Consider the following 123924-nt stretch of genomic DNA (forward strand, 5'->3'; position numbering starts at 1 on the left):
AGATTATTGTTCATTGTAGTACTAGTTTTTGACTTGGGAATGTAAAAAAAAAAGTCCATTTATATTATAAATATATATTTACTTTTATTAAATTTATTTATAATTTTTATTAAAATTTTAATTTATATATATTTTATTATTTTTATTTTATATTATTGCATTTGATAGATCTAATGTAGCATGATTCTTTAGCACTTTTTTTCTGGTAACTTCCTTCACTTTCCTTTGTTGTTTTTTGGTTGGCTGGGGAAAATCTATCACGTCACTTTAGGAGTTCAATTATTTTCTGGCTGCTTTCCAGGAAAATTTCATGGATTGGCTGCTGTCCTATACGGTTTAGACTCCGCATCAATAGCTAATTAGTAGGACGGTGAGATTAATTAAATTAATTTAAAGATTTCAAAAACCTTTTCTTGTCAGTGGTTGATTTAAATTTGTTCATTTATAATATAATAAAAAATTATAGATTAATTTATCAATTTTATTGTTAAAAAGGATTTTTTTAAAAAAAATTTGGCGGGATTTAGATTTTTTTTAATTTTTAATTTTTTAATATTTGAAATGTTCATGAAAAAATTTAAAATATATTTGCAAAAATTTTACTTCAAAAATTTTTTTATTTTTAATTTTTAAAAATGTTTATGAACATCTTACTCAAAAACGTAAATAAGCCACTGCTAGAGTCGAGAAAAAAAAAGATTCGAAATTATAATTTTTGATGTAGTTCGAATCAAATTTTTTTATATGATTCAGATTAAATCAAATATTAAATATATATATATATTAGATTTAAATTAAAAAGTGAAAAATTAAAAAAAAAATTGAATCAAATTATATATTTTTATTAATTTTTTATTTTTTAAATTTTTATTAAATAAAAATAATTGTTTTATATATAAATTTGTTTAAATATATTAAAAAATATATTAAATTATCATATAAAAATAAAAAAATTATATTTAAAAATTTCATAAAACGAACCAAATCGATAAAATTCAATTTGAATCATATCATATAAAAGCTTGAATCATATTTAAATCGTATTTTAAAAATTTATAATTTTATATATTATCCGAAAAAATTAGACTGAATTCAATCCAATTCGAATCATTATCAACTCTAATTATTGTAATATAGGTTAATTTAATATTATTATTGCAATTAAAAAAAATTTTGATTGGAAAAAGTGAATTTAAAAAGTGTAATGCGAAAAATGCTTAAAATTTTAAAGTATTTGGTAAAAAAATATTATGAGTAATTAAAATATTTAAATATATGTAATAAAGAAATATTAAAAACATAGAAATAATAAAATAATTTTTCCCTCAAAAATTTTTTTTTTCAAAAATATACCTCCTAAAAACTTTTTAATTTGGATGAAAAAGTAAACTTTCAAACTAAACAGGCTGAAACAAATTCAGAAAATTTTAAAAACGACATAATTATATTGTAAGGGAGATTTGGTTGCCACTATATAATTTATTTGTAATAGTCCAATTTCAACCAAATTCCAACTGAAAAGATATTCCAACCACAATGCAAAAGCACGAGATTCTTGAAGATAAAACACAAATATTTTATGCCTTTAGGAATAATTTCAGGTACAATTATGTCAGCTAAAACCACCCGAATCATAGAAATAAACCATTAATTTTTATCAAAATCCGTTAGTTTAAGTGTTAAAAAATTCGATTATTTTTAAATAAAATTTTGATTTTAAATTTTATGAATTAAAAAAATAAATATTAAAAAATTTTGTTTATCTTTGTTTCAATTTCATATTAATCAAAATTCAAATAATTATCAAATATTGGATCTCAAACAAAAAAAAAACTATTAATTTCTGATGAGTTGGTTGAGAGTAGGCCAAAGTTTTGTGGGTCGAAATTAACCAACTACTAAACAATCTTATCGGAAAATTAATAAAATAAACAAAGGTTTAAATCTATAATAAACTAATAAACACGTTAAACAAATAAATTAACATAAAATTAGACTAAAGTCATGTACAACTTTTTTTTTATATGCTTGAAAACGACGTTATTTCAGATTTTGTTTAAATTTAATATTTTATTTGAATAATTTTAAAGGCATATTTTTTTATATCAATTTAATGTACTTGGATTTAATCAACACTTTGGCTTGTTGCTTTAATATTTTTTTTTTAATATTTGAAGCTATTAGATATTGACTCTAAATCATTAAAATTAAAATTTTAATATTTTATTAATAAATCAAATAATTATTAACGTTTCTTTAGTTTCATTTTTTTTTTATTTTTCATTTTTCATTTATGATTTTGCATGGCTTATAAAATTTACAACAGAAAAAGAAAATAAAGTGCCAAAACAATATAAAAAAGATAAAATAATTACTTTTTCTCTAGGAAAATTTTTATTAAAAAATCAGATTTGTTTGGACCTTTATTTATGAAAATTAAAACAAAAAATAACAAGATAAGAAGGGAACAATCTATCTAGCCAAAGAATAAAAAAAAAAAAAAAAAAGGGGAATAATGTAGTATGGTTGCTAGGGGCCAGAGACTCAGAATGTGTTTTTAACCTTAAATATTGATTTTTTAAATATTTTATAATAATATGTTTCCAAAACTTTAAAGGTGTATGAAAAGTATTTTTTTATATTTTAATTTATATATTCAAAAAAAAATAAATTTAAATTTTAAAATTTTTTTACCACTATTTACAAATAATTTAAAAAAAAAAAAATTGACCACAATTGAGTTTGGCTATTCCCTTGCGATTAAAACACTCAAACACTTTTTCATGAAAATAATAATCTAAACATCGATAACTAACTAATATTTGGAAAAAAATTGAACTAGTAAAATTGTTTATATAAAATTAAATCAAGAAATTATAAAATTTTCATATCAATTTTGCACAATTATACCAAACAATTTAATCATAGTAAATTTTAATTTCATTTGGACTACCTTTTATTAATATTTTTTCTATGCTTAAGTTGTTTTTCATTGGGTCCATTTTTGCACCTCTTGCCACATACTTGATCACATGCTTTGATTCATGATATTTGATAGGGCCTTTCCCATTAAAACAATGTGGTTAACATTAAAAGACAAAAACAAAATAAATAAATAAATATAAAAATTATCATATTTATTGAAAGTAAAATTTTTAAATATTACAAGTCAATTAATAAAAAATATTTTTAAGATACAATAAAAATAAAAAATAATTAAAAGAATTTACTATTACTATATAAAAATAAACTCATAAATAAATAGTTTAAATATACAAATTTATTATTATTATTATTTAATTATATTACAAATTGTTAATTGATTATTTAATAATTATAATTTAATTATGATATAATAATTAATTAATTATATGAAATAACTTAAAAAACAAAATAAAAAGAAGCAATTATCTCGGGGTGTGACAAACTTTTTTTTTTTTTTTCCATGTAGACGACAAGCCATTACCTTGTTTCTAACACCTCAATTACTCTTGCACATGCAACCATTTACATACTTAAATAAAATAATATTATTTCCATTATTAATCCAATTAAAATACTAAAAAAACCTTCACCTTATTCAAAATTTGAAATATTAATAAAAAAAAGCTTATATATGAATATTTATAGATAACTTATCCTCTCTGCCTAGGTTGCTAATTAGTTCTTACACATAAGAATTCTTTCAACATTATTTCCTTCTCAAAATAAAAATTTTTTTATATTATTTTCTTTTTGTTTTGTAAAAAAAAAAAAAAGTGGTTTATTTTAAGTCAATACAATATATTTTGATGAAATTTTTAAAATTTATAAACGAAAATTTTAACTATATTTTAAATGCATATTTCAAAATTTAATTTATTAATAAATTAAAAAAAATTATCAATTATTTATTAGAATGTCAATTTTATCTATATCAAATGAAAAATTTTCTCAAAAAATAATAGAGATGGAAATGTGTATAATTTTAAAATTTTTATCAAGTAAGAGATGAGGACGGATGATATATCATAGTTTGGTACTTATATCCATATTTTATATATATATTTAGTAAATAAATATTATTAAATAATATAAATTATTATTTTAAATAAATTAAAATTAATATGTTTCTATTTAAAATATATATTAATAATATTTATAAAAAATTATATAAATATGTAAGATTAAAATTAAAGAAATATATATTTCAATTTTTATTTCTTTTAAATTAAAAATTACAAAAATTATATATATCCATTAAATATCTAAAAAATAAAAATATATTTGAAATACTTATTTGACATAAATATGAAAATATATATGCTGTTCCATATCTTATCTATTTATATCTTCCAACATATATGAGTTAATATTATTTTATAGATATAAATTCCAATACATTTTTTTGCTATTGACATTTGACATCACAACTTAGTACATATTGAACTCATTCCACTCATAAAAAAAATGTAGAATCTAATTCCAAGTTGGTCATTATGGTTTTTGTTTAGAAATTGAAAATTGAAAAACTTGTAATGAATAACTTATTCTCTCTGCCATAATTCCTATTCAGTTCTGGTAAGAATTCTTGAAACCAAATTTGCTTCATCTCTGCCTCAAAAAAGAAAAAAGAAAAAAAAAAAAAACCCATTTCTTTATCCCATCTGTTCCTTTGTTTACCAAAGTACTGCAACTCGATCGAAGCTAGAAGCCAAAGTATGGGTCAGTTTTTTTTAATTCATTGTATGTTTGTGCATGTGTTTGATACATTAGGTGTGTCAGCTTCTGACACACATCTCTCTCTCTCCTTATTTCCTCGTCTTTTCTCTCTCTTCTGTGTTATGTCATTCATGGATTAAACCAGGCAATCTTTTATTCTCATTTTTTTACCCTTTTTCCTGTTTCCTGCAAAATTTCAGCAACCCCTTCTCAAGCTTTGTTTTTTCTCTATCTACTTCCTTAAAAGGTCACCTTTTTTAAAGTATTGCTGGTGGTGGGTTGAGTTGTATTATGTGACTTCAAAACCAATCCAAAGTTTTTCAGATTTTCACTTCTTTTCCATTCCCATTTTGGGTTTTTGTAAAGTAAAATAGTTTGTTAGTTGATATTGGAGAGGGGGGGGGATTCTCTATAAACTGCCAAAGGCCCTTCCATCATTTATTAGTTTGGTCCTTTTCTTATCTGGGTTTGGTGGAATTTTTAGCACATTTTTGCTCCATTATTGTCGTTACTAGTTACTACTAATTATTGAATACATCTCATTTGCTTAAAATTGGTCTATTATTAATGTGTTTTTTTGTTAATAAATCTCTTCTGGGTTGTTGTCTAACCTGATGTTTTCCTTCTCTTTATTTGTTAAACTAATATTAAAGATCCCAAAAAGCTGCAGCAAAGCAACCACACTCATCTGAATCTTATACAATTTATTTCTCTCTTTGAATCTTAAGCCGTTTTATGGTAGCAAAGCATAATCCCCATTCTTCAATCTATATGTGTTGACAAATGTCTTGTCCTTGATTCTTGATTCCTTGTTTCACGTTGGGTTTTTCTCAATCTGGGTATTGACCAAAATTCTTTATTTTTCAGTTTCTTTCATTCAAGGTCTCTGTTATTCTCTCATATAGAATCTTTGAGTTTCTTTGTCTGGGGTTTTTGTTGTAAGAGTAATGCAAATTGGAGGAACCCAAAATGGCAAATCTTGTTCCCGGGGTTCTTTTGAAGCTTTTACAGCATATGAACACAGATGTGAAGGTTGCTGGTGAGCACAGGTCATCTCTATTGCAAGTAGTGAGTATAGTTCCTGCACTAGCAGGAGGTGAGCTATTCCCTAACCAAGGCTTTTACCTTAAGGTTTCAGATTCATCTCATGCTACATATGTATCACTCCCTGATGAACATGATGATTTAATTCTTAGTGATAAGATCCAATTAGGTCAGTTTATTCATGTTGACCGGTTAGAATCTGCTTCACCGGTTCCCATTCTTCATGGGGTTAGGCCGGTCCCTGGGCGACACCCTTGTGTAGGGAGCCCTGAGGACATTGTTGCAACTCATTCTCTTGGATTCCTTAATAATGGTAGTAAAAGTGCCTTGGGTTCAAAACCTGGAGAGAAAGTGAAGTCACCATCAAAAGCAGTGTTAGGTAGTGGTCATAATGGGGAGAAAGACAAATCTGTTGGGAGTAGATCAAATGGTGGTGCAAAGGAGGATCAATTGGATAAGAAAATTGCTTCTTTGACTAGATCAAAGTCTCAGTCGACTAAACCAGCATTGAGTTTGGATATGAAGAAGGAATCTCTGGGGAAATTGAAGGCACTGAATTCGCGGTCAATTCCTTCTTCCCCCACAAGTTGTTACTCATTGCCAACTTCTTTCGAGAAGTTTGCCACTGGGATTAAGCAACAGGCAGAAATAAAAGGGCTGAGGAAGGGAAGTCCCAAGGTGGGATCGGTGGAGAAGGCAAGTTCTTTTCATGGGGTGAGTCCAACTGGGAAAAAAGTACCTGTAATTAAAACTTTGGTTCAAGGGATTGAGCTAGGGGCCAAGGCTTTGAGAAAGAGCTGGGAAGGGAATATGGAAGTGAAGGGTAGGGACCATTCTAAACTTAGGGCTACCAAGCATGATGCCAAGCGAGAATCTCGGAGCACTTCTGTAAGTTTTCTTGTTCTTGATCTGTTACTTCTAACTGAGTAAAACATAAGGAAGTTCAAAATATGAGATAATAGAATCTATTTGGTTCCTTTCTCATACATTGATTTTTACTGTTTATATTTGTTGTTCAATTCGTGGACTGATATTTCTTGAAGAAAATAACTTAAGATGATGCTTGGACTCTAGTTTAAGTTTAGGATAACATGTGTGACATGGGTCTGTTTGTTCTCTTGTTAGTTTTTCCTTTTAATTGGAGTAGATTTTTGAAGTTCTTGATATGTGTTAGACATGGGTATATTTGGAAATTTGAAAAGTTTATGCATCTAAGAATAATTCAAGCTGTTTTTTGGGAATTTGATTGAAAGAGTTCAAGCACTGAATATGACTTCCCCTTCTATATTATCTTTAATGTCAAAATGTTTTAGAATCTTGAAAATACATGTGTATTATTTCTGCATTGTCTCAAAGTCTTGTTTTGTCAAGCTACTTTTTTCTCTTCTTCTTTATAATTGAAATCTGGATGCCATCATGCCAGGCTCCTAGAAAGAGCACATCAAGTGAAAAGTTGCCATCCAAGGAGGAGACCAAGCTCCAGACATCTACCAGGTCATTAAAAGAAGAGAGTAAATCTCAGGTGTCAACTAAGAAAGTCACAGCAAACGGAATGTTGGATGACCAAGAGAAACTGAATAAGCCAAGAACTTATGTTGGGAAGAAATCTGGAGAAGTAACTACTAATGGTGGCCTTGGGAACTTGGTTAAGGTTCCGATAAATAGTAAAAGATTGACAGATGGAAGTGTTTCATGGGGTTCACTCCCCTCTTCTCTTACAAGGCTTGGAAAGGTATGAACATATGACTCTTGGGATGTTGACAACATTCTTAGCTTTTATATGAAAGTCTCTTTTAAGGGTTAGCCTGCTGTTGTAAGAAGGTTGTATTTGCTATTAGCAAATTCCTTTTGAAGAAAATTACCTAGTATAGATTTAATTAAAGCTAACTTATGGTGCAGAAAAGTGTTTGAAATCTCAGTTTTCGATTGTAGCATGCAAAAATATAGTAAATCCAAGAAAACTGAGTCTGATACATTGCATAATTGGCTTGAGCATCAGGGCCATAAAAAATTTCGTTATTTAATCCTTACTTCCTTTTTGTTTTTCTTTCGGTGAACAAGCAAATGGATGGCCTTTGTTATGTGCTTTAAGGTAGTTAGTTTCCTTTCCCCTTTGGCATCATCATTCAGGCGGTTATCTTGAACTGATGTTTTAAAATGATCTTTACATGATAATTTTATTTCTTAGTAGTCTCTAGGCTATGTGGTTGACAATCAACTCTTTGAATGGCTACAACATCCATTAAGTGATGCTTAAGGCTCACAGTTTGTCATTAATAGTTTATTGTGCTTGAATTGACAGTTTAATTCGCATTCTGGCATTATGAAATATATGTCGAATTTATGTTTGTTGTTACAGGAGGTCATGAAACACAGGGATGCAGCACAAACAGCAGCAATAGAAGCTTTACAAGAGGCTGCTGCTTCAGAGAGCTTACTTCGATGTTTAAGGTATGGCTATTTAACGATAAAAAAAAATGTTAGAAAAGAAAATGATATAAATTGCCAGTAAAAGCTACAACTGATTGCTCTTTGCTTTCTTGTATGACATGTTTGGTTTACTATTTTGTCTTGCAGCTTATATTCTGATCTTACTACCTCTGCCAAGGAAGACAACCCTCAACCTGCAGTGGATCGGTTCTTGACCCTCCATGCAAGCTTGAATAATACTCGCATGATTGCAGATTCTTTATCAAAAACTGTTCAAATTGGTTCATCTCCAGAATCTGAAGGGAACCCATCAGAAGAGGCAGTAAAGGTCACATCGGATAGACGGAAATATGCGGTTTCATGGGTGCAAGCTGCATTGGCTACCAATCTATCATCCTTCTCTGTATTTACCAAAGAACATAATTCGATGCTGAGTCATGCTTCAGCTTCTGCACAAAGCCTGAAGACTACCCCTGCCAATCAAAACATATTAATTCTAGAAAATTCTGCTAAGAATGCTTCTGCAAAAGCCCAAGGGAAAACCCGTCCGGTAGTCGGCTCCAAGCTTGTAGCACAGGGTATTCTTCGCAAACCAGGGGATGGTTCAGGCCCTGGTCCAAAAGCACAGGTCCAACCACCACCTGAAATATGGACAAGGGGAAATGGCCTTGACGAGGCTGTTGACTTGGCTGAAATGCTGCGAATGGAATCCCAGGATTGGTTCTTAGGATTTGTGGAGAGATTCTTAGATGCCGATGTGGACACATCTGCTTTATCAGACAATGGTCAAATAGCTGGGATGCTGACACAGCTCAAGAGTGTCAATGACTGGTTAGATGAAATTAGTTCAAACAAAGATGAAGAAGAGATGCCACACGTTTCATCAGAGACAATCGATCGGCTAAGGAAGAAAATATACGAGTATCTTCTTACACATGTTGAATCTGCTGCAGCTGCTCTAGGTGGTGGATCACAGCCATCACCACCCATCCGAGCAGTTGAATCAAAAGCCAAAAAGTGACTCAGGCAAGTCCACATGACTGCAGTGTTGATTCACAGCAGTTAGGCCCCTCATTTATCATTATCATGTATATAAATCCTACATGGGTTTTGAGGTATAGATGCAGTAAATCATATCAAAGAAATGCGTTTGATGCAAAGTGCAGGTGTTTTCTTTTTTTTCTCCTTGGAACAAACAGAAAAAAAGAAAAAAAAGAGATGACTTTGGTATTTGTTGTCTGAAATTACTATACAAATGATAACAGTGTGAAAGAGTTGGGAACCTGAATATGTATCTTTGAAAATTCATTTGAGAATCGGGAAAGTATTCCATAAAACTCAGTTCCCATGGCAGTGAAATACTGGTTTGTCATTTTCAGTTGATGGGCATTGCATTGTAGATGGTATAATTAGATACCATGCACAAGTACATTCTTGCAAGCACTTCCAAGCTCCAACTTTGATTTTTTTTTTTTTTATTATTTCAAGTTAAAAGTTAGAACATTCATAACTTTAAATAGCATACGTACTATAATATGATAAAGAATAATAATAAAGTAATATAATTTAAAATTTTAATAAAAATTATATATAAGTTTAATGAAAACAAAAAAATATTTTTGTGTGTAATGTGTTAACATGAATTCATGATTTACAAATGATTCCAATCTATTAACCCGTATAAAAAATATATGCAACTAAGTCAAATTGTTTATGAATAAGTCGTATGAGTAAATATAAGGAGGTCGATGGATAGGGTATGGAGAAAAAAAAAACATATTATCTTTATTTTTTATTTTGTATTTATTTTTGTATTTATATTAAATAAATATTTTAAATTTATCTTTATTTTTATTTCTATGAGTATTTAATAATATTGATAATTTTTGTATCCGTGACTTTTAAAAATAAAAAATATTTTTTTAATTTTAATTTTAATTTTACACATTTAAATAATTTTTTTATAAATATATTTTTTTAAATACAAATATATTAATTATATTAAATTTAAAATAAAATTTATATTATTAAATAAAATATAATTTCTTAAATATATAAAAATATATTTCCTTGTTATTTATCCCCATTATTTATATCCGATAAATAATTTAAAATTATACTCAATTTTATCTTTAAAATTTAATAATCATTCTCGTCTCTATTACGGAAAAAAATTGAACTCAGTCTAATTTTGATAAGAATGGTATCCTTAATATTTGCGGTTCACTATGGTAATAGAAGGGCTTAAATGACATTACGCATTGTTTATATTTAAAAAATAAAAAAGAAAAAAGAAAAAGGAGTTAGTACCGACGGAAGGGAGACGTTTGAAGTGAGCTTGACTCGGACTCACTGCCTAATTTCTACAATCAGCTTCTTTCTTTGAGATCAAAACTCTGGAAAAAAAAAAAAGAAAAAAAGAAACCCATTTTAATGAGTTAAAATCTTTACAGGAAATGGGAAGGCTCGCCGCCAAACAGTCGCTTCTCCGTTTATTTTTCCTTCTTCTTCACTTTCTCGTCTTCGATTTCGCTTTCTCTGAAATTTTCTTCGAGGAACGTTTCGAAGGTAAGCAAAAAAAAAAAAGTTATAATAACTTTTAATCCTTCATTTTTTTTTTAAATAACAAAAAAGATTGATTGTAACTAAATTAAACAGGTAGATGGTAGTGATAAAAAAAGAAGGTTCTGGAAGTTCTAGTCAAACACGTTGACTCTAATTTTTTTCTGGATTATCAATGAATAAATGCTGTGTTTTTAATTATTTGAATTAATTTATTCGGAGTGAATGTGATTGCATATGGGTGTTAATGTTTTTTATTTTTTTGAGATTTGGAAACAGATGGGTGGAAGGGCCGGTGGGTGTTATCAGATTGGAAAAGGAGTGAGGGAAAAGCCGGCACCTTTAAGTACACTGCTGGCAAGTGGTCCGGTGACCCTGATGATAAAGGTATTCTTTTCTTATCAAGCATTTATTGCATGCATATTTACTAAGATTTTAGAGATTTAAATGCTGGAAAAAAAATGATGGATTAATCATGAAGTCTAATAATTTAAGATGAAATATGCCTTTTTTCGAAGCTTGCATTTGAGATTTTAGTAGATTTTAATGCTGGAAAATAAAACAAAATGATGGATTAATCATGAAGCCTAGTAATTTAAGATGAAATATGCCTTTTTTGAAGCTTGCAATTGCTTCTTTCTAGTGTGTTTTTAGCACATATGTTTCTTTTCGCTATTACAGGATGTTTAAGTAGAGTTTATGGGGTGTTCTACACTTAAAAGTGAACTTGTGAGTTGTAAAACTAAAAGGATTTTAAGTTGGAGTGAATCCCAGAGCCTGATTGTGCTGAAAAAATTTTATAGCTTGATGTTAATTATGTCTTGAATCTCTTATTTCTGCAAATTGTCATGGAAAGTCTTTAACTTCAATGAAATAGGATCTATACTGCACCTTTTTTTATGAAAGCGGTTTGTAGCATTAGTGATAGAACAGTTATTAGTTCCTTTTTTTTTTGTTCCCAGTGACCTATTTGTTGTCTCTAATTTTACTTCTAAACTGTTGGCTGTAATAAAAGATCTTGATCGCTAGGTGAGCAGAAATCATGAATAATAGAAGTTGTGACATTTGTCATCTTGGATGAACTTTCATGATGGTTACATCTGGTTATATAAGTCTATTTTTACGATGTGTGAATTTGCAGCTGCTATGCTTCCCAAATTTTAACACTCAAAGTGGAATGGGTCCGAATTGACTGTGTTCTATCAGACTTTTTTTAATTGTATGGGTTTTCATTAGACAAGCAATTGTCACTTGTTCAGACAGATTTGCGTTTGACTAATAGGACGTAGAATAAGATGTCTAAAAATAGATTGCTAAATGGAACACGGTTAATCTAGAGGAGCTACTGGGCCTATATGAAAATTGGCTGCAGATATCCATCACTATATTGGCTTAAACTTTTGAAGTAAGTTGTCCAGCTAATATGGAAGGCTAAACCAATTAAAGTCTGTGTATATGCAGAAAAGCACTGCTGACTTAGCTATTTTTATTATGCTTGGATGTCTTGCAGGTATTCAGACATATAATGATGCCAAACATTATGCTATCTCTGCTAAGATACCAGAGTTTAGCAACCAGAACAGAACTCTAGTGGTTCAGTATTCTATTAAGTTTGAGCAAGACATTGAATGTGGCGGTGGTTACATTAAGCTTCTCTCTGGTTATGTAAACCAGAAGAAATTTGGTGGCGACACTCCTTACAGGTCTGGCAATTTGTTTAATCATATAAAGTTTTCATGTTTCCAGATCTTAGATAATCAACATGCAAATCCAGACTGAGATGACTGACTGCTCACCTGCAATTTGGTTCTACAAAGTATTTCAAAGATAGGTGGAGGATATAAAGCAACATAGAAGTTCACTTAGTGAGGAGTAATGATATAAACATACCTTATTTTTTATATCAAAGTCATGTGTATTGCCTTTGTCTATATATTTTGGTATCCATATCATTGTGTGGTTTTAGATTGCATCCTTTACCTGTCCTGTTGGAGACATTTGCCTTTGTTTTTGAGATGTTGTTATAGATAGATAATACTGTTAAAGACTTGTTTCATATTACTTTAAACACTAGCTGATTGGCCTTTTGCCATGGTGCAGTTTGATGTTTGGACCAGATATTTGTGGCTCACAGACCAAAAAGCTCCATCTTATACTATCCTATCAGGGACAGAATTATCCTATTAAAAAGGATTTACAATGTGAAACGGACAAGCTAACTCACTTTTACACGTTTATTCTAAGGCCTGATGCCTCTTATAGCGTGCTAGTTGATAATAGAGAGAGAGAATCTGGTAGCATGTATACTGATTGGGATATCCTTCCTCCACCAAAAATCAAGGATCTTAAAGCCAAAAAGGTAGGAACCCAAGTGTCAACATAGGGTATTCTTGGACAGACAGGAAATATGATATCAGATATGATGTATTAACACACTACAAAGAACTTGAAGAAGCATTGATTTTGTACAGTTTACCATCTGGAAAGAATCAGAGTTTCTGTTATTGTTTTTTGAATTTGCTGGCTTTAGTTTAACTACCCTCCGCCCTCACTTTCATTCTCTTTACAGCCTGCAGACTGGGATGATAGAGAATACATTGAAGATCCTAATAATGTCAAACCAGAGGTAGCACATGCTGCTCATCTTTTTAGAATATGATGTCTGAAATGATCATGTGATTTACTATGAACTAAACACTTCTATTATCTGGTTATATGCAGGGATATGATTCTATTCCTGCTGAGATTCCAGATCCAAAGGCAAAAGAGGTTTGTACTCATTATTTAATGTCCAAGGTCTTATTGTCAGATGCCCAAAACAGTTTCAAGACAGGTGTAATTTGGACTCAATACATATTCCTTTCTTTTGTCTAATCATGATGCCTCTGTATTCATCATGTGTTTAGCCTTTCTTTTTCCCCTTGAAGGATGATAATTAAGCTCTAATTATGGTAATTGATGTGCTTTCAATGATAAGAAGGCCCATTCTTTACATGCTTTGACTTTGTTCTTATAGCCTGATGACTGGGACGACGAAGAGGATGGTATTTGGAAGCCACCAAAGATCCCAAATCCTGCATACAAAGGACCGTGGAAGCGTAAGGTGCTTTCAAGCTACTAATATTACATAAAAAGCAAAATCTCTGCTGCTGTTCTAACTTTTGCATCCCTTCTACAGAAAATCAAGAACCCCAACTATAAGGGAAAGTGGAAGACTCCATGGATTGATAACCCAGGTATGTCTTTTCTGCTAGATGTCGGTACTCAGTAGCTTGATGGTAAAATTACACATTTGAAACTAGAGCATGAGCAGGGGACTTTAACTTGTCAGAAATGCTTGAATATGGTCTATAAGTTGTTGCTGAGCCGCAGTCTAAACCACTCTTTGCATATCTAAACATTGACCTGTCAAAGATTGGAAAATAAAATTTTTTACTTTGAATTCTTTTCCAAAGAGAGAGAGGGAGGGAGGTAAAAAATACCTCCAAGTTTCAGTGCAGACATTTCTGATATGCTTTTCATTTGAGTTTTGATGTATTCAATCATTTCTTATCTATGCCTGTCTTCAATCCAATGTGAATGTATACTGTCTAATTTCTGTATTCATTTTTGCTTCCTTTTTCTGTCCTCTAGAGTTTGAAGATGATCCTGACCTTTATGTGTTGAAACCAATAAAATATGTGGGTATTGAAATCTGGCAGGTAAGCATCAAACTTTTCTTCATGTTCTTGTACTGGTTGAAGATTGAACTTCTCTTTTCAGGAACAAAAGAAATAATCCTACTGTTCCAAAACTGACTACTAGCAATATTATTTCTTTTGTCAAAAGAGTTTATTATGTGACATATTAACAAGGTCAATAATATATCCATGGTTACACTTAGACTCAACACATTAACTTCTAGTTTTGAACTAAATAGGATTGATGTGTGGATTGTTTCCCTTGATTCCACCCCATGGATGCTCATTCTCTTTGTAAGATTATCAGACAGCAACTTTGTCCTGGCTTTAATCAGTTTTACTGGCAGATGTTTAGGGCATCGCTTTTCTAGGAGTTTGTTTTAGCTAGTGTTGTCCTGGTATCCGAATGTACCTAAAAAGACAGTGAACCGTTTCTACTACTTTGGCTCGTGTCTTTAATCTAAGTTTGACATCAACTTCCACCATGCTTCTTGGGTAGTTTTACTTAATCAATATTGACAATGCCACATCCCTAAGCTATGCTGTGCACAAGCATACCATTTTAGGCAATATTGTCTCTATTTCTTCTTGATCAGTGTCACTCATACATTTCTACAGATTAATGTTTCTTAGTTAAATTTATGCTGTGCAGCATCATTCTCACTTTTAGTCAACATTCATTTTAATTTTTTACATGTTTGAAACTTGGTACCATAATGCTTAACTAATTGAGGATGTCATGTTATGAATTATTTAGTATTTAATGCATTATGCTAGATAAAACATAAATAGTTCTTTTCAGGGAATGTAATTAAAGAATTTAGCATAAATGAGAAATAATATATTTGCTTGTTTGTTGGAAACCCACGAAGAAGACCTAATTCTCTGACAGTGAATTTGAAGTTAGCTTGACTTTGAAACCTAGTAAACATATCTGTTGGAGGGAAAAACAGATGAACTAATAGCTGATTACATTTATTGGATTTCATATTGCAGGTAAAGGCTGGTTCAGTTTTTGACAACATATTGATTTGTGATGACCCGCAGTATGCAAGACAAGTTGTAGAAGATATTTGGGCAAAGAATAGGGAGGTGAGCTCTTACCTTTCAGGCTTTATGCTTATTGTCAATTGAAGTGTCTATGTAGCTAATTAAGTTGCATGAAAATTTTCAGGCTGAAAAGGAGGCCTTTGAAGAAGCAGAGAAAGAAAGAAGAGCTCGGGAAGAGGAGGTTGTTAGCCTGTGAATTTGATTTCTCTTGGGACTTGAGTCTGGAATTAGCTGTATTCTTTCTGAATATTTGTTGAAGCCTTTGAATGGCTCTTTTTGCAGGAAGCTAAGAGAGCAAGAGAGGAGGGTGAAAAGAGGAAAAGAGAGAGGAACCATCGATATGGAGACAGGAGGCACCAAAGAAGGGTATTTTATTTGTCTTTTTTGTTTTTTTTTCTTTGGGAATTTATTTAATCAACATAAAGCCAATGACCCCATGCATGTTCATTGTTCAAGATGTTTTTGGGAAGTGAGAGAGAGTTTTAATCATAACATAAACCAAGTCTATGGTAATTTTAGTTGCTTCTTACCTGTAGCTGTGGCGTGTGGTGCATATCTTAAGTAGCAAAAAATTTCTTGACAGCTTGTAACTGTTGATGATATTTAATGGGTTCTGATTGAATGTATATATCCCAATAAATTGGAAGAAAACATTTCTAGGCTACTTAGAAAGATAATGGTGACAGATGTAATCATGGGTTAGTTTGAAGATTGAGATTGTCATTGTTGCACCACGTTAGAAAGTGAGTCAAGTACAAAACTGTTGGAATGTGATTTAGATCATTATAATTTAGTGTTTTCAATTTTCCCCTCTTTTCCCGGCTGCATTAAAGTATGAGTTGAAGTTTAATGATTTTTTTTTTCTTTGGCAGCATGATCCCCGCGATTACTTGGATGATTACCATGTAAGTGCATTTATCTTTTTGTTCCCTTTCAATAATTTCCTTTTATGAAATCATTTCCTTTTGGTTGAACTCTGTGGTAAAAGTTGCTATCTAATTCATTCAATGCCAGGAGCAAACCACCATTATGGTGAAGCTCTTGGGGCTTCCCTTCCCCTAGTTTAGATTATAAGAAATATTAAGAGACAATCAACAAATAAAGTTATGGTGAAAGTTGCATTTAAGTCAATAGATTTTTCCTTTTTCTTTGAGCAGTTTCTTAATATTTTCTGTTGTTCAATGTTTTTTCTTGTGCATGAGTTAGCACCAACAAGAATAATTTTGACCCTAACTCTAAAGCATTCTAACCAAACTCCTAACCCAATTCTTCTCTGTTATCCTGCAGGATGAGCTATGAGGTGTCGACTGCTATGTCACGGATCTTCTGATTCATTTCATCGTCGAAAAAGAAAGAAAAAAAGCAAGCTGCCATGAGAGAGGTAGCATTGGTATCTTTGTCTGAAGCATGTCTGTTTCCTATTGTTGTTGTTGTTGTAACATTATTATTGCACTAATATGAATCCCTAATTCTGTGATCCACAAGTATGGATGTTACTTCCACTGTAAGCAAATCTGTCTTCTGCATTTGCATTAATAAACTGACCCTAATTAGTACTTTCATAAATTTCATCCAAATTTAAGTTCACTATTTAGTTTCATTGTTGAAAATTTTAAATTTTAATATTATGTGTTTATTTACTAATTCCTTTGCATTGAAAATAAAATTTCTTTAGAAACTTGAATTAAATATATATATATATATATATATATATAGTATAAAAGAGATCGCAATCTAAAAATAATAAGAAAAGGAGATTATACATGTGAGATTTGATTTTTATTTAGGTAATGAATTTGGGTCTTCTTCCTTCAATTAATAATTCATATATTTATTATCGTTGCTTATATTTGTAAAATCTAACATAATTTGTGAATTTTAAATATGTAAATGATAATAAAAATATGTACTATTAAATTTTCAACAAAATTCGTGATTAATGAACGGTTTTATTTTGATCGAAATCTTTAAATGTGTAACCTTTAAGTCCCTCAAGTTTCATTAAATTGTACATTTTAGTCGTACTTTACTGGCATATAAAAAAGTTTCATTTATTTCAATAAATTTCCTTAACAAAGAATGATAGATCATAGCTTTTATCATTTAAAAAGAAGAGCTTAAATGGAACAATCGAAATTCTCAAGGGTGAATCTAAAAATTTAAGAAAATGCTAGGCACTAAATTTGCATTTTAAATTTTTACTACTAAAAAATATTTTAATAAATAAATAATATTATTGGGAGAAAAAAAAAAGAAAGATGGGGAGACCAGTTCAAAGAGTGGTGGCCGGTGGGTGAAGCTTACAATGTCCCACAAAGGTGACAACGATCATGACACCAACATGGCCCAACCTCACTTCCACGTGTGATTCCACAAGGCCTTTAGCCCCTTTAAACCCTCACGATCGGTAACTTTATCATCACCGCTAAATGGTCAAAATTAAATTGAATTATAAACGCGTTTCGCAGTATTCTATATTCCATCAAAAGTGACAAAGGGGTCAGAAATATTTATTTAATTTTTTTATTCAGCAGAAAAATTTTTCGTCACAAAAAAAGAAAAAAATATAAATTTTCTCTCCATAAAAAAAATTTTATTAAATTTTCCTTTGGCCAAAAAATTTTCTTTATTTCAAAATTAATTTGTCATTTTTTTCTCTGCTCTAAAAAACAAAAAAAAACTTTATTTTGATTTTCTTTTTCACTAAAAAAATCTTTCTCTGACAATTAATTTGCCATTATTTTTTTTTCTCCCCCACATGTACAAAAATATTTTAATTCAATTTCCCTTTTTTTTTTTTTTTTACCTCAAAAGAGAAAGTTTCTTTTCATTTAAAATACAATTAATAAATTTATCATTTTTTTCCCCACACCAACACAAAAAGAAAAACACCCATTATTGAGTGACAGCCCATACACAGTTTCTCTCTCTAAAAAGTGAAACTTTCTCTTAAAGGAGAAAGATATGCAAATGCTGCCTAAGGCTTCATCTGCTATGGCCTCCTTTCCTTCTTCAAGGGTTTGGTTCTTTCTTCTTTTTCATTTCTTTCTTGTATTTTTCACTGTGTTTTTCTTTTCAAGTTTGTTCTTTCTTTTGTTAAATTTGTATTTTCTTTTCTTTTTTGGAAGAAAATGGAAATAGAATGGTAAAGATCTGATTTTTTCTTTTACCCGTTTGAGGAAAATAACAATTCTTGTTGTGGCTAATTGAGGAAATGGATGTTTTTGTTTTGTACTGTTTTCTTTATATAACCTTTACCTCTGGCCTAGAGTTAGTCTAGTTTTTGCTTAATGGGAAGTCTGAGTTTTGGCTTTTGTGATATATAATTTGCTTTATATTCCATTCTTAACTATCTTTTGTTACTTTTGCTTTGATTTTCCAAAATTGAGTCGTATGCTTTTCTATAGTTTTGCCTTAGTAAGAACAATTGGAACTGAGAAAGATAGCAATTTTTTTGTCATCACATGTTGATATGAATCTTGTCTTGTCAATTGCCATGGTCTATGCAAATGAGATGATTTCTCATATAGGATTTGTGGTTGGTTTAAAGAGTTTTCATCTTCTAAATTGCATGATATGAATCATTTCCTACAAGTCATAAAAATAAAGCTTTGGCTTTGATATGAACTTGTGGCTTTCTCTCTATGCATTTCTTTGTATATGTGGATATCTACGATGTGAGTTGTTTCATGCAGAATGTATTCATGAAAAAACGATTGGTGGTTTACAATCTCGATTATGAGTCAAAACCTTTTAACGTGATTTTGTATTATTATTTTCCTTAGAGCTTCTCTAAAATCTGTTGATTCTTATTGCAGGAATTTTTTTCTTGAATCTATGTTGGTTTATGGTATTTAAGTTTGAAAGCCTGCTTTACAATGTTTTAGGTGAGGAGTGGGCTCTGTGTGTGGCCAGACATGAGGCAACTTTGCATAAGAAAGGGTCTTGTGTATGGTTTTATGCGCTTATTGTCAACACCCTTAAAAACCTTGCGCGGAGCAAGTCGGTCTCTTAGGGTTACAGAGTTTTGCAGTGTTTCCAATATGTCTTCCTCTTTACAAATTGAATTGGTGAGCACACCTCTTTCTATCTTTCTTTATTTTGAATATGTGGTTTTCATCACTTCCACTTTTTTTAATTTGCTTCACTGTTTATTGGCCTTCTTTTTTTCAATTCATAGTTTTTGTTTGTTATCATTTTAACCTTGTTGGTGCCATCATGAATTTTGTTCTTATGTTGGATGTTCTGCCATTGTTAATAAGAATAACTTCAAACTTGGCTTTTATGAGTGAAGGTGCTGCTTCACTTTTTTTTTTTGGGAAAGGGGGGTTGTTGAGGATAACAAACTAGAGCTCCTTGAACTATTAGGTTCAGTGGCTTTATCCTCCCTGATTGTTTCAAATAATAAGTAGATATTTGTTTGAATAGAGATGCTAAGATATTTAATCTCACATCAGCTTTCAAATGATTAAAATGATATCAGAGTTCAAATGGTGAAAAGACAATGTGGAAAAAATCAAATTCAATGTATATATTCTCTTATTAATTGTTTTCAAATTGTTAAGACAATTTTAGTTGGAATAGTGAAAAGACAATTTGCAAAAATGAAATTCAAGGCGTTTAATCTCTTATTGACTTATTTTGTCAAGAATTTCATTCAATGACTGATTTTTGTTTAATCAAGCAAGTCTGTTGAAAACTATGAAATTTAAACTTAAAAATTGTTCAAGGATGTTTGCTCAAGTTAAAAGTTTAGGGGTTTAAAGTACATTTGATAATGTTATAAGGATTAATTGTGTATGAATGCAAATTTCTTCTCTTTTGTTTGATATTTGAAGGATAGAAGGAAGCTTTCCAATCTACTTGTATGTAGTGGAACCATCAAACAGAACATTGAAGTTGCACAGTGCAGTTACAAGTCAGTGTGGCAAATGTGGAAGCATCATGCTTTTATCTTCTCCCCTAATTGGTGTCATTGGGTCCTTCCTAAACTAACCTGATACCTTTAACAACTGAGAGATATAATTTCTTAACAGAGCTGCAAGGAATTATAGTTACCTTCTTTGGGGAACTAAGAACCTAAAATGCATTACTCTTAGTTTTGAGCTGAAAGAATGATATTGGATCACATGGTCACTTTCCTAGATTCTACTGTTGGAATAACTTTGTTAAAGCTTATAACTTGAATGTGGAGTTCTTTGATTTGCCATTGTTGAAGGTTATAATAACTAAATTTCATGTAGATTTCCATATATTAGATATGAACCTTTCGCTAACTTTTTTTTTCAGGTACCGTGTCTTAGAGACAATTATGCATATCTTTTACATGATGAGGACACAGGCACAGTTGGGGTTGTTGATCCTTCAGAGGCTGTGCCAGTTATTGATGCTTTGAGTCGGAAAAACCGGAATTTAACTTATATATTGAATACCCACCACCATCATGATCACACTGGTGGGAATGTAGAGTTAAAAGCAAGGTACGGTGCTAAGGTATGAAAATGTCATCTCCTGTAACTTTTCTGTCACCTTTCCTGCTTGTATCAGACAATTAATTTCCTCTCAAATCATTAATTTCATATCTGTAGTCTAATATGGGTCTTTGCATCTTGCCCATAATGATGGGTATTAATTGTACATTGTCCTTATTTGTCCATGTTTGTTAGCTTGCGATGCATGTGGAAGTGGAGTTGTGGAATGCTTGCTCTGCTTTGTCCCTCGTTAAATAAATCTTCTACCAATTTAAGGAATGGATTTTTTTTTTTGCAAATAGTTTTTAGACAATGACATAAATAAGGTTTTTAACTGTTTCTAAAGGCATTTGAATCAAATATTTCTTTTATACAATGACCTATGTAATAGAAATAACACTGATACTTGTTCTTTCTCATGTAGGTTATTGGTTCAGGAATAGACAAGGATAGGATTCCTGGAATTGATATTGTTCTAAATGATGGGGACAAGTGGATGTTTGCAGGTCATGAGGTCCATGTCATCGAAACTCCTGGTCATACCCGAGGTTATATTCATTAGTCAGCTCCATAAAAAATTGTGTGAATTAGATACTTTTTATTATTTCAAAATTCAATGAAAGAATACATGAATGTAGAAAAGTCATGATTGTGGTTCTGCGTTTTTTTTGTTAGGTTGCACCTTCTCATTTCCCTTTCTTTATTATTATTATTATTATTATTAGTAATTTTTCGCATGCAGGTCACATCAGCTTCTATTTTCCGGGTTCTGGAGCAATATTTACCGGAGACACTTTGTTCAGCTTATCATGTGGCAAGCTTTTTGAAGGAAACCCGGAGCAGGTAATTTTGACTTCTAGACTTTATGATATCTTAGTTGACAGTGGACTCCCGAAGAGCAACTATTTCACCTCTTAAATCTAAATAAGAAGCTCAACTAGTTACTCCAATGTTTAAATATCAACAGATGGTAAATAAGTTACTATCTATAGAAAATGAATGCCACTATCAAAGTGCTGCAAATTATTGTTGGGAATAATAGGATATAGAGTTTGAAATTGACTTGAAAGATTTACTAGTGAATAAGTGTTTCACGTTTGGAAGTTAAAATCTAAAAAAAAAATGCCCATCATTTGTTCTCATTAATTTTGCTTTGAATTTCTTAGTCATCATTTTGTGATAAAAATTGAAGTATTAATGGTAGAGTAATTTTTCTGTGAAGTAGTAGTTCAATCATCTCTTTCTGCAGTTTTCCTTATAATTTCCAAAGGAAATGTGGTGCATGGGAATATATTAACCGAAATTATACATGTAGTTCGTTTATTAAAGGTAACTTGGTCTTTGGGGTGGGGGGTCTTCTTTTTAGTAGTTTTTATGTTTGAATGTGTTATCTTTAACTGTACTAACTGTAGGTTTATGACGGGAATATGTCATGATCCTTTATAATCTGGCAATTTTTCGTTTGTTGTTCTTGATACACATCTTAATGACTGAGTTCTATCCGGCAGATGCTTTCTTCCCTTCAGAGGATCATGTCTCTTCCCGATGATACAAATATATATTGTGGTCATGAATATACTTTGGTTAGTCTATTTATCTTTTGGACACCACATAATTTTCCCAGGCTTCGAATTCTGAAAGGCACTAACCATGTATGTACCTATTTTGGCAGAGTAATTCAAAATTTGCATTATCTATAGAACCCAAGAACGAGGCACTCCAAGCTTATTCAGCCCATGTAGCTTACCTTCGCAATAAGGGATTACCTACGGTAATTTCTGGGATTTTCTTTCTTTTTAACTACTTAACTTTTCAGGGGTAACTATGTTGGTGAGTGCTAATTGTGTGTGTTTGTGTGTGTGTGTGTGTTTTTTTTTTTTGACAATTCATCTGGGATTAGATAATGAAATTTGTCAAAAATGAACATTTGTGTGCTGTATATATTTTTTATTCATAATGTGATGGCTTTTGCATTTGCTTTCTATACATTTGCACAGATGTGTTAAGGACTCATTGGCACCCTCCATTTGTGTCACTGCAGTCAACCTGCTCACCTATCCTATTGATAATACTTCTTGAGTCTTATGGTTTTCCTTGTTGTCTTTGATGTGGTACCATCTGTTGGTTCAGCTCTAACCTATTTATATCAGTTGGTTTAGATAGAATCTCCATTTGGTGATCTTGATATGAGCTATTTCCCTACATGATTTGGCTGTGTGCTGTACATCCTTTGTGTTGATTCAACAACGTATGGAATTGCACTTGTCCGTGTCTTGACTCGATCCTTACGCATTGATGTTGCATTTTGAATGTAAATTTTCCATGATAACTTAAGTATAATATGCTGTTTCAGATTCCAACCACATTAAAGATGGAGAAGGCAAGCAATCCATTCCTTCGCACATCTAGCTCAGAAATCAGGCAGGCTTTGGATATTCCAGCCACCGCGACTGAGGCAGAAGCCTTAGGTGTTATCCGGCGAGCAAAGGACAATTTCTAGGATTAGTTATACACGATTCCTGTTTGTGTATAGGTGATGCTAGCCCTTCCATTTGTGAAATAAACACCACAAATGTTTACAAATGTTCATACACTTTTCTGATTTTTCATAATCCTTTTGAAATTAAAATCTCTTAAGCTAATCTTAACATATTATTTGCTTATCGATCATGACAACTTTTGGGGTTTTATTTTGGTAAATACGTGTTAATTTTTCTCAAATTTTATTTTCAGTGAGTCCTGTAAGTGGTTTAGCTTTGCGCAAAAGTTGTAGATATGCATTATATTAGTTATCGTATACTATCATGACATTAGGATGATATTTTGTCAACTCTTTTGTGACACACTGACAAGTTGTTCAAGCCCTCGAGACAGTGAGATTCATCATAAGAAGTGGATTCATTGATTTGGAATCCTGTAAGATAGATGGGTAAACAACCTATTCCAAAGTTTCCTGGAACAATCACTCAGTAGCACGATAACCAACGACCCTCTACAGCTAAGAGAAAGTGAAGTGAGAATTGAAATGATCGTAACAAGTTTGCTAAGAAAAAATTGATATAATCAAAATCCTTTTAAAGAATAAAAGTTTACCATTACAGCATCTTTTATGGCTTGAATAACCATAGGCACCATGAACTCGACCTGCTCGATGGTTTTTACTTGAAAGAGGGCATAATCGTGGTCGTTCCCTCCAATCTCTCCAACCATGAAAAGAGCTGTTTCAAGTCTCTTGAAACAATCTATCAAACACGACAAATATTTGTAGCATAAATGTTAGTTTTATTGTTAGTGAATTAGAATCAAGCAAAAATAAAATCATTTGCAAATATAAACTTTCATGTTCATGTTCAGGACATGTTCCATTGAAATAAACATCCAATCAAGCTGCCTAGTGAGGGAGGTGTTGGTAGCTGGGGCTACAACCTTCTAATCACTGGCTAGAACTTTCACAGGTAAGGCAGTAGAGCTAGCAACCGCAAAACTCACGCCACCACGATCTCCATTCAACGTGTTCGTTCAGTCAATTTGATTAATTTTAAATTAAATTATTTATTTATTTTTTTTTTGTAAATTAAACCAAATTTATGAAATTTAAAAATTAATTTATCAAATTTAATTAGGTCAATTTTGTTAATTTTTTTGGTTAATCAAATAATAAATCAATTTAAATTAAATTATATTTTAAACTTTTAACTTCTCATATTTTAAACAAATTAAATAAAATTATTTAACAAAATATTCAAATATCATGAAATTAAATGATTTATTTCATATATTTTTTATTTTATATTTAGATTATGTTATATTTCAATTAAAATTTTGATTAATTCAATTCGAAAATCAAAATAATCAAAATCTAAAATTCTTCTAAAATAATTTTTGTTAATTGACTGAAATGAATTTAATAATTGACCGATTAATCGAATGATCAATTAATCGAATTAAATCAATTCGATTGATTAATTCAATTAAAATCAAATTATAAACACTCTTATTTAAATAGGCATTGAATAAGGAAACTTCGGCAGACTAAATTTTTAATTAAGTACAATATATATAATTTCAATTCAATTATTAGATAGACAATTAGGAATCTCAATTTAATAAGTTTTTTGGCAAAAGAAAAAGGAAGAAATTAGAAAAACAAAAGCCAATCAATGGTAAATACCAAAGATAATCGATCATTATTAAGCCATTGAAGCATCTCCCGGTTGCATTATTGAAGAACGTTTCACCATAAGGAGGCCTAGCAAAAACAGATGAAGGATTGGAATTAATGGGATAATTTACTTGTCATTATGATAGAATAATTATAAAAGATAATTCTAAATACCAAAAAAATTAGGAGTACCTAATTATAAATAACAAACATTTACGAGTACTAATTCTAATTTACATTTTGGTCCTTTATTACTTTTAAATTATTATTACAAATATATAAAGATCAAAATGGTTTGGCAAACATTATTTAACAAAAGAAGTGAGAATTTAAATCTTAAAATAGAAAATGAATAATAAAAATTAATTGTTAATGGCCATATTCTGTATCAAATTGCTTTGAGGAGAGAGATTTATAAAGAAATTAAGATTGAATCTAATTTATGATTTTGTTTTATTTATTTCATCTAAATTATAAAATAAATTATTAATTGCTAATATTAATAATTTCAATACAAGATATTTATATAAAATTTTTAAATTTATTGTCAATTGCAATGAGAACTGTGGATAGAGATCCATGTAGAAGATTTAATTCTGTCTTCATGTAGTAGTAGTAATACCAAATGCAGAAAAGCTAAAGCATTTCAATCCATATGCTAGTCTTTAACCAAGTTCTTCTACTACCCGTTGGCATTAGGAAAGGGAAAAAAATTAAGAAAATTAAAAATCGATTTGAAATCATAATATTCGATTTGAGTTTTTTTTTATATTTAATTTGAATTAAGTTCAGATATTAATTGTATATATTATATTTGAATCAAATTTTAAATTAAAAATTAAAAAAAATTGAATCAAATCAAATTTATATTTTCATTAATTTTTATATATTTTAAATTTTTATAAAATAAAGTTATTTATTTTATACCTTAATCTATTTAAATGTATTAAAAATTATATTAAAGCAATATATATAAAAAATTTAAAACCGATGAATCGATCCAAACTAAAATGATAAAGTTCAGTTCATATTGAATTATATAAAAATTCGATTTAAATTGAATTTTAAAAATTTATAATTTTATGCGTTATTTATAAAAATTGATCCGAATTTCATTCAAATTGTCACTCCTATTTGACGTACAGAAATGAGAGGATCTGTATATTCTCACAACTAGAGTATTTTTGTTGTAGATTGCTTGGATCTCCCAGGTTTTGTAAATTTGTTGTAGGCTGCTAATCTTCATGAATAATGAGACAGGATCATTTGATATGATCTTAAGCATCTTGTTCCTTCCTTTTTTTTCTTTTGACCCTTGAGCTTTTCACTTTGTGCAATCAATTTCCCATTTTTTATCATGTCCAGGATCGTCCTTTGACTGTAATTTTACATATTGTCATTTGCAAAGATGAATTCTTTGCAATCTTTGCTTAACGAGACTTATTTTCGAAAGATTAGAGTCAAAAAAAGTGTTGTGGGGGAAATTGCAGCTAGACTTGTTGCATTAGGCCAAAATGACTAGAAAATTACTTTAAAACACAACTATATAGAACAATAACATAGCATTACTAGTACAGTAAAAAGACTGGAAAATTAATAGTAGTAGTGCTTTGCAAGACTGCAACCTCCCTATGTGAATCAGCTTTCATGTTGGCTAAAAGTCATACACCTTAAGCTGCTGTGAAAGAAGGAAAATTATTAAATACCCAAATTATAAAATTTACTCTAAAAATGATCTAACTGGAGTTTCAACTGACAATTGCAATTGAGTTCATGCTTTTGGTTTGAGCACGTAAGATTAAGATAACATTATTACCTACTGATTCAATTGCATCTAACCTTGGCCTTTCTTGAAGTGCTCATTCTGGAAGAAGCTTGTTTCTGATAGAAATAAGTTGTGCAGCAACATCACTCATGTTCATTCGCTTGTTTGGCAACTCGTTTGAACAAGTAACTCCAATTTCAAATATTGAATTCAAGCATCGAATGACTCTATTATTGACCGCTTCTTCTCTAATTGCTTCTCCAAGAAGAATGGGATCTGTAATCTGTGCTACTCGTCCTGGCATAGCTTCCTTGACAAAGTTGTGAAGGTTCAAACCCTCTTTATACATATCATCAGTAGGCCTCTTTCCTTTAAACATGTCCAATAGAAGGATTCCATAGCTGTACACATCACCCTGAGTTGAAACCTCACTTCCCAAGCCATATTCTGCATTCATTCATCACAAACAAGTGAAATAATAACATTAAAACAGATCTTACACAAACTTCCCTTCAACCGAGCTCTTCTTATGATGAATTAAATCGAGCAATGTTCATGTAGTTTTGTACTTATTACCTGATGGTGCGTAACCTATAGTTCCTCTTAATCCAAGAGAGCTTGACTAGTTATTTGAGTAATTTTGCATGTCAGCTGATCTAAATTTCGCTAACCCGAAGTCACCAACATGACCAACCATTTCACCATCAAGTAGAACATTGCTTGGTTTGAGGTCACAATGAACAATTGGCGTTTCACAAAGACAATGGAGATACTCTAATGCACAAGAAACATCAACTGCTATGTTCAGTCTTTGGTATAGAGTTAAGTGCTTTTCTGCCATTTGGGTCCCGTGGTTGGACACGGATGGATGCAACCAATTCTCTAAGCTTCCATTAATCATGAATTCATAAATTAGAGCCTTGAAATCATTTCCATGGGAATCAACACTTGAACAGGCAGTAAAAACCTTGACAAGGTTTCGATGTCTGATATTCCTTAAAGCCTCACATTCAGCAATGAAACTCCTAGAAGCTCCTGTACGCGCAAGATTAAACACCTTGATGGCAACATCTATCCCATTATGATTTTCAAGAGCCCCCTTATATACAGAACCAAAGCTACCTTCTCCTTGTTGCGCCTGAAGCAATAATCACAATAATACAGAAGCAATATACAACAATCAATAATCAAATACGCAGGAAAAATAAAGCACACCAAGATTTACGTGGAAAACCCTCCAGTGTAGAGGAAAAAAACCACGGGCCACCAAAAAAATCTTTACTATCAAATAATAGTTATACAAAGTTCTTCTCTAGCTAAAACTAAAGCTAATCAACAACTAAAGAAACAATTGGAGAAATCTCACCAAATAAGTGACTCAACAAATATACCCTGGATTTGTTCTTAGAGAGCTTCAAACTCGATCTTCACCGTTCAGAATGTAGAACTCTGAATCATAAACCTCCTGACAAGGTTCTAACTCAATCGGACCACGGATCGACTTCCGTTCAACCAACTCTCCCTTCTCCTTTTTCTCTCTTTGCTTTTCCTGGCTTTTCTTCTTTCTCTGCTTGGTTTTCGACACACACCTAAAACAACCCCACTTTTTTTTTATTAAGTAGCTAGGGCTCTGTGTAAAATAAAAGATCAAGGCCTATGGCATTTACTTGGTCCAAAACCACTTACATGGGACTGAACCCCATTTTCCTAACAATCTCCCCCTTCAGCCCTATTAGGAGGAGATTCATCACCATAGCAGTTTCATTTGAAACTTACCTTGGCCAGGGAACTCATTCCGGCCAAGTTACTGCAAAGCTTAAGCTTTTTCCTGGAAAGTATCTTAGTCAACATATCTGCTACATTCTTATCAGTATGAACTTTTTTCAATAACATCTGCTGTTCTTCAATCACTGAACGTAACCAATGATATCTAACATCAATGTGCTTTGTTCTAGCATGGTACATGGTATTCTTACTCAAATCTAAAGCACTCTGGCTATCACAAAATATCACATACTCTTTCTGATTCAACCCCAATTTAAGAAGAAAACGTTTCATCCAAAGCATTTCTTTACATGCTTCGGTTGCTGCAATATACTCAGCCTCTGTAGTTGACAAATCAACACACTTCTGTAACTTAGATTGCCAAGATACAGCTCCTCCTGTAAAAGTGAACAAATACCCTGAAGTAGATTTTCTACCATCAAGATCGCCTACCATGTCAGTATCAGTAAACCCTTATAGAACTGGTTGTGAAACTCCATAAGTCAAGCACATTTTTGATGTACCCTTCAAATATCTAAAAATCTATTTCACTACTTTTCAGTGAACCTTCCCTGGATTAGAAAGAAATCTGCTCACTACACCAACTACATGAGCAATGTCAGGCCTTGTACAAACCATAAGATACATTAAAAAACCGACTGCAGAAGAATAAAGAAAACTAGACATAGCTAGTTGCTCTTCCTTAGACACTGGACAAGATTTCTTACTTAGATGAAAATGGTTGACAAGTGAACTGCTAACTAATTTAGCATATTGCATGTTGAATCTACCAAGCACTCGTTCAACATACTTTTCTTGTGACAACCACAGCTTTTCAGCTCTCATATCCCGAATAATATCTATACCAAGAATCTACTTTATTGGACCTAAATCCTTCATATCAAAGGACTTAGATAATTGTTCTTTCAACCCGCAAACCATACTAGCATCTTGTCCTACAATCAATATATCATCAACATATAATAATAGGATAATGAAGTTACCATTAGAAAATTGTTTAACATACACACAAGAATCCGTTGTTGTTCTTTTATAGCTATGACTCACCATAAAAGAATCAAGCTTCTTGTACCACTGTCGCGGAGCTTGTTTCAAGCCGTACAAGCTTTTCTTCAACTTGCAAACTAAGTGCTCTTTTCCTTTCACTTCAAAACCCTCAGGCTGATTCATATAAATGTCTTTTTGCAGATCACCATGCAAAAATGCAGTTTTAACATCAAGTTGCTCAAGTTCAAGATTCAAACTAGCTGCCAATCTAAGTACTACTCGAATAGAACTTATTTTTACAACTGGAGCAAAAATCTCATCAAAATCGATGCCTAATTTCTGAGAAAAACCATTTACTACCAATCGAGCTTTGTACCTCACTAGTTTGTCACCATCTTTTTTCAACTTGAACACCCATTTATTCTTTAATGGCCTCTTTCCGGTTGAAAGTTTAGCAAGATCATAAGTACCATTCTTTCGCAATGATTCCATCTCTTCTTTCATTGCTTTTAATCAGCGCTCTCTATTCGGAGTAGCCTGCACATCTTGAAAGTTTTCTGGCTCCCCTTCACTAGTAACTAAAGTAAAATCTAAACTTGGATACCTGGTAGATGGCCTGCGCTCTCTAGTAGATCTCCTGGGCTGAGACTCTACATCACTTGATGCCGAAGGTAGCTCCCCCTACTCAACACTCTCAGGTAGAGAGTATTGCTCCCCATGCTCAAAACTAATAGCATCTGGCTCATCACCAACTGTAGCTGGCTCATTCATATCCCTAAGTTCTGTTTTTTGTTCATTTTCATCATCTGTGGCTTTTTCCTGTGGAATCCCTATCGGTGTTGAAACATCACACTCAACAGTAACCTGTGTAGTCTTTTCATTTTTCTCAAAGTCTGCTATGATTTTTTTTTCATGAAAGACCACATTCCTGCTTCTGATTGTCTTTCTCTTTACTAGATCTCATACCCTGTAGCCAAATTCCTCATCACTATATCCTACAAACACACACTGTGTAGCTTTACTGTCAAGCTTTGATCTCTGCTCTTTCGGCACATGCATGAATGCTTTACACCCAAAAACTTTCAAGTGAGAGTATGAAGTATCTTTCCCTGTCCACACTCTTTCTGGAATGTCAAAGCCCAAAGGAACTGATGGTGATCTGTTAAGTAAATAACAAGCTGTGTTGATTGCTTCACCCCAGAATGGCTTTGGTAATTTTGTCATCCTCAACATACATCTGACTTTTTTCACAATGGTGCGATTCATTCTTTCAGCTATACCATTATGCTGCGGTGTTCCAGGTTCTGTCCTCTCATGCCTGATCTCATGCTTTGAGTAATACTCTTCAAAGCCTTTAGATGTGTATTCCCCACCATTATCAGTTCGAATACACTTCAAGGGTAACCTTGTCATCCTTTCAACCATGGCATAAAATTTTTGAAAATACTGCAGTACCTGACTTTTGTATTTTAACATATACACCCAAGTCTTACGTGAAGCATCATCAATAAAAGTAACAAAATATCTGCTACCACCTAATGACTCAACCTCAATGGGACCACATACGTTAGAATAAATTAATTCCAATCTATTTTCTTTTCTCTAAGAACTTTTACGAAAAAAAATTCTATGATGCTTACCAAACAAACAATAATCACATGAATCGAGAGACATACCTTTGATCAAAAGAATGAGAGAGTGCCTTGCCAAAATCTGTAACCTTTTTTCACTCATGTGTGTCAGCCTCCTGTGCCACAAGTTTACTGAAGCATCATTTTCAACTGTATTTACGTGGTTACCGTTCAATTGCATCCATGTCTTATACATTGTGCAATATAGTTTTTCCCTTGCAACTACCATAGATCTTTTGAGAAGCTTTCATTGTCCATTCTTTTATCGGCTTTTATATCCCTCCTTATCAAAGATATTAATAGCAAGCAAGTTCATTCTTATATCTAGAATGTGTCTGATATCTCTCAAAGTCAACATGTAGCATGTACTAGTTTGTACAACAATATCACCAATCCCAATAATCTGTGACACACTTTTGTTTCTCATCTTGGTACAACCAAAGTCTCCTACTTTGTAAGTTGTAAACAACTCTCTCTTATACATTGTGCAATATAGTTTTCCCCTTGCAACTACCATAGATCTTTTGAGAAGCTTTCATTGTCCATTCTTTTATCGGCTTTCATATCCCTCCTTATCAAAGACATTAATAACAAGCAAGTTCATTCTTATATCTGGAATGTGTCTGACATCCCTCAAAGTCAACATGTAGCCTGTACTAGTTTGTACAACAATATCACCAATCCCAATAATCTGTGACACACTTTTGTTTCTCATCTTGGTACAACCAAAGTCTCCTACTTTGTAAGTTGTAAACAACTCTCTCTTAGGAACACAATGATATACCATTCATGTGTCAATTATCTACTCAATGCCGGGATCACTAACATGATTACAATCACCATGTGTACAAATCAAAGTAACTGAATCACTATCTGAATTCACTGCTGTAACATTGCTATCATCTGAACTCTTGCCTTTTTCATCTTTTCGCTCTTGCTTCAAGATTTTACAGTTTCGTTTTATATGACCCGTCTTATCACAATGAAAATACTTCACTTTACCTCTAGACTTGGATCTATGTTTAGACTTACCACGGCCTTTTGAGTCCTGACCTTTGTCGATGTTTCTACCCCTGTTCTCTGTGACTAGAGCTTGATTTTCAGGGTCTACATCTTTTTACCTTACTTCTTCATTAAGCATACTATCTTTTACCATCTCCAATGTCACCTTATAATCAGAAGCTGAATTAAGAACAGTCACAACTAGAGTATTCCAGCTGTCTGGCAATGAACCCAAAAGAAATAACGCCTTCATTTCATCATCCATCTTAAGCTCCATAGTAGTCATCCGATTAAATATATCTTAAAAATCACTCAAGTGCTCTGTAACAGATCGTCCATCCCTGTACTGTAAAGTTGTAATCTTTTTAACAAGCATAACTTTATTCATACATGTTTTTCTCTCATACAATGCTGTCAATTTTTCCCAAACAATGTGAACATCTGACTCATGCGTTACATGATGGAACACGCTGATATCAACCCATTTTTTGATTGTAGCCAACGTCTTTCTACCTAGCTTTTTTCAGCTTTCATCTTTCATATCTGCTGGTTTAGCCGAATCACCCGATACTGACTCATACAAATCTTTGCAGTATAGATGATCCTCCATCATAGGCTTTCAAATTGAATAATTCGATGCTGTCAATTTTATCATGAAACCTGTATCACCTTTCATGATCTCAAATAGAATTTACTTCTATCCTAGATTGCTTCTGTATCGATGTCTCAAAATAACCCTCGCTCTGACACCACTTGTTGCGTCTGAAGCAATAATCATAACAATACAAAAGCAATAGACAACAATCAATAATCAAATACGCAGGAAAAATAAAGCACACCAAGATTTACGTGGAAAACCCTCCAGTGTAGAGGGAAAAAATCACGGGCCACCAGAAAAATCTTCACTATCAAATAATAGTTATACAAAGTTCTTATCTAGCTAAAACTAGAGCTAATCAATAACTAGAGAAACAATTGAAGAAATCTCACCAAATAAGTGACTCAACAAATACACCATGGATTTGTTCCTAGAGAGCTTCAAACCCGATCTTCACCGTTCAGAATGTAGAACTCTGAATCATAAACCTCCTGACAGGGTTCTAACTCAATCGGACCATGGATCAAATTCCGTTCAACCAACTCTCCCTTCTCCTTTTTCTCTTTTTGCTTTTCCTGGCTTTTCTTTTTTCTCTGCTTGGTTTTCGACACACACCTAAAACAACTCCACCTCTTTTTTATTAAGTAGCTAGGGCTCTGTGTAAAATAAAAGATCAAGGCTCATGGCCTTTACTTGGTCCAAAATCACTTACATGGGACTGGACCCCATTTTCCTAACACTCCTACCAAATTTGCTGACGATAAACCATCAGTAGCTTTTAGGATGCTTTGATATGTTAAGTTTAAAGGCATGTTTTCAGTATATATTGATGTAGGCTGCTTTCTTTCCTTTCTAGACCAAAAGAGAAAGAGGAATGCTAAAGCTACTCCTAACAGCCCAAAAGAAACAGAAATTGCTAATTTAAGTGAATTGATCGATCTATTCCTAGAGCTTTTCAAGTTACATTCGGGCAAATGGAAATCATTAGTGCCTCCACAAAGCTTATTGTTTCCATCAACGAATGTAGCACTTGCGTTTTTAAAGACACCTTCAATAGGTAACAAGCCTTCAAAATTATTGTGGGAAAGATTCAAATATTGCAGTGACTTAAAACTGGATAAAAATTTTGGAATTTCACCTGAGAAATTGTTGCTTGAAATGTCTAACCTTATAAGAGATCTCAATGAACTCAAAGATGAAGGAAACGACCCTTGGAAGTAATTGCCATCCATGAATGGTTGCTCTAACACCATACAACTACCAAGACTTCCCGGAATCTCACCTGATAACATGTTCTTAGAAATACGCAATACACCAAGATTTTTCAAATTTCCTACTTCAATGGGAAGCACACCAGTCAAATGGTTTGAAGATAAGTCCAATGCAATGGACAAGGATGAGAGACTGGCTACTTGGGGAGGTATGGAACCACTGATGTTGTTATAAGAAAGATCCAATTCCAGCAAATTTTCACACTCACCAAGGCTTGAAGGAATACTGCCTTGAAGATTGTTGTGACTTAAATTTAGGCTAATCAACATTTTTAGATCTCCAAAAGAAGATGGAATACCTTCGGAGAGAGAATTGTTTTGGGCCTTAAATTCCTGTAGCTGTTGAAGCCTCCCAATAACAGAAGGAATGGCACGGGACAATTGATTGTTCCATATAGTAAGCGGCTCCAAGTTGATAAGATTTCCAATAGTGGCTGGAATTGTTCTTGATATTTCATTGACATCGAGATTCAAATGTAAGAGATCAGTCGACAAATTGCCTATGCACTCAGGTGTTGACCCTCCGAAATTGTTTTCATTGATACTCAATCTCCGTAGCATTCTTGCATTAGTCAAAGAGCAGGGAAAGTTCAAGTCATTTGCTCCTCTGCTTCCTAAAAGGTTTCCATCAATGCCAAACCAATGTAGCTTCGTCAGCCTTTCAAAGGAAGGCAATCTCCCGACAACGAGGTTTAGAACAACTTGAAGTTGTATGAGATTTGAGGCATTGGATATTGAAATAGGGAATGGTCCAGTAAGTAGGTTATTGCTAACAAGAAAGTGTTCCAGATACGGCATATTAACGCCTAAGTCCTAAGGAAGAGTACCTTCAAGATAATTATCGCCAATATCAAAAGTTCTGATATTAGACAAATTACAAAAGGAGGAAGGAACAGTACCCGAAAAATTGTTAAGCCCCACAGAAAAAAATGTGAGCCTTTTCAGTTGGCCAAGAGTTTCAGGGATCACTCCAACGAGTTTTTTGAAAGTAGAGAAAGTTTCACCAAAGATGATACGTTCCCTAACAAAGGTGAGATTCTCCCACTTGTTTCCTTTCAGATTTAAAATGGTTAGGTTTGGCAAGCTCTAGAGCTCACTGGGGATTTCACCACCAATTGAGTTTGCGGCTAGATGATATATTCTCAATCTACGTAAACGACCAATTTCTTGAGGAATTTCATGAATGAAACTATTATTTTTAAGGTTTAACACCTTCAGAAAGCTAAAGTTTCCAATAGATGGTGATATGGATCCCGTTAGATGTTGGGATTCCAGGACCAACTGGGTGACTCTCTGACGTCGACTACCGCAACTAACACCATACCACTGGCAGTAGTAGACGGTATTGTTCCACAACCGCAAAATGCCGAGTTGATTGTTGGAGATCTTGGCCTTGAACTCAAGCAAAGCTTGTTGATCCTTCACATTTCCACCACCTTCAGAGGCTGCTAAACCAAGCAACCCAGGACTTTCCAAATTGAAGCATAAGAGGAGAACGACAACATATATTGGAAAAAGTACCGACCAAAACATGATTTTCCAATGCAAGTCTGATGGCGAGACTGGCAACTAAATTTAAGTAATCAGGTTTGTAGGCTTTCAGGATGATAATTTACATGAACAATCCCAGTTAAGATTTTATAATGAAAGGCTGAGGACTTGAGAAAACATTACCAATGGAGGCATTTAGTAAGAGTGACAGCGGTTCGGATGGGCTCACTTTTTTCAAGTAATGCATAATTTATAAATTTTTTAAATTTGATCTAAATTTAAATTTATTTTTTTAATTAATTTAATTTAATTTGAATTTATTTTTTTAAAATCAATCTGATTTAGTATAAAATTCAATTCGACTCAATTTTGAATTAATCAAAATTTAAAATGATTATCAAATATTGAAATATTTCAGAAAAAAATTATATAAAAAATAATTATTTTATTTTATAAAAATTTAAAAATGTATAAAAATTAAATTAAATTTTTTTATTTTTATATTTAAATTTTAAATTTGATTCAAATTTAATATATATTTAATTTTAATTTTAATTCAAATTAATTAAAAAAACTTATTTAAATTAAATTAAATATTATAATTTTGAATTGAATTTTAATTTTTACCCTTAATATTTAATTGACATTGATAAGAAAAAAAAAAACCATGGCCACAAGCTAAAACAGTTGAGAGTAGATGGTTGACAAGTGAAGTGAAGAATGGCCGTGGTGTTGACCCTTCGATGGAAATTTTGTTTGGTATTTCTAGACTTTACTTGAATGGCCGTGGTGTTGCCCCTCCGATGGAAATTTTGTTTGGTATTTGAGTATTTCTAGACGTGACTTAGAATGCGAGGCTGCTGTCGTCAGACTTGAATTCGAGGACATTGGAGATGGCCACGGTGAAGGGTGGGTAACTTAATTCGTTTTCGATGCTCTCGATCCGATTCAATTTTATAAAATTAATTTTTAATTTTAAAAATTAAATTTCAAATCAAATAATGTTAAAGAAATATCGAATTTAAACTTTAAATAAATTCGATTCAATTCGACGTAATATTATATAAAAATAATTTTTAAATTAATTAATTAATTATATATATTTAAATATTTATATCGGATCGGATTCAAATTTAAATATTAAAAAAATAAAAAAATTTAAATCAAATCAAGTTCGAATTTAATAAATATAAAATTAGATCGAATTCGAAACGAAAAAAATACATCCCTACACTCAATTGAAGTTAGAGAAAAGTGTATTTTGGGCCAAATAAGTCATAACCTACTGTTCCTTTTTTTTAACAAGAGATATTTTCAAAATCCGTTTGACTTGCTTTTCTCAAATATTTATGTTGATGTGATGAAGTTAAAATTTTACTTTTGAAATTGTTTCCAATAAAAATACGTATAATCGTATTATATACTATTAAAAGATATGTGATTATTTGATAAAATTTGATAACATGTAATTTTATATAAATAATTTATATTATTAACACGTAAAATTTTTTTTAATTATAATTATTTATCAAATAATAATATTATTTAAATTTTAAAAATATTTAAATTTTAAAAAATTAAACTTATTTAATTTTTTATATTAATAATTTATAATTTTTTTATTTAATCGAGATAAGATTTTTGGGATCATTCTAATAAAAAAATTAAAAATTAATATCGCATTTAAAATTAACCTAAAATTTTCTATGTATAACATGGATACATTCTTCATCTTGGTTCTTGCATTTAAATTATGTAAATATGCCATAAAACAATTTTGAAATTTTTATTTGTTTATTTATTTATTTATTTATTTTATATGCTATGTAAAGTGTAGATATATTTAAATATTATCTTTTTATTTATTATTAAATTTGTAATATAAATTTTTTATATTTTTAATTTTAAATCAATTGATTTTTACATAATAGTCAATAAAAATAAATAGATGAATGAAATATGTATATTGTCGTAATTTTCTCATAAACTGACAAGATCGAAGGCTGACTGACTGCGTGGTACGAAAGAGAAAGAAGAAGTAGAAGAAGAAGAAAGAGGACATTGATCAGGACGAGAAGTTGAAAACGAAGCGTGATAGCAGCCATTTTCCAAGGGATCATCCGAAACGATAACCTCCAAGGAAATTAAAACTTCGACTATGGCAATGGTGGGGGCGTTGGGTAAGCTAAACCCCCAAGATTTTGAAAAATCTCTTTAAAATTCTTATATTTATATATTATATGTATTAAATAAATTTAAATGTTCCTTCAAATTAAAAGATTAAAATATATTTATTTATTTTACTCACCAATTATTATTTATAAATACTTAAAATTAATTAGTTTCTCACAAATATTAAGATACAATTATGTGAATTTTAAAAAAATTAATTTAACTTTTTAAATTTTAACTTACATTTTTCATTAATCAATAAATAAATTTAGATTTTTTTCTTTGATCCACTTATTGATTGTCAATATCAAAAAAGAAATTATTAAAATATTTAGTTCAAATTTAATTATTGAAGATTTTATTTTTTTTAAAAAATGTCACTCACAATTTTAGATATGGTTATTTATTTAATATATTTTACTTTTTTATATTTTTATTTATAAATTGATAAATTTTATGATTTTTTATTAATATATTATTTATATATATGTCTTATGTTAATTAAATAACATAACTCAAATGAAATATTATATATATATATATATATAATATTAGACTTTTAGTTGATTACTTCAAAATTAAATGTGAAGATCCACCGTTGATTATGGTTATGGCTATGGCAATGACTATACGTTGTGCATGAATTATTTATATAGGGAATAGTATTACTATTTCTGATCAAAGAAGGTTTAGGAAAGCAATTAATCCCATCCCGCTTTATATTGGAATTAATGAGATAATTTTATTATTATTATTATTGAATAATTATAAGAGATAATTCTAAATACCAAAAGAATTAGGAGTACTAATTCCAAATAAAAAATAATTAGGAGCCTTAATTCTAATTCACCTTTTTGTGCGTCATATATTTTTAAATTATTACAAAGTATAAAAAGACCAAAATGATTGAAGTAAAGGATTCAAGGTAAATTAGAAATTAAAAAAAAGATCAAAATGATTTTGCAAATATTATTTAACAAATGAAGTGAGAATTTAAATCTTAAAATAGAAAATCAATAATAAAAATTAATTGTTAACGGCCAGATTGTGCATCAAATTGCTTTGAGGAGAGAGATTTATTAAGAAATTAAGATTGAATCTAATTTATGATGTTTTATCTATTTCATCTAAATTATAAAATAAATAATTTCAATTCAAGATATTTATATAAAAAATTTAAATTAATTGTAAATTGCAATGAGGATTGTGGATAAAGATCTATATATGAAACGTAGCTGATTTAATTCACTTCTTACGATACAGCATTTCAATTTATATGCCTAGTATTTAACCAATTGCTTCTGCTTCAGCCACTGCTTGGCTTGGATTCCACCACCTCTCCCTCGTCATCAAACTTTTCCTCCCCCGATTCTTGCTCAACAAACAGATAATTCATATACCCTTTTGAGCTGGAAGCTGGCTCTGATGGACTTCTTTGATATTTTCTTCCAAGCTGTTCATCATCACTTGAACTTTCAGTTTCAACGGGCATCTTTAACTTGCCTTTGGAAGCAGCCTCCTCTCCTTCAGAATCTGAAACAGCTTCCCTCTCACTGCTACTTTCGTCAGAAGATGTGTTGCTTAAAGTGTGGAAAATGGTAACACTTTCTTTCTTTGCCCTTTGGAAAGAATAGCTCCTTGTTCTTCCACCATATAATGGAAGAGATTTTGATTTTGAACCTCCTGCTCTATCCCTACCCAAACTGTAGGTTGTTGACAGCTTTCTCTCAATGCCTTGCCTTTCTCGTACCAATTCACCAAGTTTTTCTGTTGCTTCATTGGCTAATGCTTCCTCTGCATCCTCATGCTCAAGTTCTGTAATTGTCCTATCAAATGCTTTCTTCTTAAGTTGGAGAGATCTCTGAAAGGCCAAAATGTCAAAACATTTGGTGTACATATTATTACCTTTTCGATCTCATTGAGAGTCTTCTTTACATATAACTTACTCGCTTTTCTAGAAAGCGTCCAAGGCCTTGATCTTGAAGCTTCTTTTTCCTCCAAAAGATACAACAGAACCGCATGACTGCAGCTAAAACTACCAAGAGCAGGGACTCGAATAACAGGAAGAGAATTATGGCCCTTCTATTACCTGGAAGTGAAGTGACAATTTGGTCATTCTTCACAATTTAGCTCATTTGATTCTAGAGGTAATTTGAGTTGCAGGTTACCTGTGTAGATACTGACGCGCTTGCATGTTCCTTGGGAGCAGCTAGATGCAAGCTTCAGAGCTGGTGACAGATTAAGAGTCTGTGTCAATCCAGTAACTAAAGAAACTAGAAAACTTGATGAGGTGCTTATAGGAACAATTACCCTCGCTGCGACAAGGTAGCCGGTTGCCAGTGTCTACAAATCAATCACAAAGACCAGCATGTAAGTTTAACGACAACATTGCTTAGTTAAATTTCTAGAGAATTTAAGCCACTCTGTTCATAGGCATGTGTTTATAAAATTAAAGAAGCATTGGTTTCAAACTTCTTTAAAAGAATAAGTGAAATCTATGAGAGCTCTAAACCTTTTCCATACAAGTTGCAGAATAGGATTGGGATATTACAGACGGCTTCATGCCTACATGCTTACATTGTAGATGGCGAAAGAGTTTTGTACAATCAAAGTTTCCTATCTTAAAACACAGTTTTTCTAGAAAGAGCTGAGGTAATGGATTGATCAAATGATTCAAGTCTCCTTATATTGAAATGGACGTTAACGGTGTTCGCATGGCAATATTGATTTTAAATGTCATGGAAGTAGGACAAGCATAAACTGGAAGAAGCAAGTGATATGATAGGTCGAAGAATCTCACTCGAAGCAGTGACAAAAGCAAGAAGCATGCCCTCATCCAGTACAAAGTTCTGCAGATCACTCTTAGACAATGAGGATAAAAACGGGCCTGAAAAAAACAACCATAAAGGGTACTGAACATGCAAGCTGAAACTTGTATATGAGAATGTAAATCAATTATACAATCCAAATAATGATGATTAAAAAAAATGTACATCACCTTGATGGCTTTCAGACCAGTAGATTTTGCCAGTAGCTGGAACCATCAAGGTGAAGACTGAACCTTTTGGTTTCATTGCTGAGACATAAGTGTATTGCTCGTTCACGTGGATAACCTTTCCCTCCATTTCTGTCTGACAAAAATATACTGCATAGCCAGAGCAATCAAGGAAAGGACTAAATTGGATCACAGAATCTAATGCAGATACTTTTGGAAACTTCTTGAGAGTCCCGGTTGGTGAAAATGAGTATAGGAATCCATCCAATGAACCAATTGTCACCCAACCTGTTGTGAAAATTTTGATGTACCGGTGTTGTTTTAGTAGAAAAATAAGAATGAGAAAGTGAAAGACAGTTTTGAAGAAGCGAAATTAGGAGGTAAAGAAGTAAAACTTGACCATAAGAATCAACCAGTGAAGATTCAGCAGTACTTAGCGGCCCGATACTTTTCTGCCAGAGGACATTTCCTGAAGAAACGTCTAGTGCCAGGATAAGAGATTTAACCGGTACAGTAACATATAAGCGGCCATTATTTCCTGGTGTAACAGTGTAAACCTTATCAAATGAACTTAAGTCCTGAATCCATTTAAACTGAGGCCTACGAACTGCCACAGAATAAAGTTCCCCTCCAGTATTTGAGATCTGCATATGCAAAAACATAGAAACATCATCCTAGGAGGCAAGTACAATCTTAAATTAAGAGATGGGAAATTTCTAAAACAGTTGTACTCTTAAAAATGCCTATGCAGTTTACATTAAATTGCATGGTCAAACAAAAAAAAAAAGGCTAAACTACCATTTTAGCAAAGCAATTTCTGAATTTCATTTCCCCTTTCTCTTAGGAATTATATTCAAACTATGAGGTTATTTATGGTAGATTCTTAATGGAGGAATGACAGGTGAGCAGACCTTACATAAACACTAGCCTCACATTGATCAATCACAGGGACTGAAGCAAAATAACAATCTGAAACACCTTTCCTGCAACCTTGCTTGTAGCCATAATGATCTAGCACAGGTCCAGCACTCCAAAGTAGTTGTCCCCGTGTCATATACGCAAACAAACCCCGATTTTTAACATTGATAAACACAGATGACCATAACTTGTTTACAGCAAGCCCAACAATTTCGTCTCCCGGCTGACCAGGTCCAGGATCAAAGAGAACTTGGATCGCAGGTTCTGAAGTTCCAACTTTCATGATATTGATTTGAAGTACCCTGTTTTCTGCAATCAAATATATCTGCCAATATCTTGGTGAAATCAACAATCACTGCATTCAGAAAAAAATATATATCATTTAAAGTAGTAATATCATTGCTGAGTCCTTACCTTTCCTCTGCCACCATGAACTGGGGCTTTAGACATGTTGCATTTCAAACTCAAAGGTAATAACCAAGCAATGGAACCATTACTTTCAAATGCTAATAACATCTTCTCAGAACAAGCATAAATTCTTCCACCATCTCCAATTAAAGGCTTCGAAAGCCTGTTAACACTTCTGAAACTTTCTTGACCTGACTCTCACATTCACCCCCAAAAAATGACAATACCATTAGCTTATCAGCATGGCTACTGGTTAGAGACCAGAAAAGAGAAAAAGGGTATGAAAAAGTTTTGTGAAACAAGTTGTATGCAGAAAAAGAATGAAGGAAACAATGGGAAAGTAAAGAGATAAAGAACCTGAAAACAAGAGTGGATAATGTGGGTAATTCTGGGACCATGAGGACTGAGAAAACACCAAATCAGAAGCCACCATGAAGAGGAAGGAGAGAAGGAAAAGTATTGCAGACATTGGGAGACCTGAGAGGAAATTCAGTAGTTGATTTTTGGCAGAGAGGTTGATGAAGTTGCTGCAATTCACATTGGGATAAAAGAGGAGGGAAAAACAGTTTCTTAACTGCCCTGGAAAATTAATATTATCATAATTAATTAATATCAATTATATGTGAAGATAAAAAAAATCAATTATATGTTTTTATTATTTATCGTAATGAAATTAACAATTGCTCGATATGCTTTTTATTTAAAATTTGTATATATAATATCATCAATTATATAATAATTAAGCATTTTAAATATATTATTTAATTATATAATTATTTTATTTAATTAACTAACATATTTTTTTATTTAAAAAAATATATGTTTTTATGCCACATTTATATATTTTATTTAATAAAAATATTTTCATATCATATCAAATTTTTATCCTTTTTTCCTTAATATCCCCTTTTAATCTCTTTTTTCATGAAATATCTATAAAATAAATATATTGAATATTTGAAATTTTTTTAAAAAAAAAGCCCAAATTCTATGGTGGAAATCAGGTAAATGAGTTCCAAACAAACATCATAAAACGTGTATAAACCCAAAAAACCAATTATCAAAATTAATCATTAAAATTTATTATATATTTATATTATATAATTAATTTTATGATCATTAACGAACATATTTAATGACAAATTCATTAATTATAAAGTATATTTCCAAAAGTATAAGTAACTTATCTATTTCTTAAAATTTTTAAAATTTTATTTTGTGGAATAAGTTCATTTGAATTTTTATAAAAAGATAAAATATTAAAGAAATTCAATGTGTGGTGACAAATTTTTAATTAAAATTTTTATACATTTTAATTTTATCATCTAATAATTTATGAAATTATAAGAAGAATTATATTGTTTTACATTTATTTTTTATTTTTTAATTAGATAATTAGATTCAATAATTTTTATTTGGTTCTTTTATTTACAAATAATGAAAAATGCTCTTTCTAGTATTTATTTTTTCACTTTAAAACTTTTTACTAGATTTATATAGTTGAGTCTCATACTTTTTTAATTAAAAAAATAAATTTATCTAAGTTTTTAACTAATTATTTAGTAACATGTCTTTTTTAACATTAGAATTATAAATTCATCTATATGATTCATAAGATCAAGTTTTAAGTAAAGGTAGTGAAATTTTCTTTTGAATAAATTTTAAAATGCAATTATATTAAAACTTAAGAACATGTTTTTTTTTTTTTATATCTGTGTATTTTTTTATTTATTTATAAGACATAATTTGATTAAAAGTTTTACAAATAATATTTAAATTAGATCTTAATAGAATGAAACTACTTAAATATAACTAAAATAAATTTTAGTTTTAACAATATTTTTATAATTAATTTAAAAGTAATATGATTGTCATGAGTAAATTTTCTTGAACTCAATTGCTCAAAAGTAAATCTCTTAAGAAATATAGATTTTAAAGCAATTATAAATTATAAGAATTCATAATACATTTTATTACTTAGATTAATAATATAACGTGCAAGCGCATGAGATCTTCACTAACATTTTTTAAACTTAATTTTGCATTTATATTTTTTAATATATAATTTGCACTATTTGTAATAGTAACAAAATTTTTTTCTCTCTTTAAATAAATAAAACATATCGTTTATCGAAAAAAATTTTAGATAAAATAAATATGTGATGCAAACAATATTTTTTTAGTATCAAATAACTAAAAGAACAATAAAACTAATATTTATATTCAAATTGTTACGGCAAAAGAAAAAATTTAATCCATCTTTGTTATTGGGATTTTCTTGTTTATATTTAAATTTTAAGTACATTATTAAAAATGAAAAACAAATATGATAATGATGATACAATATAAAACCATATAATTATCAAAATTTTATAAATTTTAATACTATTTAATTATGAAATTAATCGTGCAGAGCATGAATGTAAAAAAAAATCTAGTATTTAGTGAAAATTAAAGTGATGAATAGTAATAATCATTTAGAATTAATTGTTTAAATTGTCTGAGTACATGTTAGAAGACGCTTTTCACAAACTTGAACAACAATTTTTGGAGGTATGTAATTTTTTTTTAATACAAAAAAAGCTATAGCATGAAGATAAGGGAAGATATTATAAGTGTTAGGATTCGAATCTCAAATCTATTAGATGTAGGATTTTAAAAATAATGATATGAACCAATTAAGCCAAGCTTTAGATTCAAATTTTGGTTTTGTATACTTTACTTTGTTTTACTTACAAAATGATATTAGTAGCATAAAGATTAATTGAATCTAGCACTTGAAAGAAATGTGCGTCTCTTACATCATGAAAACAACGGAAGCAGAATAGAGGCTGTGGCATGGACATACCCTGGAGATTGAATAGGAGGGGGATGCACAAGATCAAGTGAGATTCCATGCTAAAGTTTATAGGGAAGATTTTTTTGGGCATTCTCGTTCATCTTTCTTGTTTGGAAAGCCTATGTGATTGCCTTCATCGCAAAAGGAGAATTTCATGTCCAGAAAGCCTATCATGCATATCTGGTTTCAGGAAGCTACCGTTCTCAACCCCAGAAAAGATACACTAGGAACTATGCAGCAGAGATAGCCCCGAGTCACTAGAAAAATAAAATAATTTTAGGCCAGTTTTACAACTCCATGTCCAGTTGATAGATCTTCTACAGATCTGTGTCTCTTGCATCCCTCAAGGAAGCTACGCCATGTAAGGGCATCAGGTGGGAAAGGCATGCTGGCAATAATCTGTTCTGCTTCCTTGAGTTTTCCATGTCTAGCCAGTAAGTCTACCATACAATAATAATGATCCATTTTTGGTTCAAACCCATAGTCAGTTTTAATTCTCCTGAACAATTCCATACCTTCTTTCACTAATCCAGCATGTCTGCAAACAGTTAAGATTGAAATTAAAGTGACCACATCGGGCTTAAATCCTAGAAACTCCATCTCTTGGAACCTATCCAAAGCTTCATGATAATAACCGTTGACTCCAAGGGCAGAAATCAAACATGTCCAGGTGATGAGGTTTCTGTTTGCCATTCCATTGAAGATTTTCACTGAACTTTTTAGGCATCCACATTTTCCATACATGTCTATAAGTACATTGCAAACAAATGTGTCACAGAGACTGAAATCAGTCTTTATGATGAGACCATGAACGGAACTTCCCAAAGCCAGGTTACAAAGTTTACTGCAAACAGTTAAAAGGCTAACAAATGTGTAATTGTCTGGATATATTTGAGTCATTTGCATGTGTCTAAAAAGTTCAAAAACGTCTTTATACTGACCATTACGTGCACAAGCTGCAATCACGATATTCCAAGATACAATGTCAGGTTCTTCAAGAACAGAAAGCAGCTTTATTGTTTCATGGTGCTGGCCTACTCTGTTATAAATTCCTGCAGCAATATTAGAGGGCACTAAGGCGAGTGGTCTTTCAAAATCTGTAACAAAAGCAAGGGCATCAGATAGGAGACCGTTTTTAGCATATGAGGTCATGAGGGAGCTCAATACATATACATTATCTTCGTAGCCCATTTTAATAATCAAACAATGAAGCTGTAGTAGCTCTGTGGCCACTGAAGATTTAAGAAGTGCAGAAAATGTAAACTCATTAGGCCGGTAACCCAGTTGCAGCATATCTACCAGTAAAGAAGCAGAAGTAGAGAATTTACCAGCATAACCCAAAATTAAAGCATTCCAAGAAACTACATTCTTTTCATATATACCATCAAAACATCGGTGGGAGTCTTCCAATTTATCACATTTTGCATAAAAGTCAACTAGTGCACTACCTACAAATACATCAGATTGAAAGCCCTTCTTGATTGTTTTGGCATGAATGTATTCTCCTAAATTTGGGATCTGCAAACTACTACAAGAAGCTAGTATAATAACTAAGGTAGTCTGGTTAGGCATCATTCCATCTTTGGACATTTGGAAGAAGAAATCTAAAGCTTTTAGAGGATTCTCATCCTTTCCCAGTGCACCGATAATCGTATTCCATGACACAATATCAGTAATACGCATAAGCTCAAAGACTTTTTCAGCTGAGCAGATGCTCACACATTTGGCATACATATTAATAAGAGAGTTTGCGACTGGAACTTCATAATCAAAACCACATTTAATCACTAAGCCATGTATCTGTTCTCCAAATTCCAAATCAAGCTCACCTTTCAACCCAGACAAAACACCCACAAATGAACAGTCAGATAAAGATGCCTCCACCCTTAGAAGCTCACGAAATAAAAGCATACTATCTTCGACCAACCCATGATGCGCACACAAAGAAATGATCGAGTTCCATGTTACCAAACTCTTCCTAGACATGTGTTCAAATGCATCAACTGCCTCAGATACGAACCCATACCTTCCATACAGACCTAACAAAGCAGTGCCGACAAAGTGATCTGCATAGAACAACCCATTCTTGACAACCAATGCTTGCAACTGAACCCCACCAGAAAGATCCAACGACTGAGACGACAACAGTCCGGCCAACGCAAAGGGGCTAGGCCAAAACCCAGAACCTCTCATCAAAGAAAACAATTCCAAAGCAGTGCAAAGGTCCCCAGATTTGCTACAGGCAGTGATGATGGAACTAAAAGATACCACGTTTCTACTAGTCATACTGTCAAACACTTTGCGTGCCACTGATAAATGGCCTAGGGATGCATACTGAGAGATGATGTTGTTGTATAAAAAGATGGGTTGGGAGGTGTAAGGGCCAAGGGTGATGGCGATCGCGTGGAGAGGCTTAGTGGTTTTAAGGGAAGGAAATGCAGAGGTAGATTTGAGTAGTTGAAGGAGACGTTGTTGGGGATGTTGATTCATTCATTCAGGCGGGAAACTTGTTCCGAGAATAAATGCAGATGATTTCTACATTAATATAGTATCATAGTTGATTTTGAAATTTTGTTGCATAAATAAAAATCTTACCCGCCTTTCTTGTTTTTGGATTAGTATTTAAATTTAATATTTTTGGCTACCGGTATTTACATATTTATTTGATCGAGTTAGAAGTGAAGAATTTGAAGTAGATAAATTGTTTAGTCCTTTAAGTTAAAGTAAAATGTGTCGTATTTGATAATTTAAGATAGATGATTACAGATCGTGCATTTGAGATGACTCTAACAAATGATTATCAATAAGAGTCAAACCCAAAACCTTTTCTTAAAAAAAAAAAAATTATTGAATCAACCAATTATTAGTATATTTACATATTTATATTACATATTTTGTAAATCGTAAAACAATGGACAGTATTATTCATTTTTATTGGCCTCTTCTACATTTATATTTTCAAGCTTTTTATTTCTTTTGATAAAAAATTGTAGTTGTAAATGATATTAGAAAAATACTTGTGCGTTGCGTGTGGGTTAAAATTTTTCTATTTTTTATTTTCATTCATCAAAATATTTAAATTTTTTTAATTAAAAAATAAATAATAAACGAAGATAATACATAAATATCATCAACAAGTGATTGATTTAATCGGTTAAAATTTATTTTTCTCAACGAAAAAATTTTATATTCGAGTTTTGTCAGTGATCACTTGTTAATGTTATTTTAAATGTACAATCTATAACTATTTATCTTAAGCTGTTAGATACGACATATCTTATCTTGATTTAAAAGATTAAATAATTTATTCACCTTCAAATTTTTTCTAAAAAACAAAAAAAAAAAAGAATACCGTTATTTTTTAGTTTTCCTTCCGTGTGGTTGTTTAAATTAGCCTATAGGTTTGTATTATTTCTTTGATTTTAGCCAAAAAGATGTATAGCTCGTAATTGCATGTGAACATCATCAAACCAAGATCCGAGCATCAACACACAAAGTTAAAAGGTAATTTTGGGTTTAAGGTCGCATGGATACAAAATTTAAAACCAAAGCTCGTAATATATATGCGTGTGTCACGGGTCAAGATTTAAGTTTCGAATCCCGTACGATTCTTGGATCCAAACATTCACCTTTCTGATATTTCAGATCAATTTTTCTGCCATAATTTATACCTTTGTAAGTTATTATCTGCTTTGACCTTTCTATTATGTTCGATGTAGGATTCAGAACTCTTCTTTAGGTCTGTGACATTCTCCCCCACTCAATCTCGTGACGAGCACGGGTCAAGATTTAAGTTTCGAACCCTGTACGATTCCTGGATCCGGACATTCACCTTTTTGATGTTTCAGATCAGTCTTCCTGCCATGGTTCATACCTTTGTGAGGTATTATCTGCTTTGACCTTCCTATTATGTTGGATGTAGGATTCAGAACTCTTCCTTAGGTCTGTGACATTCTCCCCCACTCAATCTCGTGACGTTCTCGTCACGGAGGCTGGTTACCTACCTCCCTCAAGGTGCTTGACGTGGATCGAATGATTTAGGGCTGGCTCTAATACCACTTATCATGAGATTTAAGCTCCGCGTAAGGCTGGTTACCCACCTCCTTCGAAGTGCTCAACGTGGATCGAATGATTTAAGGCTGACTCTGATATCACTTATCACGAGATTTAAGCTTCGCGTACGGCTCCAGGACCCGGGCATTCATCCTTTCGACATTTCAGATCAGCTTTCTTGCCACGGTTCACATCCTTGTGAGGTATTGTGTGCTTTGGTCCCCCTAACCTCACGGTTTTGTCTTACAAAAAGTGCCTTATAAGGCGGAAGTGGTGTGAACCTTTATATATCCCAATAACCCTCATATTATATTCGATGTGGGATTCAAGACTCTTTTTTAGATCTGTGACACGTGCATTACAGGATCATACTACCTTTGATGAAAATAACAATTATGCTCAAATCTAATAATATGGGCATAAACAAATAGAATATGAATAAATTTAATTTAAATTTTTTGAAACCAATCAAAGTTGATAGTTGCAAAATTTTAATTTTTAATTATATAATAACAATTTTTATTTAAAATTTAAAATAAAAGTTAAGGATCAAGTTTAAAAAAATTATAGGATCTCACTTGTGATTTTATTAAGGGCTTCACGTTTTTTTTCATATATGTCACAAGAAAGATAAGTGCAATTTAAGGGAAAAAATAATAATTTCATTTAATCAACACTAAAAATGCAAATTATTTTTGTTTATAAGAGATTCAATTAATTGAAGATTGGGATTGGTTATCTGGTCAATTCCAATTCAATATCTTCAATTGCAGAAAATGAGAATTTGAAAATTTAAATAAAATTAATTATTTAATGTTATGAATATGTTCATATGCTTGGCAACAAGGGATATAATTGCATTGACAAAGAAGCCTCGATCATAATTGTTTTTCACCTCTTGATTTAGTGGTTAAAAGGGCTTTTAAAAATATATATATGCGTGAGTTCTAATCCTGTAATCTCCTTTTTTTTCTTGTACTAACGTTTATCCTCCTTTGGGACAAAAAAAAAAAAAGATCCATAATCTTATTATCCCTCTTCATTTGTGATTAATTTACCTTTCCATTGTTGGTTACCTTTTCTCATATATATAGATTTTAGATTTAGAGTTTAAATGATTATTATAAAAATAAAAATTAGGCTATAAAAATATGGTTTATGTGATAATAATATGGGTTTTGAATCAAGAATAGGTTCAAATAATTAAAATTTGAAATTAACTTTTTTTATTCGGATTGATTTAAAAAAATTAATTTTCATATGAAAAAATTTAATTCGAATAATTTGGTTTGATGAAATCACAATTTCACAAAATTGCAATAAAATTTTTTAAAAATCAAAATAAAATAGACCCTAATATAAGTTTCGAATTTATTTTTTATTTTATTTTATTTTTTTTAATACTATAATAGCTACCATTGTTGGATTCTTAATGTAAGTTTTTTTGTGGTTGATATTTGTATTTATATTTGACCAAAAAAACTATTTGTGTTTGAATTTTTTAAATAAAAATGTACATAACAAAAGGATTTTGATAAAGAACATCTTGTTAAAAATAATTAAATTATTATTATATTAATATTTTTTTGGGTACAAGAGAAATCTATAGTAATATTTTATATTAAATACAATAGTTAATAGTTTTTTTTTTTTTTCATAAATTTCAATGCATTGAAAAAAATAATTTACTTAATAACTAATTTAATATGGTAATCATAAAAAAATAACTTAATATGATAATCATAAAAATACTTTTAAATCCGTAGTAAAATATCAACAAAACAAGACTTTATAATACTCTTTTATTCGTAATTTAAAAGAAAATTGGGGAAAAGTGGCATATCAACCAAAAATTAAAAATAATTTAACATCATCCTTGAATAAATAAAAATTAAATATTTAAAAGATATAAAACTATTTTGATATAAATCAATGGCCTTTTTTCATCTATCTTTCTTTTTATATATTAATACCAACTCTCAAGGCTAATTATAATCTAAAAAAAATTTAAAATATATGTATTTATTACATAATGTCTACGATTTGAGTTAATTTGATTTAATTTTGATTAAATTAATTATATTTATATTTAATAATTTAAATTTCTCTATCAATTAATTTTATTCTAACCAAATTAATTACATTTACTTTAATAGATTAAATCTCTTTTAATTAATTTTAATTTTTAATTTAATTTAATTTAATTTTACTTAGATTAATCACATTTGTTTTTAATAGCTTATATCTCTTCTGATTCACAATTCATAAATATGTTAGAAAATTCATAAATGTATTAAAAATATACATAAATAACGGTTTTAATGTTCCGTTTATAATCATAATTTTTTGTTATACCATTATTTGTAAACACGATACGCTATTGTTTCTGTTAATGATAATTCACACTTCTATTGAGATAAATAACGGAGATAGAGGACGACTACTGGACTAAATTGCGGATGCTATTTAAATCCATGCTAATAGTGGAACGAAACATTTTTCTTAAAAATGAACAACTTGAAGCATCAGGTGCTTACTGGAGACAAGAACCCCATTTGGTTGAGTGCATAAACCCAGCTTCTCACTTCTTGATGACTATCTAGTCTCTAATCCAAGCTATTTCAAATCAATTACTCAATTAACAACGCGATTTTCTTAGCAACCAAACAACTTCGTTTTCGATTACTTATTTCTTTTTTGTTTCATAAATTCCAAATGAAGGAATCATTAACAGCTCGAATTTTTCTGAACAACCAAACAAGAATGATCAGAAAATAATTCAATAATTTAAAAAACAGAAAAGTTACCTTTGAGATTTTGAGTTTTTGTTTGCGTTTTGGAGATAGAGATTCAGAAACCGTTTGGATCAGAGCAAAGATTAGGGAGTGAGTGACGATCGAAGAGCTCTTTCTATTCTTGGCACCTTTTTTTTTTTTGGTGGATTTAACTGCAAACAACGGATCAATTACTTAAGCTGGGCAGAGGTTATTTTTGTAATTAAGTTCTTAAACTGAACGCCGGCGCCCAACGTTTTTCCAATTAATATATGCAGCAAGTGCGAACCATGCAATTACTAGATGGAATATTTGTATTTTATTTTATTTTATTCCTCTTGCAATTTGTTAAACATTTTTTCCAAAAAAATTGCAACATAAAAAATAGAAAAATAGAAAAATAAATTAATTTTTACTATAATAAAATAATAATTATTTTCAAAACAGGTTTCTTTCTAAACTTTTAGCTTTTGTAAACAAATCTTCACTTCTTAATTATTTTAATCACAAAACAACTAATTATACTTCATCATAACATATTCATATCTTATAATTTTATAAAAAACAATGGACTATTATTTTATAAATTATTATTTAAATAAAAAATAAATTTGTTACATTCTTTTTATATAATCTATTTGGAGTTTTTTTATACTTGATGATCCATTTTTCTATAATATCACACTAAATATAATAATTTAAAATCACTAGAAATCTAATCACCTTAATAATTCTATGTGAAATTAAATCTTGAACGATGATATAGAAAATCAAACTAGACATTATCTTAAATCCAAACTTAATCAAAACACGAATAGAAGTTTGTTTCCCTATGGCATTGAAAGGATAACTTACTCAATGATAATAACATTACATGGGCAACAAAATTTTTCCACCACATGCTAATTGAAATTTCTCCACGAGTCTTATCTCTTTCCTGAACTGAAAGGAGTATAATTCATGTTCAAAATCCTCAAACTACATTTCTTGCATTGTTGTAAGAGTTGTCACAAAAAATTTTTAAGTACAGTATAAAGTTGTGACAAAGTTGAACCAGAAGTCTTTTATGTTGCAGCAACTTGCTGCTCTTGCAATGGAAGCGGAATAGCTGGTCTCCAACTTGTGCCATTTGGAGAGTCCATAAGAGCGATGCCAACAACAGCTAAATCTTTTCTAATTGCATCTGATTTTTCATAGTCTTTGTTCTTTCTTGCCTCAGTTCTTTCCTCAATTTTTTGCAAAATTTGATCTTCTGTCAACTTTGCTCGCTTCAATGCCATTTCCCTCAACTGCTGCAGTGCCTGCAGGTTCAAATAGTTTAACGAGAACGATAAATATGGAAATAGCATATAACAACACGAGATTTGCTTCAACAACTTCCAGGTGAAAAGGCAAATTGATTGGACAAGTTTGTGGAGTATGCAAAATAAAATCAGATCATATCTCATAAAATTACTTGATATCACATGTAATAGAGAGCAATATTTGGCATCAAGTCTTTACCTCGGAGTAACTTGTGGGCATCAGCCCCAAGACACTTAGAACATTCCTAATTATCTTTTCTAGAGCAGCCACTGATTCCATGCGCATTGTCTGCTTCTTCCCCTGAAAGCATCACTGTATCAATTATACCAAATACAAAGATAACAAAATAGCATCACAAAAAATGACTGCAATGCCGAAAGAATCAACATATTTTTTACAAAATAACATTTTATCCATATTTGATAAAAAGGAACAATATGCGTTCATCAACAATGGAGCCTTCCATTCATCCTTGGAATGGTTCAGGTTGAAAGCAGTGATTAATGGTTCCAAATGTTCAGGTCCATGCTTTGCTTATAGCTAAACTACAATGAAGCATTTTGAAGTTAAAAAGCATAAAACCAATCATCTTAAAACCTGATACCTTTCGAGTATGGAGCAGATCATTGATGGTTTTCAGTGGGTCAGATAATGCTGCCAAAACAACTGGAGTGTGGAGATCATCAGACACGGAAGCCAAAAAGTCATTATGGAACTTGTTGATGACATTCAAAGTGTCAGGTGGAATGGAATCCTGAAGCCCTTTGTCGTGCTGGCTCAGAACGTTTTCACAATCATGTAGTGTCTGCAGCCAATCGAATCACATCACAAATGAGATAGCAGGAAACATGCTTTTATCGACATGAAATCAAAGAACTTATTATTTCAAAGCAACTAAACTACTTCCCAGTTTTATTTGTACATAATGTCTTATCATTGCCAATCATTCACCATCAGTTTTAAGTAGCTACCTGTATCAGTTAGAAATTTATGTACCTCCAAAAGGAAAACCTATATCAGAAACCAAAAGACAAAGTATTGCTAAGCCCTAGTGCTGTCGCAGATTAAACTAGACAGCAATACAACCACAGTGGAAAGGAATGTGATTGACAAGGTACACTGGTCCAACAACTTGTACACCCTATCTCTTTGTGTACTTCAGTGCATGCACATAAAACACAGAGAGTGAAAGAGAGACTGCACCACCTGATAGATGTAGAAAATACGTTCTGAAGCACTTTCAAGTAGCACATCAGAGTAGTTGATTGGAGATCGATAGTGGGTTCCCATTAAGAAAAGTCTCAAAGCCAGTGGATGATAAAGATCTATAACCTGAGAAACAGTAAAAAAGTTGGCAATGCAAGAAACCTAGCAATGTAATTAAACTCGAAGTAAATTAGTCAAATAAAATCTGTCAAAGAGGATCACTGCACATCTTACCTGCCTAATTGTGAAGAAGTTTCCTAGAGATTTGGACATTTTCTCAGAGTCAACAGTGACAAAGCCATTGTGTATCCAGTAGCTTATATTACTCTGTTTACATGCAGCACAACTTTGAGCAATTTCATTTTCGTGGTGAGGAAACACAAGATCCATCCCTCCCCCATGGATATCAAAAGCATGACCCAGATAAGCAGTGCTCATTGCACTGCACTCAATATGCCATCCTGGTCTCCCGGGCCCCCAGGGGCTCTCCCAAAATGGCTCCCCTTCTTTTGCAGACTGCAAAAATGTTCAAAATATATTAAAGAAAAACAATACTACATCATGTTGAAAAACTATAACAAAGCCAACGTGGTTGAAAGCATAAGTAGATCGTATATGGCTCTATCTAAAATATATAATAGACAAAGTTGACATAAATTCAAGATAAACAATAATAAATAGGCTAAATTGAATCATGAGTTGATTATAATTCTTAAACCTGTACTGCCAAGAATATTTTAATAATGATCTTTAAGGATGTTTTTAGGGATATATTCATTTTGCAAAAGTGAAACATAAAAGAAAAACAAGAAAAAAAATGCATTTTGGTATAACATTTACTTATTGTTATTTAGTACCTCAATGGCATGAAAGTTTTTATTTTACATCTTCAAACCCACTAAAGATTATAGTAACATTTAGGAATACATGGGTTGCCTGATCCGTTCCACTCTTAAACAGCTTGAGCTGAGGCTCAATTACCTAAAGTTCACAATTCATGCATGCCAGGTTGCGTGCAAATAATGAAGTAAAACTACAATCTTAGTCTACTAAGAGTCAGGCACATCATGTGATACTCAGAACATATTTTCTACTTGTGATGATAGTATGTTATGCATGACACAGGTAGGTCATAATGCTTCTCATAAAGCTTGCCTTCCATAATGCAAAATCAGCAGGGTTTCTCTTCCTTGAGTCCACAGCAACACGCTCCCCAGCACGATTGTCATCCAATTTCCGCCCAGATAATTGGCCATAATCTGGAAATTTTTCCACTGAGAAGAAAACATCACTTTCAACTCTGTAGGCATACCCATTATCAACAATCTGTTCAAGGCGACAATAGCACATTGTAGATTTAAAGGGAAAAAAAAAACATTCAGCTACAGCAGAATTCAAACAAATTGAATTTTAAGTTAAAACAAGTAGAAATGCCTATCTTGATTATGAAGCCTTATTTAAATACATTAACTGTAAGACTTCTGTTACAAACAAAAGTTCTAACTTATAGCCTAAATTAACTGTCTCCTTAAGGCAGCAAAAATAATCCCAAAAAATGCTGCGAGCCAGAGAACCTGTAAATTTTAACATTAACAAGTGCAAGATCCACATTCCAAAAATATAACATACATTGTTTTTTCTTCTCTTCCCTTGCAAACTTTATTCTCTCTCAATTAACTTACATAAAGGGCATGAAATGATAAACAAAAAATTACGAATGATGTTTGATACAATAGCATGATATACAAGTTTATACAAAGAATTTTAGAATGGGATGTATGACTGAATATTTACATCATTCCATGCACTTTTGAATATTTCAAGAACACCCATCACAATGAAATAAGCAAGTACAAAGCAGCTCGCAACCAATGCACTGCAAAATTATTACCGATAGCAACTTTTGCTAGTGCTACCAATACAACATGCCAAAGAAGAGATGTTGCTTGTCAATGAATAAAAAAAGGTGCAATCATGAGTCCAGAAACTACCTGCTTGATCATGTCAATGATCTGAGGCATGTGATCAGAGACACGAGGTTCAAAGGAAGGGGGCAGACAATTAAGATGCACCATATCTTGATTGAACTCGTCACAGTAACGTCTGCTTAAACTGATTGGATCCTCCCCCAATTCATTTGCTCTAGCAAAAATCTACAGAATTTGAAAAAGTGCAGACTCAGCTATCCTGTCATATCAATTAAACAAAAACAGTCGGAATCCAAATCTTAAGGGCTCGATATAATACCTACAACAACAAAGTTAGAATTATGACAATTAACTTCAGAAAGGAAAACAAAAAAAAAAAACTGCTTAAAATATACACTTTCGCAAGCAGTGGGAATTTCAATATGCAAAATTTGATGAATTTTGTCATGTACATTAGCAATAACAACAAAAATCCCAACTCATTGGTTTCTTAAAAGCATCTCATGAAGAAAAGAAATACCCTCCCATAAAACATTTGAACGCAAAAGCAAACAATATTTTCAATCACTTTGGCGGAAAAACCGTGTGATTTTAAAAGAATAATTATGTTAGAATTGATATTACATTCTTGTAATTCGTTCATTTTTCAATCAATTATAATTTATAAGTTGGCTTTCTATCATTAACTTTTTTTTCTTTCAATAACATTTTAAGAAATAATTAGTAAAAACAATAAGCTCAAACTTAAATTTTCAAGCTTTATTACTAAAACAACATAACATTGTTTTCAAGTTTCACAGACACTACAAAAAATACTAAAACAAGCCAACATTAAAATTTGTCAAGCAAGACAAAAAATCTGAAGCTAAAGCCTAAATAATAAAGAGCAGTGTAAAAAGACTAAACTGACCTTGTCATCAACATCAGTGAAATTCCGAACATAACGAACTTCATAACCCAAATGCTTAAGATATCTGCCTAATTCCAAAATTTCAAACCCATAAAAAGAAATGAAATTCCCAATCAGTACTCAATCTAATCATATTAAAAATTAAAATAAAAATAAAATGACAGAATCAATTTGGCAAGACAGAGAAGCAAGACCTGTAAAGAATATCGAAAGTAACATAAACACGAGCATGTCCAATGTGGCTGAGATCGTATGCGGTGACACCGCAAACGTACATCCCTACTTTGCCTTCAACTTTGGGTTTAAACACTTCCTTTTTTTTACTCATTGTATTGTGCAGCCACAGCTCTGATGATGGATTCGCCGGCGGTTGGTTGCCGTCCGTTTTGTCGAAAGTTTTGCCATTGATTAACGACTGTGATGGGGTCAAAGAGTTGAAACAACGACGGATTACATTTTTCCTTTTTGGGGTGTTGAAAGGGGTCTGAGTCCCGAGTTGGACTGTGCGGAGTGAGTTGGGGAACGAAGAAAATCGGATGGAGAAAATAGGTTTGTAGCACTTTAGGAGAGTGCCCATTCGCTAATTGCTGGACTTTGGTTTCAGTTTTGAGTTTGAGTTCGACTTCGAGTTTTGGGGTTGGTTCTCTCGTTATCTACAGAGCTATTACGGCATATAACACTCGCACCGAATTATTTGTATTTATACCTTAGAAACGCATCGTTTTGGGAGCAGCTTGTCCTCTGGGTTTGGGAGAGTGAAGAAATAAAAAGGATGATTTGGTTTTTATTTGGAGAAGCTTCCAAAGATCAATGTCAAGTAATGGTTGATAGTCTAAATGCCAATGTCAAATAATGTTTTTATATTTCTTTTGTACAAAAAAAGAAAAAAAGAAGGAAGGAAGGAAGGAATTGGAAAAACATAAAATATGATAAAAGGGTAAAAATGTCAAATAAATAATTTTCAGAATTTAGCATTATATTAACCAAACAATATAATCATATTTAGTCAATAAAATATCAAGTAATTCTTATAATTCAAATTTATTTTTTTCTAAATTTTAGTTCTAAAAATTTAGTCCTTTTTTTGTTTATTTTCTTCTTTTATTTTCTAAAGTGTGGGTTTAAAGCTCAACACTAACAAATGTTATTCAAAAATTAAAAATTAATCATTTAATTATGGATGCTATAATAAACTAATTTATTTTTATTTAAGATAAATATATTTAAATAAAAATTTATTATATTTATTTACTCGGTCAACAAGATTAATTCTCTTTATCATTTAATTAACGTACACTTGACTACCACATCACCACAATTAAGACTCAACATTCATATTTATCATTATAAAATAGGTTTACCCTTAATCAAATAAGAATTTACCTAATATCGTTGCTAACGTCTCATTATAATATCATTTTAAAATTACACGTCAACTTTTTATTTATTTGAAAATATTAAATTCAGCTCACATTTATTTAAATTTATTAAATATAGATCACAACAACTTACGTGATTCTTTTTAAATTTTACGTAAAATCATTATCAATTATTAATTATTTTAATTATATCATTATTTTTTATCTCATAATAACATAAAAAAAATCCTTCTAAATATGAACAAAGTATTCTTACTCTTAAAGCTTCCTCCATATTCATTGTTTGTTGTCTTTCTCACAAAATACATGTACACCTAAGGATCAAAATGCGTCTTGAAAGATCAATTTTGACATTTTTTTAATCGTGTTTTCTTATTGTAGATTCAGGTCCCTCTTTACTAACCCTCCAGATAACTTCCCTCTAGCAAGCACCGAAAAACATCACTGACATAAATACTAAATAATAAAAAATATATTTTTTATTAAAGAAAATAAAACTATTTGCAAAAATCATCGATCGGGAAGACAAATATTAGGAGCCAAGCATTGTTTAGTGGGAGTTGGTTGTGATTTTCACCTGAAAGCGCCCGAGTATCTGACGCCCGTGGACCATCTCACCTGATCCCTGGACCCCACCCCCACGGACCATTTTTTTTTTACTCTCCTATGCCAAAAAAATATTATATAATTTTTTTTCCTCCAAACGGAAAAGGAAAAGAAAAAAAAGGTTAATGCAACGGTTCCCCGGCACAACGCCCATAATAATAATCCCTCCGCAACTAATCGCATCAAAAAGGAAGAACAAAAAGAAAACAGAAAAAGAAGGGAGAGAAAATGGTGGTGACGACGGCGAATGATGTGGCGTTTGGAGATTGGAGCGAGACGAGGACGTGCGTTGTTCTCGGAGGCCGAGGATTCTTAGGGAGAACGCTCGTCACCAGGCTGCTGCGACTCGGAGGCTGGATCGTCCGTGTGGCCGATTCATCCTCTCACTCTCTGCAGCTCGATCCTTCCTCCGCTTCCGACTCTCTCCTCTCTGATGCTCTCTGCTCTGGTCAAGCCTCCTTTTGCCATGTCGATGTTCGCGATACATCTCAAATCATCAAAGGTAAAACAAAATTGTTCCTATACATGTATATACACGTAAATATACGATCAATATACGTATATATATATATATATCTCTTTTTACATAAACAGTTCGGATAAATGCATTTTGTTTACTGGAGAAATGCCAGAAAAGAAAGCTTGATCAGTTATCTATTTATTTATATTTTCAAATTTAGGATGATTTTATGTTTGTTTAGCTGAGAATCGTGTTTGCGCTGAACCTTTTTTTTGAAATTACTTGAATTTTGCAACCATTTTTCTAGGTTTCGTTGATTGTTGCCTTTCGCTTTCTAAAGAAGTTGCAATGAAGTAAAATCACATCCATAGTTGATTAAAGATTAACAAATGACTGAAACGCAATACGATTCTAACATAATTAGTCTATATAAAAGTAAAATCATATATTTTTTATCTTAAAAAAAATCTTTTTTTTTTTAATTCTAAAAAACGTTGTTTGCTTTTGAATTCAAATACTTTTTGGTTTTTTCTTTGCAACGGAAAAGCAAGTAGCAAAAGCAAATACCGAATAGTTTCAAATTTTCCTTTCTTAATTGAAATGGAGATATTTTGTTTTAATTTCTTTTTCTTAGAAATTAAAAATAAAATAGAAAATGTAAGAATTTTTTTTCCCTTGGAGATTAATATTGCTGGATGGTTTAGTTTTAGCTGGAAAGAATGGAAAATTAAGGTTTATGATACACGATATATGGTTCCTGAGAAACCATGACAAAATTTGAGAACTCAAAAATTGAAAATGCTAGAGTTTAATCAAGCCTTTTGTTTATTTTTCCCCTTCTCATAACTAACCAGGGAACTGCTGTATTATGGAATGTATTGGTTTCTGTTTGGTTGCAAGAAAATTAGATAATAGAAAGCAGTATCTGAATTCTCTTTGTTAAGAAACTGAACTGCATACTGAGATGGAGAGGAAATAAATTCAATTCATATATGTTATATTTTTAGTCTCATTTTCAGTTTTGAAATTTCCTTGCAACATTGAAAATGTTTGATTGACTTTGTGTTGTCAATGCACCTCTTGCAGTAACTAAAGGTGCAGATGTTGTATTTTACATGGAACCAACTGATTTAGACACACATGATTTCTGTAATTGCTACATGATCATAGTTCAAGGTAATGGGCTTTTTTCCTTTCTCTCTTTTGATGAGATTTATAATTATATACTATATATTTAAAATGATACCCTTGTGTTGATAATATGTTCAGGTGCAAAAAATGTCATTAATGCATGCCGAGAAAGTAAAGTTAGGCGACTTGTATACAACAGTTCTGCAGATGTTGTTTTTGATGGTTCACAGGATATACTTAATGGTGATGAATCCTTCACTTGCCCAGGGAAAGTATGTTTCTTATTGCCGCAATTTGATGAAACTATTTTGGATTTTGAGTTACCATTTGTTTGCTAATGGTCATTTTGTTTATTGATACACCAATACAGTTTCAGGATATGCTGATTGACCTCAAGTTTCAAGCAGAAGGATTAATCAGGTTAGCTAACAATATTGATGGTCTTCTAACATGTGTGCTTCGCCCTAGCAACGCCTTTGGACCCGGTGACACACAATTGGTGCCTTTGCTAGTCAATCTAGCCAAATCTGGTTTGGCAAAGGTTCGTGAACTGTCTCAACATCACTTTATTCATCTAGAGATGTAGTTTTACTAGTTTGAGTATCTTATTTATTTGGAAACTTTCTGACGTTATCAATCATATCGTAATGGATATTTCTACATTGATAATCAGAACACAGGCTGAAAGTGAAATACAGCAACGTACCTTTAAGGACCTCTTCACTTTTAGCCCTGATTTCTCATGTTTGGATTTATCTTATGTAAGATCCTTAGTTGTGTTATGCATCCTAGATTATTGATGCTTTTTGGAAATGTACAGGTGTCTGTTTGTAAAATTCTATTATTTGTCTTGCTATTTTCGAAAAATAATCATCTATTTTATGTTATGATGGAACATAGAATATTTATATTTAATCCTTTTTATAGTAACGTGGTTTCTCATTTCAGTTTGTTGCAGGAAGTGGTGAAAATATGTCTGACTTTACTTATGCAGAGAATGTTGCTCATGCTCATATCTGTGCAGCAGAAACTCTAGATTCTCGGATAGTTTCTGTGGCTGGAAAGGTACTCCCTAACAGTGTTGTTAGATATGTAAAGCTCTCACATATTTTAATTTATATTGAATCTATGAATAAGGGATATGTTCTCAATATTCAGGCCTTTTTCATCACGAATCTTGAGCCTGTAATGTTCTGGGAATTTGTCTCTCTCATTCTTGGAGGCTTAGGGTATCAAAGGTAAGGCATCCTGATTTTCATATGTGTGAAAGTCTGCAATATTATACTGATTCCCAGTAGGCTACGCTGCTGTAGATTTATCAAACTAACATGACTGTGACATGTAATAAGATTTACATGCCTTACTAAGACTGTTGTTCAGATATTGTAAAAATCACTTTTTGCCACAGCTTAGCCACCTAAATCCCCTGCACTTCCCCAAACTAAAAGAGGTAATGATAGGCCAGAGAAGGGAAAAAAGAAACTGCAATTATGTTGTGAACCCTTATACTTTATTTGGATGCTTCATTTTGGCCTTTTAATTTTGAAATTAACTGTTTATTTCATCAGCACAAAATGGTGCTGGATTTTGCCATACCATTAGCAACAAGGATCTTAACGTAGGAATGGATTTTCTTGCTTGTTTGGCAGTAAATTTCTACTGTTATGGTATACAAAATCTGTTGTTATATGTTTTGCCATCCTATTTGACTTCCTTCTCTGAATTCTCATTTTCTTTGAGTTAACAATTTATGTAATTTTATCTTTCTTCTAGATTGACTGCTGAAGCAATCCCAAAAAAATCCTTTTTTTTTTTTTTTCCTTTTTTCTTTATTTTGTAAGACTTTTAATAACTTTCTCCTAACTGGAGTTGTCAATTGCATTGCAGACCATTCATAAAAGTTCCTACTTGGATGGTATCCTATATTCTCTCACTTCGTCAATGTATAAATGACAAATTGCGCTTTAGAAAATATTCTGTGTCACCTCACTACATTCTTCAATTAGCTTCACATACCAGAACTTTTGACTGCTCTGCAGCTCAAAAGCATCTTGGATACTCACCTGTTGTCTCCCTAGAAGTAAGTTTCTGCTGTCTTTTTTTGTATGTTGACGCATTCGAATCTACTATATAATATTCCCGTCATCTGTCCTTTCTTTTGACACTTATATTGGATAGAATATTTTCTAGATCTTCTGTTAGCCACAGTTTTTCATAATTTATGTTTGAAATTTTTAGAAAGTAGAATACTTTAATCAGTTGACTAACCAAAAATTGTATTTATTGCATTCAATTTCTTTTTCTGCTTTTGTATATTTTTTCATCTCTTGGTATTTTATTGCCATAATATTAATATTTATGGAGTAGAAGCACTACTCCTTGTCAGTTGATTTGTACAGTCAATTAAACATTCTTGACTTCAACTATTTGTTTCCTGACAAGCTGTAATGTAGATAGGTAACAATACTAATACTTTCTTGTTCAAATTCCTAAGTATATCCTTGTGAGGGACAGATGGACAATCTTTGATGGGAAGGTAAATGGAGTGAGGTTAAGTTTGTTTATTTCCTTAAAACAGAATTGAAGCGATGAATGGGATTTTGTAGAATTGGGTATCCTCATTGCTTTGCGAAATTTAAAAGCTGGAGGAAATTGAAGTAAAGAAAATAGCTTTTGGGAGTAGGATTTTCTTTTGGAATCCAATTACTGCTTTTGTTCTTTATGTCTTTGTAGTCTTCGTTCCCCTGAGCTGATAAGCAGAAAGACCATTTTCATTCTCTATCATGCTTTTTGCCATTCATGTTACATTCTATCCCAGCTTAAGAGATAATTAATTTTAGATTCAAGCACTACCTAATTAAATTCAGCACATAGATGTGGTTGATTTGAAGACTGTTTTTCTCATTTTACTATTATTTTGATCACATTAACATGGGTTTTCATTTCCTGCTTACTTCAATCACATGAAAATAGTTTTTCAAGATCCAGTAGGGAGACTGAAAGTTTTTTATCTGAAAGTTTGACATCTTTTTTGTTTCTTGTTGCTGGTAATACAGGATGGTGTCAAGTCAACCATCGAATCATTCTCTCATTTAGCCAAAGACTCATCATTTATGACATACAGCAATTTTAATGAACAATCCAAAGCAGAGAAGCTGCTAGGCAGTGGGATAGGTATTACATTATATGATTTTTTATGCAGAATTTCATAATGGCATTGCATAGGCATTTTTTCTGAAGTTTATGTTTAGCCAAAGAATTTGAAGTAACCTCCTTTCAATGATTAAGCACATGATCAATTTGTTTGTAGATTTTAATCTCGGAACTGTTTATTTCTTCTGCTTAATATTTTGACTACCACTATTATACCTGATTTCCTGAGTCCTGGTGCTTTCTGATGCATGCTAAGTAACAAGATTGTACTATGGAAGAATAGTTGAAATTTGATTCTTTCTTTCTGCAAATGCCGGTGAAGGTTTTTGGGTTTGTAATTGTAACTGACAGGCTATATAGTCCATGTTGACTTCAGCCAGAAGCCTAAGCCAACCTATTATGCTTGGCCAAAATAAAAAAAAGAAACTTTTCATGGCAAACTGTACAATCAGGTGGAAGCATAGGACAAGATGCTCCAATTGATCACTAATTGAAGACTTGAGACATTGCTTTTCAGTCATCATCAATTTTTTGGATGCATCCAACTAGGCTCCTGTAAATAAATGAGGCATGGTAGTGCAATTTTCACTATATAATGACCTTGAATTACTTTGATTCAGTTGCAGATGTCTTGCTGTGGAGAGATGAAAAGAGAACATTTACATGCTTCCTTACTCTGGCTTTGGTATTTTACTGGTTCTTTCTCTGTGGAAGTACTTTTATGTCATCTACAGCCAAGCTTCTGCTGCTAGTTACAGTCTTTCTTTATGGATATGGCATTTTATCATCAAATATGTGAGTATTGGTAATTATATGCCTTGTTTGTTTAATGGCATTTCATTCAGCCTTCCAATAGCATCTTCAATTTGCTGTAGTTTGTTGGAGGCCCCATTTTAATACATTGATTGAATCTATCTGGAATATGAAGCTTTAGCTCAGTCCTCATTCCCCCTTTGGTTTCCCCTTTTAACCTTTTCCAGTGTCTGTGTTCAATGCCAAACTCTTTTGATTAATATCCTCTTTCTCTGACCTATCTTCCTTCCAATTCCCCTGTTTTTGCTTATGCTCCAGTTTAGGGTCAGTCATTAGATATGGGGGGGATGGGATTTGAGAAGCAGGGTTTGTTGTTTTTCCTTGCGTTTTTGTAGTTAAAGAGATGTTCTGAAGTATCATGTTTCCCTTGGTTCACTTTTACCATTTCTGTCAACATGAGTGAATCGGGCTTTCTTCCTGTACAGTAAAACTAGCTTGCTAGATACCGCGACTCCCATCTATCCCCTAAAACAACTAAAGAATGTGGTTTAGTTGTTTACAAGGTATAAAACACCCATGCCCGAACTCTTTTGTCTATCTAAAGTTTTTATATTCCCATTGTTAACTTAAAAAATCTTCAAGTTTTGTTTTTCCTTAAGTAAGCTGTTGAATTTTATAATTTTTTGAAATATCTATTTCAAACAAACATGTGCAAACACATGCAAATATGCATATATCTCTCTCTCAGTCATGATTGGCTTTGCTGCAGATGTGGTTTTACTGTTGAAAGGATATCTTCATCTTGTTTTGAAATCCCAGAATCAGCCGTTAAAAATTCAATCAGATCCATGTCATATATGTGGAATAGAGGAGCACGTAACATCAGATTATTGGCCAAGGGGGAGGATTGGGGCAAGTTTTTCAAGGTTGGCATTTTGATGGCAATTCTTTTAATGGTTTCAAGCATTTTTATATTGTTTTATTTTTAAGTTAAGTTCTTTGGGTTTTTATTCTAGAACATGTATAATATGAAATATCCAACCTATAATTTTTTATCATATGTGTCCTTTTGAAACCCGCATTGTTTCAGTTGAGTTCTTGTATCCAGGTACATTCTGGTAATTTTGTGTTTTCCAAAACGTGCCATTATAATGGTCCATTGCATTTGAGGTTAAATCTCATAAAGTTATTGGGTTGTTTATATGGTCCAAAGTTATCATTTGAATATTATTTCGAAATCTTGTACCTTTCCTTTTTGCAGACATTATCTAAGACTTGTGCAGGGTTAGATTATGAGGTTAAATCTCATAAATTTTATGAGACACTTCCAATTTCCTGCAGGAATCTATTACATATCTTTCATCTGTAAGTATACGTCCAAATGCTAATATTTGGTTGGACGTTTAACTGAGGGGTTAGATTTTTTTATTAGCCTTACATAACTAAAGTCCATACCATAAAGTTGCAAAATAAACTCAATGTGGATTTATTGCAAACTTGCGAAATAAGCGCATCCGAAATTTTTTTGATTGACTATTGCTGTACAAGCAATACATAAGTTCATACAATGAACAACTATGTGCATAACAGTAAAGTATGTGCTGAATTGTGCCTTACTTATGCAAGCTTTTCTTCATGTTCATTGAAATTCTAACTTATGTTTGCAACTTATTCAGGTTGTGGTTTTTCTTTATTTCGCCAAGTTGAGTCTGTCTTATTCCTTGGCTGTGCTTATTGGCATTGGTGGGTAACAACAATTTACTTTTGCCATAAATGAGCAGTTCTTTTGGTTTATCCTGGTATTGACTTTGGAAATTATCTGTAACGCAGCTCTGGTTTTTGCCTTCACCGCATTCTTTGTTTATGAACAATATGAATCAGAGATTGATGGAATAGGGGAGGTTCTCTTCTATGGTATCATGGAATCAAAAGGATTGTTATTGAGGACCCTGCCAGCTTCCATCACATCATTTCTTCAAAACTACAACATTTTGCATGAAGAAAAAGCTCCTGCTGTGGTGAAGGAGTGGGAATAGCCGGATCAAGCGCTTGCAGTATTTTAATTTTCGTTACTAATCGGCTCTATCTAATCGGCTTTATCGCTGTTAGACTTGCATCAGACTATAGAAATCGTTTTCCTGGCAAAATAGATGGGGTCAGTAGTTATACGAGTAACACATGTCAAATGTGCTAGAAAAAAATACTTGACATTTGATTAGCTATAGTTCATCTTTAAAGCTTCATGTTACCTGAAATATTTCATCCGTTGAAATGTGGTTACTGGCCAATAGTAGCTGTTATGAAACTGTATTCCACCAGTGTCGACAAGATTCCGGATTTCAGATCAAAGCTCTGGCTGCTTTGTATCCAGCATTTTCGTTTTTCGCCCATCCTCTATGGCAGTGGTGGCATTGCACATCAGGATCGTTTGATTCCATGTTTTTGCAAAAGAAAGCATTGAGGGCATTTGGAAGCTTGCCATTTTGTTCCTAGACACGGCCTGCAATGCTGAAGGTAAACTGGACAGGATGGAAATTGGTGGCTGCAAAGAGGATAATATATATATATATATATATATATATATTTATCGTTTTAATTTTTGATCATTTTAAGTAAAAAAAATTATATATGGGGACAATTCTGCCATTTAACATTTCTTAAAATCTAATTCCTATCGCTTATTTATGAAATTTAGAAATGCGATCAATCGATTGCATTGAATAATACTTAATCCAATTTAATGAAAATTATGTTACAATTTGAGTTATATATTATCATAATTACCAAATTTGATTTTAAATAAGATATATAAATTTGTGGTTAAAAATTTTGATCACTATAAAGTTATTTTCAGTAAAAAAGATACAAGGATGAAGAGAATTCATTATAATTGCAATTAAAATTTACAATCACAATCTCAAAACAAATTTTAAATCGTTACTTTAAATTTTGTTCGGTAAAAAAGATGAATAGGGATAAAGAAAATTTTTAAGTTTTTTAAATATTTTTATTTTATAATTTAAATATTTAATTATTGAATTTATTAAACACTTATCATCTCAATCCTTTTTTTTTTTTTGTAATTCTTTTTATCAGAGCAAATCCTTAGGTCTTAATAAACAAAAATCCACGCGTTATAAAACCACCAGTACAGCCACGTCAGCCCAACCGAAACTGCTGTCATCGGTTACCCACCTTATAATTTTAACGACGTGGCATCTCGGGCTACGGCCTCTTCGATCAAAACGACGCCGTTTCAAACTGGACATATCCTTCCGCCTTTCTATATATACATATATTCCCCATCCTTCCCCCACTTTTCCCAAATCTGACTTTGTTAACGTAGGTTTTCTTTTTTTATTCGATTCTCTAACTTTTAGGGTTTCAGATTTTCAATCACTCTCTCTCTCTCTCGCTCTCTAACAATCTATTTAAATCCTAACTTTGATATCCCGAACAATGGCGCCGCCGATAAAGCAACAGAAGCTGGGGAAAGAATCGGAGGAATGCGATACGCCTTCGAACAATTTGTGGGTGGGAAACTTGTCGGGCGAAACGGTAGATTCGGATCTGATGGAGTTGTTCAACAAGTACGGCGCTCTCGATAGCGTCGCGACGTATTCGTCGAGAAGCTTTGCTTTCGTGTTCTTTAAGCGCGTGGAGGATGCGAAGGCGGCAAAGGAAGGTCTCCAAGGAGCCACCTTACATGGAAACCAAATCAAGATTGAATTCGCTCGACCGGTTTGTTTCGTTGTTCTTCTCTCTTCCGTCTCCTTAGGTTTCCTTTTGTTTTTTTCGCAATTTTTGTATAATTATTTTTGTTTATATTTTCAAGGAAACAGAAGAGAAAGTTTTGTTTTACCTATTTCAAATTCATATATATTTTGCACAGTTTGATATAATTCTTATCTATTAAATGAGAATCAATAGCTAATCTTGTTGTTGAGGATGGAAAGCAATTTGCCTTCAGAACGTGAAAGTTTAGTAATATTCTCATAATGGAACTGAGAAATCGTTACAATTGCCAAAGGCATTTCAAACATAATGAGATAATGTTTCAAAATTTACGAATTTATGTATTAAGGAGGGTAATAGTTAGGGTATTTAATACAATTTTCTGTGTTCTACTCTCTATGATACTTTGGATAGAAAAAATGAATAATTAGAAGATTAAAACATCTGAAATCAAGCAATTATACTCTTAAATGATTAAAATCAAGCAATTGATTAACTGTTTCCAATATTAATTTGTTATATACTTCTATTATCTATCAGTTATCACTGAATAGAAAAAATGATGCCAATGCATGCGCAATGGATTGATAAAGGATCTTAATCGCCCCCCTAATCTTCCTAGCAACTGAGAATAAAAAGGTGTCTTAGTGATTAGGATTGATGAAAACAAATAATATTTTGTTAGTAATATTTGTATAATAAGCTCTACAATCTTTTCCTTTGGTTCCTATAATGTGGGAAACGTTTATAGGATAAACGAGTTTGTATTTTGGAAATGCCATATATGCTTTTTTGAAGGGACCCTTGGTCTTGACAAACCATTAGAAAATTATAAGGGTGCTTTACCTTTATTTGGTGGTTACCATTAATCTAATGTCTCCATTCCCGGGTTCATTCTTGGAGGCAACTAACAATTGATGTGTAATCCCAACATTGAAGTTACAACATATAGGATATTTTTCCTAAAAAAAGGGGCAAAGTTTAAGCGCTTATATCAATAACAGGAAACCTCCCACAAAGAAAGTTATAAAACTAGTATGAATGGAGAGAAACCCCTTGCAAGTGGTTCTATGAATTCACCAACCTACTTCTTTAAGTTTAAATGGCTTTTGAAATCAATTAAAAAAGGATTTTCTTTTTAATTTTCTTTTGTTGAATTCTTGAATAACAAAAATATGATGGACATTATTCCCGAACTCATGAGGTCGAGGCATTTTAACAATTTACAATTTCGTTTAAAACTGTTTTGATTTTTACTACTCTTCCTTGCAAAAAAAATTTTGAGTGAAGAAAGAAATTGTAAGGTTGATAGCCTTATTAGTTTAATAACTGTTTGATCAAATTGGTTGTTAAGCTCTTCTGCTTCAGCCAATACTTTGGCATTTTTTCTTCTTGTATATTAAATGCTAATTGATCTTTAGCAACTTATTCTTTTAACGTACAGAATAAAAAAAGGATTTTATCAGTTTGGTTTAATTTGTGGTAAATATAGATGAAAACAAGCTAGCTGACTCAATGGAATTTGACAAAATTATTTCTAGAAGTTGGAAAAATCATTGTATTTTGATCGAAATAACATTTTTGGACTTGACCAAGAAAGCAAGTACAAACTCACCTCAACTAAGCCTTGGTCCCAAACAACTTGGGGTTATTTAGAGCTGTAGCCTTTAAAAGATCTAAAGGATACAAATTTGTTTCTTATAAGTTATTACTGGAACCATCTTCATCTCATTGCATGCGATCTACTAAATTCAATAACTCCTCAATGTTAATTAGCAAGGGAAGCAACAGTAAGCTAAAAAATATTGTAACTCCATAAAATCAGGGTGTTCTTTGACTTTGCTAACTTCATACATCACAAAGGGTACTTAGGTTTTCTTGAATGTTGTAATTAGATAGTGAACTGAGATGATTAGAATCTCATAAATCCATTTTGTGAACATATTTAATTATATGGTGTGGTATTAAGATAATTTTGAGTGTCATAATCTCATATTTTGACTATACTTGATTAAACTCTTTTAATTCTAAAATTTAGAGTCAAGGAGGAATCGCCTTGTGTAACATTAGGGATTGGTCTTGTAGGAATATCTAGAGACTGTCTCTTTCTTTCTTTTACCTTTTAAATATGCTTGGTTTTTTATTTCCCTTCAAAAGGTAATGAATTTCTGTTTTATTTTGTTTTTTGCACTTGACTTGAAAGAGATAGATACTAGTCATGTAGAAAGTGCATTTCTGTTCATTCTTTTCTCTTCCTTGCTTTTTGTTCTTGACTTGAAGGAGGGTAGAATGCGTGATTTAAACATTTGCTTGCAATAGAATAAATATTAGATCTTTTTGCAATTATGTGAATTCAGAGCAATTGGACATTAGTATTAGAGATGAATAGGTTGTGATTTAAATTTGCAATTATATGATTCATATTCCTGCAATAGTTAACGTGCTTTAACTTTATCATCTAAGTTTTGCCCCAATCATTTTCTGCCTTATGTGAGAAACCATGTCTAACTTTTGAACTTTTTGGGATTTATGCAATTCCTCAGGCAAAACCTTGTAAGAATCTATGGGTTGGTGGAATTAGCCAAATGATTTCAAAGGAAGAATTAGAAGAAGAATTTCGCAAGTTTGGTAAAATTGAAGATTTCAAGTTCCTTAGAGATCGTAATACTGCATTTGTTGAGTATTTTAGAATGGAAGATGCTTCACAGGCCATGAGAAGCATGAATGGCAAGCGAATAGGAGGTGAACAGATGCGTGTTGATTTCTTAAGATCCCACCCTTCGAGAAGAGTAAGTTTATGTATTTAGAATTTTAAGTATGATTTTAACAGTTAGAGTTGACATCTATTTTCCCGGATTAATATTTCCCTGTTCTTAATGCATCTCCAATTCTATTTCTTCCATGTATCTTGAAACAACCATTTGAAATGCTTTAATATTCTGTTATTTGTCCTACTAAATGAATTTTTTCCTCGATCCTTTTGACAGGAGCAATGGCCTATTTCTCATGAACTCAGAGATGGGCCTTTTTCTGGTAGGATGGGGCCCTCTGACACCCATTCTATGGCAAAAAGACCAGTGAGTTTTAAACCTAAAGCCTCTGTTGAACTGAATTTTGTGTAATTATTCTTCATTGTTCCTGCACCTACATTTTTAGCCTAACTCGAATCTTTTTGCATTCTGATTTGTTGAATCCATCTTGCAGCATCCTCAATTAGCTGGCCGAAAAGTAGATGGTCAGCCTAGCAAAGTTTTGTGGGTAGGTTATCCTCCCTCTGTGCAGATTGATGAACAAATGCTTCATAATGCTATGATACTGTTCGGTGAGATTGAGAGAATTAAGAGCTTCCCTTCAAGACACTATGCCTTTGTGGAGTTCAGGAGTGTGGAGGAAGCTCGGCGTGCAAAGGAGGGCTTACAGGGTCGTTTGTTTAATGATCCAAGGATCACTATTATGTTCTCAAGCAGTGAACTTGCACCTGGGAAAGATTACTCTGGCTTTTATTCAGGCATAAAGGGGCCAAGGCCAGACATGCTCTTCAGTGATCATCCATTTAGACCTTCACAAGTGGACATATTTGGTCAAAATCATTCTGGACTTTCAAATATAGTATCTGGACCATTAACGCCTAGTGGAATTGTAGGATCAAATGTGCCAATCAGGCTTTTTGGCCACCAAGGTAGCTATGAGCCTCTGCTTTCAGGTCCAGAATACAGCGATTTGTCTGTGCAGGATGCTGATCCTAAAATTCTCATGGGTCCAAATTGGAGAAGGCCTTCTCCTCCTCTCCCTTCTGCTCAAGGGTTTAAGCCTCCAATGAGACAGGCATCTGGTTCCTGGGATGTTTATGATGTGAGCCAGTTTCAAAGAGACGCAAAACGTTCGAGGATTGAGGCTTCATTGCCTATTGACGATGCTTCTTTTCCTTTAAGAAAGATGGATGATCTTGGGTCACATTCAGACGACTCATATGGGCTTGGGCCAGTTAATGGTGGGGGTGCTTTAGGTCCATTTGTAAATGTCCAAGGGAAGGGTCATCTAAGTCCGGTGCCCGGAAAGGTGGTGGCTGGTGGACCTGGAGTAGCCCGTTCTGATAATGATTACATATGGCGTGGCATTATTGCTAAGGGTGGAACACCTGTTTGTCATGCTCGATGTGTTCCCATTGGAAAGGGGCTAGAAACAGAACTGTAAGTGTTGTTTTATCCTTGGTACTTGACTTCTTTCCATGTAAATTTTCCATTTTGTAAAGGAAATGCTCAATTCCTTGTTTGGTCCATGTAGATTTTTCATTGTGGCTTACTCTCAGTTTTGAATCTGTGGACATATCATATTGTGGTTTTAACTGATGGATCTTTTATAAATGTTTGCCAGACGCACATTCTTCTTTTTTTGATACTTTATACTCTATTATGAATATTCTAGTGAAATTGAAGAAGGGTGAATTTAACAAACATTCAGACACATCAGAATGCCCAATGAGAAAGGGAGATAAAGTAGCTTAAAATTGGAGGGCCCTATTGGAATTATTTTGTGCTACTCTTATAATTTGTTCAATAACTAAATACCTCTCATATTTCTTTATTGGCAATTTACGTCAAACCTGCAAATTTACATTTACTGGTAGCCCACGTCTTTATTATCTTAGATCTGAAGGAAGCTTCTTATTTACTTTTTTTTTTTTTTTTGCAATTTTATTATTTTTTGGTACATGTTTAAATTCCTTCCAGTCAGGTATAAGTTGTGTAACTTACTGAAATTTCGTGTTTTCTTCTTCAGTCCTGAAGTTGTTAACTGTTCAGCCAGAACAGGATTGGATATGCTGGCAAAACACTATCGTGAGGCTATTGGATTTGATATTGTTTTCTTCTTACCTGACAGTGAAGATGATTTTGCATCATACACTGAATTCCTTCGCTACCTTGGTTCAAAAAACAGAGCAGGTGTTGCCAAGTTCGATGACGGGACAACATTATTTTTGGTGCCTCCTTCAGATTTTTTAACGAAGGTTCTAAAAGTTGTAGGACCTGAACGGCTTTATGGTGTTGTTTTAAAGTTGCCTCCACAGCTGCCGAGCACTACACTGCACGCGCATCCACCTCTTGTTTCTCAGTCTGATTATAGTTTTTCACACTTGAAGGAAGAACAGGGTCTACAGATGGAGTATGGAAGGGACTTGCATGAGGAGTCCATACCTCCTGCAAGACCTCTGGGGCAATCTGCCATGCAAACTCAACCACTCAGTAATCCTACAGCACTGTCCCAAACTGGTGTTTCTTTAACACCGGATCTGATTGCTACTCTAGCCTCTTTTCTCCCGACAACCTCACAGACTGCTACTGTAGGAGGTGTTCAGCCTCCATTAGTGACATCATCATCACAGTTGTCATTTGCTCAAACCATTGCACCTAAAGGAGCTTCTGCACAAATTTGGAACCAAGATCTGCAAGCTTCTGAACCTGCAACCCCATCTTTCCAACAGTTTAATCCTCCAGCACAATTACCACCAGTTCAGCATTACTCTATTTCGAATACACCCATCCATTCTGCCCAAATGGCCCTTGGTAGCACTCAGTTTCAGGAGTCTGCTGTTAGCATGCCGCAGCACGGTGCTGCATCTTCAAGGCAATTGACTAATATCAATATTCCTTCTCAAAGTGAACCAGGTGCAGTTTCTGCCCCTATCAGCCAGCAGTATCAGCCTGAAGTTCCTCCCAACACACAGAAGGGCTACGGAATGATGCATGGAATAGATGCTTCTGGGTTGTATAGTGCACCAACTTTTCAGCAGCAGAGCAATCCTAATGTTTTGTCTAATCAGGTTCATGGTGCTAATGTTTCCCAGCCACAAAACGTCATGCAAGCTGACAAAAAAATTTTGGAGCTTCCTAGTCAAGTACAGCAGCTGCAATCTGTGCTTTCTGGAGCTGGTCAGGGCACATCAGATGTGGAGGCTGATAAGAATCAGCGTTACCAGTCAACACTTCAATTTGCAGCTAGCCTTCTCCTCCAGATTCAGCAGCAGCAGCAGCAGACGAATACTCCAGGTGGACAAGGGACGGGGAATCAGCTGTGAAAACTCCTTTATCTAGGTAATTATTCTTGCCATAACTTATTTTCTTGAATGGATACATACTTAACTGGTTAATATAGGAATGATCTAGTTTTTTTGTGTATTATGTAATGATAGTTGTTTGTTGACTGTTATTGTCCTCCTTTTAATGGCTGCATATGAATTCTGAAAATTATGTATGCAAAGTAAAAAAATCTTTTGGATTTAGAACTTCAGAAAATCTAGTGGTATTGTTTGGGGCAAGTAGTTCATGGGGTTTGCCAGACCTTTTACTATTTTGAGAATCGTAAATGGGGCATCATGTCCTATATATTATCACGTGGTGTTTGAAGCTGATTCCCTTTTAGGTCGTGCTAAGGGACAGTGGAATCGCTAAATTTGAAACTTTCTATTCTAGCAGTTAGGGGGCTCTTTTGCTTGGATTGAAGTTTCTTTTACTTTCAATTCTTTTGTAGTATGTTAATTTGATTCTTTGCATGTTTGAACTAGATTTAGTGCCTTAGGACGGGGCCATTATAACAAATTTTATGCCCCACTCTTCTTAGCCTTTCCCTTATCAGCCATGTGCCTGTTTCTTGATTCAGTATTATTTCAGATGGTTTTCTTTTGATTTTACTACTTCTTAGATTAGGTAGGGTGGTTATTGTTCAATAGTTCAAGGTAGAATGAAGTGGTTTGATCTGGGGCAGAAAAGAGATTTCGGTCTTTTCTTATGTTTGTCAAAAGAGTTTTATCTACAAATGAGAACAGTGATGAGTGGAGTATTGGTGTCTATTTTAGAAGTGCTGCCCTGGAAAATGTTTGGGTACTTTCTTATTCATGTGGTAAAGGACTAAGTTGCAAGTTTCATGGTGCTATCAGGAGTTTCCTTATTGTAGCCAATAGAATTGTTGGATAGTTAAACAAATAATTGGTTCCTTGTTGAAGTGGCTATTTAGTTGGGCTTGATCCTGAGGTATGATATATTTTGAGTTTTCTTTCTTGAGATTATGAGAGATTAACCAGCTTTAGCAAAGTTGGACAGTTATCACACTTTTTTTCTAGTGCTTATAGATACCCTTTTTTTCAATAAAATTATTGTATATATATTGTTGGTTCTATAATTCATTATGTCCTTATTTAATCTGAGTACATTTTCTGCTGAAATGCCTTCTGCATGTTATGATTGATGTTTAATATATTTTTCCTATCTGTTTTTATTGCATGGAGATGATTTTTTTTTTTGGGTGCATTAATTGGTTATTTTAGCATTCACAAGTTTTGATTTTGCCACCTAAGGTTTTTCTTGTGTTTCTTCAATGTTTTATCTTCTTTATAGATCCCTACTGTATACATATGCTTTCCTTTGCAAGTATTATATGTTAGTTGTGTTGTTCTTCTGTTTGCAAGCATTATTATTCTATATTTATATATTATATATTATATATTTCATCTATACTATTATTATCTTGCTGTTGCATTGATTTAGAATTATTTTTTGGGCCTTAGTTTGCACTTTTCACTAGACAATAGGATGAACCTTTTTTAGAATTGTTAAAATGTAAGTATTATGGGATTCAAATTTGTAATCTTTTTACTAAATTTGAAAGACTGCGTTGCTTAAAATGCTTTTTTTTTTTTTTCACTCTTAAGTATTTACCATTATAGCTAGGAGCAGCACGTCTCTAGCCGTGTCGAATAGGCTCTTAAATAAAGTCCAAAACTTAATACCCTGAATAATTTAAAGAGCGATAAACTACTATACAAGTTTATGAAGGTTAAAAATGTGAAAGTAAAACATGCGTCTTGATTGTCATCGTCTTTATCTCAAAATTTTGAAAGCCACAAATTGTACATTTTAAAAGATTAGTAAACACAAACTACAGCCATCCAATTCGACATTTCACAAGAAACAGGTTGATTGGAATATAATTTGTTTTGGTTAGGCTGTCTTTTAGACAAACAGAAGAATCCAAGATCTTGGAGTTGATCTCTGGAAGTACTAAGTTTTCGGGGCATATTTAGAATCTAGTCAACCATATTCCCAAATACTGTGGAATTTGGTGCCAAGAATGTTAAATTTTGATGGCATAATTGAAGACCTTGTCAATAAAAATAGATTGAACAATCCCTTTCTTTGAGATCTAAAGCGATTCACTTAAAACTTAGATTCTTAATTTGTTTAGTTTCGTTCCACATGAACTTGGACGGAAAACAAGTAAATACCAACTTGAGTTTTGCTTTGACGAGTTCTTGGTAGTACCATACAAGGGTTGAACATTATTAAAGTACAAGGTTTTACGTGATCTAACTTCTGTCTTCTATGTGTGAGCTGCATTAATCTCAATGCTGTTACATTGATACATACATGGAATCGTTCAATCTGATTCATAAGAGGTTAATCATATGCCGCTACTGAATTGATTAAGAACCAATTTTATCACAGGTTTGTCCACTAATTTGTTTAGTCTCCACATTTTGTTAAGTCACGCCTTGCAAATTGTAGCCTCCATTGCGATACCGTCCAAACATAGGGTTTTTACTCGCCAACTTTTTATCAACCAACCAACCAAGTTGAGCTTTGGTATTCTTGATAGGAAAATGCTTAGAGTCTGAGCATATATTAAAAAAAAAAAATTCACTGCAGATAATGTTATTGTTTCTATTTAATTAGTATATAAGTTGGGTGGGTGGAAAGCTTGTGTTTACGGTTTTAACATATACAGCAGCAGGTTCAAGTCTAGCTCTTTAAACTTTTGAACCAAATGTTCCTTATTTCTTTCATTTTTCTTTCTTCTAATAATTCAGAGCCTCAAATCTATTAACCAATTTGAGTCATATATTAGCATTCGAGTAAGTTGAAAAAATGCATGTACATTTTCTTTGGAGTTCAGGCAACAAATATAAAAGTAAATGTAGTATCTCGTTCATTGTTGTTTCGGATTCTGGCAAATAAAAGCGAAACCAATTTCCAGTTGTTTCGAATTTTCTCAAATCTCAATATGACATGGCTTATTTTGTCCTTCCATATTGTGTAGGTAAATTTGGGGCTGTTTTCTTGCGTCTGAAATCAATGCCCATCGTGAGTTTTTTTGTGATTAGCGTTCTGTATTGCAATTTGCGTTACGAGAGCACGCGGACATCTGTGATTAACGTTTTGTATTGCAATTTGCACTATGAGAGCGAGGACATCGCTGCTTCATAAAGGTTTTTTCCCACCAATCGCGGACTGTTGTAGAAATTGGTTTCCGCTGCTTCGTAAAGGTTTTTTCCCAACCAATCGTTGACTGTTGTACAAATTGAAATTGGTTTCCGTTTCATTATCAGATAGATTTTTTTAATGAAATTTCACTTTGACTGATCATGTCAAATAGTTAAGTCATAATTTATCTTCAGTTATCTCTTATTATTATTATTATTTTAATAAAAATTCGCTCTATATTTGATATGGAATGGAAGAACATTCTATGGGAAAAAAGAAAACAATAAAAAAGAGGCTGAATGGTTACTTCAACTACAATCTATATATCTTTAACCTAGTTAATATTTCTAATGTGGAAAAGATTAATAAATATTTTACAAATATTTAATTTAAAACAATCTTTTTAGTCAAATAATTTAAAACCATTTGATAGATATGATTTTTAATGCAAATGCAAAAGATTAATCATTTTTAAATTACATTTATTCATTAAAAATGCTTTCACTCAATAATAAAAAATACTTACAATGTGTCCTTTTCCATTTCCTAAAATTTAAATAATCTTCAAACCAAAAAATAAAAATAAAAAGTAAAATTGTAAAATTATCCTATATTGCAAAATTTGTGTAGGTTTCTCCTCTGCCTGTTAAAGAAAGAAACGGCATGTTTTACTTGACTTTGGTCTTTGGTCTCTGGCTCACGGTCGGCCACCGCTTCATTTCATCCGCACTCCGCCCCTTCAATGGCTATAGAAGGATCAGTTTCTGGTTCTCAAACTGCGACGAACTAAGAAAACGGTGCGTTTCGCCCACCATTTTGTTGCTTTGAATCTGCATTTCCCCTTCAATCTTAACACTAATTTTCTTTGTCATTTCTTAAAATTTTTTTTTTCCAGTTTTTATAGATCTGAAAGAATTGTGCTTCATTTTAATATTGATTTTGATTTCCAAAACCCCAAAATGGCTTCTTCAGATGCAATCCAAAGATCCCCCACTTCCACCACCGGCTCCTCCTCCCCTCTCCACCGTCTCTCCACTTTCAGAAACTCTTCTTCTTCTCCTCCTCCACCGTCTTCCCTCCTTGACTCTTTTGCCAAAGACCCAATTCTTTCCCCTTTCCTTTCCCCTTCTTTTTCTTCCACCTCCTTTTCCTCCGCCGCCCTTTCCTCTGGATCCCCTGCTTCCACCGCCGAACACCTCCTCCAGGCCATTCGCCAACTCGATACCCAACTCCGTTCCCACGTCCTTTCCAACCATCCTCTTCTCCTTACTCAGCTATCTTCTCTTAACAACGCTGAACTTTCCCTCTCCACTCTCAGATCCTCTGTTTCTTCTCTTCAGTCTTCTCTTCGTCGTGTCCGATCTGAGCTTTCTGAGCCCCACAATTCGATTCTCTCCAAAACTGTCCAGCTTTCGAATTTACATACAACTTCTGAGCTTCTCTCCCACTCCATCCGTGGCATCCGTCTGTCCAAAAAGCTACGGGACCTTATGGCTTCGGCTGAAAACCGAGCCTGATAAGTTGGATCTTGCTAAGGCTGCTCAGTTACATAATGATATCTTGACTTTGTGTGAGGAATATGAACTTGTCGGTATTGACATGGTCGATGAGGAACTTAATGAGGTTAGAGAGATAGGGAGTAGGTTAAGAAGTGAAGCTATGAAAGTTTTGGAGAGGGGAATGGAAGGGTTGAATCAGGCTGAGGTGGGAACTGGGTTGCAAGTGTTTTACAATCTTGGGGAGTTGAGAGGGACGGTGGAGCAGTTAGTGAATAAGTATAAGGGAATGGGTGTGAAGAGTGTGAGCGTGGCCTTGGATATGAAAGCGATTTCGGCTGGTGGTGGAGGTGGGGGATTTGGTCCTGGAGGTATTAGGGGCAGTGGAACCCCACAGATTGGGGGAAGTCGGAAGGCAAGGGACGCGTTGTGGCAGAGGATGGGCAGTTGTATGGATCAGCTGCATTCTATTATGGTTGCAATTTGGCACTTGCAGAGGGTTTTGTCGAAGAAGAGAGACCCTTTTACACATATATTGCTGCTTGATGAAGTCATTAAGGTAATACCATTTCTTCGTATTTTTGTTTTTCTTTATGTCTTGGTAATTCTATTTATTATTGAATTGGCCTCTCATGAAAATGTTATTTGCCTGCTCGACTATTATTGATGATGCTTGATGCAGGAGGGTGATCCCATGCTAACAGAACGAGTTTGGGAAGCGCTTGTTAAGGCTTTTGCTACTCAAATGAAGTCTGCTTTTGCAGCATCAAGTTTTGTTAGAAATATTCACAAATGGGTATCCAAAGCTCTTCTCTATGATGGAAAACTTTCTTGAAAGAATTTCGCATGATACTATGTCAAAGGGGTCTTACCGGCAATCACTTTAGAGGGAAAAGATGAAATGGTTTCAGCTATTGAAACATTCCAGATGGCTTTCTTAGCTAGCTGCTTGAGCCGCCTGTCAGATCTTGTAAATTCTGTTTTTCCAGTCTCCAGCCGTGGTAGTGTTCCCTCCAAAGAACAGATCTCTAGAATCCTTTCACGCATTCTGGAAGAGATTGAAGCTGTTCAATTAGATGCTCGATTGACTCTTCTTGTGCTGCGTGAAATTAGCAAGGTTTTGCTTCTGATTGCAGAACGAGCTGAATATCAGGTATTTCTTTTCTCCTGTGCACAAATCTATTTTTCTTGTTATTGAATACAATATCTGTTATGTGAGAAATTGCTCATTAGCATACACGGAACATATTCAATGTTGCTTATGCTGTTATTGAGAGTTTCATCTGATATAAATTTATCGTAAAATTTATCTCATTACTTGTGTTATTGAAGTAAGATTGGTATCTTGCTAGTCAGTAATTATCACCTCAGCAAAGGCGAAAATCAGGATAGTCTTAAGTCTTAACTACTTGATGGATGCTTTGAAGTAATACACAGAACAAATGGAGCCTTGCTGTTTATCTGTGTATTATAATGCATTGTTTTATGCTTTAATTTGTTTAGGCATATATCCTAAGCTCTAAGTGACATTAAGGCATAATAAGCCTTAAGCATTTACTAACCCTGCATTTGATATAATCATGGACTTGATCTGATTGTTAATGATAGGTTTAATCTCATTGTTTGGTTTGTGAAGGATTCCTTTTCTTAAAACCCTGGAAACTCTAGCCAAATCTTATAGTAGTATGTCAAATAATACAACTATGCGTCTGTGTCATATAGTACATAAATTTTGTTGTACTTATAGTATATATGCATGTGCCTGATCATGACAAGTGTCAACTTTGTTATACTGGCAGATATCGACTGGTCCTGAAGCTCGCCAAGTATCTGGTCCTGCTACTCCAGCTCAGGCGGAGAATTTTGCATTATGTCAGCATCTACAAGAAATTCATACACGCATAACTTCTATGATCATGGGGCTTCCAACTATTGCCGCAGATGTATTGTCACCTTCACTTGGTGCAATATATGGTGTTGCTTGTGATTCTGTAACAACCATGTTCCAAGCAATGATTGATCGTCTCGAGTCTTGCATCTTACAAATCCATGATCAGAACTTTTCTGTGCTTGGGATGGATGCTGCCATGGACAACAATGCTTCGCCTTATATGGAGGAGTTGCAGAAGTGCATTCTTCACTTTCGTAGTGAGTTCCTATCTAGGCTGTTGCCATCTTCAGCTAATGCTACAACTGCAGGAACAGAAACCATATGCACGAGGCTTGTTAGGAGCATGGCTTCACGGGTTTTGATACTCTTTATCAGGCATGCTTCTCTTGTTAGATCCCTTTCGGAATCAGGCAAGCTGAGAATGGCCAGAGACATGGCTGAGCTGGAATTAGCTGTGGGCCAAAATTTATTTCCCGTAGAACAACTTGGTGCACCATACCGTGCTCTTCGAGCATTCCGACCACTTATCTTCTTGGAAACGTCTCAACTAGGAGCATCTCCTCTTCTCCAAGATTTACCTCCAAGTGTCATACTGCACCATCTTTATTCCCGAGGCCCTGAAGAATTGCAGTCACCACTCCAGAGGAACAAGCTTACGCATTTGCAATATTCATTGTGGCTGGATTCTCAAGGGGAAGATCAGATCTGGAAAGGAATCAAGGCAACTCTGGATGATTATGCTGCAAAGGTTAAGGCTAGAGGAGACAAGGAGTTCAGTCCTGTATATCCTCTTATGCTTCGATTAGGTTCATCGTTGAGTGAAACTGCACCTGCATCTCAAAAATCATGATCAATAGTCGACTATTCTTTGTGTAAATTAGTAATAGATAAAACCAAATGGCACTTGCCATGTTTTTTGCTTTTTAGCAAAATGTTGCACAGGGAACATTTCTGGAAAAGCTACACAAGTAGATCTACTCCAAGCGTTTAGGTGAGCATAGTTTTATCAATATAACAGTATTTTTTTTTGTATATGCTCTTTGGTTTTCTGATGAGCTGACAATTTGTTATCTTCTCTGGTCTTTAGGTTCTTGTCACCTTGAAATAATGGGGGATCAATGGCTATATTGAGCTTTTGACAGATCTGGCCTCCAATGGTAGTTGCAAACCCTCAACCTAACCTTTTAAGTTCTCTGACTTTTGCATTCACAGGTTCTTTTTCTGGTTGTGTCCATTAGTTTTTACTATATAAAATCAATTTTTACATATTATTATCGTACACTGTATTTTTTGTCATAAATTTCTTGCTCCATTATTTGATTTGATTGCCCTACCATATATTGTTGCCTGTTCTTAAATCATTTATTTTGATGATAAATTCACTTGTAGTGGTATAGTATTTTCCTACTACTTGTTATTAAAATGCATGAAATATATATTAAAGACACGTGGCTACTTTCAAGATATCATTAAAAAAATTTAATCTTGATTGTTTGTAACATTTTCCTAACTAACTCTTACAATTATCATTTATGATTGTTACAAGTACTATATTTCAAATATTAAATATTTTGAAGCATTTTTATAATTTTAATATTTAAAATTCTAATTATTATTTTAATATAAAATAATATACATAAAATTTCTGATTGAATAAAATTGTTAAAATTTTATTCGACATAAAAATAATTTAAGTAAATTTTAATTAAGTATTAACTTGTAAATATAAAAAAAAATGCTAAAAAATTTATTATATATAAATTCAAATTAATATCTTCAATGATCATTTTTCTTAATATATTTCATGGATCTGACAATTTGAAACATTATACGGTAATATTATACGAAAATGATTTGAATAAAAGATAGAGATAATACATTTAAAATTTTAAAAAATCATAAATAAGTTTAATAAAATTAAAAAAATTATATTTTATGTTTTTATGTTGACATGTGATATTATTTTTGTATAAAATATGATATGAATATAATGTTTTACATGATACGATGATACAAATTATCAAATTTAATATTTCATTTTACGGTTATCATTATATTTGTATCTAAATGTATATTTTTATTATTAATTTTAATCTTAATATTGTAGTAATTAATTTTATTATTATCGTTATTTTTTAATTTCATTAAAATTAATTTAATTGTTTATTCAAATAGATTTTAAGATAGTATAAATAATCAAAATATAATTAAAAATTAGTGTTTTGATTAAAAAAAACAACTTCACTTACCGGAATATAGTTGAAAAAAAATTCAGCCCTGCATGTATAATTGAAGAAGATTCAACAGAAAATTGGAGAGTAAGCCCGAAAACCTAAAAGGATTAATGCTCACTAGTAAATGTAAAATTTTCAATAAAATAAAAAATTTTTGTAAACAATTTTATCTTCAATACGGTAACCAATTCTAAAGTCAGGAGATTTTTTTATATTAGAAATTTCATGAAATTTACTATCATTTATCCGGAGAAAAAAATTATTATTAACGAAATTTAAAATAAATTATCGTAAAAAAATTTAATTTCATAAAAATAAAACCACGTACTCACCGCGATTACCACCGACAAAAAAGGTTAAAAGGTTAGACAAAAGTTTTAAAAATTCCATCATCAAGTGGGCCCCAAAAGATCACACTCATACCTACACTCAAATCACACCCAAGCAATTCCTTTTCATTTCTTTCAGTCATATTTAGTAACCAGCTCGCGCTTGTCTACTTCAATATCCATACGCCTGCTTACAATTTTCCCTGCACAAACAACATTGTACCTTAGGACACCCAAGTAATTAAGTCTTTGTTCAGGACATTCCCTGTCCGAAAGGTACAACACGTCGAAGCATAATTTCAGGCAGCAAAGAAGGAAATATTAAAATGGCAGCAAACAAAACGAGTATAAAATCATGTCTCAGATCTCACATGTTCAACGAAATTTATTTCCTTCCTTTCCTTTCCAACCATGTGATTTCCTTCATTCGATTCCTTTCTCCTTTATCTGAAAAGCCTGTCGTGGATTCCTCCCCATTTCATTCCTTTTCCTTTTCCCTTCCTATTTTTTCTCGCCTTTATTTGATTTTTAGATCTAGTCTTAGATTTTCTTGTCCCTGAAAACCCTTTCATTTTCCGGGAAAATATTTTCCTTTGCTGTTCTTTGCATTGTCTTCACCAATTTCTCTGTTTGTTTTTCACTTTTTACGTAATTCCTTTGTAATTATCGTGTCTGTTAGATCTTTGCTCTCCCTAGGGTTTCGTTTCCCCTCAGTTTTTACTTAAAAAGTTTAAAGAGGTTTCCTTTTTTAATTTTCGGCCATTATATGGAAAAGGATAAATCTCCAGGCTTACCTCCACCGTCCGGTCGATTTTCGGGATTTTCATCCACCGGAAATGCTCCAAACAGTTTCAACGTGAAACCCGACACGGGTAGTTTGGGTCAAACTTCGGATTCGAATCTTTTTAGTCATGATATTAGCAAAATGCCTGATAATCCACCGAAGAACTTAGGTCACCGCCGTGCCCATTCCGAAATCCTTACTCTTCCTGATGATATTAGTTTCGATAGTGATCTCGGGATTGTGGGGCCAGCCGATGGGCCTTCGTATTCGGACGAAACAGAGGAAGATTTATTGTCTATGTATCTTGATATGGATAAGTTCAATTCTTCCTCTGCCACCTCAACATTTCAGGTTGGTGAGTCGTCAGCACCGGCGGTTCACGCTGCTGCTCCGGTGGCTGTGGGAGCGGGGACGGGGATGTTGGGTGGGGAAAATGTGAGTATTGGTGTTGTATCTTCTGAGAAGCCTAGAGTTAGACACCAACATAGCCAGTCGATGGATGGATCGACAAGTATTAAGCCGGAAATGCTTATGTCTGGTTCGGAAGAAGTTTCACCTGCTGATTCTAAGAAAGCTATGTCCACTGCTAAGCTTGCTGAGCTTGCTCTTATTGATCCCAAGCGTGCTAAGAGGTATCTTTCTTTTTTTTTTTTTTCCATTTCAAATTCTTAGCTATGCTAAGTTGACTGAATTGAATTTTATTATCAGCGTTAATTATGAATTCAGTTAAAAGATTCATGTTTTAGAAGGAAAGTTTGTGGTTTTTGGCAGTAAGTAGGTGGGGATTTTACTTTTTTCCTACAATTATTATTTTAGTGATAACATATTTCCGTTTTATGGGTTTGGTCATTAGATTTTGGAATAAAAGTGTGACCTAACTCATGACTGAATACAGAGTATATGGGTGTGTTAGTTGTTAGTGAAGGAATCAGATACTGTGTCGATTTGTTTCTTTGTCAGCTTAAATCCAAGCATTAAGCCTTTTGCTGTTAGGTTGAGACCAGTTCCATTAAGGTGTAATGGCAGAGAGACTATGAAACTAGGTTTTAACTTGAACTAGCTTGAACCTAGTGCCATGTTATGTTGTTTTTTTTATCTCCGCATGTTTGTGTCTCTTGATATTTCTCCTCCGGTCCCTTTTCTTCCCCTTTCGTTTAAGGATTCTTCCTCTTTCTATTGGATTTTATGTCTTGCAGAACAGGAATGAATGTTGTTACCCTGATATGTTTTTGGTTTTGACGCCTTTTCTTGCCTTTGCTATGTACAGGATCTGGGCAAATAGGCAGTCTGCTGCAAGGTCAAAGGAAAGAAAGATGCGATACATTGCTGAGCTTGAAAGGAAAGTACAGACACTGCAAACAGAAGCAACATCACTCTCTGCCCAGCTGACTCTATTACAGGTAGTTGCATCAGCTCTGCACCTTCTTCTTGTGTGCTTGCTAAATATTTCTCAGATTCAAGGGTTCTGTGGGTCATATATATATATATATATATATATATATTTAAACATATATTCCAGTGGACCTTTATTTTCTTTTATTTTTTATTTTTATGCTTTTGTGTTCTTTTTGCTTATTTAGATCTAATGATTCATTTGATGCTTTTCATGGTAACTTATGAGCAGAGAGACACCAATGGTCTGACTGCTGAAAATAGTGAGTTGAAACTGCGCTTGCAAACAATGGAACAACAGGTTCACTTGCAAGACGGTAAGCACCTCTTGAAAACTTTTCTTTAAATACCAGTGTCTTTACTTTTCCTTATTATTTTTTTTCTGTTATCCCCCTTATCTTAATGGAAAGACATATCATGGGCTATGTGATATTTATGATGGTTTGAGAGATTTTACACGTGAGAATTTGGTTGATGGACACTCTAAGAGAGATAATGAATTAGATTGAATCTGTAATGAGTTGGATGTATATTCTTTATATGTACTTACCATTCTAGATATCTAATAGTAGGGGGGCTGTGTATGGAGGAAGGGAGAGAGGGGGAGGGAGGTTTGCATGTAGTCTTTCTCGTCGTAAGCTGCGGGGTATGTCAAATACTGGTGCAGTTGGTTTCTGGTTCCTGAGATCCTACCCATTGTCTTAGCATCCTGTAATTGTGTTAAGGCCATTATATCGTGATATGGATCTTATATTTGAGCAAAGTGATAATATTGCTGGGAACTTCTTGCTTCTAATCATAAGCTAGGAAGCATGGACATGGCATCCATCCTTGTGTACCGGTGTCTGACACAAACACGTTGTTGACACGCAGAATATGTACGGGACATGGCAAAAAAAATAAAAAACAAATTGGACATGGTCCCGAACAGCCAAGACATGTTTGGACATGGGTTAGCGGTGGAAAACAATGTATATTCTTTATATGTACTTACCATTCTAGATATCTAATAGTAGAGGGGCTGTGTATGGAGGAAGGGAGAGAGGGGGAGAGAGGTTTGCATGTAGTCTTTCTCGTCGTAAGCTGCGGGTATGTCAAATACTGGTGCAGTTGGTTTTTGGTTCCTGAGATCCTACCCATTGTCTTAGCATCCTGTAATTGTGTTAAGGCCATTATATTGTGATATGGATCTTATATTTGAGCAAAGTGATAATATTGCTGGGAACTTCTTGCTTCTAATCATAAGCTAGGAAGCATGGACATGGCATCCATCCTTGTGTACTGGTGTCTGACACAAACACGTAGTTAACACGCAGAATATGTACGGGACATGGCAAAAAAAATAAAAAACAAATTGGACATGGTCCTGAACAGCCAAGACATGTTTGGACATGGGTTAGCGGTGGAAAATGATGACAAGGATGGAAGTCATGGATCTTTTTGTAGATTTAGGCCTTTTTAATTGGTTTTTGGGAAATCTAGTTAGATAGGAACAAAGAGAAGGTTGAGAGGAGTTTTCTGATGACTTTTGGAGGATTTTTTACTCTGGTGAACAGCAGTAGGTGGCTGTGTAGTTGGCGGCCGGAGGCTGGAAACTGGATAGGGGCAGTGGTTGAGACTGTGTTTAGAGAGATGGGAGGACGTTTTAGAGAGAGAAATTGAAGAGATAGAAGGTGAGAGGAAAATGAAGAAAAAAATGAACTTTATGCCATGTCAGCAATCTGTGTGCTTTAACATAATTAGCTCTTGCCTTTTCAGATTCACCTCTCCCTTTTGTGTTTCCTTTGTGCTTGTTCATTCTCATTGCAGGCTTTTTAATGGGCTCAATAGGTAAATTCATGCCCCCCATCCTGATATAAATGATTGAGATTTAATGGACCATCTCCTACCCAATCCGAGCCCAATCCATGTAGTACTAAGATTTATTGAACGGCCTGCTCATAATATAAAAAAAATTGTTATCTGCTTAAGCCCCCGTGTTAGAATCTTATGATTATGAGTAAATTAATGACCAGAAATAGAATAAAAATTTGATTATAAATTAATTTAAAGTATTAATATTTACATTTACATTAAATATTTTTACATAAAAATATATAAAAATATTTTAATTGCCATGTCCTGCCGTTTTCGTGTCCACATTTTTTAGAAATTACCATGTCACTAATATGTCTGTGTCATGTCGTACATGTATTGCATGTTCGTGTCCATGCCGCTTAGATTGTAAGAGTGCAATACAATGCTTCTCAAGCTTGAAAATGCTTTGGAACTTGGAAGCAACAATGTTGCCTTTAGCAAATACAGCATTTTGTTATAGGTTAGAAAATGTCCTTTGATGATACGATTAACAATTCTCTTATGCTCTTAAAAGATATGTTTCAATGCTAGGTTTACATATGTGCTTAAATTGTTATTTGGAGTCAATTGTGATAACCTGTATAATAAAGAGTAGAAAATAAAATGATTGAATTGAGACATTTATATTATCTCTTACTTTTTATTCTGAAAAGGTTTATATTTATAACAATCATATGTAAATAATTGTTTATTGGCATTCTTCCAACTGCACCTTCTTAAATGATTTTTAGTACTTATGCTGCTTATTCCGTCATTATTCCATCATTTATAATGATTAAGAGAAATGAGCAAGATTTGAGTTTTTGTAGCCATTAGTATAGATGTCAACCTTTATCTATATAGGGTCGGTTGTCACAGTGCAACACTATTCAATCTTTGCTAAACTTGAAAAACCTGCAACTGATTACTTTGTGGGGAATAGGATTTGGGACAATTGGTATATTGGGGGTTGGTAAAAGTTCAAACCTGTATTCAAATTTGTGCTCTGCTAAAAGTTCGACTTACTTTAGCTTGAGTCCATTAGGTTCACTTAAACTTGATAAGAGAAATACTCGACCTCGTTCCTTGTAGAGTCGAGCTTGAACTCTATCAATTCAAGTTTAATAACGAGTAAAGAGCCATTTCTTGATTGGAGCCTGAGTAGCTTGCAAGTACCCCAATTACACTATTTCCCTTAGATATTTATATTAGGTTGTCAGAGCTGTACGCCTTTTGTAAACTGCTTGTAATATGCATTTTACTTACAGTACCTCAGATATCTCTGTGATGTAAAGATGTTGTTTATTATTCCAATGTTGTTGAATGGCTCTCAAAGTAGGTTTTCAACTTTTGGCCTGCATATCAGTTAGGAATATAAATGCTTCATGTTCTACCATTAGCACCTCATTTATGTTTGAGCTGCTTTTATTGTTGCCCATATTAAATGATGTTTTCTCTGTTTTTATTATTCGATAGCATTAAATGATGCACTGAAAGAGGAAATCCAGCATTTGAAGGTGCTGACTGGCCAATCTATGCCAAATGGTGGACCAATGATGAACTTTGCGTCATTTGGAACTAGTCAGCAGTACTACCCAAATAATCATGCTATGCATACTCTTCTAACAGCACAGCAGCTCCAGCAACTTCAGATTCACTCCCAGAAGCATCAGCATCAGTTCCCACCTCATCAACTTCATCAGCTTCAGCAGCAACAGGAGCAACAGCAAACAGGGGAGATGAGAGTTAGAGGACCCATGCCTTCCTCCCATCAGAAAGATATTTCATCAGACGTCAGCTCAACCTCATCGAAGGATTGAGGAGCTAGAGGCCCATAGGGCCAGTTATTGATGGGCCTTTTCCATTGCTCGAAATCTTGGTTGCAATCCATTGTTAAGTAGGGCACATTTCTTCGTTTCATTTGTTCTTTCACATCTCTTTGATCTCTTTAATTAGGCGTTTCTATATAACATTTATTTCTAGGTAGTTATATTTAATTGTAGTTGGAGATTGACCTAAGATATATGTATAATATCATCCGATGTAGTTATCTTGAATTGTGCAATTTTGATCTGTTCCATTGCTTTTATCTGAATGGCCCAGCTGTTGAGGCCATAGATAGCCATGAGCTTACTCGAGGGAATCAACGTTCGGCTCATTCTCGGATTCATCAATGAACATTTCAAGTACAGGGCGAAGAGAATCATTAGTGGAATCTGATTGTCCTAGCATTAGATAGCCATTACTGATCTGAGGCTGCAGCATCCCACAGCATCTCTATTCTCAATCTCGCAAATATCGTAATCATTCAAAGCCTCGTCGTTTAAGGAAAACTCATGCATAATCCAATGACCATTGCCTTGGCTTGCCCAATCTTTCTTGCAACTAAAAATGAAGTATTTGTCCAATCCTAAAAGCTGACCACTTAATCCTTCACTTGATAATTCGACCAATTCAACATCACGAACCAGCAGCTCTATCAATTCTTGATTTACTCTTCGTCTTCTTCAATTTGATGAAAACCCAAACAGTTTTTTTTTTTGTATTTTTGTCAAAAATATTCCAAGGTTCTCTGTTTTCACCATAAATCTCTCACTCTATCAAGCATTAAATGGCAAAGGCTCTCAATAGAAATAGAAATAGAAAATCTCTTCTATGGTGGGATGTAATCAAAATTATTGCTATAAAAGTCTCTCTCTAATTAATCGAATTGCATAATAATTCATGGTTTAAACCCCATATACTGACATACATATAGTTAGTTAATACTGCTTATTCTTATTTTGATAAATTAGCAATATAACACGATTTGAGTATGATTTCTGAAATTTAAAAAGTGATATTTAATCACCTTAAGTTGTATATCAATGACATTAATTAATTTTCATTACTACGCCTAATCGATAAATTTTAGTTCTTTCCCTCATTTTTTTTTCAATTTTTTTTTTATATTTACTTTTTCTCAGAGTCAATCTTTTTAAATAAAAATTTGGCTGGAAGCATAAATTCTTTAAAATATTCAACAAGGGATCAAATATTGAAAAAATATACCATAATGGTTTGTGCTCCAAGTTGATCTTTTCCCTCACCCTTTTCCTCTAAAAACTCAAAAATTTCAAAAAAAAAAATTCAAATTGAACCCCACAAAAAAAAAAAATCTTTGTTGATGAGTTATTGTGGATATTATGTGGATATGTGGTTGTTTTGTTGATTTACTATATATGAGTAATTTATGATAGATTGGGATTCTATGAATTTTTTTAGTCGGTGCTGGATTTATTTTTGGATTTCTATGTTTGTTAATGGTTATTCATGAAAATTGATGTGATTGTTGAATGGAAATTAATTATTTATTTGATGCTTACAATTTTTAACAACAAAAATTTCATTCTCAAAAGGATAAAATTTAAAATTTGCATATAAACATATAAACAAAAAAAATTAAAAATTTCAACTAAAAATAATCAACACAGTCCAAGATAAAGCAAAATCAAAATTTTGGATCTTAGTTTGAAATTACTTTTTTGGGTTTGTGAAGAAAGTTTTTGGTGGTTTTAGGTTTAGTTGTTTAGAGAGAAATTTTATTTAATTTTAAAGAAAGAAAATGAATTGTAGAGAGAGAAGATAAATTGAAGATGAAAAAAAAAAGAAAAAAAATAATGATTTTAGATAAAAAAAAAACATAATTAAATAAATAAATATTACATTTTAAATCTTAAAGTACAAGCTCAAATCGCGTTTATCCAACGTATATATATTTAATTTACCCTTCTTATTTTTGTTTAAGTCGGGCTTGCTTTCTGTTACCTGGAGTAACCAAACGTGAACTCCAAGCAACCAAACAAATTCTGACGGGTGTCCCCTAAAAGTTTCCTAGTTGAAGTCAACTTTCAATGCCAAAATTCAACTCCAAACCAGGAAATAGGATGGGCAACAGCATAATCTTCACTATAAAATTAAACCAGACCTCACCCTTCTCTCTTTTGTCGCATCATATATTGTTCTGGCCTTCAAAAACAAGAGAAGTTTCATTCTGCAATGTCCAAAATCGGTTTGCTGATCAAGAAGCTTGGGCGTAACAAGCCCGAGAATTCATACAATCGGCTGACAGAGGCTGAGGACGCCAAAGCCGTCCAAGCTCGAAGGGGTTATGTGGCAATGTATGTAGGCAAAGAGGCAAAGAGATATGAGGTTCCTATTAAGTATCTGTCTTCTCCAGGGTTTCAAGAACTGATCATTCGATCACAAGATGATGATCTCGACACCAAGATTGATGGGCCGATTATGGTTGCTTGCACGTCCGAGAGGTTCAAACAACTATTGGAGGTTGCCAAGCACCATTAATATATATATATATATATATATGGGTTTTCTATGTAAATCTGGTGTCTCTCTTCTTTATTTCTTCATCTTTATGAATGCTTTGGTTGATTTGTTTCTTTATTTCTTTATTTAATTCTACTGTTTAATCATGTTTCCATTCAATGATTTCATATAGAAATATTGATTCTATATGAAACTTATAGATGTTGTCAAATATCTCTTCTTCCAAGCACTGCAGCCTCCATTCAGCACCACTTCTTCTCCATAATACCACCATGAAAAATAAAATTAAAACTAATTATTATTATTAATTTCTTGGCAAAAGAAAAATAATAATGAAAAAAACAACCCCCAAAACATGAATCACCCAAAAGAATGCGTTTAATTCCATCAAGAGGATTGTTGAAGATATTAAGACCTAAAATAAAAATCATCAAAATTATTAAGTGTTTAATCCCAAATTTTTAGTTATTGATAAGTTAAATAGGAAGAGATAGCAAAAAAAATTAATTATCAAATCAAGAGATGGTTTACAATATTTTTCAGAACTTATCAACATATCAATCCATCTCCTTAAATAAAAAGATGATTTTTTTTTTAGATAATGAAAAGATAAATATTTAATTCAATGATTAATGTATGTTTTTCTTGTTCAAATAATTAAATTTGAATCTTCTTATCAAAATTTTGGTATGCTGGATGTCACCTTTTGTTAGAAGGTATAAGGGATAGTTCAAATTCCCTATGTTGAATTTTATTATTTTTATGTTTTGTAATTTAATTTTATGTGTTGTAATTTAAGAGATGTTCAAATTACATTGATATTTGTTCATTTATTATATTTAATAATTTTTACTTGTAAGTTCTTAAAATTAAGAGATTTGTTACAAATTTTAAATTACAATCAAATTAACTTTTTAATTTTTTCAACAATATTCAAGTTTTCAATCAAGTACCAATGGTTTTTTTTTTTTTTAATAAGTTTAGGCGATTGAGGGAAAAAAAGATTTAGCTTACTACAACTCTTCCTCTCCTTTGTCGTAATCCATTTTTCATAAAAAAAAAAATTAAAATTGCTTTACTAAAGGATAGAAAAATATTATAACTTTTAATCTCATAATTTCATCTTCGTTCTTTTAAAAGTATATTTAATTTTCTTGTTTTGATAAAATATTTAATAATTTTTTTATTCATACTTCTTTTTATTTCAATTTTCAATTACTAAAAAAATAAAAAAAATTCTCATAATTCATTGAAAGATCGCATAATTAGTAATTCTATTATTAATTGTAAATCATGTTATTATTTAAAGTATAAAATTGTCATAATAATATTTTCATTTTATAATTTTATGAGTTCACCATGTTTTTATTAATATATTATTTACATATATGTGTGTGTGTATATATATATATATATATATTAATAAGTATGATCAAATACGTCATAAGAAAAAATAAAATAAAATAAATTATTTATCGTTAGTTGGTCTTTTTAAAATTATATGTCAAGATATGTCGCTATTAATATAAACATAACTATTTTTTTTCTCACTTTAACTTTTTTAACCTAATAAAAAAACCTTCCCATTCCTTTATTTTTTAAAAAAACCATTCCAAAACAGTTATGTATACATTTGTATATTTTGTTATATGTATATAACATTATATATATATATATATATATAATATAGGTCCACAATTTCTTATATTATATAGCAACACATATATAAGATTATTGATAAGAAATCACACAACACGTACATGATATTACATGATTACATGATACCAATGAAAGCACGCAGCACATAAAAAATAAAGACTGAAAAAAGCACATAGGATCAATGGAAAGGGAAAACGAAAGAGAAGTAAAGCCCAAAGTTCAGTACAATTACGTGAAGCAGAATTTTTTTTTTCTTATATTTGGTCCCGCAATCATTTGGTTGATATGTAGACCAAATATTGACACAAGGCTTTAGCACTTTGCAGGATTAGGAAGCTTGCACAAGCTAGGGAGTTGCATGGCAAGGTTGGGATCAATACCAAGGGAAGGCAACAGCTTGGAGTTCTTGTAGGAGCAAAGGCAGCGCATGTCAGCGTGGGAGAGAGAGGAGCAACAGGTCGACGTCGGCGGAGGAGGGTTGGGAGGGGTCACAGCTGGTTTGCATGCCATCAAACCTGAAGCTGGCATGTTGCATATGCCTTGAGCATCAGTTACAGCAATAGCCATAACCATTACGACTGCCACTATAAGTGCCAGAATCTTCACTCTCTCCATTTTTGGTCTCTGAGATCGAGTAGTTTTAAGTCGATTGCTATCGAGTTTGGAGTGGAGGAGCTAAGCTAGGGAAAGACTGTTATTTATAGGGGAACTGAAGAGAAGAAAAGCTTGGTGTAGTCCGTGACTTTCTTTTCCTTCCCAGGCTGTCGGTTTTTGAGATCATTGTCCCAAACTGTTGAGTCACGGGATGTGAACTTGTGACAGAGAGAAGCCTTTGTTTTGGATTATCCAATCCAATATGCACATCTTATCAAATGAAACATCCAAATCGAATCTCAAACATTATACAACCAGAAGATTACAACCCGAAATTATTAATCAATTATAGCTCTGACTGATACTTGGTACCTTCCCTCCTACTGAGAGTGAACCTATCTTTATCCAAAATCAACTCCAAGGGATATACGATGGAGGTTGTTTACTCTACGACATATGTACTTTAAAACGGACAAATCATGTTACGTAATTGTATTATTATAAAAAAAATTCATCTATTTATTACATAATGCAGGTATGAGTTTATCAAAATAAATATTGACAGTGCGATTATCACATATGATATATAATAAATTATAAATTTTTTTAATAATATAATTATGTAACATGATTTAAATGAAAATGGCATCCGTCGGGATGGAGTAACAATTTCATAGACTAGTCCAAACTTTTGTCCTTAAGGAGGCCAAAATTGAGGAATTTCCACATGAAATTGAAAAAATGGAACACTTTCATTGCTTGAGATTGAAGGCAAGTCCTGGGGCAATACTTAAGATGGATGCACTTTCATCAGCTCCTTTCCTACCTACAGAAGCTTGTTCTAATTGGGAAATTGGAGAAGGTTCCTCAATGGCTTAACGCCCTTGAGCCTACATTGATCTGAATTGGGGAAGATTTTCTTTTCATTTGATATAATAGCTTTAAATAATAGCATTTCCCAGGCTTGCTTTTCATTTGACATGAGCTAATTTGTGTAAACATTTTAGATTGACTCATTAATTATTTCAAAGATAACGTATTTGTCCTAAGTAAAAAAGTAAACTATATTTGCAACATACAATGATGAGGAAAGGGGCTTATTCACATGACTGAATAGCCTGGGCCACCACCTCCTTCTGGAACTGTCCACTCAATGTTTTGCTTAGGATCTTTAATATCACATGCCTGAATAATATTCAAACCAACATTTGTTATATTTTGCCTCAAGAAAAACAAATCAATTTAGCATAAACCAAGAAACACAGCTCAGCTATATCTCTAATGTGAAAACAAGAAAATAGAAATTGCATTTAGAGGGTCTGAAAATGAGGGACTAAAATGAATGAGTTGGTCATTTAATCTCTCATCATCTTCAGATTTGCATTAAACTGGACAAAACAATCCATTCTAAAATTTGATTCAAGTGAAACAATCAGAAAGGCAAGAAGAAAGAATATTTTTAAGGTAGTATAAACTAAATGTTCTGGAGATTACCTTACAATGCAAGCAATTTTGAGCATTGATCTGCAGTTTCAGTTGATTCTTTTCATCGGGGATGTACCTTCAATTCGAACAAAAGATGAAAAAATGGTTTCAGGGACAATATATTACAAAGAGATAAGCTGGAGCAAAAAGCATAACAAGAAATTTACTCGTATACACGGGCGGGACAATATCGTGACTCAGGTCCAGCATACTCTGGCAAGTTTACAGTTTCAGGAATATTGGGGTCCCTCAAACGCAGATGAGCTGGCTGATCATGGTCATGATTTGTGTTGCTCCTAAAATGCAAATAGAAATAAACATATCAGACATGAATGGGAACAGAAGAAAAAAAGAATATGCATTTTCCCTAATGAGTTCAGTTTCCTCGTACTGCATTTTGTCCCTTTCCTTCATTACCCACAATTTGGATGGTATCAAATCTATGAGGAGAATGCATTTGCTACTGTTTGACCTCCATGCAGGTTTGGGGTCACTTTTGATGGAAAGGAAGCTATAACAGTCATTGAAACAAAACAGTCAACCAGTACAGAAAATTACCGAGGGTCTGGGTTCTGATTTCTGACCCATAACCAGTAACTTATAAAAGGATTTAAGGCTATACTTGAGCATCTTTCTTTTGGCTTGTTGAAGACTAAAAGGGCTCATTAATATATATATATATATAAAAGAAAGGATCAAAGAATGCTTCAATATGACATTGCACCACCTTGCATGTCCTCATCTAATTTTGCTGGAATATGCTTATATAGGTGATTCAAACCTGGATAGCTGAAAATCATCTTGACATTTTTTTTAAACTTAACATATCTAATTAAGCATTGAAAATAAAATCTAATTAAGATGAAGATAATTAACATATGGCAACGGGTTGCATTCTTCAGACCTGTGCAAAGAGGTTGGCACATCAAAGGACAAAATTCCATCTGGCTTCAGGTATTGAATTGGGGAATGTAACTTTGCAACCTGAAAAAGGGAGTGTGTTAATCAGTTCCCCAAGTTGTTTAACAAAATCACATGATACAACAGTTACATGATTAACTTTTTTTCTATCAGCATATGCCGCTTGGTTTTTGTCGTCATAATTTACAACAAGAACTCTTTTTATGCTTTTTACAAAAAAAAAAAAAGAATTTGCCATGTTTAGGTTCATTCACAGCATCTCTGAGACATCCTGACATAGTATTGAACCACAAAAAATGCGTTTCCCTTATTTCTCCTACTGAATGGTTTAATCCAGAAAACAACAGGGATTTTTGCTTATTAATTGTAAAAAGAATTCTAACAGGGTTAATAACACCAATTTCTAGATCAAAATAAATTCAAGAATTGAATTTGCTATTTGTGGTGTAACTTGAGTTCTTGATCTCAGGAAAAAGGTTTCCCATACATTTGTTGCTTCATGGTCAGGTTTCCCATGCTTGAGTGTGAATGGAGATTTTCCTTTCAATACGTAGCTGCAAGAAGACAACACAGTATGAGACTAACATTAGAGAAAATCAAAGCGCATAAATTGCCCACAAGTAATCTTCACATAGCTATGTCCAGCAAAAGATGATGTCTTACTGTTCCAATGCACTTATGGCGAGGCCTGGAAAAAGCCCATACTCGAATGCCTACAGGAAATGAAACTATGTTCAAAACATAAGATCACATCAATTTTCAGATTTTAATGAAACAGTCTGTCATTCTTTTTAATCTAGTAAGTCCAAAATGAACAAATTTGCCACCCACATAATGGCCTCTCCAGACAAATTAATCAAAATGACCATGCTTTCCAGCCAGAAGAATATGTGATTCTTTTAGGAAAGCAAATTAAAGGAAATAGATTTCTTAAATTTGCTCATCAACTTAACACCCAAAGGCAGTCATAAACTGAATAAAAAGCAAATAAATAATAGAAAATGAGGAAACCAGGGGAAATGCAGTTATGAAAATAAAAGATACCGGAATGCTCTACTTACAGGTCGGTAATTCCGAGCTTTGTGAAGTTCTTCCCACACCCATGAATTCCTCAAACCATCCCAGTATGCTTCCATGTTGGAGCCTTCATGAAGTACACCAAAAGTAGCTTCTGCCGCTAGCATTCCTGTCAGAAACATGCCCCTGTGATTACTTCCACTCAAGCAAGTCTAGAACTATTCTCTCTCCAAAGCTTCTAACATAAGTAATGATACTTGAGTCACCACGAGAATGTTCTCAATAGTCATACAAAAAGGTTTGCATTCTTCCAGTCAGAATGAGTAAGAGGCAGAACAAAGAGAGGGAAAAGAGCAGGATTATGTAGCATGACTATAACAAAACAACTAAATTTTAATAACACACTACTCTGCAATTCCTCAACCTGTAAAATATTTGGTGCAATGTAAATAGAAAAATTGCTTTCCTAAGTCTCAAACATACATATAAATTGTGTATGCCACAATTGTGCATAAGCAATACTTTTGCAAAGCTGGATGATGGGGAACTGTTTGCATACAAAATTAGTTGTGTTTAGCATCTAAATTGAGCAACCAATGAACTAATTGAGATGGTTATCTTTTGGGGAATAAAGGAACAAAGCTCCAATATAAGGATGCAATAGATGCAGTTTGCATGAGCCAGGATACTAAAAGAGATTTTCTTACGGTGAAAGTAATGCGATTAACGAACAAAGAACGTCAAATTATGTATATTGTGCCATGGTGAAAGACATCTTATTAGAGTCTCATACATTGCCTTGTAAATTATGAAAACCTAAAACAGTAGCAATATCACTCCTTTCATGTCCTTTGCCAATATCTACAGAAAAATTAAATTAACATGTGGCAGCAAGTTATTACAGTACAAACAATGGTATCGTATTCTCCAAGTGCAGGTATTATGTCCTTTTCAAAAGCAGAACATGCATGATTGATGCAGTAAATTTATAAGAAACTTTATTTATGTTCATTGATGCATTTGAATTGTTCTAGAAGATGATATACAGGTGGTATGTTTGTTATTTTCTTGCTTTCATTGAATACTATAGAAACATCCAAGAAAAGAAACTCTTACTTTACAGAAGGCTATGGTTGTAATAAGATTTGGGGAATCAAATTGAAATTACCCCTCGAATCGAGGTAATCTGGATATTTAGAATAGGGAAGGCACCTTCCTCTGGGATCCATTCCCATGAATTTAGGGGTAAACATCCCTCCACACCTAATAATTTATCTTTATAATCCAAGAAGTGCAACGGATGAATTCCTAATTTATTTAATCACTCTTGGAAGCTGGGAAAGAATGTTGCGGCTTTAAAAAGAAGAAAGTTTTTATAGATTAATAATGGTACCTTTGAGTCTCTTTTTCCAAAGCCCACATGAATATTATGTTTGAATTGATAATTCATTTGACATTGTTGCTCTAAACTTCATTGGTTGAAAATAATGTAAATTATCTCACATTAGAAGGGTTAAATTAACATCAATTCAGAATGCTGACATGTGGACACATACAAGAATTAGAATGCATTAATCCAAAAAAAACAAAAAGTCGACAATTGATAAGAAAATATAAACCAATCCCATTGATTAGATTAGTTACCTGATTTCATGGCAGTATGCGTTCCCTTTATTTTTGGTACGTTTAAAAAGCCAGCAGAACATCCAATAATTGCTCCTCCCGGAAAAACTGGATAGGGAACAGACTGAAATTTAACTAGCATCATATTCATACGGGCATAACATGTAATAAACAAACAGAAACACCAAACATAAGTATAAATAAAAGTGTGATCATAGTGGCAAATCAGAAGAACTGTTCCCCAGATCCTACATCATCAACAAACCAGTAAAAGTTCATATAATGGTCACAACTGTTGTCTAAGGCATTTTTGGACACGCTAAATCTACTCCAAAGACCTTATTCATAGTAGCTCACTAGCCATTTATGAAGTTCAGAGAACAACTTTCAATATTCTGCTGGCTTATCTTTGAGCAATTCTGGTTTGCCCAACTGAGAAATGGAAGATTGCTCAACTCACCTGAAAACCACCTTCATTCAATGTCCGAGCCCCACACTGAAGCACAGTCCCACCTTCTAGAAGAGGTTTTATGGAGGGATGATGTTTGAGTTTCTACCAGCAGACAAAACCAAAGAGATATAGGAGTGAAATTCAAGATTCTTTTGCTTCAAATATGAGACACTTAAAATTGAAAAGTCAAACACCATTTTTCTGGAATATTTACAGCAACCAACAAATTGAAAGACTAACTAAAATATAATAGGAGAGCAAGTAAATGATCAAAGGAATCATCAAATGTGTTACTTTCTTCCTACAATTGGTTCTCTATGTTAGCACAACCTCCTTAAATCGGTTCTTGTCTAGATATCCCTCCTTGAATAATGCGAAACTGAGCAGAAGCACTCTGTCTAGCACAGTGGGGAGAAAATATATCTTCAACATGCAATGTTACTAGAGACTCATGTTCCAACATTCTAAGAATATCAGTTTTGTGTGTGATTTTGGTCTACTTCTGATAGTTTTCCAAAAAGTGATAATGATACAAGGACCAAGCCTGGTTAATTAGTGGAGAGGCTTTGATAGAGAATCATACACATATGATAAGGTGCTTGATCCAAACTACATGACTTGACCAATTCTTTGACGCTTAGACCCTACATTTCAAAGTTGATAGGGTGAAGGCAATGAAAGAGGCAAAATCGAAATGAGATGCTCAAAAAGCACTCAGCAAGCCAAAACAATATGAAGATGTTACACATACTGCACACAATACAAAAACGCATACGCACATGCATAATCATGTTAAAAAACTAAAATAGAAAATGAAGGGAATAACTAACAAACTTAACATGCATAAAATAGTTTTCTTAATTAATATTCGAGAAAATGGTATAATAGATCCATGTTCCATGCACATACTTATAAAAGGACCAAAACTGGAAAGAAGAAATTCATTGAATGTTGTAAAAGACTTAAAATTTAGTTTACCTGGAATTCCTCATAAGGATTCAAGAAAGGATCATGATAATTCAAAGCAACCACAAGACCAATTGAAATCTGCATATCCAACAAACATAAAAAGAAAGAAGAACAAAGAGGATACAAAAGATAGTATCATTATGATAAACTATTGTCAATTGTAATGCTTTTAAACTTGAATAACCATAAATCAGCAATAACCAATGATTTGGCAACAATGGTAAGAGTAATGAGATTGCCAAAACTCAAAATCTGGACTCAAAATTTTGTGTTAAAAAAAAAAAACCACAAAAAGGACACTGGTCAGAAAAATAATGAAGAATTGGGAACGGGTGAGTTGTTCTTGAGTCATCATGGAGCTGGTAAGAGAATGTCACACAAAATTTACCAACATAATATAGAACTCAGAAAATTTTCATGCAAGCTTTTGTCCAAATTTCAGGGGGAATAGAATAAAATAATGAAGAATTGGGAACGGGTGAGTTGTTCTTTTGAGTCATCATGCTGGTAAGGGAATGTCACACAAAATTTACCAACACAATATATAACTTAGAAAAATTTCATGCAAGCTTTTGTCCAAATTTCAGGGGGAAAAGAATGAGTCCAGTCCACACCTAATACTAAGCTTTCATTTAGATTGCACAGGGGCTAAAGATTTGACAATCTTAAGGACATTAGTCTTTACTCTTAAGCAGCATGATGGTATGCTTCCTTTTGCTTTAGTCTTTACAATTTTGTTAAGAGACTAAGTAGTAAATAACTAGAAGCTGGGAGGAGCTTGTGATCCTCTTTTAGTCAACCAACACATATCCCTTTGACATCAGAATTAAAACCTAGTGACATTGATAATACGCATTCATTTCAGAGCACTAATGTTATGTAAAATACAGGAGCAGCATAAAATTACAGTTGTGATTGAATAAACTGGTGGTCAAGTGTGAAGGCCATAAGCTCTATTACTACATATAGATACTAATTTAATGCTTTCCTACACCACACAAAATATTGTTGTCGGAGAAGGGATGAAACAAAAGATCCACTAACTTCCTTGCTAAGTATGATTAAGTTATTCATTTCCACATACCAAGATCCTATCAAGAAAAACATACAGTCTTTTGTCTGCTTGACTTAGTAGTTGATCCTATCTTGTTGATTCTTGTTCATAAAGAAGAACATAGACTAGAGATATGTACAATATCAGAGCAGCATAAAATTAATATTGTGATTCAACAGACTGGTAGTCAAGAGAAAAGACCAAAAGCTCTTTTGCCTAATATAGATATTAATTCAATGCCACAGAGTTTCCTACACATAAATTACTGGTGTTGCAGATAGGATGAAAGAAAAGGTTCACTTATTTCCTTGCTAAATATGATTAAGTTACTTCATTTGCATACATCAAGATCCTACCAAGAACATACAATCTCTTGCCTGCTTGACTTAGTAATTGATCCCATCTTATGATCATTGTTTCATAAGAACTCTTAAGTTTCAACTATCAAAAACAGCTCATGAATAGGGCTTTCCACAGGATTAGCCAGCTGTCAAATCTTTGGTTCCTTGAACCTTTTTTCTTTTTTTTGTAGCAAAATCTCACTATACACACCCATGAAAGTGGTAGATGGGATTCTCCATGGACTAAAGAAGAATAAAGCTTCTAGTTTAAAATCCGCATAAAACACAGGAGCAGCAAGAGTAACTTTATTACCTGTCTGTCTTTCATGTGGTACAGAAATGAACCTCCATAAGTCTTGGAATCCAAGGGCCAACCTAATGTGTGGAGAATTGCACCAGGCTTATGCTTGTTCTCATCAACTTCCCAAACCTGATTGAATAACAATATCAGCAAATATTATCTCCAACATTCAGCATATATTAGCACTGAATTTTATCTCAAAGAGGAAACATATAAAATACCTACAACATCCAACCCAGCAAAATATATACTTCAGCTACAACACTATTACCTCTTTAATTCCCAGAGCATAAGTCTGATGTTGAGCTTGCACCTTCTCTCTCAGCTTGTACTTTTTCATTATTTTCTGTTCAAGAAAATTAAAACAATGGCCATCATTAGCATAAATTACTTATTAATAAAGCCAGCTAACTTAGACCCCTAAAACAGCAACTTCAGCAACAAAATTCTTTCTGAAAACCTGAGATAATGATCCCCGACATCCTTCAGCTAGAAGTGTAATGTGACCTGCATGTTAACTCACAGCTTAGTCCATTACAAACAACCTAAATTCACTGAGCTCTAGGAATTAAAGGAAAATTATTCTGATCAGAAAATTATACATTCAACACAGGTCTATCTGCATATAGGTGCATGTTGCACTAGCATGCATATGGATGCAACTACAATGATGATACAACAACTTAGGTGTTTGTAACCCCCAACACAATTAAAGATGGATAAATGGCTAGTATTCCAAATTTCCAATGTTCTCACAAACCATAATTTTCAAAGGAACAGGTGTTGTAGAAGCCACTACAAATGGTGGAAAACGGAAACTCACACTAAGGCAAGATGGTGACTTGTAAAGTGCATGAATTATTTCATCTTTGTGAGAATTTCATCTTTGTGAGAACAGTTTGGATTACACAAAATACTAAACAAGATTTTCTTGTCTCCTACTCTTCTTACAACTTCGCTCTTGTTCTCCGGATAAAGGAAAGCATTAGATGTGAGCAAGCACCATTTCTGTTTCTGTCATGCAACTCAACAATCTATATTTTAGTTGGTAATCTTCAATCAACAAACCTAAATGGTAATTGCCATCCACATTAATAAATTGATGACAGTGGATCTGATTTTGGTTTCTGGTCAAATATAATGTTTTACTATTAGAAAATGCTAACCTATCTATAGGTATAAATTTTGAAGGTTAAAAAAAATCATTTTGTGAAGATTTTATCTTTATGTTCATTCTTGATTTACATTGCACCCAAATAATAGGAGAGATCAACTTGAAAAACTATTATTATATTTATATTTTGTGCTTTAAAATGTGAAAAAAAAAATCGTGCATTTAAGGATTGCAAAAGTTTTATCTCTTATTTCAAGGAAGAATATAAAACCACATGGAACAAAAAGTTAGATAAGTTTATAAAATAATACTAATCAATCCTAGAATGGAATTAAAAGTTAACTAAGTTATTTGAAACGATAATAACCATAAAGAGAAATATGCCAGCTCTAGAATCCAGTCTTAATATAATCGAGAAGTTAAATAAGTTATATACAAGTCTACAAGTCTAAACTCACCAAATTATATTCCATTCTAAACCAGAAATAGAAGTGTCAACTAATCATCCACCAACCCTCAATTTTTATAAGGCCTCAATATAGCATTAATCTAGAAAGGTAGCTGAGCTTATCCAAGCACTTTCAGTTTTATCAATTAAGTACCGAATAAGGTAAGGATATGTGTAATACGAGGTATTGTTAATTTTCCCCTTCTATTTGAATGTTAGCAGGAGGGCCGGGAGACTATTGCACTAAGTCTGAAACAACAGTTAAATTGTGTGGCATGCATGCAAGTGCACTTTTATTGTTTTTTACTTTCTCTTTTGGGGGGGGGGGGGGGGGGGAGGTAGAAAATTTGAGATCAGGCACAGCACACTGAGAAAGAGAGAGTGATGCCTTTTAATGCTACACCACGCTGGAAATTCTCTTTTTTAGAACCATCTTTGGCGATTCCCATGTCATTAGTTCCAATCCCAATAACTTTATGGTCTGCATCATATAATATCTGAACAATGGTACACCTTGTCATTCAAACAGCCAACATAATATCAAACAGCAACAAGACATATAAAATAGAAGTACCTCACTGGCAGCAAAACCTGGATAAATTTCTACTCCCAATTCCTCAGCTTTTACCCCCATCCAGCGCACCAATTGACTTAAGCTACATTACAAGGTCCATGACATTAAGCTTTTGTGGTAAAATTGATGCCACTAAATGGGAGAAGAAGTGTAGCAAAAGAAACCATCCATCAGATATGGAACAAATGTAAACAAAGTGAGCATATTTACCAACAAAAGATGAAGGATTCCTCCTGTTGGCCAAGCAATTACTACATTCTTTTAGAACAAGTAAAAAAGGGTTTAAACAAAAGAATTTGGTCTGGACACACAGTTTAGAATGGTAAAAGTTTTCCTGTTAAACTCTTTATTTCTGGAGACAGCATGACAGCTGCATATATTCTATGTACATAACTAAATATTAGCTAAATATCTTTGTATCTATAGGAATCCCTACGTACATATACAAACAAGATGTGTATGGATGCATGAATGTACATGAAAGATATAAAGCCAAAAGTAAAGTCACAAAGAATCATTTTCAGGTAAATTTGATGGCAATGCATGCCATAAAATGGGGTGCAGTAAATTCTTGAAAATTCAAGATTTGATGATATCAAAGAGAGACACAAAATGATACCATGAAGCTGCAAGATTTACCAAGCTTATCAAATTTGGGGATAGCCAAACAGTACTGGTTATTTCTGCTCCGGCAAGAGACAGTGCTTAAATGCAACTTTATCTCTCTGGTGGACTGGTCATTTCTAAACCATTACGAATTTGCTTTCTTAATATTCTTAATCTTGAACATTACATGTTAAGTTACCGTGAATTGTCTTCCTATCACCTATTTAAGGTAATCTGACAAACCAATATCCATACCAATATACATGTGTAGAGTCTGAATTGAACTTCTAAAAGAACCAAATGAACCATAAAAGTTACATCAATTTGGGCATATTAGTCATTTAGTTCACATTTAATTTCTATAATTAATCCCAACTCACTTCTCCTACTTTTTCACTTGTTAAAAGACACAACAATAAAATGTGCAATTCCAAGCAACTTCTCTTAATTTTCACCCACTTTTGTCGGCAATTCTAGATCAAAGACATAAATCACTCAACAATACTTTGATTGTAAAGCTTTTGAATTATTTGATAAGTATTTCAACACTGAACTGTTTTTCTTAGGCAACAGCTATCTAATATTAGAAACAACTTATGTTCATCAATGGCATCTAGTTGACCCCAAATCGCCACATGTTTTCCTTTCACTTCCTTAATTGAGCTTTTCTATTTTTTTTTTCTTTATTATTTTGAATTTTCATTTAAGGCTTATAAAGGTACCTGATATATGAATTTTATAATGAAAGTATCACATGATTAATATATTTTTTTAAAATGTTAAATTTTGTTGAAACAATTGCATGTCCCCCTAGGCTAATATGAGTGCCATAGTTAATTTCACCAGCAATCTAACATCTAAGCACCAAACAGTTGGTTTTCAAACTTGTTTTCAACTTACTTTGGTTATTAAGATTAAAAGAAAAGGACCCACTGCAATCTTACAAGGGTGCAGAAACAGTTGGTAGTCAAATTAATTTTCCAAGAAGAAGGAGAATTTCCAGGCATGGTGCATGAGCATTAGAGAAATACCTAATAACAAAGTTTCCTTTGTTATCAAATGGACAAGGAAGTGAAATTGCACGATCCTTTGTAAGAAACCAAAACTTGTCAGAAGAAACAGGGACATTTATCGGTGTCTGCATGCAAAGCAAATGATATAAAGTAAAAGGAGAAGAAAGAAGAATTATTTATTTTCATAATTATGCATAGTCAGTGATATATCCTTCATTTTATTGTAAGAGATAATGAACGAGCAGTCAATTTTCAGCTATAAATATAAGCTAACTGCTTAAAAGTTATTAGAAGATGAAGCACTCTATGTCATTCTAAATTTAGAGCACAATAAGTATACTGGAGTTATGAGGGATTCATCAATATTGATGTTATGCAGCAATAATTATTTCACATAGAATTCATCCAAAGATTTGGAACTATTTGGTCAGCAGAAGCATAAAAAATGGTAAAGAACAAATTTTGTTAGCTCTTTTTATTGCTATAACTTGACAAATCATGTAGGTGATGCAACTCTTTCCTACATCATCCGCATAAGCCATACAGGCAAAAAGGCATTCTATCTTTTGTCAGAAATTATGTAATTTTAAATGTAAGGTTGAGGTCACCATGAGATTATGTTACTGAGCAGGTTCAAGTATACCAGTCTTTAATAAATCATGAATAAATTAACATAATATAAAAGTAAGACACTAAAAGAAAAAGGTACCTCTTCCTGTTTCCACTGTGGGAGAAGCTCATTCAATGCCCGAGGTTCAAAAACATTCCCAGATAGGATGTGAGCACCTAGAATCACATAGAAATAACATTTTTGCTAAGCAATCACATAGAAATATTAAGGGATGTTTATAAACGCTCAGGGCTAAACTTGCACATGCTGGAGCATTGCATACCCCAAGAGAACCAGCACCAAACCAATATACCATATGGTTCAAAGCTCAACTGTCATGGTCAAATGCACTCTAAAATCATTCGTTCCATTGAGTTCTATTGTAAGAAAATACTACTATTATTTTCCCTATTCACATTCCAACATCGGCTCACATATGTCTTTTGGCCCCTCCTTAACTTCCAACAACAGTTGGATGGAAATATATTGCACCCTAACTGTTATAGTCAAGGGCACCCAACTGTACATCCCAAAAACCAAGCTATCACTTTCCCGGTTCTTTTGCTCAACTGATGTGATCTAGCCTTATTGAGATGCTTAGTTTCAAAATTTTTCATCTCCCAACCCTGCCAATCTCTTGGCCCTATGCTGATACTGCAATTGCAGTCATTCAAAGATTCTCATTTTTTGTTTTTCAAATTTTCTTAGTGACATTGAAGGGCTAGTGACAGCATTCATTTTTCAACTTATAACACTTTATGGTATAAGTAAACTTGATGGGGAATCAAAATCCAATAGCAGGGAAAAAAAAAGAGTAGTAGAGTCAACAGACCAAATGATTTAAAATGCAGTTCATAATTAAAAATACACACAAGCAACGAATCCCATAGTTAAATATCTACATTTGAACTCAAGACAATTAAGCAAAGTATACCAAGCAACTACTGACGTTAAAGAAAAAGAACACCTCAATGAACAATATCTCCCAAAAGATGAAAGAAACTTACCAACTTCAGCGCCTTTTTCAACAACACAAACTGAGAAATCAGCATTCTTTTCCTGACACAATTGCTTAAACCTTATAGCTGCAGATAAGCCAGCAGGGCCAGCCCCAACAATGACAACATCATACTCTATAGACTCCCTATTAGTTTCACTGCTGAAACTCCTCACTCCCCCAACAAAACCCTTCAACCTCAAAAACCCATTTCCATTTCCTTCATGTTCTCTCAAATTAACACGATTTGGAAAGTACCCAGACGAGAAAAAGCGATCAAAACCGATCCAGGAGCCTAAAGAAGGTGACTTTTGATTGAAATAGTGAAAACAGGAGTGCCCATTTGGAGTGGCATACGAAATTGGAGAAATGAAGGGAAGCTGAAGCTGCTTGTGGCTTTTGAGAGTGGTTGATTTGGACGAGATTGAGAGAAATCTGTGCATGATTGATGAAAGATTGAAGAGATTAAAATTTTTCTTTCTTTTTCTCTGTTAAGGGAAAGGAGTTAAAAACTTACAGCAGGCACCACTGGAACTGACGTGCCAAACTCATCCTAGTTTTGTCCTTTTCTTAGGGGTTGGCTGTTTTTGTAATCAAAGCATCATCTTATAGACTTCCCATTCCCGAAGAAACAGGATGATAAGGTTTTTTTCCTTTTTTTTTTTCAATTTTAGAAATAATGATAAGCTTTTTAAATCATTTATAAAAATGAATAGAATAACACAATCAATTCTCTTCTCTCATTCTTTAATTTGTTTCTTTTTATATGTTATACATGTCAAATATTTGGTAAGTATGCATAATGCTTGTTGTTTGTTTATTTTTATTTTTGCAAAAAATCACATAATAAGAGAATAAATCGTATGATTAAATATGTTTAAAAGGACATTAAAAATTTAATTTCGATTAAAGCCTCCTCTTCTTTTTATTTGTATTAAAATTTTATCTTTTTGATATAATTATAAAAAAATTTAAATTTTAAATTTAATAAATATTATATTTTAAAAATAATTGTATAAAATAATTAAATTATATCTCAATTTATATTAACATGCATTTTTATGTCGGATAAAGATACAATGGCATAAACTGTAAATAATTTTTTTTGTGCCTGCTTGAGCACATTATTAAATGAAAAATGTCACCTATGTTTTGCAGTTTTTCAATTTAGTTTTTATTATGGTTAGTCTAATAGTTTGGAAAATGAACATTTAGATTAGTGTTAGTCATGGTACATAAGAAATTTCAGTGTTAGTTTCAAGCTTCAATTGATATAATTTGGATATGCAATCAGCTGTTTAAGTCCAAACTGCCAGAAAATCAGAAGATAAAACCTATGAAGTTGTTTGCAGGAAAAAAAAAAAGTTATGATTGAATTTGCAGTCTCAACTTTGCATTCCACCATTTATGCTTATTAAAAAGAAATAACACAAGACAAAATGGAACAATTGTTTTGAGTGAACGAATTGGTTTCTCTAACCAAACATTGAACTTGGTAATTCCTATATTTGTATACAATTATTTCATCTTTTAAACAAGTAAAACATAAAAATTATAGTATAGTTTCAACATATCAAATATAAAATATTTTTTTAATAAATTTATATATGATTTTTGTTAAAATTTTAAATCGTATCATTTTTTTATAATTTTTCGTATCATATTTATAGTGTTTAAAATTATCAGATGTAATCCGAAGCAAGGAAATCTGCTAAAGAGATGGCAAAATAAAAGGAAGCCAGACAGATTTAAGACTAGAATTAGTAGAATAATAGTAACAGAAAAAAAGTCTCACAAATGGTTTGTTGCATAGTAGTTAATGGCCGAAACAGTAAATAGTAACTGGAAATTCATTGATCTACAGTAGAAAAGAAGAATAGAAGTCACAGATTCAGAGGAAAGTAGCTTATGAGCCACAGTTCCAATATCTAAAGATATTGCAGGTAAAATGAGGTCAAGGGTAAGGTAGGGTGGCAATGTGATTATGGGCCACAGTTCCAATCCATAGTTTCCCTCGTACTTCTCTAACTTCACTAACTAGCTTCATAACCACACCGTTTCGATCTTCAAGAACTTCCAGAATTTCTCCCTTCTCATTGAACAGTGAGATAACTGTGTACATCCTCATCCCCATTATTCTGGCTAAGATGCTCATTTTAATTGGTAATCTGAAGTATATACTCCTCATCCATGGATTGTGGGCCAGAACTTCTTGTGCTCGAGTCCTGCAACAGTCTATTGCTACCCAGAATTGACCTTTTTCATTTATTCTTACATTGTCTGGAAAACCAGGTAGATGAGCAACAAGTTCCATAGTTCCAGTTCTTGGACCTTCTAGCCAATATTTCATCAGCCTGTCATCATGGCACAAATTGGTAATAAAAAGAACAGAACAAAGTCTTTGTACCATAATAAAAAAAACCAGGTTAGTTCACTGTTAATATACTCTTTGGCAAACTGATCAATATTAGACCTGGCCAGCAATTTGCACTGACAGTTCGTGTATTACGTGTTATAATCGGTGTCGACGAAAATATAAAATAAAAATATTAGTGAGATGGGAAGAGCAGTCAGCAGTCAGCAGATAAGTAATGCATCAGATAGAAACAACTCAATAATTGGGAAGGGCAGAAAAGTGAGATGGAAATTGCCTGCAATAGCTAGTCTCAGTGAATAGGAGGAAAGTCTGGTCCATAGATAACTGTACTCCATTTGGAAAAGCCAAACCATCCAAAACTACATGAGTTGTCTTAGTAGGAGGATCATATCTGAGAAGCCTACCAGTTGTTTCTCCTTCTAACAGTATGAAGAAATGACTCCTGCTCGAAAATCTAATGTAAGTTCTTCCATTTTGTATTAGAAATTGAATAATAAGAGGTGCATTTTTGTTCACTTACACTCTATCGTACTTTGTGCTAGTGTCAGTGAAAAAGATGGAACCATTCTTATGGATGTCCAAGTCATATGCAAAGAGTATTTGCTTCCCTTCCACATGAGTTGTCAAAGGTGTGGCAAGTCCTCCGGCTGGTCCAACCACGAGCAATCCGTAATATGCATCAGCAATGTACAAATCTCCACTATCTTTGTTGAACCTTAGGCCAAGTGGACGACCACACCATTTCTCATGTTTCCACTGCTTAGCCGTGGTTGAGTCCACACCTCTGGCACATAACTTCTCTGACCTTTTGAGTACATTTCCAGCACAATTAGCATGAAGTAATGAAATTCTGGGATACATTCATAATTAACAGATTATTGGAGTGAACTCATTAATAAAAGCTCACCAGTTTGATGTTACAACGGCAAATGTCTCCCATCCAATATCCTCACCCATCCATCTAACAATGCGCCCATCGGCTAATCCGGTGTAAGGGCCACGCCCTAAGCTGTCAAACTCCAATGACTCAGGGCCAAAAACTTGATCCACAAACTCAAGTTTCCCATCTCCTAACCGGCTTCTGTTGTCTCTAGGCCAACTACCCATGACTTCCTTGTATGGTGCAATGTTAAGCTCCACTGGCCTGAACTTAATGCCTCCAATTGGACCTATTTTCAAAGGATCCATCATAAAAAAGCCAAAAACCAGAACAATGATAAGGAAAACTGGGTGCTGCAAAAAAGTTTGATCATATTTGTATTTGCCTTTCTTCTCCATGGAAAACAAGGATGTTTGCCAGAATAGATCAGAGGCTGAGAGATAGAGAAGAAAAGATTTGCTCGGATACGGTGACTGGTGTGTTGATATTTGAGAACAAGGCTTACATAACTTGGTAGGAATTCATCAGTTAAGAAGTTAAAGAACATGCATTTGATGTGGTAACATAGATGACGGAAGCAGGTTTCATATTGTTGGCCATGATTGTTGTATGGGAAAGATCAATAATGGAGTTTTTTACTTCAAATGGTAATCTACTTCCATGACTGTTACATGTTACATCATTGATTTTAATTGTCAACTTCTGTCATGCACGTCTACCTACTTCCACGATTTTTAAACCATTAATTTTTCACCTAAAAGTGAAACCTATTAAACAACAGATTAGTGCAAGAATAATGCAAAAAGTATACAAACAAATCATCTGCTTTTCCTAAATGAAGATTACCCAATTTTCTGATAAAAGAATTTTTAGAAACTTTGACATAAAAGCAGATCCGAACTTAACTCATTTAGTTTATACAATTACTATTAAGATGATAATTAACAGATTTGAGAATCAAATCTCAACACCGATAATCCATTCTCTTATTCTCGAGCTATGACCTCTTTTATAAAAAATTTACAGGTGAATCCTGGCAATATGGCAATACATACTGTATTGCTACAAATCACAACTCCTTGTATCATGTAAAAAGCTGGAGGATCACTTTGACAAGATCACAGTTTGTTAGAAAATAGAACAATATATATTTTTTTAATTATATATTTCTAAGACAATCACGTAATTAATTCTGAAGTTAAGAGTATTTAGTAATCAAAAAGATATAATAATTTTTTTATTTTATTAAAAGCTTCTAATAAATAATTAAAGATAATTACGATATTTGTATAAATTTAATCTAATTTGATATATTCCAAATCACAACAACTCGATCATATTTTTATTATCTTATGATGATTTTTTATCTCTTATTTATAAATACAAATGTCTAGACATAATTAAAATAAATTAAATTATTTTAAAATTTTTTGATTACTTTCGTTCTGCTTGATTCAATTTGATTTACACATCAAAATATAAATATAAAAAGTACTCCTTACTTTTATCCCTAATCGTTTTCTCTTATATTTTTTAAAAAACTTTTAGGTTGGAACTCAATACAAACACGTGAAAACAAAGTTCGCCCGTGCTTGTTCTTGGTAAATAAACGATTCTTGTTGTTTCAATACAAATACGTAAATGCCAACATCAATTAGTAGAGTTGGTAACAAATGAATATTTCTTTGGTAAAACTTAAGTTCGATTTATGTTGCCAGCAATCCTCTTTATTTTTTTATTAAAAAAATACAAATACATCAATAGAATTTAAAATTTTTAAATTATACTCATAATTAAATATTATATTCTATAATTAATTGAATAATCAATTAATACATTAAAATCAAATTATAATGATATAATAATTAATTAATAAATTAAAATATAATTAAATAACCAAACGTAAGTATAATATAATTTAAATTTAAAATTTCATCAACAATTAATTTAACGATCATAAACCCTAACTTGTATTTAAATAAAATTTTCAAGCACAAATCTAATTAAGTTAAGAATTTTATTTTATTAATAAAATTTTTTATTTATTTTAATTTTAAAATACATTTTAAAATATTAATATAAAAACATTTTAATATTTTAATTATATTTTCTATAAAAACGAGCTTAAATAGATGAATCAGACTGGAAGCAGACTTGACTTCATTTTTAGAAGTGTCAACTGATCAAAGCTGGACTGTTACCGTTTACCGGCTGAAGAGGTACAATTCCATGATCATACGCTTTGTCATATCCGGTTGGCTTTTCAAACGAATAAAGCAAGCAATTACCTCAATAAAAAAAAGAAATGAAGAAAGTTCCTGTTTGGAGCTTCCCTCTCTTTTACTCACAAAAATAAAACCCCAATTTACTATCTCGGATCTCAATTTTTTTTGTAATTAGGGTTTTCTAACCACTCTCGATTGCTTTAAATCCCTTCCCTCCATTTAAAGGTTAGATTTTTTTTGTTCTTCTCCTTTTCTTCAGCTTAATTATTATAATTCAGATTGTTTTCCTCTTTAGCATTTAGTTTTTCCTTCATTTTTTAAATGAGGTTACTTTTGTTGTTCTTTTGGCTCAATTAGCTCTCAATGAAGTTATTTTTATTGTTTTTTTGGCTCAATTAGCAATCAACTATAGTTTGATTGGTATGTTTTCTCTTTGGTAATATGTGGAATTTTTTCTCGTAATTTTTGTTTTTTGGTTTTTCTTTGTGAGTTTGTTCAATGGTTGTTTTTATTGAATTATAAGATATACTTATTTGTATTTGTACTTAATCAGCTTTTTTTTTTCTGTGTTATAATTCAAGACCACAAAGTAGACTTGGGAATAGATGATTTGACTTATTTAAGAAATCTCGAAAAAAAAAATGATTTCCCAGAAAGGTTTCCCGGTTTTTTCTGTGAAACAAACAGATGCTTAGAAAGAAAATTACTGATTATGTTGGACTTCTGGAATTGCTTTTGTGTACTTTTTTTTATTATTATTTCTATATGTATACTTTTTTTCTGGATTTTCAGCATAGTATTTTTTTGCTTGTGTGTTAAGATTCTTTCTATTTGGTGTATCAATATCCCTGTTCTTTCCGGATGTTGAATAATGTAATTTTGATGCTAATGAATGAGGCACAGACTATCATATTGGATTGATCACTTGTTCAAGGTAAGTAGTTGTTCTTTTCTTTGTTCTTTTGTAAATCTTCAAAATAAGGCTGTGGGCAAATAACCCAGTTTGTCAGTAGATAAGAAATTTGGCTTTGACTATCCCTGGAGCTTATAAAAATCTACTATGAGACTGGACATTATGTAAGATGCCACGGACGTGGACTAGATAGATGATTTTTTTTTTATTCATGTTTAAAATAATTTACAATATACTAAAAGACCTTTCCAAAGGGAGAGTTTTATAATGTTGTCACAGGTGGAGATTTTTAGGTGGGATCGTAGCTAACAAGGAACTCATAATTTATTCCATAGGATGTTTGTTCTGTGTCTGAACTTATTTGGCTTTGCATTTGTGAAATATTATCTTGCTGTAGTGCCATTATTGGATAGTGCTAATCATTTTTCTGGCTTATTTTATTATAATCTCGACTTAGATCGTGAAGATGTGCTCTGATACTTTGGTAAGAATGTGGTGATTTTTGTTGTCTTTCAGATACTAGAATGGTGTAGCAATATAAGTCTCTAATTTTGTTGCGTCATCATCTCATATCTCACTGTGATTTCTTGTATGTTTATGCTAACAGGACACATGGCTGGTGCCAATAGTAGCAATGAGCCTGAATGGATACAGAGAGTGAGATCAGAGGGAGCGGTTCCACTACTGGAACCAGATAACTGTCCAAATGGTTGGGCATGCCCACCTGGTGACAGCTTCATGGTAAGGGGTCCAGAGTACTTGTCAACCAAGGTTAAAATTCCTGGTGGTAAATATCTGCTAAAGTCTCTCGGCTTTGACTGGATTAAAGCTTCCACAAAGCTAGGGGACATCTTGAGCCATCATAATAGTCGTGTTAGGAAGGTTGTTGATGATGCCTTTCCAACGGGTGATAAGCCTTTCATTTGGGCATTTAATCTTCAGGTCCCAACTAAGGATAACTATAGTGCTGTAGCTTATTTTGTAGCGACAGAGCCTATTCCAGATGGTTCTTTGATTGACCAGTTCCTGAAAGGTGATGATGTGTTTAGAAATACGAGGCTTAAATTGATTGCAAACATTGTCAAAGGCCCATGGATTGTTAGAAAAGCAGTTGGAGAGCAAGCAATATGCATCATTGGACGTGCCCTTTCTTGCAAGCATTGTATATCTGAAAATTTTTTTGAAGTTGATATTGATATTGGATCTTCCATGGTTGCAAGTGCAATTGTTCATCTGGCATTTGGTTACATCACAACTCTGACAGTTGACCTGGCTTTTCTTATTGAGAGTCAAACTGAATCTGAGCTTCCTGAGCAACTCTTAGGAGCTGTACGGTTCTCCGAACTGAACCCTGATTCAGCTCAGCTGATCGAACCATCTTCAGGTGGGAGCAGTGGGAATTTGCAGGCATCACTGCCAACTCGTTTATGGAAGTCACTTGGACAGGGATTTTCTCATCTTCTTCATCCAGGAGCACAAGAAAGTGATTCAGTCTCTACTTCAACCCATGTTAATGGCACTGCCGGTCATGATGAAAGTGATGGAGATGTTAAGAAATGGTAAGCTTTCATATCTTGCTCACAGTTAAAGATTTCCGAAGTTGAATGAGATGAAGATTTGAATATTTTGTTATGTCTGGTTCTACTTGAAACCGAGCTTGTGGAACACATTTTAAAAGAACATCAAGGTTTGTTGGTAATATTCAAGGGTCCGGATATCAACTTTCATTTTTCCAGGTTTTGCCAAAACTTGAACCCCTTGTTACCATCCATATTTCTTTGGTTTTGTTGCCAAGTTCCTTTCTTTTTGCAGTTAATTGCACACAACTTGCTTGAGGTTATCACCATTGGCTTCTTGATGTTTACGACACCATTTCCTCAATCAACAATATCAAAGCCATATTAGAATTTTCAAATAATCTGCTTGTTAGACTAACAAGTTTAGTGATGTTTTCAATTAATCATCCTTCTGAAACTTTCCAAAAGATATACGGATTAAAGTAGCCATTCATTTGATTTTCTATGCTTTATTTTTTTCAGTTTGTCAAATATGGTTTCTGCTTTGTGAAGAAAATTGGTGGTTTGTACTAAATAACTGTTGATCAGTCTAGTTTATGTGCCTTCCCATATTTCATGCCCCCAAATGATTTTATCCATCTCTTAGGCTTTGCTTGGTAGGAATGATGGAAAATATGTTAATCTAATGGTTAAGCTACAAAGTAGGAAAGTGATTATGAATTTTAACAATTTGAGTAACAAGTTTTTCATCTTCACTCATTTCCATCCTGCCTCCCAGGCAAAGCCTTATACTCGTTGGTTTAAGAATAAATAAACATGTTACAGTACAATAATTGCTCTTAAAACTGCACATATTCCATGTTTAGAGTATTATATAACTCAAGAAACTAAAATTTTGCAGATCAATCAGATGCTCTTGATGACTGTACACATTGTTGTTTGCAGAAGCTTTAATTTTCAATTCTTTTAAGATTTGTCGGCATGCAATCTTTTGGTGACACACGGCGTAGTCATTCGACTATCCCATTTATTATAATTTAGTGATAGATTTTGTATTTTCTTTCAGTTTATGGTTAAATTAATCATGTATGATTTGTATCAATATTGCTGTCTACAAACCAATTTTTAACTTTATGGTGAGCATTCTTTCTACTCGTGTATGCTTATCATCCAACTTGTTCAAAGAGAAAACAATTACGCTCGTTATCCACGGTTATGTATGCTCGCTAGTTGCTAACATTGTGTTCTCTATACATACATGCATGCATGCAACATGTATACATACATATATACGTACATACGTATGTATGTATGGATAGAGAGTTGGACTTGAACATAACTTTTTGAGTCGAGGAAACATGCATCGACAGTGTCTATTAGTGTTTCTTCTGCAAGAGCTGTTGATGTTTGCTAAATTTTGCACCCAAATTATATGCCAGTTTTTTATAGAATTACTTTTTCACTTACATGATTTGCTACTTAGATTTAAAAAATCATCAGTTCTAATCATCTAGAAGTTTGTGCATTCCATTGTTCCAAATGAAAGTTATATTATTAGTATTTTATTATAAAGATGAAATTTATAGGCATGATATTTGTGACCATTGTATGTAAACATCTTTGGTTATCCATTCATAATAGCTGTCAAAATCAAAGTTAAGGTTCACAGATTGAACTAAACAACTACCCTTCTGGAACTGGACTTTTAACTTATAAGAACAATCTCATGTTCTTCCTTTCAGGAAAAGGAGGTAGGGATATTTCTAAGATGATTTTTCATGAATTTAACGGAAACAAATTTTTTTGAATTGACTCGAATCTAACGTAAATAAACTTTTTTAAAACCGACTCAGAGAACGGATATATAAGAAAAATCCAAAAACCCTTGGCCCCTTAAAGAAAATGGGGGAATATTGAAAAGAACCCTCGAATCCCCTTGTAAAAATGTTTTTCATAAGGACCGGCTGAGAGGGTAAAGGCTGCAACAATAAATTATAAGCAGCAGATTACATCATGCATTGTAACCTCAACATCAAGTTTTCCCTTGCACTTTAACCGCTATAACAAGAGTAAACTTTTATTTTAAGCAATTCCCCCTTTACACCATTTGATTTAGTTATATAAGATCACCCTTCTGTAAAATTTGCAGCCATTTTCAGCCTACTAACAAAACAAAATTCGCATCTGTTACACGAAAAAGCAAGGTTTCTGTACTCTATTGATTCAATATCCAAAGTCACAAGTCCCAGCAACTATTTGCAACCCGCATAACTCCAGATTTAAGATTTAACTGAACCTAGAAAACAAAATTTACAGAAATACATAGTTTTTTCTTCATCAAGTTACTCAATAGTTATATAAATGTCGATGAATTTGAACTTTCAACATCATAAACAAATTTTTTCACCATTTCCCAAAAGAATGGTAGAACAATCTAGAAACTATTTAAAGTTTATGCTACCAGGTAAAGAACAATAATGATGCATAAGTGAGCAATGATGATCAGTAACTTGCAACCCACACCGGGCAGTGAAGAAATTGATGTAACATCTTTCTAAGTTTAAAAGTAGACCTGGCCACCTGGGGACATTTGTGATTGCAGCAGAGGAAAGCAACGGATCAGAAATATCCCAGTTGTTCCAAATTCCAAATTACTGTATGGCCCAACAAAGCATATCACAAAGTATTGTCAAGGGGTGACTCAAGAGTCCAGACTGACATCTTACATATATTGGCATCATTATAACAAAGGAACTAGACAATTTCAACACCTTCAACTGGAATTGTACTCATCTGCAAGGTTCTAGCATTTCCTATAAACCGCACAGAACGCAATGAAGGATCTGTAACAGATTCAATCTCGAGAAAATTGAAATCATATGCACCGGAACGCTTCAAACTGAATACAAAAGCAACCGCAATCCATCCCAGCATAGAAACTGCCCAATAATTAGTCATCCCATGAATCAAACCCCAAGCTATAGCATACCCCACAATAATTCCAGATAAATGTCCGAGAAAACTTGCCTGTGGAACAATGATTGAAGTAAAAATCAATGACTCAAAAGGTGCAAAACTAATAGGAAGTGAAAGGAATCCAAAAAGATCCAACTTTGATGAAGGTTGCTTCACAGACAAAATCGTCATCCAACCAAAAACAACACAAGAATACCCAACAGCAGTCACTCGCCGGAAATACTCAACCTTAAACCGCTGAATTAAGAAATGGTACATTCCCAACACAAGCAACCCCGATAATACAACCAAAACAAGTGTATACTGAAGATAATACGCCATTCCAAGACCCAAATGCCCTAATTGTTCTACAACCCCAAGACTCCAAAGGGCGCTCATATTGAAAACAAGATGAATAACACTTATATGTGAAAAAGCTGAAGTAATTATCCTCCAATGGTGCCCTTCAGCCGCAGTTTCATAGCTTAAACCCACATGCTGATAACCAATGTTTTTCTTCTGTATGTAAAACCATATTGCACTACATATTCCTATCATACAACTTGTTGCTGGTTTTTCCAATATCTCATAAAATAATGGCTTCCCCATCTCTACTAACTAATATATAAATCACCTTCAACTCTCTCTTTTTTACTTTATTCAATCAAAGGAGCAAAACCCATCATTACAACCCAGATAAAATTCATAACCCCATCAACACTTCATCAAGATCACTTTTTTTTTAGTTCAAAACATGACACCAATAATTTTTGAAACTGCCTGATCACAAAAACCCAGATCTAAAAGACCCAATGCTTTTCAAATATCCATCATTTCAATACAGAAAAAAGAAACAGGAACTAGGTTGTTTCAGAGTCGATTTAACTACTTCAAGCAGGATAAATTGAGAGATTTCAAAGAGAAATTTACACAGGAAAAGGAAAGAAGTAGATGGGGTATCTTACTGCTTTGGTTGTAAATCGATTTAGGATTCCTGGTTGCCTCCCTAGATTTTGTTTCTGGAGAGCCGTGAACGATTCAATTCGATCATTAAACTATGTCTGTCGGGATTCTCAATCTCTCTGGAATTTTCTGAAAAATCTTATTGTTTATTTAAATGAGTAATCAAATTACCAAAGTACCCTTCTTTCCTTTTTCTTTTCATCTTCTTCCTTAATTTGGATTTATGAGAGAAATTCTATAATTTTAATGCTACTTGACACAATTTAATTTCAATAAATTAGTAGCATGGAGTTTTTTTTTTTTTTTTATAAATTGGTAAGTATCTTATTTTAAAAAAATGTGAAAATATTTTTTTATAAAAATATTTTTATATATGCATACAAATAAAATTTATAATTTAATTATCAACATATAATTTATTTATAAATTATGCTAAATAATATAATAACTATTAATTCTTAAAAGTATCTAATGAATGAACTAATCAAAGCACCAAAATAAAATTTAAGTAAACATCTAATAAGAGTTGAATCTAAACCCTAAAGATTTAGGTTAACTTTTTAACATTAAGATAGAATTTCAAGGATGAATATGAAAATAAATTAGGGGGACATCCATTTTGAAATCTTATCTCAAGCCTAACCCAAAAATATTCAAGCCCAAAAAAAAAAAAATAATTGGTTGAGATTCTTTGGTATACAAAATGGGTCAATGAGATCTTAAATTAGTAAAAAGGGGATTTTGAAATAATGAGATTTTAGATTTAATTTTTGCTGTGTGATTTGAGTATTTTTAAAACAATATGATTGATTTCATTTAAAAATTTGATAAAATAAGGGTTTGATTTAGTTTAAATTTCTTATTTTGATTCTTGACAGTTGAAAGCTTGAAATCTAAATGAACCAAATTGAAATAATCACAAACTTGATGCTTATAATTCAATCTTATATAATTTTAAAATTTTGATTTCTTCTAAAATGTTTCAATTTGATACTTTTGGACTAAAATGCTTAAAATATTTTAACTCCAATTAAAATGCAATTTCCATTTATCAAATGAATGTAAATGCATGCCATTTCATCAAACCAAAAAGTGGCATGCCTTTGGTGCATGGGCATTGAAATTGAATTATTATGCATCGATGATTTATAAATCAAATTGCATAAATATTTTTTTGATATAAAAAAAAAAGCCGTAATATGTAGATAAGAAAAAAAATATATATATATATATATGATTTGAACGCATATGATTTGAACTTAAGAGCTGATGACGTTACTTTTTAAATTTTTTATTTAATCTAATGATTTGGTGGAAGAAAAAAATTAAAAATTGATTTAAAATTATAATATTAGATTCGAATCGATTTTTTTTATTCGGTTTGAATTAAATTTGAATAATAAATATATATATTATATTCAGATTGAATTTTGGATATAAAGATAAAAAATCGAACTAAACTTAATTATATATTTTTATTAATTTGTATATATATTTTAAATTTTTATAAAATAAAAATAAAAATTTTATATCAAAATTTATTTAGATATATTAAACTGAACTGAACTGAACTAAATTTTATTAATTATGTTCGAATAGAATTCGGATCAGATTCAAATTAGATTTTTAAAATTTATAATATTATATAATATTACAAAAAATAAAATGAAATCAAATCTAATCTAAATCGTTATTACTCTTATTAATACTTACGCATAAGTATCTATATTTAAATTCAAATCAAATTTTAAAATTTTTTAATATTATATAATATTAAAAAAATCGAATCAAATCCAATCAAATTTTAACCGTTATTACTTTTCTACTAACGACTTATGCATGAGTGTCTATGTTTGGTGAGACATAGGTCAAAACAAAGATATTCCATATCCAACAATATCAACCGTTCGCATGATTATTTCAGTGTTAGTTAAGTTAGTTTCATTTTTTAATGTCAATAAGTCTCGTTTGGATGCAAAATATTCCTGTTTGGATATAACCAAAGCCACCAGCTTCCAACACATTTTTTCTTTACGGTTCAACCACCCTAACTTTTTCATTCTACCAAAACATTAAACCCTATAAGAAAAATTCCTTCACTCATATCTTAAGAAATCAAAATTCTTCCATTTCCCTCATCTAATATAACCCTCTTTCTCCCTATGCCAAGCACCAAAATCATTCCGACCATACTCCAAAATTGGTCCGATATGCATCATCAAGATTCTCTTAAACTTACCGATAAATGGGAAGACGACTATGGGAGTGGCAATCGCTATGGTCGTGATTATTGGCATGCTAGACGCGCGTTTTTGAACAGTTACCATTTTAGGGAACAAAATGGATTCAAGGATAAGTTAAAGAGATGTACGAAGGAGTTCACCGAGGCAACGTTAGGCATGATCACCAACTATTTTCGAGAATTGTCAAAGAAAAGTCTCGGAGTTAGGGTTTTCAGGGTGAAGTTGGGTTTTCCATCTCTAGTTCTTGTAAGTATGAGATGTTTTACTCCTTGGTTGAACAAGACAAAGGTTGATGCACTGAATAGTCATGACCATTAACAAAAATCAGGCAGGTCATCAACAAATGCATGGAATTTGAAGGGGATAATACATGGCTAATGTTATGTTTGGTCTACTTTTCAAATTTAATTCTCTTTCTTTTTCCTTTTTTTTTTATTTATTAACATTCTGCTTGTCTAGTAATTAAGATCATCTTTCTACTTTGAAATCAGCTACCATCCAGTGTAAAGAATACTAGTAGCTGTTGATTCCCACGACCAAAGGCGAAGCCAGACATAAAGTAAAAGGAGAGCCAAACAATGAAGTTAATAAAAAAGGAAGGGTCGATGCTGACGTTAGATGGACTGAGGTATTATATTATAATAGTGTAAAAAATTTTTTGGAAGATCATGGCCCTTGCCTACCTGTTTTGGATTCCCCTCTATCCTTAACTGCTCTAAATATTCGAATTAAAAGATCTAAATAATGTAAGATTATTTAAATTAGAATTTGATTTGTTACATATCATTTCTCTATCTACAAAACTACAACAATTGTTTTAAATTTTAATGCTTTAATACCAGAGCATTTCGCATAATGATTTGTTCATGACTTTCTGCTCTTTGAGTAAGGTTCGAATCCCTTCTTTGTTTCCAATTCCATATTCCAAAAAAGAAAAAACAAGAGGAAAAAAAAATCTAGATTTAGATTCTACCATGTATTTAGCATCAGAAATACGTTCATTTATCAAAAAGATATGTCGAAGTAAGTCCTCTGATAAGTACAAGCACGCAGAAAAAAGATGAAAAACTTGTTCAATCTCGAAAAGGTTATGTAATCATGTGCATGAGTGAAGAGACTAAGAGGTATGAAGTCTCGATCAAGTATCTTTCACTTCCAACGTTCAAGGAACTGTTGATTCAATCCCTAGATGATCATTTTGATACCAAGTTTAATGGACCTATCATGGTTTCGTGCAATACAAAGATCTTTGATTAATTGTTGAAGAATGCCGAGTACTTTGAGATGGAGTTGGATTTCCCAACGATAAATCGGATATATAGTTCGATTGACTATAATATATAGATCATGCAAACAAGAAGAATAGTAGTACTTTGTTTGATTAATTCTTTTTGTTACTTACTATTTCTTAGTCAATTTTCAAAAAATTTTGTCCCGTTGTGATTATTATTATTCATAAAAAAAAAAAAAAATCTGTCATTGAAAAATTCTATAATATTTTGTATTAAATTTGTTGAACAACATTTCCGATGAAACTAGCCGGATTAACAAATTAAAAATTTAGCAAGAGAAAGAGATTTTACTATTAAAAAACACACACACACACACATTTATTTAAATGACAAAAGCCCTTGTAATTAAATGGTCGATAAGTCCCATAGCTCAAGTTGTAAAACCCGCCATGTTAATTTGAATGCATAGTTGTTCATATACATAGAGACAACATTCTTTTAGGAAAAATCAAATTATCCTTTTATAAATAGGTTTCACCACTCTCAAAAGGCAATCACACCAATATAATTTATACAGGAAGAGCTTGTTCTTGATCCTGCTGAGCTGGACATTTCAGAATCATGGCAAAGCTTAACAGCAAATCAAATATGGTCTTCAACTTCCTTGTGCTGATGTCTTTTCTTCTCATAATCACCATGGCTGAGAGCAAACTCCTGAACAGTAAGTGATTAATTATATTAAGAATAATATTTACAAAAAATCTTTGATTCCTGTTGTTATGATTAACTTGTGATGGTGTTTTTATGGCAGTTGGGATTGGAAGGGCGAAAATCCAGGAGGTGAAACAACCAAGGATAGCTTGTTTAGGTCTCTGGTGCCCAAGAAAGAGACACTGATTTTAGCATCCCTCTCAAGCTATCTTTGAAATAATCATCTGTGTACTT

The 123924-nt window shown here is 32.8% G+C and overlaps 13 protein-coding genes and 4 pseudogenes across 30 annotated transcripts; 8 read left to right on the forward strand and 9 right to left on the reverse strand.

The window, feature by feature from the left end:
- The first annotated feature begins 4425 nt into the window (after positions 1-4425).
- On the forward strand, positions 4426-9534 carry LOC111307730 (protein CORTICAL MICROTUBULE DISORDERING 2-like). 3 transcript variants are annotated; one of them, XM_022905873.2, is made up of 5 exons: positions 4441-4698; positions 5569-6633; positions 7169-7477; positions 8105-8196; positions 8323-9534. In XM_022905873.2, the coding sequence occupies exons 2-5, from the start codon at positions 5671-5673 to the stop codon at positions 9194-9196; spliced, it is 2238 nt and encodes a 745-aa protein (XP_022761608.1). In that variant the 5' UTR covers positions 4441-4698; positions 5569-5670; the 3' UTR covers positions 9197-9534. The 3 variants fall into 3 exon arrangements, with proteins under 3 accessions (XP_022761606.1, XP_022761608.1, XP_022761605.1); XM_022905870.2 differs by having other exon boundaries at positions 4452-4704; XM_022905871.2 differs by having other exon boundaries at positions 4426-6633.
- Positions 9535-10483: 949 nt separating this feature from the next.
- LOC111307731 (calreticulin-3-like) lies at positions 10484-17033 on the forward strand. Its single transcript, XM_022905874.2, has 14 exons — positions 10484-10743; positions 11017-11124; positions 12248-12440; positions 12838-13096; positions 13307-13363; positions 13459-13506; positions 13754-13840; positions 13916-13973; positions 14371-14438; positions 15414-15509; positions 15592-15648; positions 15750-15833; positions 16340-16372; positions 16755-17033. Exons 1-14 carry the CDS (start codon positions 10632-10634, stop codon positions 16764-16766), a joined length of 1272 nt encoding a protein of 423 aa, XP_022761609.2. The 5' UTR covers positions 10484-10631; the 3' UTR covers positions 16767-17033.
- Positions 17034-18326: 1293 nt separating this feature from the next.
- LOC111307732 (putative hydroxyacylglutathione hydrolase 2, chloroplastic) lies at positions 18327-23590 on the forward strand. Of its 4 annotated transcripts, none has more exons than XM_022905876.2 (8): positions 18327-18485; positions 19355-19537; positions 20757-20960; positions 21363-21486; positions 21681-21781; positions 22447-22521; positions 22611-22709; positions 23292-23590. In XM_022905876.2, the coding sequence occupies exons 1-8, from the start codon at positions 18432-18434 to the stop codon at positions 23436-23438; spliced, it is 987 nt and encodes a 328-aa protein (XP_022761611.2). In that variant the 5' UTR covers positions 18327-18431; the 3' UTR covers positions 23439-23590. The 4 variants fall into 4 exon arrangements, with proteins under 4 accessions (XP_022761611.2, XP_022761613.2, XP_022761612.2 ...); XM_022905878.2 differs by having other exon boundaries at positions 18342-18485; positions 19286-19537; XM_022905877.2 differs by lacking the exon at positions 18327-18485 and adding an exon at positions 18759-18884.
- Positions 23591-23654: 64 nt separating this feature from the next.
- Positions 23655-25238, reverse strand: LOC111307021 (GDSL esterase/lipase At5g03980-like; annotated as a pseudogene).
- Positions 25239-26959: 1721 nt separating this feature from the next.
- On the reverse strand, positions 26960-35672 carry LOC111307022 (uncharacterized; annotated as a pseudogene).
- Positions 35673-39052: 3380 nt separating this feature from the next.
- GEX3 (gamete-expressed 3) lies at positions 39053-43153 on the reverse strand. Its single transcript, XM_022905258.2, has 11 exons — positions 43149-43153; positions 42481-42650; positions 42130-42314; positions 41714-42040; positions 41198-41441; positions 40801-41085; positions 40603-40689; positions 40113-40145; positions 39971-40030; positions 39749-39891; positions 39053-39663 (listed from the first exon to the last, which is right to left on the reverse strand). Exons 1-11 carry the CDS (start codon positions 43151-43153, stop codon positions 39109-39111), a joined length of 2094 nt encoding a protein of 697 aa, XP_022760993.2. The 3' UTR covers positions 39053-39108.
- Positions 43154-44771: 1618 nt separating this feature from the next.
- Positions 44772-47606, reverse strand: LOC111307241 (Pentatricopeptide repeat (PPR) superfamily protein). Of its 2 annotated transcripts, XM_089751954.1 has the most exons (2): positions 45904-47606; positions 44772-45806 (listed from the first exon to the last, which is right to left on the reverse strand). In XM_089751954.1, exons 1-2 carry the CDS (start codon positions 47450-47452, stop codon positions 45757-45759), a joined length of 1599 nt encoding a protein of 532 aa, XP_089608080.1. In that variant the 5' UTR covers positions 47453-47606; the 3' UTR covers positions 44772-45756. The 2 variants fall into 2 exon arrangements, with proteins under 2 accessions (XP_089608080.1, XP_089608079.1); XM_089751953.1 differs by having other exon boundaries at positions 44772-47604.
- Positions 47607-52649: 5043 nt separating this feature from the next.
- LOC111307733 (Cysteinyl-tRNA synthetase, class Ia family protein) lies at positions 52650-57808 on the reverse strand. Of its 3 annotated transcripts, none has more exons than XM_022905879.2 (9): positions 57333-57808; positions 57139-57202; positions 56292-56453; positions 55456-55626; positions 54535-54816; positions 54301-54426; positions 53699-53899; positions 53293-53394; positions 52650-53090 (listed from the first exon to the last, which is right to left on the reverse strand). In XM_022905879.2, the coding sequence occupies exons 1-9, from the start codon at positions 57713-57715 to the stop codon at positions 52854-52856; spliced, it is 1728 nt and encodes a 575-aa protein (XP_022761614.2). In that variant the 5' UTR covers positions 57716-57808; the 3' UTR covers positions 52650-52853. The 3 variants fall into 3 exon arrangements, with proteins under 3 accessions (XP_022761614.2, XP_022761615.2, XP_089607564.1); XM_022905880.2 differs by having other exon boundaries at positions 57139-57206; positions 57333-57424; XM_089751438.1 differs by having other exon boundaries at positions 56292-56487; positions 57139-57206; positions 57333-57424.
- Positions 57809-59230: 1422 nt separating this feature from the next.
- Positions 59231-66928, forward strand: LOC111307734 (3-beta hydroxysteroid dehydrogenase/isomerase family protein). Of its 2 annotated transcripts, XM_022905883.2 has the most exons (12): positions 59231-59625; positions 60670-60759; positions 60853-60986; positions 61085-61255; positions 61663-61779; positions 61873-61952; positions 62602-62794; positions 63771-63888; positions 64488-64662; positions 65390-65546; positions 66297-66363; positions 66451-66928. In XM_022905883.2, the coding sequence occupies exons 1-12, from the start codon at positions 59352-59354 to the stop codon at positions 66654-66656; spliced, it is 1782 nt and encodes a 593-aa protein (XP_022761618.1). In that variant the 5' UTR covers positions 59231-59351; the 3' UTR covers positions 66657-66928. The 2 variants fall into 2 exon arrangements, with proteins under 2 accessions (XP_022761618.1, XP_089607563.1); XM_089751437.1 differs by lacking the exons at positions 61873-61952; positions 62602-62794 and having other exon boundaries at positions 59234-59625.
- A 1010-nt stretch (positions 66929-67938) lies between these two features.
- Positions 67939-77819, forward strand: LOC111307735 (flowering time control protein FPA-like). Of its 3 annotated transcripts, none has more exons than XM_089751895.1 (6): positions 67939-68361; positions 70899-71144; positions 71343-71432; positions 71560-72545; positions 73135-74447; positions 77446-77819. In XM_089751895.1, exons 1-5 carry the CDS (start codon positions 68080-68082, stop codon positions 74429-74431), a joined length of 2901 nt encoding a protein of 966 aa, XP_089608021.1. In that variant the 5' UTR covers positions 67939-68079; the 3' UTR covers positions 74432-74447; positions 77446-77819. The 3 variants fall into 3 exon arrangements, with proteins under 3 accessions (XP_089608021.1, XP_089608022.1, XP_089608023.1); XM_089751896.1 differs by lacking the exon at positions 77446-77819 and adding an exon at positions 76854-76974; XM_089751897.1 differs by lacking the exon at positions 77446-77819 and adding an exon at positions 75917-75934.
- A 309-nt stretch (positions 77820-78128) lies between these two features.
- On the forward strand, positions 78129-82275 carry LOC111307736 (conserved oligomeric Golgi complex subunit 5-like). The gene is given in 8 exon segments (XM_022905888.2): positions 78129-78406; positions 78505-79114; positions 79116-79664; positions 79788-79882; positions 79884-79957; positions 79960-80258; positions 80905-81987; positions 82084-82275. Coding segments are annotated over 7 exon segments (2703 nt in total). The 5' UTR covers positions 78129-78272; the 3' UTR covers positions 81847-81987; positions 82084-82275.
- A 1631-nt stretch (positions 82276-83906) lies between these two features.
- Positions 83907-89628, forward strand: LOC111307737 (putative transcription factor PosF21). The gene is made up of 4 exons (XM_022905889.2): positions 83907-84975; positions 85611-85743; positions 85968-86052; positions 89048-89628. The coding sequence occupies exons 1-4, from the start codon at positions 84326-84328 to the stop codon at positions 89389-89391; spliced, it is 1212 nt and encodes a 403-aa protein (XP_022761624.2). The 5' UTR covers positions 83907-84325; the 3' UTR covers positions 89392-89628.
- Positions 89629-93595: 3967 nt separating this feature from the next.
- Positions 93596-94232, reverse strand: LOC111307242 (putative lipid-transfer protein DIR1 pseudogene; annotated as a pseudogene). Its single transcript, XR_016331847.1, has one exon. The product of XR_016331847.1 is annotated as a putative lipid-transfer protein DIR1 pseudogene (transcript).
- An 823-nt stretch (positions 94233-95055) lies between these two features.
- On the reverse strand, positions 95056-108339 carry ETFQO (electron-transfer flavoprotein:ubiquinone oxidoreductase). The gene is made up of 18 exons (XM_022905891.2): positions 107685-108339; positions 106777-106853; positions 106086-106192; positions 104449-104530; positions 104263-104371; positions 102773-102819; positions 102584-102658; positions 102325-102441; positions 100626-100694; positions 99657-99749; positions 99218-99320; positions 97618-97742; positions 97220-97269; positions 97044-97110; positions 96540-96619; positions 95803-95931; positions 95645-95711; positions 95056-95335 (listed from the first exon to the last, which is right to left on the reverse strand). The coding sequence occupies exons 1-18, from the start codon at positions 108115-108117 to the stop codon at positions 95252-95254; spliced, it is 1914 nt and encodes a 637-aa protein (XP_022761626.2). The 5' UTR covers positions 108118-108339; the 3' UTR covers positions 95056-95251.
- A 1154-nt stretch (positions 108340-109493) lies between these two features.
- On the reverse strand, positions 109494-111477 carry LOC111307243 (protein STRICTOSIDINE SYNTHASE-LIKE 13-like). The gene is made up of 4 exons (XM_022905261.2): positions 110959-111477; positions 110572-110856; positions 110326-110493; positions 109494-110028 (listed from the first exon to the last, which is right to left on the reverse strand). Exons 1-4 carry the CDS (start codon positions 111327-111329, stop codon positions 109629-109631), a joined length of 1224 nt encoding a protein of 407 aa, XP_022760996.2. The 5' UTR covers positions 111330-111477; the 3' UTR covers positions 109494-109628.
- Positions 111478-113221: 1744 nt separating this feature from the next.
- LOC111307740 (ENHANCED DISEASE RESISTANCE-like protein (DUF1336)) lies at positions 113222-116746 on the forward strand. 5 transcript variants are annotated; one of them, XM_022905894.2, is made up of 3 exons: positions 113222-113381; positions 114677-115628; positions 116488-116746. In XM_022905894.2, coding segments are annotated over exons 2-3 (948 nt in total). In that variant the 5' UTR covers positions 113222-113381; positions 114677-114681; the 3' UTR covers positions 116489-116746. The 5 variants fall into 5 exon arrangements, 4 of the variants coding, with proteins under 4 accessions (XP_022761629.2, XP_089607659.1, XP_089607658.1 ...); XM_089751533.1 differs by lacking the exon at positions 116488-116746 and having other exon boundaries at positions 114677-116084; XR_016331938.1 differs by lacking the exons at positions 113222-113381; positions 116488-116746 and adding an exon at positions 115882-116084 and having other exon boundaries at positions 114661-115805.
- A 1149-nt stretch (positions 116747-117895) lies between these two features.
- On the reverse strand, positions 117896-119665 carry LOC111307741 (RHOMBOID-like protein 13 pseudogene; annotated as a pseudogene). The gene has a single exon (XR_016331939.1). The product of XR_016331939.1 is annotated as an RHOMBOID-like protein 13 pseudogene (transcript).
- Between the last annotated feature and the right edge of the window lie 4259 nt (positions 119666-123924).

This window comes from Durio zibethinus, chromosome 22 (assembly GCF_047325235.1).
Source record: "Durio zibethinus cultivar Kanyao isolate XHJ-2024 chromosome 22, ASM4732523v1, whole genome shotgun sequence".
In the NCBI taxonomy this organism is placed as follows: Eukaryota; Viridiplantae; Streptophyta; class Magnoliopsida; order Malvales; family Malvaceae; genus Durio; species Durio zibethinus.

Bases quoted from the DNA above. Each gene is read 5' to 3' on its own strand.
- LOC111307740 (XM_089751531.1), top strand. From the start codon at position 114,661: ATGTTTATGCTAACAGGACACATGGCTGGTGCCAATAGTAGCAATGAG.
- GEX3 (XM_022905258.2), bottom strand. The intron at 41,442-41,713 runs GTAAGGTCTGCT...TTGCATATGCAG, and splicing joins AATGTGAGGCTAGTGTTTAT to ATCTCAAATACTGGAGGGGA. The intron at 40,146-40,602 runs GTGAGATTCTTC...ATTGATTTGTAG, and splicing joins TGCTTTTGTCACTGCTTCGA to ACACTGGCAACCGGCTACCT.
- LOC111307737 (XM_022905889.2), top strand. From the start codon at position 84,326: ATGGAAAAGGATAAATCTCCAGGCTTACCTCCACCGTCCGGTCGATTT. The intron at 84,976-85,610 runs GTATCTTTCTTT...TGCTATGTACAG, and splicing joins GATCCCAAGCGTGCTAAGAG to GATCTGGGCAAATAGGCAGT. The intron at 86,053-89,047 runs GTAAGCACCTCT...ATTATTCGATAG, and splicing joins ACAGGTTCACTTGCAAGACG to CATTAAATGATGCACTGAAA.
- LOC111307730 (XM_022905871.2), top strand. From the start codon at position 5,671: ATGGCAAATCTTGTTCCCGGGGTTCTTTTGAAGCTTTTACAGCATATG. The intron at 6,634-7,168 runs GTAAGTTTTCTT...CCATCATGCCAG, and splicing joins GAGAATCTCGGAGCACTTCT to GCTCCTAGAAAGAGCACATC. The intron at 8,197-8,322 runs GTATGGCTATTT...TTTGTCTTGCAG, and splicing joins AGCTTACTTCGATGTTTAAG to CTTATATTCTGATCTTACTA.
- LOC111307241 (XM_089751953.1), bottom strand. From the start codon at position 47,452: ATGAATCAACATCCCCAACAACGTCTCCTTCAACTACTCAAATCTACC.
- ETFQO (XM_022905891.2), bottom strand. From the start codon at position 108,117: ATGCACAGATTTCTCTCAATCTCGTCCAAATCAACCACTCTCAAAAGC. The intron at 99,321-99,656 runs GTGAGTTGAGCA...GTTAAATTTCAG, and splicing joins TGAATGAAGGTGGTTTTCAG to TCTGTTCCCTATCCAGTTTT. The intron at 97,743-99,217 runs GTAACTAATCTA...TGTTTCTGACAG, and splicing joins GCATACTGCCATGAAATCAG to GAATGCTAGCGGCAGAAGCT.
- LOC111307735 (XM_089751895.1), top strand. From the start codon at position 68,080: ATGGCGCCGCCGATAAAGCAACAGAAGCTGGGGAAAGAATCGGAGGAA. The intron at 71,145-71,342 runs GTAAGTTTATGT...TCCTTTTGACAG, and splicing joins GATCCCACCCTTCGAGAAGA to GAGCAATGGCCTATTTCTCA. The intron at 72,546-73,134 runs GTAAGTGTTGTT...TTTCTTCTTCAG, and splicing joins AAGGGGCTAGAAACAGAACT to TCCTGAAGTTGTTAACTGTT.
- LOC111307243 (XM_022905261.2), bottom strand. From the start codon at position 111,329: ATGGAGAAGAAAGGCAAATACAAATATGATCAAACTTTTTTGCAGCAC. The intron at 110,857-110,958 runs GTGAGCTTTTAT...TGTACTCAAAAG, and splicing joins GCCGTTGTAACATCAAACTG to GTCAGAGAAGTTATGTGCCA. The intron at 110,494-110,571 runs GTAAGTGAACAA...ATTTTCGAGCAG, and splicing joins AGCACAAAGTACGATAGAGT to GAGTCATTTCTTCATACTGT.
- LOC111307734 (XM_022905883.2), top strand. From the start codon at position 59,352: ATGGTGGTGACGACGGCGAATGATGTGGCGTTTGGAGATTGGAGCGAG. The intron at 62,795-63,770 runs GTAAGTTTCTGC...CTGGTAATACAG, and splicing joins CACCTGTTGTCTCCCTAGAA to GATGGTGTCAAGTCAACCAT. The intron at 66,364-66,450 runs GTGGGTAACAAC...TCTGTAACGCAG, and splicing joins GGCTGTGCTTATTGGCATTG to CTCTGGTTTTTGCCTTCACC.
- LOC111307731 (XM_022905874.2), top strand. From the start codon at position 10,632: ATGGGAAGGCTCGCCGCCAAACAGTCGCTTCTCCGTTTATTTTTCCTT. The intron at 10,744-11,016 runs GTAAGCAAAAAA...ATTTGGAAACAG, and splicing joins CTTCGAGGAACGTTTCGAAG to ATGGGTGGAAGGGCCGGTGG. The intron at 13,097-13,306 runs GTAGGAACCCAA...TTCTCTTTACAG, and splicing joins AGGATCTTAAAGCCAAAAAG to CCTGCAGACTGGGATGATAG.
- LOC111307732 (XM_022905876.2), top strand. From the start codon at position 18,432: ATGCAAATGCTGCCTAAGGCTTCATCTGCTATGGCCTCCTTTCCTTCT. The intron at 21,487-21,680 runs GTTATATTCATT...TTTCGCATGCAG, and splicing joins AACTCCTGGTCATACCCGAG to GTCACATCAGCTTCTATTTT. The intron at 21,782-22,446 runs GTAATTTTGACT...TCTATCCGGCAG, and splicing joins TTGAAGGAAACCCGGAGCAG to ATGCTTTCTTCCCTTCAGAG.
- LOC111307733 (XM_022905879.2), bottom strand. From the start codon at position 57,715: ATGGGCACTCTCCTAAAGTGCTACAAACCTATTTTCTCCATCCGATTT. The intron at 54,817-55,455 runs GCAAGCTTTATG...ACATTTTTGCAG, and splicing joins CTGATTTTGCATTATGGAAG to TCTGCAAAAGAAGGGGAGCC. The intron at 53,091-53,292 runs GTAAAGACTTGA...TTGAACCTGCAG, and splicing joins TGCCCACAAGTTACTCCGAG to GCACTGCAGCAGTTGAGGGA.